The sequence below is a fragment of the Pongo abelii genome, chromosome 5 (genome assembly GCF_028885655.2).
Source record: "Pongo abelii isolate AG06213 chromosome 5, NHGRI_mPonAbe1-v2.0_pri, whole genome shotgun sequence".
Classification (NCBI taxonomy): domain Eukaryota; kingdom Metazoa; phylum Chordata; class Mammalia; order Primates; family Hominidae; genus Pongo; species Pongo abelii.
Window position 1 is genome coordinate 155698823 of NC_071990.2, and position 125009 is coordinate 155823831.

The window sequence follows — 125009 nt, forward strand, 5'->3', positions numbered from 1 at the left end:
ACAAGACAAGGATGCCCACTTTCACCACTGTTATTCAACATACTACTGGAAGTCCCAGCTAGAGCCATCAGACAAGAGAAATAAATAAAGGATATCCAAAATGAAAAGGAAGAATTCAAATTATTCTTGTTTGCAGATGATATAATCTTATATTTAGAAAACTCTAAAGACTACCCCCAAAAAACTATTAGAACTGATAAGAAAATTCAGTTAAGTTACAGGACGCAAGATCAACATGCAAAAATCAGTAGCATTTCTCTATGCCAACAGTGAACAATCTGAAAAAGAAATTTAAAAAAGTAATCCAATTTACAGTAGCCACAGATAAAATTAAATACCTAGGAATTAACCAAAGAATTGAAAAATGTCTACAATGGAAACTATAAAATGTTAATGAAAGAAATTGAAGAGGACACAAAAAAGCGAAAGGTATTCCATCTTCATGTATTGGAAGAATCAATATTGTTAAAATGTCCACATACCAAGAGCAATCTACAGATTCAATGCAATCCCCATCAAAATACCAATGACATTCTCTACAGAAAGAGAAAAAGTAATCTTAAGTTTATATGGAACCACAAAAGACCCAGAATAGCTAAAGCTCTCCTGACCAAAAAGAACAAAACTGGAGAAATCACATTACCTGACTTCAAATTGTACTACAGAGCTACAGTAACTAAAACAGCATGGTACTGGCATAAAAACTGACATGGAACAGAATAGAGAACCTGGAAACAAATCTATACACCTACAGTGAACTCTTTTTTTTAACAAAGGTGCCAAGAACATACATCAGGGAAAGACAGTCTAATTAATAAATAACGTTGGGAAAATTGGACTTCCATATGCAGAACAATGGAGCTAGGCTCCTATCTCTCACCATATAAAAAAATCAAATCAAATCAAAATGGATTAAAACTTAAATCTAAGATCTCAAACTGTAAAGCCACTACAAGAAATCATTGGGTAAAATCTCCAGGACATTGATCTGTGCATAAATTTCTGGAGTAATACCCAGAGCACAGGCAACCAAAGCAAAAATGAACAAATGGAATCACATCAAGTTAAAAAGCTTCTGCACAGCAAAAGAAGCAATCAAAGAAGTGAAGAGACAACCCACAAAATATATAAGAAGCAATTTTATCACCACCACAATGAAGATACTGAATAATATCAATGATAAAAGTTTCTTATTGAAAATTTTTTTCTATAGGAAAATATCTAATAATCTGATCAAAAAATGGGGAAAAAATTTGATCAGACATTTCTCCAAAGAAGATATACAAATGGCAAACAGGCATATGAAAAGATGTTCACCATCATTGATCATCAGAGAAATGCAAATCAAAACTACAATGAGATATCATCTCACTCCAGTTAAAATGGCCTATATCCAAAAGACAGGCAATAACAAATGCTGACGAGGATGTGGAGAAAAGGAAATTCTCATACACTGCTGGTGGGAATGTAAATTAGTCCAGCCACTATGGAGGACAGTTTGGAGATTCCTCAAATAACTAAAAATAGAGCTACCATACAATCCCGCAATCACATTGCTGGGTATAAACCCAAAAGGAAGGAAATCAGGATATCTAAGGGATATCAGCACTCCAGTGTTTATTGTGGCACTGTTCACAATAGCCAAGATTTAGAAGCAACTTAAGTGTCCATCATCAGATGAATGGATAAAGAAAATGTGGTATATGCACACAATGGAGTACTATTCAGCCATAAAAAATAATAACAAACTGTCATTTTTAACACTATGGATGCAACTGGATGTCATTATGCTAAATGAAATAAGCCAGACATAGAAAGACAAACTCCACAGATTCTTGCATATTTGTGGGAGCTAAAAATTAAAATGATTGAACTCATGGGGATAGAGAATAGATGATAGAAGGATGATTACCAGAGGCTAGGAAGGTTAGTGGGGGGTGGGTAGGGAGAAGTGGAGATGGTTAAGGGGTACAAAACATAGAATGAATAAAACCTAGTATTTGATAGCACAGCAGGGTGACTATAGTCAATAATTTAATTGTACATTTTAAAATAACTAAAAGAATATGATTTGATTGTTTGTAACACAAAGGATAAATGCTTGTGGCAACGGATACATCATTTACCATGATGTGATTATTACATATTACATGTCTGTATCAAAGTATCTCATGTACCTCATAAGTATGTACACCTACTATGTACTCACAAAAATTAAAGAAAAGAAAGAGAAAATGAGTAGGTTGAGGAAAGAGCTGGGTCAATTAGTTTTATCAGAATAAAAGTCGAGAATGATCTTGTCAAGAGCCATTTCTATGGAACAATGAAAGTGAAAGCTAGGTTAAATAGGTTGAAAACTGATAGGAAGTGAGGAAGTCGAGATTGAATGAGTGACAACTTGGAAGAAATGAGTTTGAAGGAAATACATGAAGTGGTAAATAGAAAGAGACATGGGATAAAGGAGGCGATTTACAAATATAGGTGGTTTTCTAATGTGCTTACATATATTTTCTCACGTTTCTCACCAAAACAAACCCTGAATAAAATATCCTTTCTATTTAACAAGAAATAATGGTCTGTGATACAGATCCTTATAAAATTGCAGTAATTCCTGTCATGTAGGTCACTATGAAAACATTTTCTCACTGTCTGTATAAAACCAAGCACTACCAGAACAAAAGCAGAGAGCTTGACTTCAGATGTCACTTCAAAATGAGGTTATCTTATAATTTCACTGAAAAAAAAAAACAGCCAAATTTGCAGGATATTTTCAGCAAATATGAAAATTCTTCAGTTCTCCTCCCACATGTGACAGACATACAGATAAACGAAGGACAGATAAATAAGCTTAGATGAGTGAATGGGGAGGGCATCTCGCTGCAAGGAGGCAGCCAAGAAACTTGTTTTGGTATTTAATTTGACAACATATAAAGTTTAAGTAACGGGACTAATTTTTAATTGAACAGTTTCCACCCAAGTAATGTCCCAAGCATACTCTATTCATTTTTTCTAAACACAGTGAGGTTGACTCTATTATCTTAAATTTACAGTGAGGAAACAGATTTGTGGAAGTTAGCTGGGAAGTGTCAGATCCAGGGTCGAAGGCCAGCTTGTCCATCACCAAAGCCAATGCTGAAGATATATTGTAATGAGCAACAGTAGAGGAAAATGATTAGAAACATAGGCTAGGAAGCAGACTATGCAATTGGTGTTCAATTTTACTTCATACTAACTCTGTAAACTTGTGCAAGTTATTTTTAGATTCTATTCCAGTTTCCAACCCATAAAATGAGGATAAGGAAAATGCTTACTACCCAGCATTGTTATGGGGATTAAATGAATTTAAACAGTGCCTGGACCATAGACCTTCATAAATGACAAGTGTTAGTATAAAAAAGTATATTTTTCTTCTCTTAAGAAAAAAATGGTCTCTCTATTTGGAAAGGTCACCCCCTTAATAGAGTATTACTAGTTACTTTAGTGAGCAGAGATGTTTCTCAGTCAAATCACCCTAAACCAGTTTTGATCTTGTATCTGAATAGAGGCAACTAGAATTTTAATTTCAAAATCATCCCATCCAAAAACAAAATTGCCTTTGGCTCATCACTGAATATGTATTTGCTTGTTGTTCAAGATTTCCTTCCCACCAATAACTCTTTGTTTGTCTTCCTGTAAAGAAAATGACGAGGGCTAAATCCATCAGCACCAAAGCTGGGAAGCCCTCCAGGTTCATTTGGAAGAAAATACTCCTCCGAGCTCAAAGGAAGTGTGATCTGTCACAATATTGTATGCCTGCACTAAGTTTGCATCCTGAAAACTCACTGGAAGATAGGAAAGCAAGCATGAAAAAGCAGCTGGGTCAGACAGGCTTCTGGATTCAGTGTGTGGATGTGACTTTGCCTGCATGAATTGCCCCTTTCTCCTACAAACAAGAGAATTCGGTCAAGTGGATGTGGCAGAACTGGGCTGCTTTGAGATGACAGAAAAGGGCTCCTGCTTTTCCTGTAATTGCAGGGCCTTGTTCTTGTGGTTGCTACATGCAATAAATGTAATTCTATGAGAAGGACCAGCCCTTACATCCCATCAAAATGTTTCCTGGAAACCTGGAGCACAGAACTCTGATATCCTCTTACATTGTGGCAGGAGAAGCAGCACAAGGCACAATGCTGAAATAGCATGGTCCAGGGTAGGGTACAGCTCATTTATTTTGTTGAAGAAATCCTTTTCATTGCATTTGCTGGAAGAGCAGGAGTAAGGGCTACTTGATACTCGTCTCTTAAATGCTGTACATTCTACCTTGTCCCTATGATGTAAGAGCAGGAAATAAGGAATGCCAAGCACAAAAATAGTAGTTAACAATTTTGTGGGTTAAATGATAAAGTGTGTGTGTGCATGTCTGTGTTTTCTCACAACGGCCGTGGAGTAAGTGATTTTTATGCCAAATTATGGTTTTATAGAAATTATTTCGGAGTTCCTATGGTGACTTCTTAACTTTATCAATCAGACAGTTGGCAGTTTGGACAACTTATAGAGAAATCTAGGACTCCCAGCTAAGGAAATTAAAGATTTACAAAAATCAGCCAATAGCAAAGAGATGAAAAGCTGACAGATTAAAAAGTTTCACGAAAGTGGTATTTTTTAGTGTAAACATAAACTGCTTCAAGAATGCGTAATTATCTTTGTACACCTATATGCATGTGTATTCAACACAATGCTCATACAAAGAATTTAAGCCCAAGTAATTTTAATTGAAAAAATACATATTTTTCAATTACATGAATGTTCAAGAAAAAGTAAAAATTATTCCGACCACAACAACTTTCAAAATGATGTCACAGTTTTCCACTTTATTTGTGTGTAGACTATTTTAGAACATTTCTCTTTTCAAAAAGAAGTCATCTCTGACAGCCATTAGAATGAGCACAAAATAGGCCCATTTATTTATTTATTTCACAGATGGACAACTAATACAGATGGTACTATTAAAATTATGTCACATCAATGTTTGCAGGGAACTTGGATTTAACATTATGAAAAAAGATTCATTCAGAAATAAAAAGGGTGATACTTTGAGAGTCAACATGAGTCTACTTTCCAATGAATTCAAGCAATACTTCAACTGCCAACTAAATAATTTAAGTTACTGGACTTCCACTTCCCAATGTAAAAACTGAAATATCTTCCTTAATTGCATTTTTAGCTAGTTATGTGATGAGACCAAATCAATAACACCAATGGAATTGAGTATTTACAATCATTGCTTCAGCAAAAGGTTTGGACTGAACAAAAGGTTTGGACAAAAGGTTTGGACATAACTATGGGCTAAATAATAGAAGTGTAACAAGCTATGATTTCTAATAGCTGTGTTTTAATAGTTGACAAATTTCTGAAATAATCTCAAGCAAGTAAAGCTCAGTCGAAATAAACATTAGTTTTTTAATCACTGTTATAATAGAAACTTTCCACAATGTTTAAATTATTAAGAATTTTTAATCCTCAGAAAGTAGCAGTAAATGGATCATCAGCTTTTGTTCTGGATCATGAATAGATATATGTATTTCCTTCCTTTAAGATCTATTGGGCACACTTAAGCTGAAAACACAAATTTTTGTAGTTCCCACTTTTGGCAAAACAGTGGCCTTTATGGTGTCATTCTATTTTCTGAGCCCTCTTAGGTATTATCTCTCCAAAGGATTAAAGTGGCAAATAGTGCCCAGCCTGGAGTCTTAAACTCAAAGGTAGGATTTGGTCACAATTGCCGTTTCTATTATATTTTCATTAATTATTTTTTTCTTTCTTTGAATGTATTCATTTTCAGCAATGTTCAAAAGTTAAAATAGGGCCTATGACATATTTTCTAAAGATGAATGAAATGTGAGTGTCTCAATCAGTTTGGGCTGCTATAATGGAATACTATAGACTGGTGATTTAAACAACAGAAATTTATTTCTCAAAGTTCTGGAGCCTGGACAATCCAAGATCAATTTCTGGTGAGCGCTTTCTTCTAGGTTTATAGATAGCCATCCTTTGCTGTGTCTTCAAGTGACAGATAGCAGGGAGAGAGGAAGAAAGCCTTCTTGTGTCTCTTCTCATAAGGGCACTCATCCCATCATGAGAGCTCCGCCCTCATGACCCAACCACCTGCCAAAGGCTTCATCTCCAAATGCCATTATATTGAGGAATGGGGTTTCAACATATGAAGGTGGTTGGCAGGGCTGTGGGGGACACAAATAGTGTATGAATGAATTTGTTTCATAATATTTATTGCATCATATCCTTGATGATTTAGGCCTGCCAAAAAGAGGAAGAGAGTTTTCAAGTGGACATTAGCCTTGAGCCTCAAACATTTTGATTCCTGCTTTTAAATGTATCCAATAATCAAGAGAGAACAATAACAATGAAGGATGTGATGCATAGAATACCAACTAGTTACAGCCAGGAAACTTTCAAAAACTAATACATGAAATTCTAAGAAGAGCTTATAAATAGCTATGTTCATTTCATTTTAGTCATTTTATATTCGCCTGTGAGAGAGAGAATAAACTGAGAAATTCTATAAGCAATGCCATTCAAGTGCCTGAAATAATCAATGCATGTTGGCAAAAGTTACAGAAAGAATTTGTGAATTTATGCATCCAACAAATGTTTATGGGGAACCAATTTCATTTTGGACAAAATTTTCTGCCTTCATGGAGTTCACATCAAAGAGTAGAATAAACACATAAGTAAAATTTAATAGGTTGAATAATGGTAAAATTTTAATAAAGCTTAGTAAAATGAAGTATCAATAGTGTGTCCATTAGTTTACTATTGCCACAAAATTGCCACATTTCAGCAACACGTATTTATTGCTCATGTGTCTGAGATCTGTCAACTATGCTGATGTTGGCGGAGGTTGGCTGACTGAAGGGTGATCAAAGCTGACCCTGGCTAAGGTGACTGGAGCAACCAGTATGTGTCTCCACCTCCAGCATGTTAGTCTGAGCAGGTTATCAAGGCTTTGGAAGGAGTGGGAAGACACGTGGAAACAGCCAAGGCTTCTTGAGACCTAGACTTGCACTAGCACACTGTCAGTTCCAGCTCATTCTATTGGGGAAAGAAAGTCATATTGTTGATTCTAGAGTCAAAGAACAGAGCAGGTCATCCTACACATTGAGAGAAGGAACTGGAGAGTCACATAGTAAAGGATATAGAGACAAGGAAGGGTAAGAAATGGGGCCAGTGATGCATCTACCATGGCGTGGATGCTACTCTAAAGGAGAGGTCAGCAAAGAGGTTACTGATCCATTGGATCTAACTGATAAGACACCGTAAGGAGGTAAATAAGTGAGCCACAGAAATATCTGGAAGAACTATTTCAAGTGCAGACGCCATAAGGCAGTATGGAAGAAATGAGGGAAGTGTGGTAGAAATGAGGTCACAGAGGTGGTGGAGGAGTGAGGTGGGACACAAATCTTGTAGGGCCTTGTAGGCCATTCGAAGAAACTTGATTTTACTTTAAGTAAGATAAGAAGCCAGTTAAGGATTATGAGGGAAGCAAAAACATAACCTTATATTTAAGAGGTTTCCTACAATGGACAAAAAGCTGAGCAGGCTGCTGGTTGTCATAAAAAAATGAATATTAAGAGCCACAGACAACGAGAGGAATTGATCAATTGGACATGCAGGATCATATATATAAAACTACACACCTGGTACTTCAAAGGAAATTTAATGACTATTGAAGGTAAGGTGATTTAAAATTTGCTTATGCTGAATTTAGAAAAAAAACCCCAGCTAAGCAGAGATTTCACCATAAGCTATGTCCTTGAATACGTTACTGCTGGGCCCACTGAGCACAGATATCCTTTCATTTATGTGGTGTATACATTTCTAAAAGGTCTATGGGGTTTTGAATTTTAAAGTGAAGTAATTTTCCCATTACTATAATGGAAGATATGTAGCCCCATGCAGAAATGAAATTAAAATCCTCCAAAATAAAATTTGCCTTAAACAATAAGAGAATTGAATAAGGCATAGGGTATAAAAAGTAAGCCTGCCAAAAGCAATAACCTATGTGCACACATAACTAAATTGAAGATACAATGGGAAGAAGACTATATTTGATATAGCCAAAATGTATAATAATATAAAATATCTAGGCTAAATTTTAGCAAGAAATGTTCACATCTCTAGAGGAAATCTCGAAAACACTCTTCAAAGACACAAAAGTAAACTTAAACAAATGAAAAGATACACCACGTACTTAGGAAGAAGCAACCTTATAAGGAGAACAGTTCTACCTCAGGCAATTTTGAAATTTAATAAGACGCCATTGAAAACCACCAGATTTTTCTTTTCTAGAGCTTGAGAAGTTAATTATAAAGTTCATTTGGGGAAAAAAACGCAAACATATGGAGAGAGTGGCTAGTCTTATTTGTTATTAAAATCCACTAAAAGTCTTGTAATGGTGTAGAATGTGTTATGTAAAAAGAGAGACTAATGGAACAAAATTTAAAAATTCTGAAATCAACTTGGTTACATATACATACATACGTAGAAAATATGGGATACAATAAAGATGGAATCTCAAGTCTAAGCTGAAAAGATGAACTTTTTAGTAACTTGAATTGAGATAATTTGATAGCCATATGGAAAAAGACAAAAATTAGATCAGTCTCTTACATCATACATGAGAATAAATTCCGAAGGGATCAAAAAGTAGATTCTAAAAAATTAAACCCTGTAGTATTAGAAGTTAACATGGGTAAATTCTATAATCTGAGAGTGGGAAAACTGCCACGCTACTACTCAAAGTCCAGAAGTAATACAAGAAAAAATTGATGAATATGAATACATAAAATAAAAAGATATTTTTGGTACGGCAAAATCATAAGCAAATAAAGACAAATGACAAACTGAAAAAAAATAGCTAAGTGCTACATCTCTAATATATAAAGATCTTCTAAAATAAAGAAAAAACAGACTAATAGCCCTATTTTTAAATGGGATAGAAAATTAAAGAGATCTCACAAGAAAGCAAATGGCTCTTAACTCTAAGAGGAGATGGTAAACCTCACTGATAAGAGAAATGCAATTAAAACTACATTGAGATATCATTTCTCACCTACTAGATCAGCACAAATCCAAGAAGTTGAAATCACACTCTGTTGTCAAATTCATGAAGAATCAGACACTCATATATATTTCTTGTAGAGCTGCAAAATGTACATTTTCCAAGGAAAGAAAGTTAATAATATCTAGCAAAATTACATACGCATGTATCCTTTGACATAGCATTAACTCTAGGAATCTACCTCAAAGATACAGTGGCAAAAATCCAAAATGCACAGGGCAATTCACTGTACTCCTGTTTAGAACAGCAAATGTCAGAGAATGACTCAAATGTTCATTCATAAGGTACTGGTTGAATAAAGTATGGTAATTCCACACACACACACAAATTGTTTACAATTATAAAAAGCAGTGAAATATATCTCTGCATATCATTATGTACTATCACAGGAAACTATATTAAAGTAGCAGGTTATAAAATTACACACAAAAAGCCTAAGAAAACAGGGAGGAGATAAAATTGTATAGTGTGACAACAATTACCTAAGGATAGAAGAGAATATACTGTTAATACATACACGTATCTGTTTACGGTAACAATTTATGGAGAAAACAAAATTTTTTAATTACCTTTAAGTGAGGGAAGAAGGGGAAAAGGCAGTGAGTAAAGAGTAGCTAAACTTCTTTAGAATGTACTTTACTTTGTATACCTGACTCTGATAAGAATTTAAATTGCTGATAAAACATATTGCAACACTGTAATTTTTAGAAGTGAATTTGAAGAACTTATGCTGAAAGTTATTTTCAAGCTTAGGAATTCTAATTCAACTTTTGTCATAGGACATTAAGTTATTTTCTGAAGTTAGAAATATACAACAGCTATTTTGGCATGTGTGAAAACACATACGTATGGAATGTATTTTTCACTGTGATAGGAGCTCTAGTATACAGCAGAAAGAGATGGAGTCTGGTGGAGAGTTTCTCAATTGGAAATCAGGTCACTAGCCAAATGAACTGAAAAAACTTCTCTGAAAACAAACAGAAAAAACTCACAGTGGTTACTGATTGCATCCAGAAATAATGATTGGGGTTTTTTCCCTTAATGGATATGATCCTGTTTATGTAATCAAATACAAATATCTCAGTTTACTTCTTAGCTTACTTTTTCATTGGGCTATCAAGCTGATTTTGACACAAAATTGACTTATCTCCCTAGCACTTATCACCATCTGACATTACATGAAACTAATTTCTCTCCTCTCTCCCTCTCTCCTCCTCTTCCTTCTCACACCCCATCTTTCTTTCCTCCCTCTGCAATGTAAGCTCCATTAAACCAGGGACTTTGTGTTTTTACTCTTTTAACTGAGTACTCGGTACTAGTGCCTGACAAATAGATGATGCCCGATAAATATTTGTTAAGTAAACGAATGGGCGAGTATTATTTATTTGTCACAGCCAAAAATCTACCTGAGATTTTATATGGTCACAGTGCGTTTTGCCATGCTTATAAATCCAGGTATTTATGATGGACAGCATCTCTTGTAGGCTTTTAATGGCACTGGGGCACAGTTGTACATGAGATTAGGGCAGACTGTCCTGGCTAAAGAGGATGCTCTCTGAAGGCATTCACTCCATCTTCCACAGAGCCTAGTTCATGCACCTGGATACAGACACTTAGGACAGAACCTATCTCATGTGGTTATTCAAGGAAAGTACCCAATACAGTGTCTGGCAGACAGTCAAGAAAATTTATTGTTCATACCCATAAGTTATGAGAAGGGATAAAGGGAAGAAGTCTGAAGGAGCCATAAAGCCTCCCCAACACCTAACTTCCTCGATTTCCCATTCTGCTATTTTTCATACAGGTGACCATGGTTAAGGTTTTGGAATGATTTGAACATCAGCTTCTGAATTAGAAAAATTGAAATAAAATAATTCCTGCTCAATAAAAAAGTCAAATAAGACCATTTAAGTGGAAGTGATATGTTACTGTATAACTGTGCTGTGTCCTTTGCCATCTACCCACTCAAACCACCTAGTCAATTAAGCCAACTGTTCAATCAATCAAACAGTACGTATTCATGATCACACACCAAGTGACAGGCACTGAACTCTTCACCATGTAGAATAATGTAGGTATTTATAGCACTCCCCAGGGAAACCACAGACAAAAGATTCACCAAAGTCTTCTGACTTTTGTTTAACATGCAGCTGCGGACACTCAGCTATAAACAAAGAGATTTTTTTTTCTCCCAAGAATATATTCTTGGGGACCAGGCACAGTAGCTCATGCCTGTAATCCCAGCACTTTGGGAGACCGAGGTGGATGGATCACTTGAGGTCAGGAGTTTGAGACCAGCCTGGCCAACATGGTGAAACCCTGTCTCTTCTAAAAATATAAAAAAATTGCCAGGCATGGTGGCTCTCACCTGTAATTCTAGCTACTTGGGAGGCTGAGGAACGAGAATCACTTGAACCCAGGAGGCAGAGGTTGCAGTGAGCTGAGATCAGGCACTGAACTCCAGCCTGTGTGACAGAGCAAGACTCTGTCTCAAAAACAAACAAACAAACAAAAAGAAGAAAATATACATCCTTAGGTTCCAAGTTCTTTTGCATTTTCTATTGTGCCCCATTAATTCTTTTTTTTTTTTTTTTGTCTTTTCTGGCCCTGCATATCAAAAATGTGGGAGACCAAAACCTATTATAGTCCTAGTAAATAATAAAAACAGATTAAGTCTTCTGATATTGTCCCAAGAGAAAACATTTGTTACTCTTTTCTAATCACAATGTCATTCTGCTATCCAAACTTCAGGTGCAGGAATGAAGACTCAACCCCTGAAAATATTACCACTCCCTGACCCAGGATAACCTTTCTCTTCATGTTTTATATGGAAAAACACAGTGTGTTCTATTTGGGTTCAAGGCCCACCTTCCTTATATCCAGCATTAGACTATTTTCCAGGAACCTCACTCCAACCTCTATTAATATCTTCTCTTTCTGAACACATAATTTCTCCCCCACGAATTTTGTTTTTTCTTATATCACAAATTTCTTAACAATATTACATTTTTTATTTTTTAATTTCAATTTGATGAGGTGCCTAGTAGGTGTATATACTTATAGGGTACATGGTATATTTTGACACACGCATGCAATGTGTAATAATCACATCATGCCAAATCGAGCACCCAACCTCTCGCGCATTTATCTTTTGTGTTACAAACAATCCAATTACATTATTTTAGAAATTTTAAAATGTACGCTTAAATTATGATTGACTGTAGTCACCCCGTTGTGCTATCTTTTTTTTTTTTTTTTGCTTACTGATAGCATGCTTTTTTAAAAAATCAACTTTATTTTTTAAAGCAGTTTTCAGTTCATAGCAAAATAGAGCAGAAAGTGCAAAGAATTTCCATATGACCTTTGCTCCCTCACACACACACACACACACACACAGCCTCCCCACAATTAATACCGCTTGCCTTTGTTACAATCGACTAACCTATATTGACATATTATTATCACCCAAAGTCCATAGTTTACATTAGAGTTCACTTTTGGTGTTGCACATTCTATGGGTTTTGACAAATATATAAGGACATGCATTCATCATTATAGTACCATATAGAATAGTTTCACTGCCCTAAAAATTCATACACTCTTCCCATTTTTTCCTCCCTCCCTCTAATCTCTCACAACTTTTCCATTGACCTTTCCTCTGTCTCCATAGTTTTGTCTTTTCCAGAATGTCATATGATTGAAGTCACACAGTACATAGCTTTTTCAAATTGGCTCATTTCAGTTAGAAATGTGCATTTAAGGTTTCTCTATGTATTTTCATAGCTGAATGGCTTCTTTTTCTTTTCTTTTCTTTTTTTTTTTTTTTTTTTTTTTTTTTGAGACAGGGTCTCGCTCTGTTGCCCAGGCACAAACATGGCTCACTGCAGCCTCTCCTTTCCGGGCTCAAGCAATCCTCCCGTCTCAGTCCCCCAAGTAGCTGGGTCTACAGACACATGCCACCATGCTTGGCTAATTTTTGTATTTTTTGTAGAGACGGGTTTTCACCATGTTGGCCAGGGTGGTCTCGAACTCTTGGGAGCAAGTGATCCATCCACGCCAGCCTCCCAAACTGCTGGGATTATAGGCGTGAGCCACCGCACACAGATGATAGCTTATTTCTTTTTAGCCCTGAAAAATACCCCATTGTCTGGATGTACTACGGTTTATCCATTCACCTACTGAGAGACAATTTAGTTGCTTCCAGTTTTGACAGTTATTAATAAAGCTGCTATAAACATCTGTATACAGGTTTTATACAGACATAACTTTTCAACTCATCTGAGTAAATACCAAGGAACATGATTACAGGATTATATGGCAAAAATATGTTTAGTTTTTTAAGAAACTGCCAAACTGTTTTCAACAGTGGCTGGGTGTTTAGTTTTTTAAGAAATTGTCAAGCTGTTTTCTACAGTGGCTGGGGTTTGGGCCATTCTCCTGAAAGATACCATTCTAAATGCTATAATATCAAATGTTGAAATCCCAAAAGATCAAAATCCCTAATGTCTAAAATCCCCAAAATCCCAATCCTGATAGACCAAAATCACAATATAATTCTGGAAAGATAATTTAAAAAAATTTTTAAAGACATTTACTTACATTTGTAAAGAAGGTTTGTTTGAGAAACATAAAAACACAACTGAACATTTTATAGGCATTTGAGATTATGGCATTTGGGATTTTGTCTTTTGGATTATGATTGGCACTGTGAACGGCTCTACCATTATGCATTCCCACCAGCAATGAATGAGAGTTCTTGCTGCACCAGCATTTGATGGTGTTCATATTTTGCATTTGAGCCATTCTAATATGTATTTAGTGGTATCTTGCTTTAATTTGCAATTCACTAATGGCATACAATGTTAAAAATGTTTTCATATGCTTATTTGCCACGTGTATGTCTTCTCTGGTAAGTTTTTAGATTACTTTGGACACCAGCCTCTATCAAAAGTATTTTTCAGATATTTTCTCCCAGTCTGTGGCTTGTCATTTCACTCTCTTGACAGTGCTTTCACAGAGTAGATGTTTTTAATTTAATGAGGTACAGCTTATCAATTATTTCCTTCATCGATCATGCCTTTGGTGTTGGATCTAAAATGTTCAGCTCAAACCCAAGATCATCTAGATTTTCTTCTACACTATATTCTAGGAGTTTTATAGTTTAGCATTTTAGATTTCAGTCTGTAATCCATTTTGAGCTGATATTTGTGAAGAGTTTAAGGTCTATGTCTAGATTCATCTTTTTGCGTGTGAACATCCCATTGTTTAGCACCATTTGTTGAAAACTTATCTTTTCTCCATTGTATTCCCTTTGCTCCTTTATCAAAAATCAGTTGATAGTATTTATATGGGTCTATACCTGTGCTCTCTATTCTGTTCCATTGATCTATTTTTCTATTCTTTTGCAAATACCACAATGTCTTTATTACTGTAGCTTCATAGTAAGTCTTGAAGTCGGATAGTGACACTCCTCCAACTTTGTGCTTCTTCAATATTATGTTTGCTATACTGGGTCTTTCGCCTGTCCTTATAAACTTAAGAATCAGTTTGTTGATATTCAGGAAATTATTTTCTGGGATTTTGATTGGGTCTGCCTTGGATCTATACATCAAGTTGGGAAGAAGAGATGTCTTGATAATATTGAGTCTTCCTATCCATAAACATGGAATCTCTCTACATTTATTTAGCTTTATATTTCTTCATCAGAGTTTTATAAATTCCCTCTTAAAGGTCTTATATATTTTTGTTAGTTTTATGCCTAAGTATTTAACTTGGGGGTACTATTGTAAATGGGATTTTGTTTTTAATTTCAAATCCCATTTGTTGTTGCTGGCATACAGGAAAGCATTAACTTTTGTATATCAACCTATTTTTGCCACCTTGTTATAATTGCTTATTAGCTCCAGAAGGGTTTTTTTTTTTTTTTTGGTCGATTCTTTCAGATTTTCTACATAGACAATCATGTCATCTGCAAACAAAGGCAGTTCTATTTTCTTCTTCCCAATCCGTATACTTTTTACTTCCTTTTCTTGTCTTATTGCACTAGCTAGGACTGCCAATAAATATGATGTTGAAAAGGGTTGGTGAAAGGAGACGTCCTTGCCTTGCTCTTTATCTTAGTGGGAAAGCTTCAATTTCTTACCATTAAGTACGATGTTAGCTGAAAGATTTTTGTACATGTTCTTTATCAAGTTGAGTAGGTTCCCCTCTATCACTAGTTTGCTGAGCGTTCTGATCATGAATGAGAGCTGGTTTTGTTAGATGCTTTTTCTGCATCTATTGATATAATCATGTGATTTTTCTTCTTTAGCCTGGTGCTATGGTGTAATTAGTCTGCTGCCACAGCCCAAGTGTATAAAATCTCTGGTGAATCTCTTGTGATGATTCAAATCCTGGAGTAATTTCCTGAAAAAGAGAAGAGCCTCTGCTCCATGTTCCATGGCTTCCGCCCTCCCTTCTGGTGCAGGGGCCCAGCCTCCTCCCCACAGCCTTGGGGGCTCTCGCCCCTTCTGTGCTATCTAATAGAAGGTCTTATACAATCTTTCTAATGATTTTTTTTTACCCACTGAGTATCCCCACCTCCCCCATACCCTCTGACTACCTTTCCCAGCCTCTGGCAATCATCCTTCTACTCTCTATCTCCATGAGTCCAATTGTTTTGATTTTTAGATCACACAAATAAGTAAGAACATGCGAACTTTTTCTTTCTGTGTCTGACTTATTTCACTTAGCATAATAACCTCCAGTTCCATCCATGTTGTTGCAAATGACAGTATCATTCTTTTTCATGGCTGAAGAGTACTCTAATATATATAAATACTACATTTTCTTTATCCATTCTTCTGTTGATGGAACTAAGCAACTAAGGTTGCTTCCAAATTTTGACTATTGGGAACAGTACTGCAATAAACATTGGAGTGCTGCTATCTCTTTGGCATACTGATTTCCTTTCTTTGGAGTACATACTCAGCAGTGGGATTGCTGGATGATGAGGTAGCTCTATTTTTAGGTTTTTGAGGAACTTTCAAACTGGTTATACTAATTTACATTTCTACCAACAGTTTATGAGGGTTCCTCTTCTCCACATCCTCACCAGCATTTGTTATTGCCTTTGGATATATTGTCCTTTGGATATAAGCCATTTTAACTGGAGTGAGATGATATCTCAATGTAGTTTTGATTTGCATTTCTCTGATGATCAATCATGGTGAGCATCTTTTCATATGCCTGCTTGCCATTTGCATATCTTCTTTGGAGAAACATCTAATCAATTCTTTTGACCATTTTTAAAATCAGATTATTAGATTTTATTCCTATAGAGTTGTTTGACCTCCCTATATATTCTGTTTATTAATCTCTTGTCAGATGGGTAGTTTGCAAATATTTTCTCCATTCTATATGTTGTCTCTTCAGTTTGTTGATTGTTTCTTTTGCTGTGAAGAAGCTTTTAAACTTGACATGATTCCATTTGTCCATTTTTGCTTTGGTTTCTTGTGCTTGTGGGGTATTACTCAATAAATTTTTGCTCAGACCAACGTCCTTGAAAGTTTCCCCAATGTTTTCTGGTAGTAGATTCATAGTTTGAGGACTTAAAGTCTTTAATTCATTTTGATTTGATTTTTGTATATGGTGAGAGGTAAGAGTCTAGTTTCATTCTTCTGCATATGGATATCCAGTTTTCCCAGCACCATTTATTGAAGAGACTGTCTTTCTCCCAATGTATGTTCTTGGCACCTTTGTAAAAAACTGAGTTCACTGTAAGTGTGTAGATTTGTTTTGGTTACTTTAGCTCTGTAGTACAATTTGAAGTCAGGTAATGTGATTCTTCCAGTTTTGTTATTTTTGCTCTGGAGAGCTTTGGCTATTCTGTGGTTTCACATAAATCTTAGGACAATTATGTCTCTTTCTGTGAAGAATGTCATTGGGATTTTGATGGAAATTACATTAAATTTGTAGATTGATTTCAGTAGTATGGACATTTTAACAATATTGATTCTTCCAATATGAAAATGGAATATTTTTCAATTTTTTGGTGTCTTTTTAAATTTCTTTTATTACTGTTTTTTGTAGTTTTCACTATAGACATCTGTCACTTCTTTGGTTAATTTAACTCCTAGGTGTTTAATTTTACTCGTAGCTATTGTAAATGAAATTACTTTCTTGATTTCTTTTTCAGATTGTTTACTTTTGACATACAGAAGTGCTACTAATTTTTGTATGTTGATTTTGTATCATGAACCTTTACTAAATTTGTTGATGCATTCTAATTGTTTTTTGGTTCAGTCCTTAGAGTTTTCCAAATATAAGATCATATAATCTGTAAACAAGGATAATTTGACTTCTTTTTTTCCAATTTGGATGCACTTTCTTTCTCTTGTCTGATTGCTCTAGCAAGTACTTCCAGTACTATGTTAAATAAGAGGGGTGAAAATGAGGATCCCTGTCATGCTCCTGATCTTAGAGGAAAGGATTTTAGTTTTTCCCCATTTGGTATGATAATAACTGAGGGTTTGTCATATATAGCTTTTATTATGTCGAGATATGTTCCTTCTAGCCCCAGTTTTTTGAGGGTTTTTATTATGAAGGAATGTTGAATTTTATCAAATGCTTTTTTCAGTATCAATTGATATGATCACATGGTTTTTGGCCTTCATTCTGTCGATACGATGTATCACATTGATTGATTTGTGTATGCTTTGAATCCCAGGGATAAATCCCACTTGGTCATGATGAATTTTTTTTTTAGTATATTGTTGAATTCAGGTTGCTGGTATCTTCATGAGGATTTTTGCATCAGTATCCATCAGAGGTCTTGGCCTATAGTTTTCTTTTTTTGCTGCGTCTTTGTCCTGTTTTGGTATCAGGGTAACATTGGCCTCATAGAATGAGTTTGACGGTATTCCCTCCTCCTCTATTTTTCAGAATAGTTTTAGTAGGATTGGCCTTAGTTCTTCTTTAAATGTTTGGTAAAATTCAGTAATGAAGCCACTAGGTCCTGGGCTTTTCTTTACTGGGAGAACTTTATTCTGGCTTCTGCCTCATTACCTGTTATTGGTTTGTTAAGGTTTTGGATTTCTTCATGGTTCAGTCTTGGTAGGTTGTATGTGTCTAAGAATTTGTCAGTTTCCTCTATATTTTCCTATTTCTTGGCATATAGCTGCTCATAGTAGCCACTAATTATCCTTTGAATTTCTGCAGTATCAGTTCTAATGTCTTCTTTTTCATTATTGACTTTTATTTATTTGGATCTTCCCTCTTTTTTTCTTAGTTAGTCTGGTTAAAGGTTTGTCAATTTTGTTTATCTTTTCAAAAACCTCATTTTTTGTTTTGTTAATCTTTTGTATTGTTTTTTACATTTCAGTTTCATTTATTTCTGCCCTGATTTTTATTATTTCTTTTCTTCTACTAATTTTATCTTCAGTTTGTTTTTGCTTTCCTAATTCTTTAAGATGCATTATTATGTTGCTTATTTGAAGTTTTTTTTAAAATGTAGGCACTTAATAGCTACAAACTTCCCTCTTAGTACTGCTGTGGCTATATCCCACAGGTTTTGGTATGTTGTGTTTCCATTATCATTTGTTTCAATAATTTTTTCAATTTCCTTCTTAATTTCTTCATTAACACATTGGTCATTCAGGAATATATTGTTTAATTTCCATGTGTTTGAACAGTTTCCAAAATTCCTCTTGATATTGATTTCCAGTTTTATTCCATTGTGATCAGAGGAGATGCTTGATATTTAATTTTGTTGAATGTTTTAAGACTTGTTTTGTGACTTAATATATGGTCCATCCTTGAGAATGCTTCATGTGCTTAGGAGAAGAATGTGTATTCTGTAGCTGTTGCATGAAATGTTCTGTATTAAGTCCATTTGGTCTATAGTGCAGATTAAGTGTGAGGTCTCTTTGTTGATTTTCTGTCTGGAAGATCTGTTTAATGTTGAAAGTTGGCTTTTGAAGTCTCCAGCTATTATTGTATTGGGGCCTATCTTTCTCTTTAGCTCTCATAATACTTGCTTTATATATTGGGGTGCCCAATGTTGGGTGCAAATGTATTTGAAATTGTTATATCTGCTTGCTGAAGTGACCCCTTTATCATTATATAGTAACCTTCTTTGTCTCTCCTTGTAGCTTTTGTATTGAAATCTATTTTGTCTGATACAAGTATAGTTACTCCTGCTCTTTTTTGGTTTCCATTGACATGGAATATCTTTTTCTATCTTTTTATTGTCAGTGTATATGTATCTTTATAGGTAAAGTGTGTTTATTTTAGGCAACAGATCAATGGGTCTTGATTTTTCATCCATTCAGCTACTCTTTATGTTTTGATTGGAGAGTTTAGTACATTTACATTGAATGTTATTATTGACAAGTAAGCAATTATTCCTCCCATTTGGTTATTTGTTTTCTGGTTGTTTTGTAGTCATATCTTCCTTCTTTTTTCCATTCTATCTACCTTTCAGTGAAGGTAATTTCCTCTGGTTATAAGGTTTTGTTTGTTGCTTTCTATTTTTTGTGTATCCTGTGTATTTTGGGGAGGGGTTATGTTACCATGAGGCTTGTAAATACTGTCTTGTAACTCATTATTTTAACCTGAAAACAATTTAGCACTTTTTGCATAAACAAACAAACAAGTAAAAAAACCCAAAAAACTCTAAACCTTAACTTTGTTCCCCTACTTTTTAACATTTTGTTGTTTCTATTTATATCTTATTGTACTGCTTATGTCTTGAAAAGTTGCCGTAGCTATTATTTTTATATTGGTTCGTTATTTATTCCTTCTACTTAAGGTGAGTTTAGATTACATACTAAAGTTATAATGTTATAATATTCTGTGGGTTTCGGTGTACTTACTATCACCAGTGAGTTTTGTACCTTCAGATGATTTCTTTTTGTTCATTAATGTCCTTTTCTTACTGATTGAAGTACTCCCTTTAGCATTTCTTGTAGGACAGGTCTGGTGTTGATGAAATCACTCAGCTTTTGTTTGTCTGGGAAAGTCTTTATTTCTCCTTCATGTTTAAAGTATATCTGATGCAGAAATAGGGTAAATGTTTTTTTTTTCTTTCACCCCTTTAAATATATCATGTCACTCTCTCCTGGCCTGTAAAGTTTCCACTGAAAAGGCTGCCCACCAGACATATTCGAGCTAAATTGTATGTTGTTTGTTTCTTTTTTATTGCTGCTTTTAGGATCCTTTCTTTACCTTTGACATTTGGGAGTTTGATTATTAAATGCCTTGAAGTAGTCTTCTTTAGATTAAATTTGCTTAGTGTTCTATAACCATCTTATACTTAAATATTGCTATCTTTCTCTAGGTTTGGGAAGTTCTCTGTTATTATCCCTTTGAATAAACTTTCTACCCTAATCTCATTCTCTACTTCCTCTTTAAGGCCAATAACGCTTAGATTTGCCCATTTGAGGGCTGTTTGCTACATCCTGTAAGTGTGCTTCTTTGTTTCATTGTTTTTTATTCTTTATTCTTTTGTCTCCACTGACTGTATTTTCAAATAGCCTGTCTTCAAGCTCACTAATTCTTTCTTCTCCTTCATCAATTCTGTTATTAAAAGATTGTGATGTATTCTTCAGTATGTCAGTTGCATTTTTCATCTCTATAATTTCTGTTTTATTATTTTTAATTATTTTAATCTCTGTTAAATTTATCTGATAGAATTCTGAATTTCTTTTCTGCATTACATTGAATTTGCTTCAGTTTCTCCAACATAGCTATTTTAAATTATTTGTCTGATATGTCACATATTTTTGTTTCTCCAGGAATAGTCCCTGGTGGCTTATTTAGTTCATTTAGTGGGGTCATATTTTCTTGGATTGTCTTGATACTTGTAGATGTTCATCTGTGTTTGAGCATTGAAGAGTTAGGTATGTATGGTAGTCTTTTCAGCCTGGGCTTGTTTGTATTTGTACCTGTCCATCTTGGGAAGGCTTTCCAGATATTCAAAATAACTTGGGTGTTCTAATCTAATACGTTTCTGCTTTAGGGAGCACCTTAACCCCAGGAATGCTGTGGTTCTTGCACATTCATTGAGGTACCACTTTGATGGTCTTTGACAAGATCTAGAAAACTTATCTGAATGACCAGGTAGAGACTCTTTTTTTTTTTTTTTTTTCCTCTTACTTTCCCCAAAACAAATGGAGCCTCTCTCTCTGTTCTGAGCCACGTGGAGCTGGCAGTGGTGTGACACAAGCACCCTTGAGACCACCACTACTAGGACTCTGCTGGGTCAGACCTCAAGCCAGCACAGCACAGGTCTTACTCAAGACCTGCTATAACCATTCCCTGGCTGTGGCCTATGTTCACACAAGGATTTGGGGCTCTTCGATCAGCAGGTGGCAAAGCCAACCAGGCCTGCATCCTTCCCTTCAGTGTGACAAGTTCCTCTCAGGCCCTGGGCATGTGCAGAGATGTTGTCAAAGAGCCAGTTTCTAGAGTCAAAAACCTTAGAACTCTATGTGGTATTCTATTGTACTGTGGCTAAGGTGGTACTCAAACCACAAAATGCAGTCCTTCCCATTTTTCCTTTCCCTTTCCAAAGGCAGAGGAGCTTCTTCCTGTGGCCAGAGCCACTACTGGCCCATGGGGAGTACTGCCAGACTACCATTGCTGTTCCCTTAAGCCCCAAAGGCTCTTCAGTCAGCTTGTCATGAATGCTACCTTTCCTGGGACTCACCCTTCAGAGCAACGGGCTACCCTCTAGCCCAAGGCAGGCCCGGAAATGCCATGCAAGAGCCAAGTCCTAGAACCCCATGAACCTACTTAGTACTCTACCCTACTCTGGCCAAGCTGGTATCTAAGGTGCAAGACAAAGTCCCCTTTGCTTCCCCCTCCCCCCGCCACTTTTCTCAAGTGGAAGGAGTCTCACCCCATAGTCACCATGGCTGGGAACCTGCTGAGTCTCACTTGAAGCCATCAAGTTTCCAGTCTTACTCAAGGCCCTCAACATAGTACCTGAGTATTGCTGCTGGTTATTCAGGGCCCGAGGGCTCTTCATTAGCAAGTGATAAATTTTTCCAGGACTGGGTTCTTCCCTTGAAGGCAGCAGGTTCCCTTCTGGCCCAGGGTGTGTCTAGAGATGTCATCCAGGAGCTACGGCCTGGAAAGAGAGCCTCATAAGTCTGACTGGGGCCACATCCTGCTGTGGCTGAGATTCAAGATGCAACACGAAGTCCTCCCCGCTCTTCCTTCTCCTCTCATAGAGTGGAGGAAAGGGATCTCTTTTGGAGCTGTGAGCTGTGCAGCCTGGGGCTAGGGGAGGGGTGATGCCAGCTCTCCGTTAGCCACCACATGCTCCTATAGTCCACTGTCTACTGGCCACGTTCAGCACTAGGACTTGCCTAAAAGTTGCAGTCCTTGTGGCCTAGATAGTCTTTCGAGTTTATTTAAGTCCCCAGTGCCCTTTAGCCCACAGTGGTGAGGCTTGCAGGAACTCAAGTTCAGACCACTGGGATTAGTGATTCCCCTCTGGCTAGGGCTGGGTTAAATGCTCCCTCCATGGGCAGGCATCAGCTGAGTTTGGTCCGGTTCTGTTTTCTGTTATAATAGGACAGCACTGAGTTCAATTGTGTCACAAATGCTGCCATCTCCCTCTACCTAGCACCCAGAAACACTCTCCATACACTGCCCACCCACTGCTGGGGAATGGAGGAGGAATGGTGTTGGTGATTCAAGACTGTTTTTCCTACCCTTCCAGTGCCTCTTTCTCTTTCAGTGATATGAACTTAAAGCCCAGTGTTGTGAGCGCTTACCTGATTTTTGGTTCTTGTGAGGTACTTTTTTGTGTAGATAGTTGTTAAATTGGTGTCCTTATCAGGGGGACAATTGGTGGAGCCTTTTATTCTGCCATCTTGCTTCACCAGAAATCCAATATTATTATCTTATTTGGGCTAGTTTATCAGTAGCCCTTCTCTTGTAGAGGTCTCTATGTCTCTTCCATGGGGCTTTGCTAAGCTCAAATACAGATTCATGTATTAAACAGTACCCCCTTTAAACTCTGATCTGCCCTTAAAATATTTGGATATAAGTAGGACTGACATTTTGTAAAGTAGTATATGAGCAATGTGACAACAAATTAAATGCTTCCTTTAAAAAAAACTAAACACTCTAGAATATGAATAAATGAAAGCAGTCTTTCAAAATGGTCATTTTGTAAGATTATCTGTTTCTAGAATAACTTGCTGGTTCAAGACTATCTTGAAATTGCCTTCAAAAAATTCATAAACCTATTTTTTGAAAAGAAATTTCATTCACATACACTAAAGCTGAATGTCTTTCTTTAAACCACAAATAAAATAATATGAGTACAATGCATAAACTTGGCTTTAATATTTTTAAAAAAAAAACAATTCTATCCTCAAAAAATAAAGACTTAAACACCTGCAGCTATATTAAAGGATATGCTAATATACAAGGAAGCACAGTTCCAGATGAGATTTTCTAGACATATGATGGATGATATGGTTTGTGTCCAGACCCAAATCTCATCTTGAATTGTAGTTTCCATAATCCCCACATGTCATGGGAGGGACCCAGTGGGAGCTTATTGAATCATGGGGGCTGTTACCTCCATGCTGTTCTCATGGTAGTGAATGAGTTATCATGAGATCTGATGGTTTCATAGGAGGATTTCTCCCCATTCGCTCTCCACTTCTCCTTGCTGCTGCCATGTGAAGAAGGACATGTTTGCTTCCCCTTCCACCATCATTTTAAGTTTTTTGAGGCCTCCCAAGCCATGTTGAACTGTGAGTCTATTAAACCTCTTTCCTTTAAAAATTACCCAGTCTCAGATATGTTTTATTAGCAGCGTGAGAATGGACTAATATGATGGGCTATAATTAATAATTCTGTAGCCTCCTATCAAGAAATGTTTAGTCATGTACCCATGTGTATTCTATTCAGGTCTGTTTCCTTAAAAATTAGTAGAACACCTGACATACTGTAGACTTCTGAGAGTCTCCTCTTGGTGTGCATTTACATTTAAGAAGAGGAGATATTAAAATGTTTATGAAGAAGGGTGAATCCTGATTTTTGCTCTTGAGGTTCTTAAACTTGATTAAGAAAATAAAAAGACAGGCATTGTAGGGACACTGGGGATTGTAGAACTTTTCTTTTATGCCCAGAAAAATTTTAAAGATTCAAAACAGGACTAGGTCTGTCTCTTTAAGAATTTAAACATTTTATAGTAAGGTATAATTAAGAATGAACTTCAAAGCATCAATTTACTTTAACCAATAGTCTTACTGTGTGCTTGGACACTTTCAAGGGAAATGAGGAGAAAACAAGTAAAATTATAAGCTAAAAAAAAACAGAGTAATAGAAAATATTCACCAAATACATGCACTAGACTTTCCCAGTAGCAAATTAATTTTTAGTACAAAAATTTTTTTTTGTATTTTCCCCTATAAGATTTGGAAAGTACAGAGAGATTAGAGAAGAAAGACAGTCTAGTCAAGACCAGACTGGCCAACATGGTGAAACCCCATCTCTACTAAAAATACGGAGAGATTAGAGAAGAAATTTGGGGAACAGACCTTGTTCTATATCAATTTTGGCAATCTCTTCACTGAAAAGAGGAAACATTCTATGAAGCTGAGAAGGATTGAGAGTGATAAACACCATTAAAATACATGGACTGCTTTCATTGTTCTTACATGAAAGCAGTCACAGAACAGATAAACACAAAGACAACTTACATTGCTCTCTGAACCTGCAAATGATTGCAAATGAAGCCTAGACTATATAATCCAAGATAAGAAGCAGAAATTTCAGCCACAAAGAATCTAAGTGTAACTTAATTCTAAGGTTACCATGGAAGTTTAATTTTACATTTAAAGCAATTAAAAAAATAAAATTTTCCATGATAGTTTAATCTCATCAAAAGCCCTGTGAGTAGTTCACATTTCTATAAATCTCATTTCAAAAATGCAATATCTTACTGTTAATATAAAACAGTGGTATTTGGACAATTTAAAATTATTATTTTACTAAAAGTGCTTAAAGAGAACATTATCAATTAATTGTTTGGCACAGGTCATTAAGTTCTGAGCTGCTCTGTTGCATATGTCTAGGATGCACCAAACCATGGAGTCTACACCACTCTCCTGGCAATCAGTTGCTACAGAAAAGACTGAGGAGCTGCTACATTCCATAACTGCTAGTCTATAATGTCAACAGAACCAGTGCCTTACAGTGAGTCAAGAAATGTTTATTGGCTGGGTGCAGTGGCTCACGCCTGTAATCCTAGCACTTTCAGAGACCAAGGTGGGCAGATCCTTTGAGGTCAGGAGTTCAAGACCAGACTGACCAAAATGGTGAAACCCCATCTCTATTAAAAATACAAAAAAAAAAGAAAAAAAATTAGCTGGGCATGGTTGTGTATGCCTGTAATTCCACTTACTCGAGAGGCTGAGGCAAGAAAATCGCTTGAACTTGGGAGGAGGAGATTGCAGTGAGCCGAGATCGTGCCATTGCACTCCAGCCTGGGTGACAGAGTGAGACTCCGTCCTCGGAAAAAAATAATAATAAAAATAAAATGTTTATTAAATATCTACTCTGTTCTAGAGGAAAAAAAAAATGAGCAAAAACAGAGAAGAAAGAGCATGGCAAGTACAGGGAATTATAAGCTGTTGAGGATTCATGGTGAGCTAGGAGCAAACGGTGAGTATCCAGAAATGCAGCTAGAAGGGTTTGTCCTCAAGGACCTTAGATGTCAGGATGTTTAACTTTATCCTGTACATTATGGGGAGCCAACAAGCATGATCAGCAAGGGCACAGTCTGATTTCCATTCTTTTAGTCTCTTTTTGGCTACAGTGTACAGGATGAGCATGCAGGGAGATAGATCAGATAAGAGCTCACTGTACAACTCTGTATGAGCCATGAAAGTCTGAACAACAAAAATGATACCAAAAGGTAGAGTCAACAATCGTGGTAGTTGAATGTGGGAAAGGCAGTGAGAGCAGTCTATGATTTTCTTTAACAAAAACTTATATGATGCATACTATGCCAAGGACTCTTGTAAGTGCTTTATTAACGAAGCTCATTTAACACCCATAAAATCTTATAAAGTAAGCACTATTGGAAACCCAATTTTACAAATGAAAAAATCAGGCCATCAACCAGCTGATTAAGTTGTTCATAGTCACACCAATTGCCTGTGATTTAAACAAGATTTTAGCAAGAGATGGGGCATGAGAATATATACTTCTTTTAAAATTGTTTTTAGAGACAGGATCTCTCTCTATCGCCCAGGCTGGAGTGCAGTGGCACAGTCATAGCTTACTGAAGCCTCAACCTCCTGGGCTCAAGTGATCCTCCCACCTCAGCCTACCGAGTAGCTAGGATTACAGGCGTGCGCCACAACACTTGGATAATTTTTTTTTTTTTTTTGTAGAGATGGGATTCTGCTATGTTGCCCAAGCTGGTCTCAAACTCCTGGGTTCAAGTAATCCTCCCACCTCTGACTCTCAAATGCTGGGATTACAGGCATGAGCCACCTCACCCAGTCCAGAGTTCACATTTCTAACCACTGAATAGTGCTGCCTACCTAGAAGGCCAAGAAAGGCTGCCAGATTTTTGCCTTGAGGAACTCAGGAGATGGTGATGCCATTAAGAGAACTATGTTTGGATAGGAAAGTGAAAATGCTTTGGGCATGTTGCATTTCCAGTGCTCATGAGTTATTTAAGTGGAAATGTCTACCAAACTTATCTGTATTAGAATCTGAAGCTTTAGAGAAACAACAGAGCTAGAGATGTAGGTTGGATCTGTCAGCATATAGGTTAAAATCAAGACAAGAATGATTTGAGATGACTTAAGAATATGTTGAAAAGGTTAATAGAGAGAATGCTGGAAAACATCAACATTTAAATTGCAAGCAAAGGAAGAAGAAAGCATTAAGATAAACCAAAAGAAATTGTCAGGGTGGGAAAGTAATTTTTAAACATAAAGTTATGGAAGAGAGAGATAAGAGTTGCTATAAAATAAAGACTAAAACACCAATAGGTTTAACATTATGAAAGTCCCTAAAGTCCTTGGAAATAAAGGCCAGATTTTAAAGTGTGGAGGAGGAGAAAGGGAAGCTGTGAAAAACAGAGAGAAAATTGAAGGCAGGCCTTGTGTTAGAGATGAAAACATGAATAAAGTGCCAGTTTTTAATGAAAATGGAATAGTCCCATGGTATTAACACCAACGAGAGTCTTTTATACAAAGGCAGATGTGCAAGGGTTTGAAAGCAGAATTAAAGCGCTGGAAAAGTGCTGCTACCCCCACTGCTTTCTCTGTGACCCTTGGAGCATGAAGTTCAGGGAGGGGAGGATGAGAGAAAGAATCAAGTGAAAGGAAGCACAGAGAGTTGTACAGAGATAAGAATGCAGGTTAACACACTTTTTTGTGAGTATTGAAGGCTATAATGCAAAAGAGTGATTTGCTCAAGAAGTGATTTTAGAAAGATTTATATGGCACTGATACAAATGTTCAATGGAGTAAAAGGAAACAAAAGAAAGAAGCTGAGACATTTTTATAATGACCTAAATCAGTGCTTCTGAAAGTGTGGCCTGTGGATTTGTGGGGTCTCTAAGACTCTTTCCATGGATCAACAAGGTCAAAACAATTTTAATAATAATTCTAGAAAGTTAAATGGCTTTTTCACTATATTGTATTTTTGCACGAATGGGGCATAAGCAATCATGAGTTCAACTGCTAATACCTTAGCAGGAATCGAGACAGTAACCCCATGGCATGCTAAGAGTCACTGTACTCTTCACAGACGTGCACTCACAGAAGAAAAACACGAAAGAAGTTCCACTTTTAAAACTGTAATTAATGGATAAGTAAAATGTATTAATTGTATTAAATCTTGGCCCTTGAGTACATCTCTTTAAATCTGTGTATGATGAAATGGGAAGGACACATGAAGCTTCTGCCACAAACTAAAGTAGAATGCTTGTCCCAAAGAAAAGCGCATGTTGACTGTTTGAGCTGTGAACTGAACTAACCACTTTTTCCGTGGATCACTATTTTTATTTAAAGAATGACTGAGGCCGGGCGCGGTGGCTCACGCCTGTAATCCCAGCACTTTGGGAGGCCGAGGCAGGCGGATGACGAGGTCAGGAGATCGAGACCATCCTGGCTAACACGGTGAAACCGCGTCTCTACTAAAAATAACAAAAACAAAATTAGCCGAGTTCGGTGGCGGGCGCCTGTAGTCCCAGCTATTCAGGAGGCTGAGGTGGGAGAATGGCGTGAACTCGGGAGGTGGAGCTTGCAGCGAGCTGAGATCGCGCCACTGCACTCCAGCCTGGGCGACAGAGGGAGACTCTGTTTTAAAAATAAATAAATAAATAAAATAAAATATAATGATAAAGGGAGGTGGAGCTTGCAGCGAGCTGAGATCGCACCACTGCACTCCAGCCTGGGCGACAGAGGGAGACTCTGTTTTAAAAATAAATAAATAAATAAAATAAAATAAAATATAATATAATGATAAAGAAATGTTTGTATAGAGCTCTCGGTTTTAATTTCTAAAGTGATAGGCTGTGATAAAGATAACCTAAATAAAAGCTTTTTGGATCCTCAATAATTTAAAAATGTATAAAGAGTCCTGAGACTGAAACATCTGACAACTGTTTATCTATTAGAAAGTGATGAGGGGCTGTACTAGGGTAATGGCAAACCTCTGTAACTGGAAATTGAAGAGCAAGACTTGAATAGAAATGAGGTTTCAGATTTTAGAAAGACATTCAGGCTTATGTATCATTTAAACTAGTTGTTTTTGGATACATTTTCAAAACAGTTGATTTAGTTGGATCCTAGATACCACCTTCAGGCCCTTAAAAGAATCAGGTCCTTTAAGGACAATTCTGTACAATTAAATATAGTGTATTATTTATAATAATTTTTCTTGCTAATTTCTAGGCCATATACAACAGGATATAAAAAGCCAAACAACACAGGATAAATTCTTTCATATGTGTGTAATCCTATAAACCCTCTTTGAAGTTGATTCTCATATTTTTATTTTACAGAAAAGGAAACCAAATATCAGGAAGTAATTTAGTAAGTCACAAGGAAGTAAATAGTTGAGACTGGATTTTGAACTGCTTTTTTTTTTTAATCAAAAGTCCAGGGCTTTCATCCACTTTATTCTAGATGCCTTTGTTTTAGGTTTATTGGGTAGAAGTTGGTGTGAGGAGTTTTTCGCTTTCATTTACTTATTTATTTTTTTACCATGCAAATAAAGAGTGCCTATTCCATTTTACTTGATATGTATGTGACAATCCAGTGATCAAACATAATATTCTATCACAATGCATTTGCATTCTCATTAGCTATGCACATTTAAATGTTAGATAACATAAAAAATATCTATAAACAAATACATAAAATGTTCCTCCAATGAAAACTTGGATGTCCAATTTTTCTGAGCTTCAAACCACTGTAATTGTTTCCTGCATAGTATTTATGTTTGTGTTCCTCATTAATAGCCATTAATCATGTGTTCCATTAACAGCCACTCTCAACAGAATCAGGACTAAGCTATTAAAGTAAGTGTAGGATGATGGCAATTCTATGAATAACTAAGCCAATAGATGTTGATATTCAAAGAAGAGAAGTGACTTTTAGCACTTTCCTGGGATTCATCCATGCTATGAATAAATACATTGCTTTGAAACAAATAATTTTTGTGAAAAATGTTGCATGATATGGGTTTTATAGCAATGTTAAATCTAAATGGATAGATAATAAATTATTCTTGCTTCGAATAGAAAGCCTGGGCTAAGCAAGAAGCATCAACAAAAAGACAGATATTTCTGTTGTACAAATTACATATTAAGGCTCAATGAAATAAAAGATATGTTTGGGATCAATATTGTATAAAATAATTATGTTTGTAATAAATTGACTCATTTATTAGCAGTCCATCCCTTTTATGAGAGACTTGAACTTTCACAACAGACTTCAGACCAATTGAGTAGGAAATGAACAATTATGGAGAAAACGGGGAATATAGCATAGGGAAACTCTGAAATAACAAAAGCTTGAAATTGAGGTGCTTTTATACTACATGTTAGGTGGTATTAATTTATTATTTCTGGAACTGTTTTTCTCTAGGTTTCTCAAGGCCGTCAATATATCTGAAAGAAAATTAAATTTGTTCTGCAGCTTCCTGAATTGTATATTAAATGGGTGGAAGATACCAAGATATAAATGTTAAACAACTTAAGGAAGGACATGCAATGATAACCAGAATATTCTATATTCAAAACAGAAGGATAATAACTATCCTCAGTGAAAGATGATAAAGACCAATAGAAAACGAAAAAATCAATCTCAGCTGAGAATATGAAGCACAAAGTTCAAGTCCTGCTCTAGAGAGCAATTGCATTTTTCTATAAAACAGAATAAAAAAAACTGTTTCTAGAAAAGGGCAATGGGAATGGGGTTGCTCTTTGCCTATAATTCTAGAAGAAAAGGCATATGGCTAGTCCATGAGTCTATACATTTAAGTCCTGGTTAGTTGACAGACTATATTGAGTCAAAAAGGACAAAATGTCTTCATTAAGGTTTTCCCATAAAGATGTTTTATTTTCAAACTGTGTCATTAAAAAAAACCCAGATTATTTTATTTTTATTTTATGTTATTTTATTTATCACCCAGATTGCATATATTTTATGCCATTATCGGGTATAATGGCATAAAATATATGCTAATCATTTTTTCAACTGAATTCAAATATTATGCACATGCATATTCATGTATATTTAATATAGAAAGAAACACAGAGAGTGAGGGAGGGAGTCCACTATGTATTAAGTACTGTGTTAGTGAGCAGACCTCCCTTAGGAACCTTATTACAGAGTACAAAGCTCGGAGAGTAAATAAGTATATTAAAAAATGCATACAAAAGATGACAGAATCACCATTCCAAAAGATCATGGTAGATAAGAATCATGAACTGGATCTAACAAGATGTAACTTAAAAGTAAAAAAATCTATAGTGTCGTACTGAGCTCCCTCCAAAGCAACTATAAATTTATAGGAGATGAAACATATGATTCACCAGGCATAAGAAGAAAGTTTCCGTAATCAAAAACAATTGTATCCATCTTTTTAAACTCCAGCTCCTATCACAGCACCTGGTCCAAAGCAGATCTTTAGTATTTGTGGAATTGACTTGAATTGTGTTTAGGAAATTTTGTCATTGGTAAACCTAAGGAGAGTCAAGAGAACAACGTGACCAAAAAATAAAACTAAAAACAAATGGGACTTTCGTTGTACTGGTAGAAAGAGAAAGTTTATAATCTGGCTTAGTTTCTTTTTTTGTTGTTGTTTGTTTTTTGGTCAGGGCAAACTTAAGTCATTATTTTTAACACTGGAACTGTAGTTTCAGAGCAGATAGACAAACTATAATGAGAATAGACGAACAGCAAGGCCACTGAAAGGACTCAGAACTACATCTTATAAGAAAGAACTGAATGATGCTAATGTTTAACTTGCAAAAGAGAGTACTCAGTTGATTTCAAATATATGAAATATAATGGTAAGGAGTTATCACTTATTAAGCAATTACTATTGCAATGTATACTCATTTAATCCTGCTAGCAGACATATGAAGTGAATATTACTAGCCTACCCTTGTCTTTTTTTAAGTAATGAGAAGACTGTCATCCTGTAGGGTAAAGTAGCATGTCCAAACTTATACAGCTGCAAAGTTACAGAGCTGATTTATAAAATGATTTGACTCCAAGGTCAGTAATTATCACACTGTGTCTTGTCTTCCACATGAACTAAGCACAAGGGAACTGAATGCAGGCAGACAGATTTCAGCTCAATATAAGAGAATTGTTACATTAGTTCATGGAAGAATATGTTTTAAGGTATTTTTGTTAGTCTCTAGGAAATCTCTGTAACATTTTATTGTGTAAATTATATGCTTTAATGTAAGAGGATAAAAATAATACTGAACATTGGCAAAATAGCCTATGATTAATAGAGTTTACCTATGAGTTATCTGTTTCTATGTTAAATGCCTAAAAACAATATCGGAATTAAATGTTCCTTTCAAGATCTTCCCTCCCTGCTCCCTGAGATTGCAGTTAATTTTTCAAGACCAACTGGGGACATGTATTTTCAATGTTTATGGTTAAAAGATACATACATGCACAAATATATACATGTACAGAAATGAGAATTACTTCAGAATTGGTGTTAACTTTAGGAAAAAAAAAAAGACCAAGAACTTATTCTTGGTATTTACAAATTTATTTCTAAAATAGAAGCACTTGTGGACTTAGAAGTAAGGTATAAAATTCAAAAATGTATCCGTGTTTCTCAAGGATCTTGTTGTAGGTCACTCTAATTCCATATATTATGTGGCTTTTCCTAGAATTTTTACACTAGAAAACAGACTGAGTGCAAATTTTGTTTGGTTTTAACAACCTTCTTCTCAGAAGCATATGTCTATTGAGGAAGTCTTCAGATAAAAAGGATAAATAATTCCAAACAGGTCTATGAGATTTAAGATGTGAAAGATCAACGTTATCTTTAGTTGGCTTTACTGGATGCCACAACCTTCTGAATTCTGTAACCACTTCTTATACCTGTTCCCCACTGAAACAAAATCAGAGGCAAACAGAGCTTCACCCTAAGAGAAATTGGGGAAAATGAGGAACAAGTTTTCTGCACAAAAGTTTATTTGTTTCTCATTTCTTTTTCAGAAAATAAAGGATCGCTGTTGTTCCCAACAGATTTGTAGGGAAGAAAATTGGAGAAACATTATTACCTTTTCTTAGATGTTGGCAACGGAGGCAACAAGGACTGCAAAAGAAGATTGTGTGTCCCCCGTTCCTAAATAATCAAAATTGGCAGTAGGGATGGAAGAGCATTGGGGTTTTAGGGCTGTTAGGGTTTCATCAAGCCAATGTATTCTCTGCCAGATTTTAAGGAGAAAAAGGCGCTGGAAAATTGAGTGATGTTAGCCCCCTTTCTTATTTTTTACTGCTGCCAAAGACTAACTCTCTCTCTCCCCAACCCTTCTCTCCATCTCCCTCCCTTAGATGTGTTTGCACAGAAGAGTGCCCAGTGAAGAGACCTACTCCTTGGATCGCTTTGCGCAAAATCCACCCCTTTTCCCTCCTCCCTCCCTTCCAGCCTCCGAATCCCGCATGGCCCACCCTCCCCTGCCGCAGCGGTGCGGGGCAGGGGATGAGCCTCTGTGAACTACCAAGGTGGGAGGGGGGCTACAGGCAGAGGAGAATGTCAGATGCTCAGCTCGGTCCCCTCCGCCTGGCGCTCCTCTCTGTCTCAGCCAGGACTGGTTTCTGTAAGAAATAGCAGGAACTGTGGCAGCGGCGAAAGGAAGCGGCTGAGGCGCTTGGAACCCGAAAAGTCTCGGTGCTCCTGGCTACCTCGCACAGCGGTGCCCGGCCGGCCGTCAGTACCATGGACAGCAGCACTGTCCCCACGAACGCCAGCAATTGCACTGATGCCTTGGCGCACTCAAGTTGCTCCCCAGCACCCAGCCCCGGTTCCTGGGTCAACTTGTCCCACTTAGATGGCAACCTGTCCGACCCATGCGGTCCGAACCGCACCGACCTGGGCGGGAGAGACAGCCTGTGCCCTCCGACCGGCAGTCCCTCCATGATCACGGCCATCACGATCATGGCCCTCTACTCCATCGTGTGCGTGGTGGGGCTCTTCGGAAACTTCCTGGTCATGTATGTGATTGTCAGGTAAGGAAAGCGCCAGGGCTCCGAGCGGAAGGTTCAGCGGCTTAAGGGGGTAGGTACAAAGAGACACCTAACTCCCAAGGCTCAATGTTGGGCGGGAGGATGAAAGAGGGGAGGTAAACTGGGGGAACTCTGGAGGCGACCACGGACAGTGATTGTTATTTCTGTGAGAAAACCGACTTTTCTATTTTTTCCTCAATTGATAAAGAAAGAATTCAAAATTTCAGGAGCAGAGAAGTTGCTTTGGTAAAAGCTACAAAGGTCTAGGGGTGGGGGGCGGGGGGAAGCTATAGCATAGACTTGGAGCTCTTCCTTATACTGAGCAAAGAGGGCTCTTGGCAGAGTCCTACACTCAGTCCCTCTGCAGGAGCTATGGAAAGAGCAAGTTGTGAATAATGGGAGAGAAATTCTAGTTAGCTTTCCCAAATTTGGTTGGGGCCGTTATGTGTGTGTGTGTGTGGCGGGGGGGAGCAGTCTCAAGTCTTCTCAATTGTTTTGAGATGGACCTTGGCAACTTTCCTACTCCTGCTGGCTTAGTACTTCCCTGTACCACAACCCCACCCTTTCTTCTTCCCTGCCATAGCAGCCCTCACCCAACTCTTCCTTTCATCCTGAGGCAACACTAGGTAGAGGAAGTTTTCCTAGCATCCCTCCATGGTAGTTTTCCTCTGTTATAACAAACATGACAAATGTGTTGCCTAGACCAGTTTGCCGTTAGTAGCTTCAGATCGCCTAAGTCACAAACTGCATCTGGAATAGGTAGGTTGGTTCTCCTGATGCATGGCTGCATTTCAATTCCTCCACAAGTTGGAGCTAATTAGGAGTCAACAAAAGCATCATAATTCCACATTAGAAACTGCACAAACTCTTATACAGGAAGTTGTGATGGGTGCTCTAAACAAAGTGTTCTTATCAAGTAAAATTAATTCAAAAGAGTTGTGGTCCACTTTCTGTTTACCCAGATGTTCCAGGTATATTTGGCAGAGTGTGGAAGCTCCCAATATTGATTGAGATTGATATTGATTGTGTTGGTGTTGATGTGTATATTCAAATACTACATGTGAATGTGAAATGCCATATATCTGTTTTTGTTAAAGAAGATAAATATTTTAACACTTTAAAATAGCTCCTAATTCGAGGGTGTTTTTTTTTTTTTTAACCAGGGGTATGTGTATGTAGGGAACATGGCATTTTCATATTTAGTTACAATATTTGTTTCACCTATTCAGCAAGTATTGCAGGTTTCAGTGGAGCTCTTAAATCATTTAACAATTGCTCTCTCCAGTATGCTTTCATTACCCAGGTGCTGCAAATTGCTTATAAGCAATTCTTTCTACTCCTCTGTCTGATTTCTTTAATTAATGATTTTTAAAGAGTAAAGCTAATTTCCCTGATCTTTTGATGAGGAATAAGATAAGTATTGTCTGTAAGAAAAGAGCACCATCTATTGAGAGGAAGGCTAACAACAGAAGGAAAAATGCAAGAAGATCAATGGAAGAATTTGTCTTTAAAAACATTTACTTTAAGTAATTCAATACAATGATTCACATTGAAGATTAAAAACCAAGTTTAATTTTGCAGTTATGACAATAAAAGTTATCATTGAAGGCCTGCTTTGTGAAGGGAAAATATGTTTCTCATTTTTTCTAAAAGAAATTCATAGAATCATAAACTAATCAAGCTAGAAGGGACTCTAGAGATTATCTATGCTAAGTAAATAAACTGAGGCACAGAAAATGTAAATTATTTTCTCTAAGAACAGATAGTTCATTAATTCAGTGCCACTAAATCTCTCCTAGCTAACGTAATTTTTTTTATTGTGCTGGCAAATCATGATTTGAGTTAATTCGACTATTAGGTTGACAGAGTGGGTTGATACAGCAATAATAACTTGGGAATAACAAATTATTCCCAAATTCTGTGTGAAATCCTGAAGGAAAAAAGCATGAAACAAAAATTACCAAAGCATCTAGGAATCCTGCCATCTGAAACATAGTATTTTATTCCCTTTTATTGCTTCTTGGTATTTTCCTTCCTCATTTTTCTACCCTTTAGTTTATGCTTTGCAATACAGAGAGAGCCAATAGAGTGGCAACTGGCTGTGAAATGAGCAGATTGGTCTTATTCCAGTGTAGAAGAGGTTGCTGGTTGGGTGAGTTAGTTTTAAAGGCATTACCTCTGGCCTCTTGTTGACTTGGAGAAACATGGTGACAGGGCATCTTACTGAGAACATGATATTATGCTTTATTCTTGGTACTGAAAGTTCTTACAAAATGCAGTACTATTTGAAAGGTCATCCCAAACACCCACCTGTGGCAGGCTGGGTTTTAATTGCAGGGTTAGGTAACCCTCTTGGAATGTGACTGTGAAACAGAAAAATGGGCAAGTTAGTGACAGATGAAGCCACAGGGAAAGCATCTGGGGATTGAAGCAAGTATGTCTATTTAGCTGAGAACATTTAACTGACTGTCTCCAGGCTGCGGTGTTTAAACTACAAAATGATCAGTTCAGGGATGTATTGTCCTTGCTAAAATGCTGGATATAATGTTCCATCTATTAAGTATTGAGGAGAGATGTTCACTTCCTTCCCTATTTAAAATTCAACAAATGCTATTGAATGATCAAGTAGCTGCAGTTTTCTGATTATATTAAGGTAATATTTATTAAAATGTTTTAGTACATTGAGTGAATTATGAGGCTCAGATGACTATGGCAACAACAACAACAAAAATAACTGCTAACATGGACGCTGTGATTAACTCTTTGGTTCTGTTTGTAACACCATCATCATCATCCCCTCATCAACAACATTATTAAATAGTATAACTTAAATGAGATTCTTAAACAGGGCTGCTCTAAGGAATACAAGGGAGGAAAGGAGAAACTGTAATATGTTCTAAAGATTTTAAATCCAGATGTTAAGTGATAAAAATGTTATCAGTAACCATCACCTGAAAGCTTTTTTGGTTTTAAAGAAAAATAATGCTTGGAGAATAATCTTATGAAAAATTACCACAAAGATTTTAGAAAATATGATGAAAATACTACGAGAAGTAGCAATCACTTAAAATGGGATGATAGTATTTCATCGTCAAGGACTGTAAAGAAAAAAAATGAAAACAAAAAGTAACAGCCACCAGAGATGTTTCACTTTTGGGAAAATATTTAATAACTGAACCAAACTATAGAATTACCCATAACTGCAAAAACTAATATAATCCCAGATGTGTTTATGTTGGGAGATTCTTTTTCCAAGGTTTGTTCATGTAGCTATGAACATGGTATGTACAGACACTGTTGAAAAGTGGAGGGCTAGAAACTTTGAGATTTCTGTGGGCTGTGTAAACCATCCTTCCAGTAAATTTCCAATGAAGAGTGCCAAGTAATAGTACCTTCATTTTTAAGATTATTTCTTAATATGGTTAGATAAATTCTCAATATAACTAATTATCAGAGAAGAGCATTTAAATACATGCAAGATGTTATTGTCATTTCTCCTTCCTAACAAGTATTTCTGATTTTAGAAAAAGTCCTGTGAGCTTATACTTGTTCTATATACTAAATATTTGATTCAGGTTTAAATTTAAAAATGATCAGTTATACTTAATTGAAACAGAAGTATAAGCTTTTAAACTTAATCCAGATTTGGGTAGCTACAAATTAGTGAACAATAATGTTTTATCTAATATAAGGATATATATGTGTGTGTGTGTATACATATAAATTCACAAACACACATATATATTTGAATCAATTTGAATGCATATATCACTAAATATGATCATTAGTAATTTTCATAAAATAAAAAGATAATAGTTTATTTAGAAACTCAAATATTAATAAAATTCACTTTTTTAAAACCCACAAAATATCCTAATTAGAGGATGGATTTAAAGTGAAAAACACTAAATAAAATTCAGTTCTCAATTTAATGGCTTACATTAAAAAATACTAACTTAATTGCATGGCTTTCACTTAGTAAGGGAGAGCTCCTGGTACCTATTACAATTTGAACTTTAAGTGCTATTTTCCATATAGAAACTAATTCAAGGGAGAACAACTCTTCTTCTGTGTCTCCTAAACACACTAAATTGCTTTTACTTTCTTTGGTTGTAAGCTGTGTGTGTCATTTGCATGACATTACCAATCAACGAGTTTCCTATATTCTTCTCTCTCTCTTTTCTTTCTTGAAAGAATGACCTATCTGACATTTTATGAAACATCTCCAAAGATAAAAAATATATAATTACAGAACAATTCTTCTCTTAAAGGATGGATGGATAGATAGAGAGAGAGAGAGAGAGACAGACAGACTGAAACAGTTGAAGTCTCTTCTCTGCTCCCAATACCGTGCTTTCACTGAGACTACCACTATCATAAATTTAGTGGTGAGTATTCACATGCATGTTTTTAAATATTTACTACATATGGAAACACATATATATATAGTAAACATATGGAAACACACACACATAGTAAACGTTTTTGTATGTTCTCATAACTTTTTATAATTGGTACCATATCATATGTTTAAGCTTAAACACATAATTTCCCTAATTACCCCAAGTTGTTGTAGTTCCAGTAGGCCAATGCTAGAAAATAGATGTTAAATAAAACCAACAAACATAAAAGAAAACAAACAAACATTCTGGCCATCAACTCTTCTGAGTACTTTTAACTGATCTTATTTTTTTAAAAATAAGATTATTTTTAAAAATAATCTTAAAAATTATTTGTAAAAATTTAAAAATTATTTGTAAAAATTTATTTGCAAGCTTTTTGCTAAGCTAATTGTTTTAACTAATATTTAGGTATAATACTCAAAAAAAAACCTCAGCTACTGCTGCAAAAAAATAAATCGGTTAATAAACTTAAATAAAGCACAATTTCTCTACTGCTAAGAAGAAAATAAAAATAATTAATTGGTGTCTGTATGTATTCAAATAATAAATGCTGACAATATTTATTTTGAGATTTTAAACATCTAATAGGATCTCTTACATATAAAAGTTGAAAAATATTATTTCTCCTAGGATTCCGTTTAAGGCGGTAGTTGAAACAGATATTTTAAGGTCAGCAGCAAGAAAAAATAAGCTCATTTTGATAAATAACATATGACCATATGAGATTTTAAAATGTACTAGTAGTGGTCAGGCACTGTGGCTCTTACTTACAATGCCAGTGCTTTGGGCGGCTGAGGCAGGCAGATCACCTGAGGTCAGGAGTTTGAGACTAGCCTGGGCAACATGGTGAAACGCTGTGTCTACTAAAAATAAAAAAATTAGCCGGACCAGGTGGCGCATGCCTGTAATCCAACTACTTGGGAGGCTGAGGCACAAGAATTGCTTGTACCCGGAGGCAGAGGCTGCAGTGAGCCGAGATCACGCCACTGCACTCCAGCCTGTGCAACACAGTGGGACTCCGACTCAAACAAAAAAATTAAATTGAAAAAAAAAAAAGTACTAGGGGTAAATACCAAGACTAAATGGTGCATGTCATTTTAAAATACAAGAATTCCAAGTCTTTAATCCTCACTAAGTTTAATGTTTATCTAACTGAAATAATTATCTGTGACAGCAGTCTTCAAACTTGTTTTTAGATGTACACACTTATTTCAAGAACTTGGGACCCATTATATAAAACAGATCACAGAACAACTGTCCAGATGTAACCACATGCTGAGACCAAGAGCACTGCTCACCTTGCACCCCGATACCGCCCACCAGTGCTGTCCCCAAGGGACCACCATAGAATTTCTAGGGCTCCACCAGGCAAAATTTGAAAGCAATGGCTTTCACATTGTTTCATATCCTTCTTGTACCCACCTCATGTCCTTCGTCTCGCCTTCCACCTCAGCTGTTGGTATGGCGGTCAGTTTTGCCCAAACATAACTGAGTAACACTTCATCTTGGTTGCATCGAAATCACTTACTTTCTGCCCTAGGGCTTCTCTATTGGAGTAATTGCACTCCCTAGGAATCAGCCTCGCACTCACAAAGGCACTATTTGGAAGTTCAGGGAAGTTCCCTTGACCAGGAAATTGAAGCCTGTGGACAAATGCTGCCCTTGCTCCCCTCTCTCCTCAGGTGTACAATTCTGAGGTGCCAACTACAAGGCACGTCAGATGGCCCTGCCCACATTGTGACTGTCTCAAGAAGATGCCTCGTTTTCCTCTTCCCTGGTTTTCTCTTCTAGTTTCCCACTCCTTGCCAAGCAACCACTTTTCAAAATGGTTCACCTTCATACAAGATCGTATCTCACACTCTGCTGAATATCCTTCCTGTTATTTTAGAATTGGTGACTATATGTTAGCACAGTAAAATCTGGTTAATAAATAGAGCTCTTACAGACCTATCAATAAAGGTTTTCTCTTAACTATCAAAAACTCATAAGAAAAATTCTGATAGGCAGCCCCAGTTAGAACTACCAAGAGAGTTCAGAAGCTAAGCTTTTCCTTCCATTTTTGTTGCTGCCTTGGGATTTAGGAAAGGCTTTTTTGGGTAAGTTTGGCTGAATGGGGAGAGAGTGGGCACCAGTCATGTCCAGGGTTCAGCTTACTTCTTTTTGAGCTCAGGGTGATAGGAGCAGAATTGTCTGTGCCATGCAAAGGAAATAAAGCCTCCTGTGCCTTCTGGCAAATTATCTAAGGGTATAAGAAAACAAACAAACGAAAAAACCTACCACTCCCTTTTCCATTAATTTCATGTTATATAGTAACGTTAAGAGTATCTTGTGATTAACTGAGCGCAAGAAAATTTCAGTCTTCAAAAGTGAGCTGAAGCATCAAATGCAGGAAACGTCATACACAACAAGTATCATATATTGAGCTTACCAAGCAACTCCTTTCTTTATCCATCCTTTCTTGCCTCAGGTAACTTTTTTTCTTTCCCCATCAATTTCTCAGATATAAATTTAGAAAGGAAGAACAGCAAGGAAGAGAAACCTTGCCCTGGCTCAGGGCCCCAAGTGTCAGTTGTGGCTTGACTTCAAGGCACTTTGTGCTTCACTCTGCTTATCTGTAAAAAGGTGCGAATTGGACTAAAAAAATCTTAAACCCTTTCTAGTACTAAAATGTCCTATGGCAACTTCAATGACTATTAAGAGCATGTTTTTCCCAGCAATACAATCTGGAGGAAAAGAGGAATCATCTACAAAACTAAACAATCGTGGTTGCCATTCCATCACCGCCCTTTGGATTCTATATAAGCTCAAATAAGTTCTGTCAAAGGGAGAAAGAGTGAGAGTGCTCTGAACTGCCAGGTGTGGTGTTTATGATTAGGACAATAAGTGAAACAGAAAGTTACAGTCAAGCCTTTATTCATATGCTTCGAGAGTATAGGCAAGTGGTTAAGTGGGAAAAGGTGCAACCCCACCATGTTTCATTCCCCCCGCCCCCACCCCACAGAAGCCACAGGTGAGCATCACATGTTTGAGCAGAAATGCAGGAAGGAGAGGGGAAAGTCATCTTCTTACTGCACAGGGAGCCCCAAGCAAAAGGTCCTGCTGTTTTGTGTACCTGAGGGCCTGGGTGCGAGATGGGGAAAGACAAGGAATGAGAAACAGTGAGTCAGAGTATGTGCTGCCTCCTTAAGGGTTAGGAATGCATAACCTAAAAGCGTAATTGGCAAAGGTGGAGCGTGGGCAAAATTCTCTCTCTCTCTCTCTCTATCATTCCCTGTTTAATTTATAGGAGATGGTTTTAATATTTGCCTTTAGATATTAGTCCTATCCTGGATGTTGTATTCCAAATCTGATGCAAAGAGGTTCCACCAAATCTAATCAAGTGAACTTTTGTAAACCAATGGATAGGGCTTTCTCATAAGATGAACTGTGTGATGGGTTTAAACGAGAGAGAGATCATTCTGTTCTGGATATGTCTGTCCAGGCAAAAATGTTGAGTACAATTTTTGTTTGTTTGTTTTTTGTTTGTTTTAAATAATATGTTAGCTTATGCACTGTATGTAAGTAGGTGTCTTCGTGTGTTCAGGCTCCTATAACAAAGTACCATAGCCTGGGTGGCTTACAAACTACAGAAATGTACTCTTACAGTGCTGGAGGCTTGAGAAGTTCATGATGAAAGCACCAGCAGATCCTGCATTTGCTGAGGGCCCTCTTGCATAGACAGCTATCTTCTTCCCATGTCTCCACAAGGCAAAGAGGCAAGGAAGCTCTCTAGGGCCTCTTTCATAAGGGCATTAATAGTGTTCATAACGGCTCTGCTCTCATGACCTAATCACCTCCCAAAGGCCCCACCTCCAAATACCATCATACTGGGGAATAGGTTTTCAACACGTGAATTTGAGGGGAACACATTCAGTTTATAGTAGGTGTCCTAAGTGATTCAAATATTAACCACTCATATTCACTGAAAACCGTTAGTGTGATTTAAATTAACATTTAAGTAAACTAGGCCAACCTGATTCCTTCACTATCTTCCAGTATGCTTCATATTTATCTCTTCTATACTGTTTCCTTTATTTTTCTTTCTCTCTGTTTTCCCGTAACATATCTCTCATTCTTTTCCTATCAAAATGTTTCTTGTTCTTCAAGTATCAACTTAAATCCATCCTTTGTTACAGCCTCTCCAAAGTACTCCTACAACCAATTTCCCTGCAATATAACCCAAAATACATGCTACCATTGTTAAAAAAAAATTATGCATTTTCTCACGGCCTTATAAAATGTCACTTGATAAAACTTAAAGACTTGAACTATAACTATTTCTTTGTGTTTAGGTGAGAAATCCAACATTCAAAGTTGACCAACAGAACTGTATATCTTCAAAATACTGTACAATTCTAAGCTTTTAGCAATTCAGATGTACCTCAAATTATTCAAGTATAAAATCTAATTTAAATAATTTTCTCAATTCACTTTGTTCATGCATATTTAGCTTTTATCACTTGAGTCATGAAAAGTGATCTGTACCATAGATACATATTAGTAAATCATAAATTCAAATACAAACACATACATGTCTATATATGGATATATTCCTGAGTTTACAAACTTTAAAAAGGGAATATATGGTTACTCTTATAATAAAAATGCAGAAAGTAAAATTTGAAGAAGTAAAAAAATAAAAAGTTAATATAGTCAATTCCCATTATTCATGATAGTTATGTTCCATAAAGTCATTATGACTACAGAATTCATGAATACTGAAGCTTTGCTTCTAGGGGATATATACGGCTAGGTTCCTGTGAGCCTCTGATTATAAAATTTTCATTAGCTAATGCATACATAACCTTGTTTTATATGTGTTTCTGTTTAAAGATGCTTTATTTAATATATAGCTGATTCACTAACATTGAACTCATGGTTAACAACACTATAAATCATGCCTGAACAAAGCTTCTCTAACACAAGTACTTTCCTCATAAGCCACATCACAGTCTTCTTGGCTTAGGGACACTAAGCCGAACTTCCACACTATGTTTGAGACCATTTTAAACAGTGAAGTCACCACCAACAACAACAAAAAAAAAACACAGAAATGTGAAAAATGTGGCAATAAATAGACTGTGAAAAGGACACGTGTTTACGGTACAAGCTGAAAGAAGACAGCAGAGCATTGCCTTGTTTGACCTTGCCTGAGAACCTGCACAGAGAGCAACTCAAATTTTTTGCTGCTCTACACATGTCCACACAGGTCCTCAAATGACTGCAAAAGCCAAGTATTATTTTGGGAGTAAATATTAATAGATTTTAGTGAACAGGCCAATTTTCAAATACAGAATCCTCAAATAATGAGAATCAAATGTATATAAAATGTTCCTCAAGGAAATATTTTTAAAACATTAGTAAAGAAGAAAACCAGGAAGCTATGTTCCATATTAAATATGGTAGCAAATTCACGACATGATGACAAGTTGTATGTTTTATTATAATCAGGTAGAATCGTTTGAAAACAAAATGGATTCCCATATAATTCACTCATCAGTCACCAGATACCTAACCACATCACACAAATTTAAAATATACGTAGTGCATTGATTGATTTGCATATGTTGAACCATCCTTGCATCCCAAGGATAAATCCCACTGGGTTACGAGGAGTGATTTTTCTAATGTGTTATTGAATTCTGTTTGGTAGTATTATGTTGAAGATTTTTGCATTAATATTCATCAGAGATATTGGCCTGCATTTTTCTTTTTTTGATATATCTTTGGTTTTGGCATCAGGGTAATACTGGCCTCATAGAATGAGTTTGGATGTATTCCTTCCTCTTCTATTTCTTAGAATAGTTTGAGTAGGAATGGTATTAGTTCTTCTTCAAGTATTTGATAGAATTCAGCAGTGTAGCCTCAGGTCCTGGGCTTTTCTTTACTGGAAGACTTTTTATTATGGCTTAGATCTCAGTACTTGTTATTGATCTATTCAGCTTTTGGTTTTCTTCCTGGTTCAATTTTGGTAGGTTGTATGTATATACTCAAAACAAAGGAAGTTAGTATATCAAAGAGATATCTGCACTCCTACGTTTGTTGCAGCAGCACTGTTTACAATAGCTAAGATTTGGAAGCAACCTAAGTGTCCATCAATAGATTAATGGATAAAGAAAATGTGGTACATAAACACAATGGTATACTATTCAGCCATTAAAAAGAATGAGATCCACTCATTTGCAACAACATGGATGGAACTAGAGATTATGCTGTTAAGTGAAATAAGCCAAGCACAGAAAGACAAACTTTGCGTGTTCTTACTTATTTGTGTTATCTAAAAGTCAAATCAATTGAATTCATAAACTTAGAGAGTAGAAGGATGGTGACCAGAGGCTGGAAAGGGTAAGTAGGGGCTGATGAGGGGTAGGAGGAGTTGGGGATGGCTAACAGGTACAAAAATATTAGAAAGAATAAATGAGACCTACTATCTGAAAGCACAAAATGGTGACTATAATCACCATTTTAAAATAACATATTTAAAATTGCACATTTTAAAATAACATAAAGAATGTAATTGGATTGTTTGTCACTCAAAGGATAAATGCTTGAGGGGATGGATACCTCATTTCTCATGACATGTTTATTTCACATTGTCTGCCTGTATCAAAACATTCCAAGTACCCCATAAATATATACATCTACTACATAGCCACAAAAAACAAATAATTTTAAAATTAAAATATATATTAGCATGTTCTATTTTGCATATTGAAATAAAATTTTCAAAACTAAATTGATTCCTGTATATTTCTAAAATAGAAGTTTAAGTAAAATTGTGATTATGTAATATAAGTATGTGAACGTCAAAATTATCCTTAAAATGTAGGATTTCATTTGTCTGAAGTCTTATGCTTTTTTCAGTAAAGCTATAAAACATGGAAAGGAAAACTTTACCTAATAAATAATAACCATGCTATAGCTATAAAATCACAACAATTACTTGATATTTACAATTAGCAAACTTTGGAAAAATTTATTAAGCCACAAAATCCTTACTCTAATTTTTGATAAACAACTAAAAAGGGCTCTGCCTAAAATTGAATGGCTCTAGGACTGTGAATTAGCCTGCTCCCTCTAAACTGAGAATGGCAAAAATGCACAAGTAAACTAGACATTCCATATGGAAAATAAAATCCTATTTTATACCAAAATACTTTTATTAGCCAATGTAAAATTTGGATCTAAATGATTCTGAGATAAGACTCTCATCTCATTTTACTACATTTAGATGCACATAAGACCCTTTCATTGCATGAAGAGTGATGGCTTTGCTCAGTCTTTCCTGTAAGAGTTACAAAGTATTTATGGAGCCAATAAGCATATAAGAAAAAGCTCAACATCACGGATCATTAGAGAAATGCAAATCAAAACTACAATGAGAACCATCTCATGCCAGTCAGAATGGCGATTATTAAAACGTCAAGAAACAATAAATGCTGGTGAGGCTGTGGAGAAATAGGGAGGCTTTTACACTGTTGGTGGAAATGCAAATTAGTTCAACCATTGTGGAAGACAATGTGGCAATTCCTCAAGGATCTAGAACCAGAAATATCATTTGACCCAGCAATTCCATTACTGGGTATATACCCGAAGGAATATAAACCATTCTACTATAAAGACACATGCACACGTATGTTTATTGTAGCACTGTTTACAATAGCAAAGATGTAGAACCAACCCAAATACCCATCAATGATAGATTGGATAAAGAAAACGTGTTACATATACACCATGGAATACTATGCAGCCATAAAAAAGAATAAGATCATATCTTTTGCAGGGACATGGATGAAGCTGGAAGCCATCATCCTCAGCAAGTTAACACAGGAACAGAAAACCAAACACTGCATGTTCTCACTCATAAGTGAGAGTTGAACAATGAGAACACATGGACACAGGGAGAGGAACAACACACACTGGGGCCTGTTGGTGGCTGGGGAGCAAGGGGACAAGGAGCATTAGGACAAATAGCTAATGCATGAGGGGCTTAAAACCTAGATGACGATTGACAGGTGCAGCAAACCACCATGGCACATGTATACCTGTGTAACAAATCTGCACGTTCTGCATATGTATCTTGGAACTTAAAGTAAAATAAAATAGGTAGAAAGTAAATATTTCTGGTTTTTACAGTCAGATAATCTCTGTCATAGCTACTCAGTTCTGCTGTTGCAGCCTAGAGGAAGCCATAGACAACACATAGATGAATGGATATGACTGCATTTCAATAAAACTTTATATGGACACTGACACTTGAATTTCCATATAATTTTCACATGCCTCAAAACATTATTTTTCTTTTGATTTCTTTCAACCATTTAAAAATGTAAAATTGTTACTAGCTGGAAGACCACAGAAAGGAGTGATAGGCTGGGTTGTGCCCACAAGCTGTCATTTGCCAAACTCTGATACAGAACATCTTAAACACAATTTTATTCTTGCAGTGGCCATGAAATAGGAACACATCATCTTCTTTAGAAAATTTGATTACATATTGTTTACTACATGAAGGCAAACCATTTTGTTAAAGTAACCTAGTACTTAGTAGGTATGTATATTTACGGGGTATGTATATACCCACAAAAATTAAAAATTAACAAAAACCCTAGACCAACTCCCAGTATTTTTCAACATCAGAAAATAGCAACACAAATAGGAAGTTACCACAAACCAGAGCAGTTGTCATAGATTGCTATGACAGAGCATATTGCTCTTCTGGAACTGAGGTTGAAGTTGTGCTATAATAATCACCACACAAAATTATCTCTATTTCACCCCAGACCTCTGTCTCTAACCCTCAACTCTTTATTTGGCTCAGACAATCAGCAAGGTTTATTACCACCCTTAGCCAGTGATTAAGGAGTAAGTGCTTAGAAAATAGCATTTCTGAAGAATTTCTCTCTATTGGATATGCTTTGTGGTTATCTTAAATAAGTGCAATTTGCTAGGCTTGTCACAGTATTTTTGTCTTCAATCTTTTGGAAGCTTTCAGAAAAAATGGAAATTGTCATCTGCAAGTTCATGTTAACTTCTTGGCAAATATAAAATCTGTCCTCCAAGATACCTATGCCTGCACACCTGCCACCCTGCACCCACTGCATGTGACCAGATAGTGAGTGGCAGCTTCAAACTCTCTTTATGCCATTTCAAACATAAAAGCTCATTGCTTGGATCTTTTTTCTTTTCTGATTTACATATTGCTCATTAAAAAAAAATGTTTTCTGCAGCTCTCAAAAGTTGCTTTGGAAAATGCTATTACTTATTCTTTGGAACTCAGACTGTCTAGCTGGGTAAAAAGGAGTGCTAGGGTAGGCCAAGGTATTCTAAAGATGTTTATAATCCCTTGGCTTCTTGTCTACAGTTTTGTTCAATGATTTCCTTAAGACTCACTGAACTCTCCACCCTGCCTGACTCTACATCCTTAACTTCGTCCCCATCCATCCATACCTAAATGACTCCTCCTTTGATCTGCCATGCTCAGAGGAAACTTTCTCACATGTACAGGAATTCTTTAGATTAGCCAGATGACCATGAGGAAAAAGTTTGCAAGAAGAGTTAAGTTAAAGGAGAGTTTAAACTGGGTGACAGAGAGTCCACTGCAAAATTTTATAATTCCCAGACTCTCTTAAGCGAGAATTGGATCTAAATTCTAGCAAGGAACCCAGACAGGATAAAATGAATAATAATTGAGTCTCCTTCCAATTAACTCATGGAACATCAGAGCCATTATATAAATCCCCACAATATGCTTAGACATGTAGAAGAAGAGTACTTTCAGATCATCTAGTCCAGTGATTCTGAATCCTGGTGGTATCTCAGAATTACCTGGAAAGTGTACGCCGGGCCCGGTGGCTCACGCCTGTAATCTCAGCACTTTGGGAGGCCGAGGCCGGCGGATCACGAGGTCAGGAGATAGGAGATCGAGACCATCCTGGCTAACACGGTGAAATCCCATCTCTACTAAAAATACAAAAAATTAGCCGGGCGTGGCGGCATGCACCTGTAGTCCCAGCTACTCAGGAGGCTGAAGAAGGAGAATCGTGTGGACCCGGGAGGCGGAGCTTGTAGTGAGCTGCACTCCAGCCTGGCGACAGAGCAAGACTCCGTCTCAAAAAAAAAAAAAGAAAAAAAAAATTACCTAGAAAGCTTAAAAAAAAAAAGGAAACCCATCTAAGGTTAATTGAATCAGAATCTCCAGGGACAGTGGCTCCTGGGCATAAGTAAGTGTAAAAGTTCCCCTGGTGACTCTACTATGCAGCCAAGATCAAGAAGGACAGGTCTGGTCTAACCTATCCATTTTATGGATGAGAAAACTGAGTCCTGTTTATGAAAAATATTTAACGGATCTGTCCTTATATTTTACTTCTCTGAACTTTAAGGGGTTATTTATAGAACAAGTAGTAAATTAAATTATCTTCCAGAAAAGTGAAAGCTCAGGATGTTTTGAAAATTTCTCTAAATTTGACCAGTCATCTCTCTTCACAGTAGGCATAGTGGAGTAGATAGAGTAGTAAACATGTAATGAAAGATATGTTTAGATAAATGCTTGAGAGGATGCATACCCCATTCTCTGCAATGTGATTACTATGCATTGCATGCCTGTATCAAAACATCTCATATACTTGATAAATATACACACCTAACACCTACTAGGTACCCACAAAAATTTAAATTAAAAAAACTTGAAAAGCAGACATGTTTCGATGTCTACCCCTTACTAGAGACTACACTAGACACCTAACCTACTTGAATCTCATTAGTTAACCCTTAATAAAGGAAAAATAGCCGTATTCAACCTCACATGGGTTTTAGGTCCAAATAGATAAGATTTGGATAATAAAAATACATGAAAATATGTGGTAAACTCTAAAGTGTTCTGTAAAGCTTGGCTGGGCACGTTGGCTCATGCCTGTAATCCCAGCACTTTGGGAGGCTTTGGCGGGCAGATCACTTGAGGTCAGGAGTTCGAGACCGGCCTGGCCAACATGGTGAAACCTCATCTCTACTAAAAATACAAACATTAGCCAGGCAACATGGCTTGTGCCTGTAATCCCAGCTACTTGGGAGGCTGAGGCAGGAGAATCACTTGAACCTGAGAGGTGAAGGTTGCAGTGAGCCAAGATGGTGCCACTGCACTCCAGTCTGGGTGACAGAGTGAGACATCGTCTTAAAAAATAAATGAATAAACAAAAAAATTAATAGAAGCTAAAGAGTTTTATTAGCTCCTAATTATCTTTCCTCCCACTGGACTCACACCATCAGTGTGCAACCTACCAATACTCACTCAGGGCTTTTGCCTTTCCCTAGCTCAGATATATTATCCATTATAATATTTCAAATTACAGTTTATCTTTCTAGACTCCTAAGCTCTGCAGAGGAGAAGCTAGGCTTTGCATGAGTGTCACTGTTTCTTGTCATTCTTCTCTTCATTCCCATCAACTCCTTCTACATGCACTGGGTCATTCCAAAACCATCATGTCAGGGACATGATTATGTGAAGAAAATTCTAAGGACAGGTAACTGCAACTCATTTGGTTCCCTACTGATCAGTCTTTTTATATTATCTAATAAAGTCAGTGGGGGAAAAATGTGCAAACCGATGAAGTTCGAACAAAACAGCATTTTTGTTACTTAAATCCTGGTGTGAAAGAATCTCAAGCAGGATCTAAGTCTAAATGCTAACTGCGTGTGACAAAACTCCTTTGTCCCCAGCAGCACTGTTCATTTGAATAAGAAGAAATAACTTATAACAATGGCATTCTCTGAACACCAGCTTTGAGAATTTAGGCATTTCTAATTTCATCCCTATAAAGAGTCATACTGACCCCTGTTGAGTCTGATTCTCTAATCACAGTAAAATTGGTCAAATGATGGAGCTCTTTTCTTTTCTTTTTTCTTTTTCTTTTTTTTTTTTTTTTTTTTTTGAGACGGAGTCTTGCTGTGTCACCAGGCTGGAGTGCAGTGGTGCCAGCTCGGCTCACTGCAACCTCCGCCTCCCAGGTTCGAGTGATTCTTCTGCCTCAGCCTCCCGAGTAGCTGGGACTAACGGTGCTCACCACCATGCCCAGCTGATTTTTGTATTTTTAGTAGAGATGGGGTTTCACCACGTTGGCCAGGATAGTCTTGATCTCTTGACCTCATAATCCACCCGCCTCAGCCTCCCAAAGTGCTGGGATTACAGGTGTGAGCCAACGCGCCCGGCCTGATGGAGCTCTTTTCTCCATGAAGGACACATTAATGACAATTCTGTGGGCCCACGTGTCTATTTCTAACACCTTCACGATGGATTTTTCCAGGACTTGCAATGCGATGTCTGTCAACTTCCTAACTCAGGACAGTAAACTCTATAAATAAAGAAAGCAGAGGATGTAGCAGAGAATGACAACCTGGAATCTTATGGTGCCCTTGAAAACTAAGACTCTTCCAAGTACAGAAGCTGTGGGAACAAGGAGATCAATGGAAGGGAAGGCCTCTTTGTTTCCGAGCATTTTTTCACTGAAATGCTGGGTTCAGTGCCAGTGAGAGGTTGAGCTTTTTCCGGGGGAGTATTAAATGTTAATTGAAAAACGTTGCCAGCAGTATAACCTGAACATCAGAGCCTCATTGTGCCTGCCAAGAAGAACAAGGGAAATTATTATCAACATTATAATTTCATTCTTACTCAGCCCCCATCAGCTCTGGAAAGAAAATCACATGGGCTGAATAAAATTAAATATGAGCATGTTAAAGATCCAAGGCCACTGAAATTGGTAGTCCTATTAAAAGCAGATAGCATTAATTGAAATCCTTCAAATAGTCTTTCCTTCTGATGACAAAAGGAAGCTTTTTCAACTTCCTTATAAAATAAATAAAACACATATCTAAGGACTAAAGATATTCCTTTAGTCCTTTTAATTTTATAGAACTTTACATTTTTCCCTAAATTGAGCAGTTTGAGTCTCATAAAATTTTTGTGAGTCTAAACAGGGAAGACATTGAACAGACTCATTTTAAAGAAATACACTAATTTTAAAGAATAAACATGAACTACGTTTGTTGAGCACTATGTACAAAGCACTCTCTTAGGAGTTTCAGATATCAGTGAGCAAAATAGATACAGTCTGACTTTTTCCCAAAGGTACAGTCTAGTGGATAAGAAGATTAAACAATTTTACCAGTTAATAAATGCCAAGAATAGGACTATAATAACTGACCTTGTGTTCTTTCCATCACAGTATCAGAAAAACACTGTTCTCAAGGTTTATTACAATCAATTACTATAGCTCATCTTATTCCATCACCAAGCCCATCAATGCGATAACTTCTTAATTTAAGTCTTTATTACATTTCTCAAATTTTGTTAAAGGTATTATTTATGTCTCAGAGGCAAGATAGTAGTGAGTGGAAAAGGCCTTGGTTCATTTTCATAAAAGAATGAAAAAAAGTGCTATTGACCATAATTTATAAGTATTTTTCTCAAAGTAGATACTGTAAAAATTTTACAAATAGTAAGGATATCGACACAGAAGAGCAGAGTCCTGTAGGAGTGGAATTTGTAGGAAGAAAATCTCAGGAATCATTCCTTTCAGACATTTGTTACTCTGTCACTGTATTGGAACGATGACCAGTCTACTTATGAATACCCTATCACACGAAGACAGGCAGGAGAAAAATCAAGCTGGAAGTCAAATCTGAAACTTTCACATTTTAAAAAGTTTTATATCAGTTTTGTGGAATTTAAGATGTAACTATCAAAAGAGAAATTGACACTATCTTTTAGAAAAGGGCCACTATTCTGAACAAAGAAGAAATTGTCTGCATATAAACAAATACATCACATTTCCACAAAAGACTTTGGTATATTAGTCAATGCCACAAAGCATAACTTAAAACACATAAAGCACACCAGTGATCATTTCCACAGAAGTATTATTTTCTCAGCAATTTAGAAACTCAAAATAACAGCGTATGAATGAAGGAATTAACATGCTTTCTACACACCCTTGCTTTTATGCATCTTTAAAAAATATTTTTATATAAAGATATATGTCTTCTGCTATATCAAAAAAATTCTAACACCAGTAAGAAGATGAAAAATGATGTTTGGTATAGCTGTCATGTTTTTATTCACACAGTTGTTTGAAGTTAAGTTGATATTAAAGCAGAATATATTGGGTCAGCATTCTAGTTGAAATAGATGAAGTTGTAAAATTTAGCAGACCAAAACATTTTTGGAAAATAATTGGTCAAAGAAGCCCTTTGAAAACAGTTGTGTTTTCAGAACAATCATAGGTCAGAATGCATCAATTATCTTTAGCACACATGAGAAACATCTAGAAGCAATGTTAGCACAGTCAAAACAAAAAGTAACACTTTAGTAAATATGAATGCTTAACCTAGGCCCATATTCTAAGGACAAATAAACATGAACATAGTAGAATATTGGTCCCTAGCAATGTGCCTTGGAGAATAAATTAGCACCCATTAAATTTGAAACCCATAGAAAGCATTATCATCATCGCCATCTTCATTATCATCATCACCGTCTTCATTATCATCATCATCACTTTTACTGAAAGTAACTACAGTTCAGATTCCGTACTAACAATCCTTAAATACACTACATTAAAAAAATTTTCATCTGTACACCAGCCATTAAGGAAGGTATTAATATTTTCCAATTCTTACAGATGGGAAAAATAGAATTCAGAAAATTAGTGTAATAAGCCCAAATTTGTCCAGCTAGTAAATGATGGAAGTAAGATTTGAATCGAGAGCCACATTACCCTGAAACCTAAGTGCTTAAAAATTGTTTTATTCAGTTGCATCAAGGAGAGATTTTCAAACCAGTTATTGAGGGTTCATTTGGATGGCTGACAGGTATATTAAGGTAGCTTTTATATCTTACTTTCCAGAATTGTTCCCTAATTGGCAGCCTATTTTCCTTATTGATAGGCTCTTCCTCATGGAAATCGGAATGAAGGAAATGAGACACCTGTCTCCTTGCAAGTCAGACCCTGGAGATTTTCCTTCTTATTTGGCTGTGACATTTTGAATTGACCTTTTGTCTCTAGGATAACTGGATCTAGGTCTGTAATTGAGTCAGCCTTTTAACCTGGTAAAATAGAACCCATCAATTATTAGTGGAACTTCTATTTACAAAACCTCTATTGTGATCTAAAGGCGCTGTCATAATCTATCCTCGGCAGCATCATTACTCAGTGTGTGACTAGTGAGTGTTAATAATTCCTATCAGCAAACTGGTCAAGAGACAGTCACTCTGCCAGGCTCAGTGCTGAAAGCTGGAGATCTAGTCAGGCTTCCTGGATGTGTTATTCAGCCAAGCACTGCGACATTTGCATATCTCCACTTACATTCATGATCCTTTTTCACACTTAAAAAAAAAAATTCCAGTTTTAGGAATGCAAGCTCCTTGAGGACAGACTGTGTCTGGTATTTTTGTTGTTGTTTGTTTGCCTGTTTTAATTCTTTTATCTCAGAACCTAACAAAGTAACAAATACTCATGTGACGTACAGTAGCTGAAATGTTCCGCTACACTGAATTTATTATAATGTTATGCTAATGCTACATTTATTTCAGCCCTTTGTGTCTCAGTGTTCCATTTCTAATTTTTGAAAGTAACTTTTAAATCATTGTTCCACTGAGAGCTAATGTTTCAAAGAAACTTGAAATTCCCAAGATAAAAATTATTGTAAAAGAGCTTTTTAAATTATTTTGATGCAAAGATATTTTCCAAGGTTATTTTCTACATTCGAGTTGAGAAGAGAACCTAAGCCCATGAAGTGTCTGCCTTTTCCTCTTTCCAATTTATTGCCACAAGGAATCCAAATGGGAGAGGGGTTATAACAAGATAATAGTAACCGAGAAAAATTGAATCTAGAAGAGGAATTAAATCTGGAAGAATCTAAGAAGAATCAATCTGGAATAAAAGGTACAACTTTACTCAAGGATTTTATTTTTGAAGCAGCACTAATTAAATTCAAGAAAAGGCATCCTGCTCCATATCCTTGCATCCCTACCCTAGCGAACAAAACACCAGATGGACAGGCTGAAGGCAGATTAGCTGGAATTACTGCCAAGTGCAAGTAACCAGGCATGTCGGTGATACTCCAGCGAGCCTAAATAAATAGACCAAAAGAACCAAAAGTACCGAAAAGTAGTGGAAACTCCCGCTTTTTACTCATGACTCTTATCTGTAACTCTTTCTTTGCTTCTCAAATGGTTAATTGGGTCACTTATGAAAAGTATGGAAACCTAGTCCATTCAACTCCCATGCCAAATTCTTCCCATAGAGTACTCCAGTCCATTCCATATTCTTTGTCTTAGAAACAGATTGGAAAAGAATAAGGTATCTGAAGAGACTTCCAGTAAATGAGATTTTTGCTTATTGTATCAATATGATAGTCTGAAAACTGACAAACACTGAGAGAAGAATTCTTAGTTGTATGAGTTTTTTCCCCCAAAAAATCAGTGGATTTCTGCCTCCCTGGGAGAAAAAGATGAGGTGGCACTAGCCATCATAACAGGAGGACAATAGGGCTAGAATGCTTCCCTAGAAAATGGGAAGAAAGAAGTCACAAGACAATGTGTCATTAAGAAATCCAGATTCATCTTAGAGATGTATCCCGCAAGGAGGTTATACTAGGTGACACAAGAAAATTTCTAGCCTCTACTCTGAACCAATTATTTCACAAATATTTAAAAGTACAAAGTCTATGTCAAGAAAAGAAATTCTTACTTCATGGAGCAGAAAATACACTGGTAATAAAATATTGGCAAATATCTCACTCTCAGTAAAATGGGTAGTAAAATTTGTGAATTTCAATATATTTAACAGTGGTGTATATTTACTTCTGGAAAGTAGATACATGGCAGGCTAATTGGAGATACTAGATTTATATTAGTTTCTGGAAAACTTTGGGGCCCACCCTAAATTAATGGTTTTCTGCTACCATCAGAGACAAAATCCTTGGCAAAATGGGCCAGGAACATGTCCCCAGTAAGTGAATTAAATACCCTCATAGACACTCTCCATGTAGTAGAACAAATTTGGAATAATTGCAACATTCCTGTCACCTACATGAGCATTACATACTCCTCTCAACACTGCCATGTTACCCGCACTGTGCTGTAACATCTAACATACCATTTAGAAATCACTTGGTTCTGGTTTGTCACCAGACTTAGGAGAGATGTGTCTCACTGTAGAACCAGTGCCTATCATGCGCTTGGCAAAAATAAAAATAAGAGAGGTGTTATTACGGAATACTATGCAGCCATAAAAAAGAATGAAATCATGTCCTTTGCAGCAACATGGATGCAGCTGGAGGCTATTCTCCTGAGGCAATGTATGCAGGAACAGAAAACCAAATACCACATGTTCTCACTTATAAGTGAGAGCTAAACATTGAGTACACATGGACAAAGAGGGGAACAACAGACACTGGGGCTTACTTGAGGGTGGAAGCTGGGAGGAGGGTAAGGATCAAAAAGCTTTTATCAGGCACTATGCTCACTACCTGAGTGACAAAATCATTTGAACAACATACTCCAGTGACATGCAATTGAGGTATGTAATAAACCTGCACATGTACTCCCTAAAACAAAAATAATAGTTGGAAAAAAAAAACAGTGTTAAGGAAATGTATGTTGACTCAGTGTTGACACTAAGAAGATTTTATGGTGAACAAAAGTAATTATGAAAATATAATGCGTTCTATGAAAATTAAAAACATGCCCATAATTCTTAAGATGCTTTAATACATAAAGCTCAATAACATTTTTGTCTTTAGCTAGGAAAAGTGTGAAATGCATAACTTTGATCACAAAGTTAGAGTATTAAATATAACAAAATGTTCCCAGAGTTTGGCTGTACTTGTTAAGTTTAGAGTGATTTTTATTTTAGTTTTTATATAGTTCAGTGTTATTCAAATTTTTAAATATGAATGTCCAATAGCATAAGGAAAAATATAATTAATCATATGAAAACAAGTAAAAAGGGAGAACATTTCAGAAGTAGAAGATGATCCTGAAAAGTAATAAAGTATTGCATTAGAGAGCTTTTTTACTAAAATATAAATCAATGTTTGGAATTTTCCTATTAAAAGAATAGTTACATAATTTGTGGCTAAAAATGTTGTTAGTGCCAAATGAGTCTATTCCAAGTCGGAAGACAACTCCATATTGATTTAATAGCCCTTATTTCACTATAAGACTAAAATTTCAGGCTTTAAAAACTAATGGGACTTGTTTGCTTTGCCCAATTACTGGTTTATTCATGAATCATATTTTCTCCTTACAAATGCTATTGAGTTCTCCACAGGGAAAGGAAAATACCTTCCAAAAAAGCTCTCTGACTGAAAAAAAATCTCAATAAGCTTCTTTCTGTTTCCTAGAAAAATCTCAAGTCAGCATGATTGTTAAATTATAAATAATTGTGTAATTCTTGGATGGAAAACAGTCATCATAAATACCTAATTTTATATAAATCAAGATCTACAGGAACTAATTGCATTACCTTTATTTTTCCATCAATTGGTCCTAAAATATTTTGGAAACCTACTGTTGCAGGAATTCATTAAATGCCAAAATATTCAGACATCAGCAGGTACTATGACACACTAAAATGGATAAACAGAAATGCTCATCAACAGTTTGGACAGATAGAATTTGAAATTAAGTCTTCATAGACCTTAATTAAATCTCCCTTTTGTAAAACTTAGGAGCAATGAGAACATCCTTATTTCAATTTCAGCTTCCTAAACAGTATCCTGACATATAATTCTTTCTAATCTGTTGTACTATTATTAAACATTCCAAGTGATTAAATCTCCAGAAAACACACACACAACCACAACTGAAACAAATCTTAACTATTCAGATATTTTGCTTGCATAGCAACAAATATCCAGGTATTTCAAATGCACAGTGCTAACAATGTTAAACATTTTTGTCTTTGACAATTGTTCTAAACTTCAGTACTCTTCTCTTTAAAATGGATACAATAATAGATACAATAATCATGGTTGTCTTAGTTACTACTAGAATTTTTGTGGACAACAGTTTGCACAAACCCCTGTAAAGAGTTAGTAAAGCTTACTGTACTTTATAATTATTTATTATACAGATAGCTTATGTTTCATGGTGCATATATGGTAGCATTGCAATGTAGTAGTAAAGAGCATTAACTTTATTAAATTATTAAACTTTATTAAATTTACATATGAATTTAAATTCTGCCTCTGCCACTGTTATTCTTTTTTAACCCTAATTCATATTTTTATTGATTCATGCAACATAAAGTTTCCATTTTAACCACTTGTCAGTATACAATTCAGTGGTCTGAAGTACATCCATATCATTGTGCAATCATTAGTATCATTCATCTCTAGAACTCATTTCATCTTGCAAAACTGAAACTCTATACCCATTAAACAATAATACCCATTCATTCTTTCCTCCTCCCAAACCCTGGTAATCACCATCCTACTTTCTGTCTCTATGATTTTGACTAATCTAGTTAACTAATATAAGAAGAATCATATAGTATTTATCTTTTATAAATGGTTTATTTCATTTGGCATAATGTCCTCAAAGTTGATCCATGTTGTAGTATATATTAACATTTTCTTCCTTTTGAAGGATGAATAATTTCATTGTATGTATGAACCACATTTGGTTTATTTATTCATCTATTGAGTGGTTACATCTATGCTTTAGTAATCCTGAATAATTCTGATGTGAAGATGGGTATATGAATATCTTGTGGAGACAGTGTTTTCAATTTCTTTGGGTATTTGGATCATATGGTAATTCTGTTTTTAATCTTTCTAGAAACTGTCATACTGTTTCCCACACTGATATGTCATTTTACATTCCCACCAACAGTCCATAAGGGTCCTATACGTTCTTCATATCCCCACCAACACTTGTTATTTTCTGCTTTATTTGACAGTAATATTCCTAATGAATGTGAGGAGGTATCTCATTGTGGTTTAATTTGCATTTTCCTAATGAATAGTGATATTTTGCATCTTTTCATATGCTTATTATCCATTCAAAAATCTTTTTTGCAGAAAAGTCTGAATAGACTCTTGAACAAGTCCTTTGCCTATTTTTTCAATTGGGTTGTTTGTTTTCTGTTGTTAAGTTTTTGGAGTTCTCTATATGTTCTGGATATTAATCCCTTCTCAGATATATGATTTCCAAATATATTTCTCATTCTGTAGGTTGCCTTTTTACTGCATGAATAGTGTCCTTTGATTAACAAAAGTTTTCAGTTTTTATGACATCCAATGTGTCCATGTTTGCTTTTGTTGCCTGTGCCTTTAGTATCATATCCAAGAAATCTTTGTCAAATCTGTGTGAAGATTTTGCCCTATTTTTTCTCTTAAGGGTTGTATAATTTTAGCTTTTATATTTAGGTCTTTGATCCATCTTGAGTTAACTTCTATCAGGTTAGGTACGGTTCCAACGTTATTCTTTTGCATGTGAATGTCCAATTTTCCCAACACCATTTGTTGAAAAGACTGTTCTTTCTCCATTGAAAGGTCTTGGAACTCTTGTTGAAAATCATTTGGGCATGTAGGCAAGGGTTTATTTCTGGGATCTCTACTCTATTCCATTGGTCAATATGTCTGGCTTTATACAAGTACCATGCTGTTTTGATTACTGTTTCTTTAAAGTAAGTTTTGAATTCAGGAAGTGTGTGTCCTCTGCCTTTGTCCTTCTTTTTCAAGATTATTTTGGCTATACTGTTTAACTTAAGATTCCATATGAATTTCAGGATGAATTTGTCTATTTCAGCAAAAACTTCATTGAGATTTTGATAAAGATTGCATTGAATCTGAAGATCACATTGTATGACATCTTAACAGTATTACATTTCCAATCCATGAACATAGGATGCCTTTCCATTTATTTATGTCTTCTTTAATTTTTTTTTTTTTTTTTTTAGACAGAGTCTCACTCTGTCGCCAGGCTGGGGTGCAGTGGCACGATCTCGGCTCACTGCAACCTCCACCTCCCGGATTTAAGTGATTCTCCTGCCTCACCCTCCCAAGTAGCTGGGACTGCAGGTGTGTGCCACCATGCCTAGCTAATTTTTGTGTTTTTAGTAGAGTCGGGGTTTCACCTTGTTGGCCAGGATGGTCTCCATCTCTTGACCTTGTGACCCACCTGCCTTGGTCTCCCAAAGTGCTGGGGTTACAGGCGTGAGCCACAATTTCCTTTAGCAATGTTTCGTAGATCTTGTACAAGTCTTTCACCTCCTTGGTTAATTCCTAAGTGTTTTATTACATTTGATGCTATCATAAATTAAACTATTTTTCTAATTTTCTTTTCAGATTGTTCATTGTGAATGTATAGAAATGCAACTGATTTTTATGTTGACTTTGTATTCTGCTACTTCACCGAATTCATTATTACTTCTAACAGTTTTTTTGTGTGTGTGGAATCTAGTATTTTCTACTTATAAGATTATGTCATCTGCAAACATATTCATTTTACTTCTTTTCTAATTTAGGTGTATTTTTTTTTCAAATTTATTTCTTTTACCTATTTTCTCTGGTTAGAACTCTCATGCTACATAGAACAGAAGTGGGGAAAGCAGCCATCATTGTCTTGTTCCTGATATTAGAGAAAAAGCTTTCAGCCTTTCAACATTGAGTACGATCTTTGCTGTGGAATTTTCATATACAGCTTTTAATATATTATGGTTGATTCTTTCTATTTTGATTGTTTTGAGTATTTTATCATGAAAGCGTGTTGAGTTTTAACAAATACTTTTTCTGCATTAAACGAGATTATCATGTGGTTTCTTTTCTTCATTCTGTTAATCTGATATACTACATTGATTGGTATTCATATGTTCAACCATCCTTTCATTCCAGAAATAAATCCCAGTTGATTATAATGTATAATCCTCTCAATATGCTGTAGAATTTAGTCTGACAATATTTTGCTGAGGATTTTTGCTTCGATTTTTATAAGGGACATTGGTTTACTGTTTTCTTTTCTTGTAGTATCTTTGTCTGTCTTTGATGTTAGGGTAATGCTCGCCTTATAGATTTAATTAGGAAGTGCTCTCTCCTCTTCGTTATATTGAAAAATTTTGAGGAGGATTGGTATTTGATTTTTTTTTAAGTGTTTGGTACAATTCACCAATGAAGCCATCAGGACCAGGGCTTTTGTTTATTGGGAGATGTTTTTATTACTGGCTCCATCTCCTATTGTTGATAGTTTCTATTACTTTGTACTTTAGTCTTGAGAGGTGTTACGAATTGAATTATGCACCCTCCCACCCCCCCAAAAAAATCATTTGTTGAAACCCTAACTTTGATGTGACTGTAATTGGAGGTAAGGCCTTTAGGAGATAATTAAAGTTAAATGAGATCACAATGATGGGGTACTAATGAGGTTAGTGCATTAATGGAATTAGTAGCCTTTTAAGAATTGAGAGAGAGAGAGAGAGATCTCCTTTGAGCAAAAGGAAAGATCACAGAAGGACACAGTGAGAAGGCTGCACCTGCAAGCCAGGAAAAAAATCCTTCTCCAGGAATTAAATCAGTTAGCACCTTGATTTTCAATTGACCAGCCTCCAGAACTACAAAAAACATTTTTGTTGTTAAAACCACTCAATGTATGGTATTTTATTGTAGTAGCTCAAGTAGACTATTACAGTAGTTTTTATGTTTTTAGGAACTTGGTCATTTCATCCAGGTTATCCAATTTGTTGGCATATAATTTGTCCACAGAACTCTCTTGTAATCATTTTATTTATGTATAAAAACTAGTAATATGCCTACTTCAATATTTTATTGTAGTGATCTGATTACTGTCTATTTTGTTCTTAGCCAATCTAGTTAAAGATTTGCCAATTTTGCTAATATTTTTGGAAAACCAATTTTTGTCTTTGTTCATTTTCTCTATTTTTTTATTCTATTTCATTTATCTCTACTCCAATTTTTCCTTCCTTCTGCTAGCTTTGTGCTTGTTTTGTTCTTTCTCTAGTTCCGTAAGTTTTTAAGTTGTTAATTTAAGATTTTTAAATTTAAGTATTTATACTTACAAATTTTCCCTTAGCACTGTTTTTGCTGCATCATAAAAATTTCAGTGTGTTGTGTTTTAATTTTCATTCATCTCTAAGTATTTTCTAATTTCTCTTGTGATTTTTCTCTTTGAAACATTGGTTATTTAAGAGTGTTCTTAATTTTCACAAACGTGTGAATTTTCCAGTTTTCTTTGTGTTATTATGTTATTGATTTTTTAAATTTTATCCAATTTTGGTCAGAGAAGATACTGTATATAATATTTATTTTTTTAATTTATTAAGATTCAATTTGTGGTCTAACATATAGTCTATCCTTGAAAATGTTCCATGTGCATTTAAGAGGAATGTTTTCTGCTGTTGTTGGGTAGAGTGATCTGTATATATCTGTTAAACCTAGTTGGTTTATTGTGTTTTGTAAGTCCTCTATTTCCTTACTTATCTCATCTGATTATTCTATCCTTTGTTCAGAGTAAGATATTGGCACTATCTCTTTCCCTCTTCAATTCTGCCCACTTTTGCTTTATATCTTTTTTAATGGTCTGTTTTTGAGTACTGTTTGTAATTGTTATATCTTCTTGCTGTGAAACATTTATTGACATATAACGCCTTTCTGTCACTTGTAAACTTTTTTTATTTACAAAAAGTTAAATTACAAATTATTGTTGCAATAATACTAGCATTTATAATTGTCAATGTATTTACCTTTACTGAGACCTTTAGTTCTCTGCATGACTTTGAGGTATTGTCTACTGTACTTTCCTTTCAACCTGCAAGACTCCCTTTAGTATTTTCTTAAATTTTAATAGTATATTTTACTTAATCTCATATATCTATATTATCATTTCAACAAGTAATCGATGTAAATTTCTTAAATCATGTACGACATGATATTATGAAGTATACATGCATTCTGGGATGGTTAAATCTAGCTAGTTATCACTTCTGTAATGAAAACACAACATCCACTCTCAGCATTTTTCAATAGTACCCTATTTCAATATTAACTATAGTCACCATGTTGTACAATAGATCTCTTAAATTTATTCCTCCTAACTGTAATTATGTCTTCTTTGATCTATATAACCTCAACCCCAATTCACCCTAACCACCCCAGCCTCCATTCTATTCTCTACTTGTGTGAGATCAATTTTGTAGATTTCTCATTTGAGTGAAATAATGTGGTATTTGTCTTTCTGTGCCTGGCTTATTGCACTCAACGTTATGTCCTCCAGGTTGACCCACTGTCACAAATGACAGGACTCCCTTCTTTTTTATGGCTAAGTAGTATCCCATTGTGTATACGTACCACATTTTCTTTATCCATTCATATATTACTGGACACTGAGATTTATTCCATATCTTGGTTATTGTGAATAGTGCTGCAATAAACATGGGAATGTAGCTATCTCTTTGTTATATTTATTTTGTTCCCTTTGGATATATATACCTAGTAGTGAGATTGCTAGATCATATGTTAGTTGTGCAATTAGTTTTTTGAGGCACCTCCACAGTGTTTTCCATAATGGCTCTACTAATTTGCATTTCCACCAACATTGTGTGAGGATTTCCACTTCTCTCCATCCTTGCCACCACTTACCTTTTGTATTTTTTGTAATCATCATTCTAACAGGTACAAGCTGATATTTCATTGTAGTTTTGACTTGCATTTCCCTGATGATTACTGATGTTAAACATTTTTTTCATATACCTGTTGACCATATGTATGCCTTTTGAGACATGTCCATGCAGGTCTTTTGCCCATTTGTTAATTAGGTTATTTGCTTTCTTGCTATTGACTTGTAAGAGCTTCTTATGTATTTTGGATATCAGCCCCTTGTCAGCTGTATAATTTGCAAATATTTTCTCCCATTTTGAATGTTGTCTCTTCACTCTGGTAATTTGTCTCCTGCAGTGTGCAGAAGCTTTTTAGTTTGACGTAATCTTATTTGTCTAATTTTGTTTTTGTGGTCTGTTTTTTTTTTTTTTTTTTTTGAGATGGATTATCGCTCTGTCACCAGGCTGGAGTGCAGTAGCCAGATCTTGGCTTACTGCAACCTCCACCTCCCAGGTTCAAGTGATTCTCCTGCCTCAGCCTCCCCAGTAGCTGCGATTACAGGCGCATGCCACCACATCTGGTTAATTTTTGTATTTTTAGTAGAGACAGGGTTTCACCATGTTGGCCAGGATGGTCTTGATCACTTGACCTCGTGATCTGCCCACCTCGGCCTCCCAAAGTGCTGGGATTACAGGCGTAAGCCCCTGCGCTGAGCCCTGGCCTGTGCTTTTAAGGTGATAGCCAGAAAATCATTGCAGAAACCAGTGTCATGAAGCTTTTTCCTATGTTTTCTTTTAGCATTTTCATAGTTTGGGGGTCTTACATTTAAGTTGCTAACTTACTTTGAATTTATACTTTATCTGGTGAAAGATAAGGGTCTAATTTTATTCTTCTGCATGTGGAAATCCAGTTTTCCCAACATTATTTATTGAAAAGACTTCCCTTTCCCCATTGTGTTTACTTAGCACGTTTGTTGAAAGTCACTGAGATATAAACTTAAGGTCTTCTCAGGCTTTTTCCTGGCCTGTGCCTCTCGCTCGGCTTGTTAGTGACTGTCTGATTTTCCTTCTATATGTAGTTGCTTTTGAATATCCTAGTCCTTAATGTCTGACCCCCAAAAAAGGACAAAAATGAAAAACAAGTGAAGTAGGGGGGAAATGGTCCTGGTAATTTAAATTCCCTGAAAGTTGCTTCAGCTATAGGGAAAGAAATTTGTAATATTCGGAGGTGAGGGGGTACAACAATGACTATCTGCCTTTGTGTCTGCCTTCCATGATCAGAAGCAACAGTCAGCATTCAGAACACAGGTTCTGCTATTTGGATGACATGGTTCTTATTCCCTACCCTGGCTCCCACAAGCTGCATGCAAGCTGCTCCTGCAGCTCATGCACTGCCTCCCACCAGGCTTGTGTGAGAGATAGAAAGCTGCTAGCCAGATAAGAGCAGAAATTAACCAAAATTAACCAAGTTTACTGTCAAGCATTCCCCTGGAAGTTTCAAGCCTTCAACAATACTCCAAAGTTCAAAAATATTTACAACAGACAGATTATGCCAATGCAGTTTTTATCTAGATGGGGAGACAGATTCTTGATGCTTCTACTCATCCATCTGCCAGAATCTTTGCCACTGTTATTTAAGAGGTGCATCTTGAAAGGCTGTGATGAAGATCGAGTAAGAAAAATCCAGGTTAACTCTTTAGAGCAGTGCCTAGCATTCAACAAATGTTGGCTCTAATTATAATGCTCAAAAACAGTATCTATCTCCATTATTATTTAATTTGTTTTAAAGATAATTTTTTGGTAATATCTTCGCCACTTTACATTTATGGAAATTGGGACTCAGCAACTTGACTAACATCACAGACACAGTTCTCAGATTTATATATCCTAATTCCAAACCCAATATTCTTACTACTAGAATATGCTGGACTGTTTTCCTCCTAACTTGGTTAAGAAGCCAAATATAGGAGGAAATTAACAAATCAAGGTAGTTTTAGTTACTCATTGGTCTGTGGGTTCACAGCATTTTAATGGAGCCAACTTTGCTCTTAAGATGAGTAAGCAGCTGGTATGACTCAGGAATCTCTAAGAATGTTTCTACCTTAAAAGGCAGGTTTTTGTTTCTTAATCTTTTAACAATTAATATTTTAATTAAGGGAACATTGGATACACATTGTAAGGTGCAAAATACCTCTAGAAGGTATTGAAAATACTCACTGTAATTATAAGCCATTTGATTACAAGTGAGCAAGCAGGTCTTCATTTTGACAACTTCCAGACCTAAAGACCACGTTTAACTGCTATTTGAAGGTATGGAATATGCATAATATGCAAAGAGACCTAACCTAGATCATGGTGAAGATCTAGCTAAAGGCACAGCATGTAGTCATAGCTGCTGAAGGAAGGAAGCAGCTCATAAAAAAGGTGAGATGGTATCCGATACTAGCTTTCATACCCCCAGGTCTGCCTGAGGTGGGTTTTTGCCTGCTACAGATAGACACTGGATAAGTATATACGCCAAGATTTCAGTGGGGCAGCAGCTGATGTAGCTACAATGCCCCTTAAGTGCCCTGTACCCATCTGTCAGCATCACTGGAAAATGTCTAATGCTTCCCTCTAATTGCTGATTTTTGTCAGCCTGCTTATCATGAAGCCTGATCCTCATTGTTATCTTCAAGTACACTCTATTATCCATGCTCACTAGCCAAAACCACCGGGAATATCCCTGTAGTTTTACAAAAAAATAGGTGTATTGATCTTGCTACAGCAAGGGACACAGAACACCCAGGGATTTTAGTTTATATTTGGTGATTTGGGAAAGGATTCAAAGAAACAAAGGTCTATCTAGACAGTGTGCTGTCCTAAAGCAAGAGAAATTTGATGAATTAGCATCAGTAATTTTTCTAGGAGGCAGAATTAAGCATGTAAGGCTAGAGTTATCATTGAGCAGTGGTCAATGACAATAAGAAGCAGTGGTTACTTAATGTTAACCAGGAAAGGGAGATGCTTGGCATTTTTATGGTTGTGGGTGATTTTGGTTTTATCTCTGTTCCAGGCATGGTTACAAAGTTAACTTATTTTTGTCTTGTTGCATCACACCATGGAGAGTCCTCATCTGATGTTTATATTCTATGGAATTTTGTTCCACAGAGGAATACCACAGACTGATGGTTAGCAACTAGGCTGCTCCCCAAAAGCTGTCAGGGACTTTTTTTGGTCTTTCTCACAATTACTCAACTGACTATTACATACTGTCCATTCTCCTTCTTTGGCAATAGGAGAGAGATAAAAATGAGAATGAATGTGAGAGTGGTAAGATAACAAGGGCTGGGAAGGTATGGTTTATTCTTATCGGAGGGAAATCTCCTAAGAATGTGAGATGATCAGGAATGTCATAATTAAACAAATATATAAATGTGGCCGTTAGAATCAAGAGAATGCATCATGTTGCTCAGGCATAGCAAGGTAGGCAGTTGAGTGCAGATTGAAGGTGGTCTCTGAACTCCAGAAGCTTATAAACCAATAGATAAAACAGATACTACTACTATAATCATCACATGTTACATAGCACTAAGATTTCATGTGCAAGAATGCAAAAGATTGAAATGTATTTTCATATTCATTGATAGCACAAGATTTGCTTTTATTCAATACTAAAACTAAGTACTTGCTTAAAGTGAATGCAATCTTTCATTTTCAAGATAGCTAATTGAGAACAAGCACGAGACTCCACTCCTGGTCCCCAAACTCCAGAACACGATAGAAACTATTTTTTAGAGGATATAAAGCAATAAATCAATGGACAGTCATACATTAGTTTATGAAAATGACAGAGAAATTCTTACTAAACAATGTGATATTTTAAAGGGCCCTATTAAAGGTTATTCCTCTTTTCTCTGCCATTTTTGAACCAACTGAGAAATAAGACAAAATGAATTAACAACGTCACTACTGATAAATATCTTTATGATGGAAAGTTGTGCAGTAACAATGGCTTCCCAATTCTAATCCCAGAATGCAGCATACTCAACTACCTGGTTGCCTGCTTGGACCACTGGTGACCTCCGCACATGGATACCAGCCCCTTTAAAATTTAGAAAATAGAGTACTTTTGTGTTTTCCTTGGGAAGCTGAATCTCAAAGAAAGAGAGAAATGGAGAAAGCTATACATATCCTATTCTTTAAACATATAAAATAGCTAAGTCACTCCTCCTTTTGAAAGGAGTGAATAATGGAACTGAGAGAAATCAAAGCAGAGAAATGGTGAATGACTTTACTCATGAAATATGAACTCAGAAGAAAGGAGGTTCTCCCATTGCAGATAAACTAAAATGCTGAAAGAGTACCTGAAACTAAGAACAGCCAATATAAGCTGCAAGTCACGGAGACAACCCCATTGATGTTCCATAATGAGGCAGACTTCCACAGTGGTAGCAGGCATGTTAGTTTACTCTTTCATGTCTTCCGGGCTAGACATAAGCAACAGTGTCCTCATGCATACTTAGGGCAGAGATACTAGGCTATACCTGGGAAACTAGCACTTCTCTACAGGATTAGAAAGAAAGACAAGTAGTTGAAATCAGATGACCAGCCACTAATGTATTATGTCTACTGCAAGCCATCTCATCCTCTGTTTTTATTGAAAACTGCATAGTGTGTAAACTCAGGAGCTAATTCTAACCTTTATCCCCAGCCAGGCTGCACAAGCAGAAGCAGTGAACAGTCTACCAGGGAATATTAACTTCAAGGATCATCTCAAAGCCAATAATCATCACACTGTTGAAGAGTGACCACGCCAGGAAAGAGACAGGGCAGCAGTGGGAACACAACAAACAGAAGAATTTACACTTGAGGAAACAGAATAAAAAAGCAATCACACAAGGACTTTAAAATAAGTCATATCAGGCATGGTGGCTCATACCTGTAATCCCAGCACTTTGGGAGGCCAAGGCGTGTGGGTCACTTAAGGCCAGGAGTTCAAGACCAGCCTGGCCAGCATGGCAAAAACCGGTGTCTATTAAAAATACAAAAATTAGCCAGTGTGGTGGTGATCCCAGCTACTCGGGAGGCTGAGGCAGCAGAATCATTTGAACCTGGGAGGTGGAGGTTGCAATGAGCCAAGATTGTCCCACTGCACTCCAGCCTGGCCAACAGAGCAAGACCCTGCCTCAGAAAAACGAATGATAAGTCATATTTCACATCTTCAGAGAGATAAAGGAGGGAAATTTTCTATGAAATAGGAGGAAGCAATTCAAAAATAATAAGAGGTGGTTATTAACAAGCAAAGCATAGCAACCAAATTCCCAGACAAACTGGGTTTCAATCCTGGCTCCGACAACAATCACTGGTTGGATGTCTCCAGGGCAAATTACTTAACCAATCTGTGTCTTCATTTTTTCATCTGTAAAATGAAGATAGTCATAGTATATACCTTATATATGTGGTATGAGGATTAAATAATTTAGCATTAGTAAAGCACTCTGAACAGTATCTGACACATAAGTGTTTGTTAAATAAAGGAACGAACTGGAAATTCTAAAAATAACAACATTAATTTTTGGCATTCAGGATTTTATGGGTGAGCTGAAAAGCAGAAAGAGAGAAGGCGAAGAGCAGGTTAATGAGCTGGAAGAACATAGAAAATGGGATGGAGGCCAGGTGCGGTGGCTCACACCTGTAATCCCAGCACTTTGGGAGGCCGAGGCAGGCAAATCACCTGAGGTCAGAAGTTCAAGACCAGCCTCGCCAACACGGTGAAACACAGTCTCTACTAAAAATACAAAAATTAGCCAGGTGTGGTGGTACACTCCTATAGTCCCAGCTACTTGAGAGGCTGAGGCAGGAGAATCGCTTGAACCCGGGAGGTGGGAGGTTGCAGTGAGCTGAGATCACACCAGTGCACTCCAGCCCAGAGGACAGAGCAAGACTCCAAAAAAAAAGAAAAACAAACAAACAAACAAAAAAGACAAGCAAAGAAGAAAAGAAAATGGAATGGAAATGGAGAGTATGAAGAAACACATAAGATACTAGAAGGATAGACACGGAAAAGCTAAAATGTATCTATTAAAGGTAGAGAACAAAAGAAATGGAAAAGAGGAAATATTGGAAGAAATAATAGCCCCAAACATCCTATAACTAAAAAAAGGGATGAGACTGAACTGATGTCTCTGTGTTCCAGGCACAATAAATATTTTTAAAAATTCTTGCCACATTTTAATAAAATTCAGGAACATACAAAAGAGATAAGATTGCAAGTACCACAAGAGAAGAGAAAATGATATTTTTAAAGGGAATAGAGTAAGAGTTTTCACCAACACACTTGGCACAAAGAAGATAATGAATAGAGTAACATTTTCAAAGTGAACAAAAACTACTTTGAATCTTAAGCCAAACTAGCTCTCTTAGAGGTTACATCCTCAACTTACACTAGAAACATGCTTTTTAGAGACATTGAAGTAAATAGCAAAATAATCAGTTACAAGTATTGAAAAGGATACGGTGAGCAATAGGAATGAGACAAAGTAAAAAGAACTGGCATTTTTCATTACAAGGATGAAATTATGTTTTTGTACCTTTTTCACAGAGATTAAATCTGTTTTTTATATAACCAACTAAAATAAGCACTTTTTTTTTTCATACGGAGTTTCACTCTGCTCCCAGGCTGGAGTGCAGTGGCGCAATCTCAGCTCACTGCAACTTCCACCTCCCAAGTTCAAGCAATTCTCCTGCCTCAGCCTCCCGAAGAGCTGGGATTATGAGTGCAGGCCACCATGCATAGCTAATTTTTGTAATTTTAGTAGAAATGGGGTTTCACCATTTGGGCCAGGCTGGTCTCAAACTCCTGACCTCAAGTGATCCACGCACTTCAGCCTAAAATAAGCATTTCGAGTGCTCCTATGCAGAGGGCTTGGAAGACTCGGAAGACTCAACCCCACCTCTGAGAGACTTCCCATTTGTTAGAGGGAGGAAGGGTGGAACAGTGAACACACCCGGGGAATCCCAGTCTGTCATTTACTGGCTTTACAAGTTGGGGGAAGGGAGCTGATCTCTCTGAGCCTTAGTTTTCTTGCCTGTAAAATGGGGATGATGAAATGCCCACCCCATCAACTTTATGAATTACTTAGTGCAATGCCTGGCATGTAGACAATATTCATTATCATTACTCTTCTTTGCATGTACAAGGAGATGCTTGAAAAGGCTATCTCCATGTAGTAGGAGCAATTTTACTTTATTTTTATGTTATTCTTTGTATTTTCCTGTATTGTGTATTTGTACAGTAAGCATGTATTATTTTTACAAAGTTTAAAAAATGCACCCTGTAAAAGAATCAATATTTTTAAATTATCAGAAAAAAATTTCAGAGATCATTTTTAATAACCTCAGAATGAGTAAGACCTTTATGAAAGACATGTACAAACACACACACCACAGGTAGTCAAAATGTAATACTCCTAAGGGACAAAAACACTATGAATAAAGTTAAACAATAGCAATCTTTGAGGAAATATTTGCAGCATATATCTTAAATTTTTATAAATCAGTGAGAAAAAGACAACCTAATAAAAATGGTCAAAAAATAAATTCATAGAAAAGGCAGTACAATTAACCCAGAAATAGATGAAATTATTTTCAACCTCTAATTAGTATATTGTTAATTGAAACAATAGTGGCATATTACATATCATTCATAATATTGGTAGATATGGCTAGACACAGTGGCTTACGCCTGTAATCCCAGCACTTTTGGAGGCTGAGGCAGGCAGATCATTTGAGCTCAGGAGTTCAAGACAAGCCTTGACACTTTAGGGAGACCTCATCTCTACAAAAAATAAACAAAAAATTAGCCAGGGGCAGTGGTGTGTGCCTGCAGTCCGGGCTTCTTGGGAGTTTGAGGTGGGAGGATCAGTTAAGCCAGTGAGGTTAAGGCTGCTGTGTACAGTGAGCTGTGATCACCCCACTGCACGCCAGCCTGGGTGACAGAGCAAGACTCTGTCCAAAAAAAACAAAGGAAAGAAAAAAAAGACTAGTAGATGTTTTAAAGTTTTTTACGTCAAATATTGGGAGGATGTAGGAACAAACTATCATGTGCCTCAGATTGGAGGACAACCACTTTTCCAGGTAATTTGGGCGACCTTCTCTAAACAGAAATGTGGATCCTCTGGAAACTGCTAACGCCAGCCCAGAGAAAGATTTGCACAAAGAGACAGTTACAGCAACACCCACTGAAGCATTGCTAATGATATTGGAAAATGAACAACGTAAATGCCAACCAGCAAAAAGGATACATAAAATGAGGCATATTCATATAAAATACTACTACACAGCTGTTTTAAAAAATGAACTAAGCTGGGCATGGTGGCTCACACCCGTAATCCCAGCACTTCCGGAGGCTGAGGCAGATGGATAACCTGAGGTCAGGAGTTTGAGACCAGCCTGGCCAACATGGCAAAACCCTGTCTTTACTAAAAATACAAAAATTAGCTGGACGTGGTGGCGAGCACCTGTAATCCCAGCTACTCAGGGGGCTGAGGCAGGAAAATCTCTTGAACCCAGGAGGTGGAGTTTGCAGTGAGTCAAGATCATGGCATTGGACTCCAGTCTGGGCAACAAGAGCGAAATTCCATCTAAAAAAACAAAAAACAAACAAAAAAAAAACCAAAGTGTACAGGTATTAAAATGAAGAGCCCATAAAATTACATTGCTGACTAAAAAGTTAAAGGAACTTATAAAATATATACCAGGTAGATAGAGTATGTTACTATTTGAGTTAAGAAAATAAATAATGCAGGCTGAGCACCATGGCTCACACCTATAATCCCAGCACTTTGGGAGGCTGAGGCGGGTGGATCACCTGAGGTCAGGAGTTCAAGGCCAGCCTGGCCAACATGGTGAAACCCTGTCTCTACTAAAATAAAAGTAAAATAAAATAAAATAAAAAGCTGGGTGTGGTGGCGCTCACCTGTAATCCCAGCTACTTGGGAGACTGAGGCATGAGAATCGTTTGAGTCCTGGAGGCAGAGGTTGCAGTGAGCCAAGATCATGCCACTGCACTCTAGCTTGGGCTGCAGAGTGAGACTCCAGTCCAAAAAAATAAAAAAATAAAAATAAATAATGCAGCATTGCATATTCTCTAAGAGCACATATTTATGAACATAATTATTATCAAGGCAATGTAACAGTCCAAACTCAAGACAGAGAGAATGTGTGGTATGTATGTGTTTGAGGGGAAAAAAAAAGGCATATGATACTGGAATTGGCTTAAAGGGATCTTTAGTATTATTTGAAACTTGTGTACAAGTGTTTTGTACACAAAAATTTGTGTTTTCATAAACTGATTAAAATTTATTTTAAAATTGAATAGAAAAAAGGCAAGTTTGACTCAACGCTTGTTTTAAAGATTGCATGTGCTAAAGGAGGTATAATCAAGTCATAACTATAATATAAAACAGACTAACCAGAAGAGGAGAATTGGGAGAAAGAAGAAGAAAAGAGGAAGAAGAAGTGGAACAGGAGAAGGAAGAAGAAAAATAACAAGAATAAGAACAAAAGGAATAAGTAGTAGAAGTAGCAGTAACTGCAGCAATAGTAACAATAGCCATTAGCAGAACTCAACCTAGAGAGTTCACACCCGTGGAAAGGATCAAAAGACATCATGAAGAAGATAGCACTTGAATAGGGCTCATTATCAATATTTCACTCTAGGTATATTTTGGCCCAGCCTTCCATAGTCATATCCTAGAACTGGTCATCAAGAACTCCAAAATCTCCCCTGTAAGCATCACCACCTTTCAGACCAGCACCTCTTCCTTTCCAGACCCTGAATCTGATACCTCCCCTAAAACTGAGCTCTTCAATCCATCATCCTAACTCCTTTTTTATAAACTACAAATCTCAACTGAGCACCTAATACTGCCGAGCAAATGTTTCTTTGCTAAATTTACTTTCCTGTTCTCTTCTCTTCTAGACCTCTCACATTTTCTTCTCTATCATTTCCTTTCATTGATACTTCCGGGTTTTATTTTATTTATTCATCCAACAAATATTTATTTTGTTCCTTTCCAATAGAATTCAGGTCCATGGATATGGCTTCTTTCTTGAAGTTTTGCTGAAAAGTAAAATAGAATTGAAAATTATAAAACAGAAAAAATTGCGGTTAAGAGAGGGCTTTCAATGAAAAAAATAAAAGCAGGCAAAAAAGTCCTCAATAGATCTACAAGCCTTTTCTGTATCTGTACCCATATTTTCAGTCTTCATGCCAGTAATAATCAAGAAGAGATCAACCAATCCACATGTTGATCCAAACCCCACCCCCTTTCAGTTTCTCAGGGACATTGCACATACTCTATTTTCCCTGCTTCTTCAAGTTTCCATTGCTACAACATAATTTAATAGCACACATAAATTCTCCAGTATATCAAATCATAAGGGGGTGGTTTCTGGGATTTGTTTTGTTTTGTTTTTAGAGACAGAGTTTCACCATGCTCGCCAGGCTGGTCTCAAACTCCTGGTCTCAAATGATCTGCCCACCTCGGCCTCCCAAAGTGCTGGTATTACAGGCAAGAGCCACTACACCCAGCCTTCAAGTCATGTTTTTTAAAAAACAAAATAAGGCTGTGTATGGTGGCTCACGCCTGTAATCCCAGCACTTTGGGAGGCTGAGGTGGGCGGATTGCTTGAGGTCAGGAGTTCAAGACCAGCCTGGCCAACATGCTGAAACCCCGTCTCCACTAAAAATACAAAAATTATCCAGGTATGGTGGCACACGCCTGTAATTCCAGCTACTTGGGAGGCTGAGGCAGGAGAATCGTTTGAACCTGGGAGGCGGAGGTTGCAGTGAGCCAAGATAGCGCCACTGCACTCCAGCCTAGGCGACAAAGCGAGATTCCATCTAAAAAATTAATTAATTAATTAATTAATTAATTAAAACCAAAAAATTCTTTCTTAAACTCACATTTCTCTCTTTCCATCTTCATACCAAAATATGTCCAAAGAGTTTTCTAAATCATTGGCTTCCAGATCCTCACTCCCCATCTACTTTTTTTTTTTTTTAACTCATATCTACTTATCATCCGACCCTACCACTCCAAGGAATTTGCCAAGGTTATTAACGGGTATTTTGCCAAAGGCAGTGAACATATTTCTGTTACTCAGTCTCTCTGCATTCCGCAAATCTGACCACTATCGACTTCATGATAATCTTTCCTCTTTCGGTTTCCTTAACCCCAGCTCTGGGATTCTTGCTTAAATTCTCTGGCCATTCCTTAGTTCCTCTACCTTTCTCAGAGCTTTAACCTAGGCCCTCTTCTCTTCCGTGCGTATACTTTCTCCTTAAGTTTTCTTCCTCAGTTCCATGCTTTATAAACTACCCATATGTCAACTACTCCCAAAGTCACACTCTAGCCCTGTCCTCTCTTCTAAACTCCATATTCCAACTGCCTATCTAATTTCCTTACCAGTTACCTAATAGGCACTTAGCAAAAATAAGAAATAAAAATAATATCCATTGCATATATTTCCTTTCAGTAATTTCTTTTTATACTGTAGGTCTGTTACCCTTAAAACCAGACTATGAGAGTAAGCCTGTATTCCCAAGAAAGGGAAAAAGAACCCACAGGGAGAGCAAATGACTGTCAATTCCATTATAGAATTTTGAAAGCTTTAGCTTTAAAATGCAAAACTAGATGAAGAAAAATGTTTTTAATGAATTCTGAAAGCTTGGGCTTAATTATGAAAAACACATCCTAGGCTGCATGTGGCGGCTCACACCTGTAATCCCAGCACTTTGGGAGGCCAAGGAGGGAGGATCACTTGAGCACAGGAATTTGAGACCAGCTTGGGCAACATGGCAAAACCCCATCTCTCATCTCTACAAAAAATACAAAAGATTAGCCAGGCATGGTGATGCATGCCTGTGGTCCCAGCTACTTTGGAGGCTGAGGTAGAGGATCGCTTGAACAGAGGAGGTCAAAGCTGCAGTGAGTCATAATTGTGCCACTGCACTCCAGCCTGGGCGACAGAGCCAGACCTTATCTCAGGAGGGGGGAAAAAAAGTCATCCTAAAAGACTAAAATAATATAGCTTATGCCATAGGCCATAGATTAGAAAATAAAAGCTGGTGAAAATGTTGATGTTCCTGCCACACAGAGAGGAAGACAGTAGAGAGGAAAACGTTCTGGGCTGGGGAAAGACATTTGAGAGGATAGGAGAAAGAGAGCAAGAGAAATCAACTCCGTCTAAGCCCTGCCTTTACCAACTGATCATCTCATTCCCTCACTCCAGGAAAAACTCTTTATGGGGAAATAAACAAAAGGAATCCAAAACAATAAGAGATGCGACCTCTCGCCTGACTGGAGTTCTGGAGAGAGACACTTCACAGAGTGCCCCGGGGTCCCCTGGAGTAGCTAGAGGGGAGTAGAAATCTGGCCAGGTAGCACTAGGCAAAGAGAAACTGAGATGGTCTTGCAATATGCAGAGGAGACCCAAAATGGCGTAGAGGAGGTTAACGTAGTTGGGAACTTTTGTGCCAGCCAGAGGCACCTGCGCTGCATGGTGGAAGTGAGCCCTCTAGATTCCTGTGGCAGAAATCCAGGGCAGAAACCAGAGAGATAATCAGGCTCAGTCCAGGAACAGCTCTGAGAGCCAGAGCTGAGAAGTGAGCAGGCAGGGGCTCAAAATATGTGGGGTGGGGCTCAAGACTCATACACACTGGAGTGCTCTGTAAGAAGACGATAGAAAACACAATTAAAATTAGAAACTAAAGCAGATAATTCAATGGAAAAATCATTTAGAAATATAAAGTATTAGAAGTTGACAAATACCACAAATATCACAAAATCCAGAAAAGATAATTTTTTTATTTATCTTTTTAATTGGTTTTCATTTTTTAGAGGTGAGATCTTGCTCTGTTGCCCAGGCTGGAGTGCAGTGGCATGATCGTAGCTCACTGCAGCCTTGAATTCCTAGGCTCAGTGGATCCTCCCACCTTGGCCTCCCAAAGAGCTTAGGATTACAGATGTGAGCAACTGCACCCGGTCAGAAAAATAATAATATTTTTGTTAGTTAACTCCCTGCCATACCTCTTTAATGCTTTCTTAAATGGTAGGCCGCATACTTTAGGAATGCCTGATTATTTGATAACAATTTCAGATTATCATTTTTTATATGGAAAAGGGAATACTAATTAGTTTCTCTAGCATGGTTAATGAAAAATTTATTTATTTTTATTGATATTTTACATAATTTTTTAGTTTGCAAATTGATCCTGGAATTCTCATTTAAATTTTTAAGATTGTCACATTTGGGGACGTTTCTATCAAGATCATTTCTTATATGAGCTATAAGATTTATCAGGAAAGTTTGTATCACATAAGTGAAATGTAATTCAATATGTTAAGATGCATGAAATATGTGATTTCACATATAGACATACTCATGGCTATAGTACTGCAGCAAACTTAATGCCTTCAAATACAAGAATCCTGATAAATTCTGTTTCAGACAATTGCCATGAATAATTGCATGTTACATGTATAATCAGCTATAGTCACGATAGAGGAGAATTGATAAAAACCAAATCCTCTACTTACAAAAATGTGTGTAAGATGATTTAAAAAATTCCCACAGATTGGCTTCTACCTCTAACATTTCAAACCTCATTTCTCTCACACTCACATATTTCTGACTTAGCCTGCAAAGTGCATTCCTATCTTTCCTCCCTGTCTTGCTCCCTCTTTTCCTCTCTGTTTTTTTCTGGAACTTGATCCTTCTCTGCCTTCAGCATTCTTTCCATTCTGCATCACAGCACAGAGCCATCCCATCTGCTCGCATGATTAGAATCATCTAGAGTCTGGTGACCCGTATGTGAGTGGCTCCAGCTAAACTGTAGACATTTCCGATGGCTTAATGAACAGTCTCCTTTGTCCCACAACACCATACATCCAAAGTGTCAACACCAAATCTACTTTTCCTCTCTGCCTTCTCTGTTAGACAATGATATTGCCATCTATCCATTCTCCCATACTGGAAATGCAGAAGTCACATTACATCCTTCTTTTATTCCCTCCTTCCAAAAAATAATTAAGTCTTGTTGATCCTTCTTTCTAATAATCCCAATTCTCCATTTGTTGTATCTTCATAAGTGATGTTACTGATTATTGTGTTGTTCTCATTGTGGTGGTGGTGGGGTGAAGAGGTGAGAAAGAATAAGTGCATTTTGAGAAGTATTGTCTCTGAGAAACCAATACGACAAGCAAGCACAGATGTCCAAACAAAAGGAGAAAATGTAGTCACCAAACTGGGAACAGAGAGGTTGTGAGTCAGTTTACATAGAACTGATAGGTTCAAATCATGGATTGTAAGAAAATAAAGCAAAGGGCCCGGCGCGGTGGCTCACGCCTGTAATCCCAGCACTTTGGGAGGCCAAGGCAGGTGGATCACAAGGTCAGGAGATTGAGACCATCCTGGCTAACACAGGGAAACCCCGTCTCTACCAAAAATACAGAAAAAAGTAGCCGGGCGTGGTGGCGGGCACCTGTAGTCCCAGCTACTGGGGAGGCTGAGGCAGGAAAATGACCTGAACCCGGGAGGCGGAGTTTGCAGTGAGCCGAGATCGCGCCACTGCACTCCAGCCTGGGCGACAGAGTGAGACTCCGTCTCTAAATAAATAAATAAATGAAAGAAAAGAAAGCAAAGGATATGGAAAAAACTCAGCTTTCCTTTAAACAACTATGACTGTTACAGCATTCACTATAACGAGAAAATGTCTCAAGATTTCCAAGATACTCTCAGCACAGTCATATTTGAAAAGAAGATAAGAAAGCTTTGCATGCCTACTTCGATGTGGTCAGAGAGGTGGAACAATATTTCTGGGACACATTGCTTACAACATGATCAGCAATGCACTCCTAGAAATACACGTGGCCCACAATACAGGTTAGACTCCTCTTTAGTTTTAGATGGAGTCTAGAGAAATGGGAGAAAAGCCTCAAATACTTGTAACTCTGTGTGCCTTGGGTCCTTCACCATCAAGCAAAGGTGCCTCTTTTCTTAGTTTCATAGAGGCCTCTCCTGGTCTTCTCTTTTTGAGGCAAACTAGCAAGCAATAGTTCCTTTCCTGTAGCAGGATTCAGAGGTCTGCTATCACCCCTCTTTCTCTTAGACAATGTGATCTTGAAAGTCTCATTGGGATCTTCTCATTATTCCGTGACTTTCTACGATTGAAGTTCTTTTTAATTTGATAGTGAATTGGCACAGCAAAAACAAATAGTCCCTCTTCATTCTTACTTCAAAAATTGCTGGTTCCCTAAGAAAAAAATGTTTTATCTGACACACAAAAAATAAAATAACCCAAGCCCTTATTTCTTTATTTAAACTCCATTCAACAAGCATTTGCTGGTGCCCATCTTGTGCTGGGTTCTATGCTGAATGGATTATTTTTTTCTATTTTATTTTGTTAATTATTCTATCCATGTTATTTTTCATATTTTACTTATATTGAGTGATTATATGTACAAAGTCATTACCAAAAGTGTATATTAAGCCTTATATTTGTTGTACTAAGCACAGTAAAAAATAATTTTACTAGTAGTCTAAACTTTCTAGAAATTTAAAATCTACAGCATATGTTTGCACTTCTACAAAAGGTAATTTTCTAATATTGATAATGATGAAATTGTTTTATCATATTTTGAAGTTGTCTTCTTTGTTGTTCCTTCCGTATTAAAGAAATACCTAGGGCTATACCATGATTTGAAGTTGCTAGTAATGCATACTTGATTTTTCATTTATAAAATTCCTAGATCATAAAATATAAGAAATGACCTTTCCCCTTAGAAGTTATAAGTTTGAAAGCTAAGCTATTTCTAAGCTCTAAATATCAGGTTCTCAGAATAAAAGCAAAGCAGTGTTCTCTGTAAACCAAAAATCTCTAGCTCCTGAGATGGATGCTCTGATGCTGTTTTCAAAGTCTTTAGTCCAAAAAAATAAATATTCTATATATTTGCAAACAAAAATCAAAGCCACAGATAGGAATATTTCATCTAGTTATAACTACTTATATATATCAGAGAATATAACATAGTAACATTTTTCTATAATACATAAATACTATTTATCACTGAATAGCAAACAAAAATCAAAGCCACAGATAGGAATATTTCATCTAGTTATAACGGTTTCTATATATCAGAGAATATAACATACTAACATTTTTCTATAATACATAAATACTACTCATCACAGAATACAGAAATCAGAGAAGCAAAACATGTCATTTTTATATAAACTTCTGATATGTGCTATCCATGTCCTGAAGTAAAATTTTCAGAAATCGAATAATGCAGGAAATGGGCACTTCCAGAAAGCGTAATACAAAAATGGGAAAGCAAAGTCTCTTGGCTATAATGGAAGCATCTCTCTTTCCATTTCCTTTCCTATACCCAGAGGAGTAGTGCAATGACGTGCAGCCATGTTCTCTCCTCACCCTCCAACCCAGTTTCCAATTCCAAAACAAGAATTTGAAGAGCCTTACAAAAATGCATACCAGAGGCCGGGCGCGGGGGCTCACTCCTGTAATCCCAGCACTTTGGGAGGCCGAGGCGGGCGGATCACGAGGTCAGGAGATCGAGACCATCTTGGCTAACACGGTGAAACCCCGTCTCTACTAAAAATACAAAAAATTAGCCGGACGCGGTGGCGGGCGCTTGTAATCCCAGCTACTCAGGAGGCTGAGGCAGGAGAATGGCATGAACCTGGAGGTGGAGCTTGCAGTGAGCCGGGATAGCGCCACTGCAGTCCGGCCTGGGTGAAAGAGTGAGACTCCGTCTCAAACAAACAAACAAACAAACAAACAAAAAAAAATGCATACCAGAAAATAAGAGAAATAAAGAAGAAGGCAGGCCAATAGAAAGAGAGAATGAAACCGTGAGATTAGCAGGAGAGGTAACACAATAGAAATGTATGCCATTAGCTTCTACACAATTATTATGAGGATACACAGATTTTCCTCTGATATTTTAAGCACCAAATGCAAAAATAAAAATACAATTAGTTATTCATTTTACATTTTCTATATACAAAGTTCATCATGGTTCTGAGAAAGCAACTTCCCCTTGCTCTGTCTGAAAGATAGTTTATTCATGGTTTGTCATTAGGGGACCTGGAGGAAGAAGAAAGCAGAGAAGATTGGGAGAGGACAAAACAGCCAAGAGGATGTGGAGAGAAAGGGTGACATGCTACCAAGAAGACTGATGGTCGGCCGGGTGCGGTAGCTCACGCCTGTAATCCCAGCACTTTGGGAGGCCGAGGTGGGTGGATCACGAGGTCAGGAGATCGAGACCATCCTGGCTAATACGGTGAAACCCTGTCTCTACTAAAAATACAAAAAATTAGCCGGGCTTGGTGGCGGGCACCTGTTGTCCCAGCTGCTCAGGAGGCTGAGGCAGGAGAATGGCGTGAACCCGGGAGGCGGACCTTGCAGTGAGCCGAGATCACGCCACTGCACTCCAGCCTGAGCGACAGAGTGAGACTCCGTCTCAAAAAAAAAAAAGGAAGAAGACTGATAGTCATCCCACTCTGGTGACACACAGGGATGGTAACAGCCACTTGCCCTCTGGACGGAAATGCCTCTGCTTAATTTTATACAGGCCTCTCCTCGTCTTCTCTTTTTGAGGCAAACTAGCAAGAAATAGTTCCTTTCCTGTCGCAGGATTCAGAGGTCTGCTATCACCACTCTTTTCCTTTGCTGATAGTAGCTCATCGGAAATGTCATTAACCACATAACATCACCTTGAAATAAATGTAAATTAAATGTTTCACAACATTTTACAGCAAAGTGAGAAGTCCTCCATTCTCCCCCTCACTAAGCTAGTGGAGAATATAATACAAAATAGCAACCTAATATAGAGTCTTTCTCCATGTTAATGCCAATGAGAGGATAATCACTAGTTTTGATTTTGCTTTTTCTTATTTTATAACCCCCCCCCCCACCCACAGACACACACACACACTCACAAGTAAAAACTCACCTGGGATATCAGAATGGAATATATGGATAATAATGGATAAATTAACTCAGGTAGATACTCATTTGACCACATTCTTTGCCTAAATAATTACTTGAAATGTAGGAAAGTATCTTTATCTCATTGGATTGATCCAATTAATTATGAGTATTAAAGTATGACACTCTAGGGAGGATTTTTTTTCTCGACTAAAAAGGTTAATTTCTATGTGAGGGTAAGTGGACATAAAAGTCATGGCAAATGCAAGAAGTATATCTTTCCAAGCACATTGCTGAACATATAAAAGGGGCTCGTTGAATTCTCACTGAATTAGGTATCTTTCTTCACACTACTTGGTAAAAAAAAAATGAAAAGGCAGAAAAATCAGCCCCAAAAGAGGTGAAACTCTTCCGTTCGTCACCATTGACTCTATTGTGAACTTATGAAAAAGGTAGTTTGAGCACTATGAGGGCCATGATGTGGAATTCAACACACACACACACACACACACACACACACACACACACACACAAGCTGGATTCTAAAATGTGTCCTTCCTCCTCTCACTCTCTTGATCAGTTTTATTTCTGAACTGAGACATGATCACCACAATTCAAAGAATTAACCACAAAACTAAACAGAAGTTTACAAAGCCCATCAGGTGTACAGAGGTAATTTATTCAGTCTGGCTTCACTTAACACAAATGGGTCAAAATCAATCACATTTTAGTAAGTAGTAATAGTTGGAGAAATGTGTGAAGAATAGGTCAAAAGATAAATAGGAATTATTTTATAACCATAAGAAAGGAAGAACATTTATAAACAAAAGTCGTATATGCAACATAAAAGAATAGATGAGCTGCCAACAAATGGGTCTCACAATGCCTTTTCCCCAACGCTTCTGGAAGCTCCATAAAAATCACTCTAATGGGTCAAACACTGACGGTTCTCAGAAGAACACAATTTTTTTCAAAAACAAATAGCATGGTAAATTCATTTGAATTCATAAAACAAAACAGCTATTTAATCATCTAGACCAAAGTTAAAGAAATACCTACTACAAAAATTTTAATGGGATAATTAGAAAGAAACAGCTTGGGCCACTGCTTAGAGCAGAAGATGGAGTTCAGTGGCTACCATAGGAAGGGTCAATGTCAGGACTGCCTGTGAGTCCAGATGAGTCTCTCTTTGCCCATTTTGCCACACAACACATTCACAGCAGAGTACAAAGCAGTAGGCATGGAGGAAGGAAAAAGGCTTGTGTTTTAATAGCCAGGAGTTCTACTGGGACCTGCTCAGGTAAACTGAATGGCAAAGATAATTCTTCCTGCAGGTCACTTCTTTTGCTAGTTTGCTAACTCTGAGTCCTGTGCTTCTGTTGCAAGGCCCGTGGTGTGACTCTGACCATTCATTGAACTTTGCTGGGACAACATTCATGCCACCACATCAGAACAGAATGAAAATCTTGCCCTTTTTTTTTTTCTTTTGAGACAGAGTCTCTCTCTGTTGCTCAGGCTGAAATGCAGTGGTACGATACTCCTGCCTCAGCCTCCCGAGTAGCTGGGATTGCAGGTGCCTGCCGCCACCCCCAGCTAATTTTTCTAATTTTAGTAGAGACAGGGTTGACCAGGCTGGTCTCCCTCTCCTGCCCTCAAGTGATCCATTCACCTCAGCCTCCCAAAGTGCTAGGATTACAGGCTTGAGCCCCCAGGCCCAGCCCACATTACTCCTTTTCTGATTAGACCATCTCTTCAGATTAAAGCCTTTGGGTATATGCTGGAGGCAACTGGAATTCTTAATCCTTTAGCTTTGTGTAATTTTCTTTCACATATTTAGAAGATCGCTGAGCCCCTTTTATATGTTGCTGTGATTCAAAGCATGAGTAACTGGGGTAAGAATGCTGGCTATCTTTAGTGGAAGGCTTTTTAAATAAATTGAGAAAAATTAAACAGTATCATTCCTATAAAATGCCCATTGAAAGAATTTTTATAGATAAATATTCACTTTTCTTTTTCATTATTTTTATTTGGTAAATTGACAGATAAAATTATATATATTTACCATATACAACATGATGTTCTGAAATGTATACACATTGTGGAATGGCTAGCATGCTAATTAACATATGCATAACCATGTTTCCTTTCACCATGTTGAACCCTGACACCATTTTTTTTCACAAACACCTCACTCTGGAGAAGGAAATGATTTTTTTTAATTAAAATAAACGTACATTGGAAATACTTAGTGCTAAGATAAGCCTGAAGGAAAGGTTGGAAGTATGATGAGTCAGAAAACTGACTGTAAAGAAACCAATTACTTAACATAAAACACCATTAAAGATAAGCCACGAAATGTAAGGTCTGCTGGGTAAGAAAGTGGCGAATGCAATGAAGCATGTCTTTAGATCACGCAGGTCTATAACCAATGGTGAATCTAGCAAAAGTTATTTTCTGGCTTTTGGGGAGAAACTTCTGCTTATTAAAAAAATCAAAAATGTTTAAACTTCTTGAGCACCAAGGTCAATTATTCTAAATCTTAAAACCACAGTTTTAATTTTGCTTTTTTGTTGGTTTTTGTACTTTGGAGTATTTGTCTACATTATCCTTTTTATATTTGCCATATTTAGAGTCCAAACTAAAAGCAAATTATTTTCTCTCCTCAAGTTAAATGGCTCTATCTTTTTGTTTAAAATCCATTAAGAAAGTAAAACTTCCAAGGTAAGTCCAAAAAAAAGCCCCCAAGTCTGAAAATGTGGAGCTTTTCTGGCAGTAGTGCAGCTTCTGCAAGTATTGCAGACCAGATCAAGTATCAGAATTTTAAAGCTTTGGTAACAAAGCCATCCTATTGACCCTGAGGAGATTTATGAAATCACTTTCCTGATGTTATTGAAACCAAAACACTTTCCTGGACACTGAATTCAGTCCTAAACAAAGGGCCTCCAACCAACAGCTGTCTTGGGCTGAATGAGTTAGACTCAACCTCCTGTGACAGAAAAACAGTAAACACAAGCTAACATTTAAAAGGAATTGATGGCACCAGGTAAATCAGAAGCCCAAGGAGGGCCTGGCTTCTGGTGTGGGGTTCTCTCTCACACTCTCAAATCCACATCCTCTGGATTAGGTCCATTTTCAGACAAGCTCCTCCAGCAACTACATAGCATGCATCTTCTCAGGTGTGGGTCCTGCAGGAAAACTAATACACTCTTTCTCCATAAGTCTCAAAATAAACTCTCACTAGCTCTGGTTGGAACATGAGACCATCCTTGCCATTCACCATGGCCCCAGTCACTGAACGTCTTCATGCCCTCGACTGGTAATACAGCCTACCCCAAAGCACCTGGACTGAGAATGGGAAATGAGTGGCTCCCAGAGTGAAACTGAGGTACTATTACTAAATTAAGGTAAATATATGTGGAATGTTAAAAAAAAGATGTCCAATATTTACAAGGTATACTTCTGCCATCAGATATAATGTATTATTGCAAGTGTACCTGCTTATCTATTCTACTATCATATTTCTAATTTCTGCGGGCCTTGAAAACATATAACACTCCTAGATACTTACCCAGGAGGAAGAAAAGCATATGTTCATATAAAGACTTCCACATGAATGTTCATAACAGTTCATTTGTAACATCCAAAAGTTGTATGCAACTCAGTTCCCATTAATAAGTGAATGGATTAAAAAAAACAGATGAATGGATAAGTAATACTACTTGTCAATAAAAAGGAATTAATTCTTGTTATATGCAACAACATGGATGAATCTCAAAATAATTACACTGAGTGAAAGAAGCAGCACAAAAAAAGAGTACATACTGAATGATTCTATTTGCGTCTTCTAGGCAATGCACACTAATCTATAAGAACAGAAAGCAAATCAAGATCAGCAATTGCCTAAGGAATAGTGAGGGTAGGATATGAGGACAGGGAGGGGCAAAAAGGAAAGATTAAAGAGCTACACAAAGACACTTTTGGGAGCAATTGATGTCATTATCTTCATCAGGGGTTGACATTTTTTTCTGTAAAGTGCAAGATAGTAAATAACTTAGGCTTTGCATGTCATCTGATCTCTTGCAATTATTGAACTCTGCCATTGTAGCATTAAAACACTTACGGGTTTTTAAATAGGTGTGTCTGTGTTCCAATAAAACTATTTATAAAAACAGGCAGTGGTCCAATTGGGTCTACACACCATAGTTTGCCAATCTCTGATCTTAATTATGGTGGTGTTTTCACAGGTGTACACATGTATCAAAGCTTATCAAATCGTACACTTTAATTATGTGTTATTTTTTATAGGTCAATTCCACCTCAATAAAGCATTAAAAAATAAAAACAAAGCAAACACACTTGGGTTCCTCATCATGGATTGGATAGAGTCTAATCTTCTTATCATGGCATACAAGTTCTTCATGTACTGGCCTCTCTTCTTCCCCGGTCAGATCCCTTGCCATTCCCTGGTAGACTGTGCTTGACACACACATCAGGCCATTCCAACTCTACATCTTTGTTGGGGTTCTCTCTGTTACCTCTCTGTCTAGAATGACCTGCTCCTACCAAGTGTCTAACTCAATCATCCTACTTGTACTTTGAGATTAAACTTGCACTTCCAGGATGGCTTCCACATCTTACTCCTACTATTCCCTTTGCCTTATGCTCTGTGAGATGCCTCATCTCTGTGCCCCATAATCGCCTGTGTGTTTGTATGTGCATGTGTTTGTGTACATACCTATAGACACTTGCACAATTATAGTTCTTGATAATTTTAAGTATATTTATATATCTAAAATTTTCTCTTTTATATTTAGAATTACTATCCAGTCTCTGCCCCTACTGCTTGACTGGAATCTCCCTCTTTCTGTTAGACCTATCACAATGACTGACACATTACAAAAATAAAAATAAAAACCCTCACTGTGTGTGGTGGCCCATGCCTGTAACACAAACACTTTGGGAGGCCGAGGAGGGAGAATTGCTTGAGCCCAAGAGTTCAAGACCACCCTGAGCAACATGTCAAGACCCTGTCCCTACAAAAGCTTTTTAAAATTAACAGGGTGTAGTGGCATGCACCTGTGATCCCAGCTACTCAGGAGGTGAGACAAGAGGATCTCTTGAGCCCAGGAGATTGAAGCTGTAGTGAGCTCTGTTCATACCATTACACTCCAGCCTGGGTAACAGGGCAAGATCCTATCTAAAAAAAAAAAAAAGAAAGAAACTCAACAAAGCAGCATCATTGCTATTATTGCAGCTATTTAGCCAATAGGCCCATCATTGACATCATTGTAAATAGCCAAGCTAATACTGGAAAACAATTCTATATCTAATCTCAAAAAAGCTTTCTACTAATTCATGCAAATTTATTATTGGAAGCTTACCTATATTTTACATTAGTGTCTTTTACTGACTCTCACTCTTCTTCCTTTATCTCCTAGATACACCAAAATGAAGACTGCCACCAACATCTACATTTTCAACCTTGCTCTGGCAGATGCCTTAGCCACCAGTACCCTGCCCTTCCAGAGTGTGAATTACCTAATGGGAACATGGCCATTTGGAACCATCCTTTGCAAGATAGTGATCTCCATAGATTACTATAATATGTTCACCAGCATATTCACCCTCTGCACCATGAGTGTTGATCGATACATTGCAGTCTGCCACCCTGTCAAGGCCTTAGATTTCCGTACTCCCCGAAATGCCAAAATTATCAATGTCTGCAACTGGATCCTCTCTTCAGCCATTGGTCTTCCTGTAATGTTCATGGCTACAACAAAATACAGGCATGGTGAGTGATGTTACCAGCCTGAGGGATGGAGGGTTCACAGCCTGATATGTTGGTGATGTCTTAAGCAAAGTAGTATTTATGGAGTGCCCCATTGTCTTAGTCAAATTGTAATTTTAATTATTCCTTCTAGTAAAAAAATGCCTTTGAATACTTAAAAATAGGAATTTTCCTCATAATTTTAGGCCTATTAAACCCTTTAAAGAGAATACAATCTATTTATTTCTGATTTCTCTGTATTTACTTCATAAAAATGGTGTGTAAATTAGAACATAGCTCTCCTAAGAGTAATTGGAGCTTAAACCCAAAGAGTATTACACTGAGACTTGTTTAAAATTTTCAAGTGGCTGACTACATGGAAAATTTATCTTTCTACACCTAATACCAGAATATTGAACAATCCATCAAAAAATGAAGTGAAAACATCCATTACCTGGAGCCACCTAGAGACTTTGGACAATTATTACATTTTTTATATCAATATAGACCTCATGGAGGATCTAGCTCATGTTGAGAGGTTCATTTTTGTTCCCTGAACGAAAGCTTAATGTGATCGAAGTGGACTGCAAAATGGGAAATTTAGAAAAAAACAAAAAACATTAGAAGTAAAACTTTCTTTGAAAAGTAACAAACAACTGAGTTTCTTCCACAATTTCTTTATAGCCTTAAGTTAGCTCTGGTCAAGGCTAAAAATGAATGAGCAAAATGGCAGTATTAACACCTTATGACATAATTAAATGTTGCTGCTAATTTTTCCTTTAAATTCCTTTCTTCTAGGTTCCATAGATTGTACACTAACATTCTCTCATCCAACCTGGTACTGGGAAAACCTGCTGAAGATCTGTGTTTTCATCTTCGCCTTCATCATGCCCGTGCTCATCATTACCGTGTGCTATGGACTGATGATCTTGCGCCTCAAGAGTGTCCGCATGCTCTCTGGCTCCAAAGAAAAGGACAGGAATCTTCGAAGGATCACCAGGATGGTGCTGGTGGTGGTGGCTGTGTTCATCGTCTGCTGGACTCCCATTCACATTTACGTCATCATTAAAGCCTTGGTTACAATCCCAGAAACTACGTTCCAGACTGTTTCTTGGCACTTCTGCATTGCTCTAGGTTACACAAACAGCTGCCTCAACCCAGTCCTTTACGCATTTCTGGATGAAAACTTCAAACGATGCTTCAGAGAGTTCTGTATCCCAACCTCTTCCAATATTGAGCAACAAAACTCCACTCGAATTCGTCAGAACACTAGAGACCACCCCTCCACGGCCAATACAGTGGATAGAACTAATCATCAGGTATGCAGTCTCTAGAATTAGGTGTATCCACTGGGGATGACGTAAAAATTATAAGGCTTTGTGCCAAACTAGGAGTTTAATCCATTATAGAGGATGAGAATGGAGGGAAGAGGGGAAGCAAATAGTGGTTCTAGTGTTAGAGAAGAGGTTTGTTATACAAACTGTGTTCTTTATATTTGACTGTACATATTCATTTAGGTATAAAGATACACCAATGAGAAATCCATGAAACTATTCAAAATAACTATTTTTATGGCCTTTACTTCTATGCAAAATTTATGACTTTAGCATATTGTAGAAATAATTCTGATCTAGGATCCTTTTCATTTTCCCCAGAATTATTATATAATTCATAGATGTCACTGCAATATCCCTCTTATTTCTCAAAAGCCAGTCTTGCTCTGGTTCTGTGATTAAAGAGAGGGGGTCAGTGCCTTGCCCACTGTGGTCATGGATGCGAGATATTCACAGAAAATTAGCAGCATGGAAAAGGAGAAAAGATTAAAAAATGACCATCCCTAACTTTTCTTAAGCTATTGGTTTGCTACCTGAACTCTAGCACAAATATCAAACATATTAGACTGAATGATATATTATTAATATATGAATATTAATCTAATAAATTTTATTAGATTAAACAATCTTTAACAGACCTCATGCTTGTTGGAGATCATAGGGTGAATAGCGACTAGCTTTTGGAAGGTGTATTTCTGTGCCCAGACCTACACAGAAAATTCAAGATTTACACACAGTATTATAATCACATGGGAAATCAACAAGGAGGAAAGAGAAAAGGCTGTCTCCAAGTTAATATTACTTGGTTAAGCCACTGGTTGGCTAAATTTGACCTCGATCTATAAAATCAATCAAATACATGGCTTAATTTTTAATATTAATCTAAGTAAGTAAATTTTAAATAATGACGTCAGCATCCAAAAATCACAGCCTGTATAATTTTTTTAACAGTGAATTCAAATTCAAACTTCCTATGAAATAAAGGCTGGAGTCAGAATCTTGGCTAAAGTTCTTAGAGTCAGGCGTCAGGACTGTGAGGACAGATGGTTCCAGAGAAATGAATAGCAAGTCAAATGATTGAGGAGCTAGGGGAGGCCTTTGCCACCACAGGGTGCAGCGGCTTCCTCCTGCTGTCTCTTGACCACACCGTGTCTCTCACTGTCCCCTCTTTACCCCACTCTACCATCCAGCCCAGCCCAGGCTCAACCTTTCTAATTGACCAGAGGACTAATGTAATATGGCCCAGATATATCCGTCATGGGTGACATAAATCCTCATACCCCTGGTATTCAGTGATGCTCAAAGGAACACAGGAACTCACACCCCCTAGAGAGCATGAGGTAATGACAGCAGACCCACTTCCAGCCAAAGGGAAATTAACTTATTATGTCTCACTTCTAATTCCATTTCAGAAATGAATGCCAGAAAGAAATGGTTTTGACTCTGCTTCTTTTCTCTACGTTTTTTTCCACATCAAGACTGCTAAACCTACTCCTTTTACTAGGAGCTACTTTTAAAAAGTAATTGCAAAAACAGCGATTACTTTTGCACCAACCTAATGCTAAGCAGCCCTCCTATTCAGTGGCTGCTAGAATCTTGTAAGTAACTTTAAAAGGGCAGGGATTTAAATAGATTTTCACCAACCTGGGGATAACACGTTAAAGATTGCAACTTAAAATGCCTAGTCCTCAGCTAAAGGTAAAATATTTTGCTTTTAAGTAAAATATTTCCATTGGAGCAAAATAATGGCCATTATAAAGTACTGACTCTTTCTCCTTTAGTGCCTAGCTGTACCTTCCCTGTCTTGCTGGGCTCTAGAGCATGGCTGCTTGGTAGTGTACCCTGGACCACAGCAAGGACCTCTTGTCACATACGACCTCCCAGCTATCCTTCACTCGTCCTGCCTTCGTGGAAATACAGCTCCCAGCCTGTCTGGTGGAGCATTTCTCCTGAGTTAAGCATGATTATTCTTCAGTTGCCCGACACTGCCCTTGACTCCCTTCCAAATTCAGCATTTCCACATCAGTATGGCTATTGTACAGCCAGATAGAAGAGGAAAGAAGCTAATTGGAGGAGTTCTGTTCCAAGTAACTAAAAGGTTTGCTTTAAAAATACATCCAATTAGGCCTTATCTTCATCGCTGCCTCTATGAAGCAGCATTAGTGTAAGATAACAGCAGAAACACATTAGCCCTGGAATTGGCTGCTGTCCCAAAATGCCCAACTGAGAAAACTGGACACAGAAGAGAGGCTGCCAGGAAAAGAGGGAAAGATGCTCTGACATATTTAAAAATTAAGATAAATCAAAGCTCCCTTTCGCTAATCTCCACTGATGTGTCATCATTAGAATTAAAGCAGTTACAACCAGACAACTGGAACAATACATAAGCTGCTAGTGATAGTTTAAATAATATATCAACATAATAAAATAACTTGAAGGAGAAATTGGAGACTTGATGGCTGTGTCTATAGGACATGTTAAATTAGTTGCACAAATCCAGAATGTGACAAACAGGTGTTTGGTCGTTGTTTCACATCATGACCCATCACGTTGGAAAACAAAGCTAATAGGATTTGCATTTAACTTTTCAACTACTGGTTTGAAGTTTATATTGGTTGTGGATGTTTATGTTCTGCCTTATGTATTTGTACTTTCTTTGAGGAATATATTATACTCTATATGTCACATTTCGAGCACATTAGTCAACTTCATATTCTGCAGATCAGAGATCCAATATCAAACCTTCCCAGGGTGTCTGTATTCTGACAACTGTCCACTGAGGCAATTTCCATACAGCGCAAAGTAGAGTGGCGATTTGGCAGTTATCAAGGTAATTTGATAAGCCAATGAGAAAATTCTGTGCCCAAAACGAGCTTAGAGTCATGCTTACACAGTTAAGAGCTGCTCAGTCAGCTTTTGCTGCATTACAAATCATTCCAAAATGTAGTGGCTAGAAGCAACCATTTATTTAGTTTACAATTCTGTAGAACAGCCATTGGAGCTGGGCTTGGCTGGACCGTTCTTCCAGTATTGGCTGGGCTCGCTCGGAGGGCAGTTGCCCGATGGGCGAGTAGTCAGCTAGCTGATCTACGTGGCCTCAGCAAGAATGACTAGATCCACGTGGACTCTTACCGTCTAGCATTTTACCCCAGCCTTGTTCTCACGGTGGTCACAGATTCCGAGACAGAGAAAGAGAGAGAGAAAAGAGGAAAGCATCTTTTGGCATAGAGTAGGAACTGGCATACGGTCAACTCCGTGGTTTTATAGGTCAAATAAAGTCATCCTGCCAACCTAGATTCAAAGGGTGAGAAATTAGACTCCATCTCTTGCTGATAGGATCTGCAGTCACATTGCAAAAGGATGGGGATATAGGGAGGGAATAATTGTGACCACTTTTGCTAACAATCCATAGTAAAGACATGCTGCATGAGACAGGGAAGCCATTACTTCCTGAGGACAGGTGCCATGTCTGTCTTGCTCTCCCAGGCCAGAGTCTAGCACATTAAAAAGAAAGTACTTCTGGCCAGGCACAGTAGCTCATGCCTGTAATCCCAGCACTTTGGGAGGCCAAGGCTGGTGGATCACCTTGGGTCAGGAGTTCGAGACCAGCCTGGCCAACACGGTGAAACCCCGTCTCTACTAAAAATACAAAATTAGCCAGGTGTGGTGGCACATACCTGTAATCCCAGCTATTTGGGAGGCTGAGACAGGAGAGTCGTTTGAACCCGGGTGGCAGAGGTTACAGTGAGCCCAGATTGCGCCATTGCACTCCAGCCTGGGCAACAAGAACGAAACTCCATCTCAAAAAAAAAAGAAAGAAAAGAAAGAAAGTACTTCCAAAACATCCAAAGCATTGGACAGATTCATGTCTGTTGAATAAATGATGAGAGGGCTGAGGATATTTCAGGAGATGTGGCAAGCATGACCCCTTCATCATGCAACTGATGAACAACCTAAATGACTATGTACCCTAACCCTCTTACCATCAGTAACGGGAAAATATTCAGAATAGGCCTTCTTCCTTTTCTCCTCCTCAGCCTTTATTACTCTGATCCAATGTTATTTATACTTTTCAAAAAATCGGTTACATTCATGGTTGTTTTCTAATTTTATTTCTAACAAGTGCTTTTGATGAGAAGACCAGATTCAGTGCCTTAAAGAGGTCTTTCCCTCGCTGAATATGAAAAAACAAAAAAGATGGTCTCGTGTTTTTTTTGTGCACGCCTGGGCTCAGCCTACTGCTCCAGCTGTAGCCTCTGTGCCTGATTTATGTTCAGCTTGCTGTCTTTATGACTTTTAGATCTTTATTAGGTAGACTAAGGCATAGGCATTCATTTTCCATCTGCTCTCAGTGCAATTTAATTTCTCCACACACACCCTACACTGCTGTTGTCCTATTGAACTCCACTTTGCTTTCAAACACTTCCCCTGTTTATTTCGATCACTTCGGGTTCAACTCAAACCTGAACTGTTGGCCACTGCTAACCTGCCTTGCCCACTTGGTTTCCACCCGAATCATATTATCTAATGCATTTTCTTTTTGTTGTTGTTGTTTGTTTGTTTTTTGTTTTTTATTTTGAGATGGAGTTACTCTGTCACCCAGGCTGGGGTGCAGTGGTGTGATCTTGGCTCACTGCAACCTCTTCCTCCTGGTTCAAATGATTCTCCTGCCTCAGCCTCCCCAGTAGCTGGGATTACAGGCATGCACCACCCCACCCAGCCAATTTTTGTATTATTTTTAGTGGAGATGGGGTTTCACCTTGTTGGTCAGGCTACCCTCAAACTCTTGACCCCAAGTGATCCGCCCACCTCAGCCTCCCAAATTGCTGAGATACCAGACGTGAGCCCCTATGCCTGGCCTCTAACGCATTTTATACCTTGACATGTAGGTGATTATTGAAAACGTCTAGCATTATATGGGGGAAAAAGCAACACTGTTAGAGCAGTTGAATTATCACTGAAACGGTAGAGTTTGGTGCAAAAGTAATTGCAGTTTTTGCCATTACTTTCAATGGCAAAAACCGCAATTATTTTAGCACCAGGCTAGTACTAACGACCACCATAATAATAATGCTGCCTTACATTTATACGGCAATGTACAGATTCAAGAGCACTTTTATGGGCATTATCACATCTGCTGCCTATAACAACTGTGATGAGTAAATGTGAGAAAATAAATGCTCAGGGAAGTGAAATCACGTAAGATCAAACAGCCAGGAAGAGGTAGACTCCAGACAAGCACCCGGGGCTTCGAGTATTACTCCACAGCTTTTCTCTGCTTTCCTACACAATGCTACTTTGCACTCAATTATTATCACATGGTCTCAGCCAGATTCTCAAAATTTACTAAGAGCTCCAGAGAATGTAAGTTCTTAAGAACTGCTCTAATAAATTATAGTTTGTTATGTGAGGGTCCAAGAATCTGCCTTTCAAATAAAACAATAAACTGAAATCTCTTATTTAAACTGTACCTTCATCTCCAAAGTAGCAAATTTACTGTTTTGTCTAACCTGCCTAGCCATTTCAGTCAAGCTGATTGACATGAATGTTTTCACCAAATGAGTTATGTGTTTTGTGAAGTAATGTAATTATCCTTGGAAAAAGCCTTAATATTCTGACATATCTACCTGTGGGTCTTATAGGAAAAAGTAATATAGTAGTGATAAAGTGAACATCGTGTCATGTCCTGCTAATTCCTTTCCATTAATATGGCAAGTCCAGTCCTAAACCCTCTAATTACTATTATTAAAGCACTTTCTTGACATTTTAATCAAAATAGCGGGTCAAGAAGTTAGGAGATGCTCTGTATTTGGTTTAACTGTGAACTATATTATCCCCAGCTAAACTAAAAGCAGAAGCCTACTTTTAAAATAAACTACATCACTCTCAAAAGTTGATCTCAGTTTTTTTTACAAGACATCTGTGGAGAGTTAATTTGGGAAAGAAATTGTTTCAATTCAATGGGAAAAAAAACTCAAATGAGAATAGCTCACAAAATTACAGCAGTGGACAACATTAATGCTTATTTTGTGAATGAAATCAAAATGGCTATTCTTTCAGTTCTATAGTTTAAAAAGAAAATGTTTCCGTGTGTGTGTGTGTGTGCATGATATAGGCGTGTCTCTTTTTGCATGTATGGGATTAGAGTAAATGTAAGTTTAAAATTAATATTTCATACATAGCAGAAGAAATTAGTATGTGTTTCTATAAATTATTGTGATATGTGAGAGAAAATGTTGTTTAGTTAAAAACGTGTTTATCCCTAGAAAAATTTGGCTTTTAGACTATTCATAATAACATATATTGACCATTTTGTGTCTGGGATGGGATATCTTATTTAATCATATTAGATATGGATTGTAACCTCTACTCTATAGTTGAGGAAACTAATGTTTAAGGAAGTAACTTGCCCAAGGTCATAGTTAAAAAGTAGTGGCTAAGGGTTGGGTGCAGTGGCTCACGCCTGTTATCCCAGCACTTTGGGAGGCCAAGGCAGGAGGATTGTTTGAGACCAGGTGTTCAAGACCAACCTGGCCAACATAGCAAGACCTTGTCTCTACTAAATTTGTAAAATTTTTTTAAAAATTTAAAAAAAAATTTTAATTAGTGGTTAACTATTGACTCCAATTAAATTCCATCTTATAACCCAGGCTTTTAATCAATGTGCCCTGATATATTCGTCTATTTTTCACTCTTCTCAGCATGGTCTCAGACCTGAGAAATTTAAGGAAATATAGTTTTAAAGATCGGATTAACTAAAATGGTACAGTATCCTCTTTTGCTTACTGTTCTAACTAATGTAACTAACTGAAAAATATAGCAACATATTTTTCCTTTCAAAACTAACAAAATGAGATGTCATCTTATTTGGTTAAACTTAAGTGGTGAATTGCTATTTTATAGCCATTTTTTGTAAAAATACTCTCACTGAGATTTAGTGTTTTGGAACATGTCAATCTTTATTTTCTACCTCATGTAGTTTTGGATGCTAAATATGAAAAGGTGCACATTTTTCTCTTTTAACTTTCAACAACACCACATTTATTTTTACTTCTACCTCTATGATTTTGAAATGCACTTTCACAGTATTTATTTTTGCTTTTGCATTTTCTCCTTCACACTAAAGGAAAGGATATTTGAATGTATATGACCTATCACAAACCAGCTGTTAACTTTTGGATGTCATTCTGATCACTATATCTTTTGGCAGATTGCAAATAAATATTTGTAAATTGCTAAAATTTGACAAAAATGGCAAAATTAATATGGAGAGGACATTATGAGAAATAGAAATTTCTGTGTGGTGTAGAACAAAATTTGTCTTAGTGATAATTTTCCTTTTCTAATTATTATTTCCCTGGAAATCAAGAATCCAAAGCCACAATTTCATCAGTCCTCTCCCTTCAGACTCAGAATTTGTTTCCTTTTAGAGTAGAGTTTCTGAGTTTGATATGAATAGGAACTTTTCATGATGAAGAAAAAAAATTAGAGCCAGGCCAGGTGCAGTGGCTCTCGTCTGTAATCTCAGCATTTTGGGAGGCTGAGGCTGGTGAATTGCTTGAGCCCAGGAGTTCAAGACCAGCCTGGGCAACCTGAAGAAAGTCGATCTCTGCAAAAAACTAAAAAAAAAAAAAAAAAAGCCAGGCGCGGTGGCATGCACCTGTAGTTCTAGCTACTCAGGAGGCTAAGGTGGGAGAATTGATTAAGCCTGGGAAGTTGAGACTGCAATGAGGCGTGATTGTGCCACCACACTCCAGGCTGGGCAACAGAATGACAGTCTGTCGAAAGAAAGAAAGGAAGAAAGAAAGAAAGAGAAAGAAAGGAAAGAAAGAAAGAGGGAGGGAGGAAGAAAGAGAGAAAGGACAGAAAGAAAGAAAGAAAAGAAAGAAAGAAAGAAAGAAAGAAAGAAAGAAAGAAAGAAAGAAAGAAGAAAGAAAGAAAGAAAGAAAGAAAGAAAGAAAGAAAGAAAGAAAGAAAGAAAGAAAGAAAGAAAGAAAGAAAGAAAGAAAGAAAGAAAGAAAGAAAGAAAAGAAAGGAAAGAAAGAAAGAGAGAAAGAAAAGAAAAAGAAAGAGGAAGGAAAGAATGAGAGAAAGAGGAAAGAGAGAGAGGGAGGGAGAGAGGAAGGGAGGAAGGGAGGGAGGAAGGAAACCATATTGTCTATGACTTCTACTCTACTGTAATAAAATCTCTTAAATAAAGATTATATGCATATATACACACATATATACACACATGTATATACATATATACACATATATATACATATATACACACATGTATATGATGTGGGTAGGGGAGGCTAGAAACAAGATTCATTTCAAATGTTAAATTGTAATTGTAGTTTTTAAAAACATGGAGAGTTTTCATAATAAACATGAGTTTCATAAAAACATGAAGAGTTTTCATAATATATATCAAATATATATCATATCATGATATATCATATTATATATTATCATATTATATATTATCATATTATGATATATATCATAATATATTATATATTATCAATTATAGCTATCATAACATATTATATATTATATTATTATATATCATAATATATATTATCATATTATGATATATATCATAATATATTGTATATATCATATTATGATATATATCATAATATATATCAAAAAGTCACAGAGCCCATGCAAGCCCAGTCATCCCCATTGCCAGTGGTGTGTGCTGAAGGAATAAACACCCATAAATATTAACCCTAACTGGTGGGAGATAAGTATGAATTTAAGGTAGTGCTTGTTGCTTTACTGTGTATAAATCAAAGGAAATTAACCGTGTTGTCTTTCTATAACATCTGAACGTATTAGAAACACATGCAGAGAAATAAATAGCCTGATAAATTGGCTCCATATCATTATCAGATACCAAATAAATATAGGCTGAAAATTTCATCACAATTTGAATATTGGCCCTCTCAGTTTAAGAATGAATATATAGAAAAATAATGTGAGCCATGTGTCTATATAAAGTGAAGTATTTCTTGGGAAAGAATGAAGGAAAAAGAGCTAATGTATAGAGCACATTTTTTGTGTAAAATCAGCTACCATCTACTATTCTATTTTCCATACAGACACCAGAAATCCCAAGAATACTAGAAATCTACAAAATCTAGCAACCCCTACCTAGGTTCTTTCTACTTTTGTCACATTATCCAATATTTATAGAGGTTAAAAAAGATATATTTAGGAGATTTTATAAATATATATATATATATATATAAAATCCAGGATTCCTAATATATATTTACATATTATATATATAAATATATATACACACATATATAAAATTCAAGTTTTCTATACCTAAGTCCCTTGAAGTGTAAAAAGTAAATGATTTCTTATTATGATGAAATGGATTCCTTTAAGATGTAATAGAAAAGCAAATTCTATGAAAGATGATATTAAGAAATAAGAATAACTTAACAAATAGCAAAATATTTTTTAAAACGTTGACGACCAGAAAATTCAGTGAAAGGTGGATGTGGGATGAGATATGACTACTGCACATTTGACAATACAATCATCTATTTAACTCATTTCATAATTTGTCAACTTAAGAAGAATATCTCACTCTTACTCTTCTTCCTTCTTCTCTATTGTATTAGCTAAGGTGTTCTTATATTCAAAATTCCTGAAGTATCATTAAATATGGGCTCATTCAAATTCAAACCATCAACTTTTAAAAACGCTCTCCTTGAACTACTCTTTGGAAATGGAAGGGAAATGGGAGGAACAATTCTCTCATAGAATTTTTAAATGCTTCAACTAAGGCTTGCAGTGTGACTTGCATATACTATAATAACTGAATTTCTTTCTGATTGCTTCAGAAGTTCAATATGACAAATAGAATTTCAAATGGCTATAGTATAGTAAATATCAACATCTAAATCTCAATAATGTAACTGGATTTGTCAAGCAGATGCAAAATATTCACAGTTCTTCGAACACTGGAACTGAAAAAGAACACTGCAGACTATCTTATCCAAACATCCTTTTCCTATAAATGGAGAAATTGAAGGCCAGAAATGTATTTTTTTATTGTATACTTTTTTTCTTACTAAATGTAAAAGATGATAGTGAAATCTTTCCAAACACCTAGTTTCCAAATAGAGTTTAAGAAAATTTGTGTAAATAAAAAGTCAGATAATTGTATTTTTAAATAAACATATGTAAATTTAATTTTAAAGTTTTCATCAGGTTAAGGGGAAACATTACAATTAGATAAGAACAGCAGATGCAAGATAAAATCCTAAAAAATTATTTATTTTATTTTTTTGGAGACAGGATTTAGCTCTGCTGTCCAAGCTGGAGTGCCATGGCACCAGCTCAGCTCCTTGCAGCCTCTACTTCCTGGGCTCCAGCGATCCTCCTGCCTCAGCCTCCTGAGTAGCTAAAACTATGGGCACACGCCACCACACTATGCTAATTTTTGTACTTTTTGTAGAGACAGGGTTTTGCCGTGTTGCCAGCCTGGTCTTAAACTCCTGGACTGTAGTGATCCACCTGCCTCGGCCTCTCAAAATCCTAGGATAGCCAAAATCCTAAAAATGTTAATGGCCCCAGATCATACTACTGATGAGCTGAATGTTCTTGGGCAAGTTTCTAACACTCTTTGCTTGCATTTCCTCATCTGTACGGAAGGTAATAACTGCAGTAACTACCACTTAGCTTTGATGTAAGCATGATGTATGATTATCCATCCAAAGTGTCAAGCAACTGGCTAATATTATTACTCTAAGCCATCCAGTGAGGCTTTACTATTTTCATCTTCTTCTTTGCCTTTTCCCTCAAACCTGAATTTCATCTCTTGTAAACAACATTTAAAAGGAATGAAATGATGTACCAAAAGAGATCATAAAGTGGACTAACCCAAGCCTTCTCAACCTTGGTGCTAGTGACATTGTGGGCACTGTAAGATGTTTAGCAGCATCCTTTGTCTCAACACACTAAATGCCAGTAGCACCCACCCATCTCCCACTGTGACACCAAAATGCCTCCAGATATTGCCAAATGTCTCCTGGAGTGGAGGCAGGCAGCAGAAATCAGTCAAGAACTATTGATCTAACCTGTTTAATTTTGTTCAATAGCTGAAGAAACATTAAGGTCCAAATTAGTTGTGATGTTTTTAAAGTAATGCTTGAGAAAATTGGAACCAAACCCCGGGTGTCCTGACTTTAGTCTGATCCTCCTCTGAAAATTTCTCTAAGGAAAGCTTTCTTCTACATCACTAACCAGTTGCAAAAAAAAAAAAAAAAAAAAAGACTCCATATTCATGGAAGACAAGAGAAAGGCACAATTCTTCAACCCTTATATTACTTCAAGCTTCTTTTAGAAGAAAAATGACCTTCAGCTTAAGACACTATTAAGAAAAAAATTAAAGGCCAATAAAGATGAAGATATTGTTAGAGAACCCCAGGAGGCTCCGAATGAGGTCAAATCTCATGGTGATATTAAAACATTAAGAGGAGTTGTGGACAAACTACAGTGAAACACAAATCATAATCTCCGAAGCAAACAAGAATGGAAGGACTCCTGGAAAACGAGGGTAAAGAAATAGAATCCCAAGTTTAATGGGAATATTGTAGCAACTGAAAACCACAGAATATTAAGCTTTGTACAGATTGTTTTTAGAACCTGGATTAAATCATTAAAATGTATTTTGAAAGTACTTAGAAAGAAAGCAAGTAACCTCTAAGAGGCAAGTTATTATTAGTTATGGCAAAATAAATTTTATTTTCTTAGAACATTACTGGACCTGGAAATTAGGTAAACCCTATACCAACTGTGTTTCTAACAATAGATTTGACAAGCTCTTACTAATTTCTGTAATACTATACTATGTTTAATTATGATCTAGATAATGGGAAAATGAGGTAGGTTTATAAACTTTTTTTTTCAAAGTGAAAGCAAGTTTATTAAGAAAGTAAAGAAATAAAAGAATAGCTACTCCATAGACAGAGCAGCCCTGAGGGCTGCTGGTGGCCCATTTTTACGGTTATTTCTTGATGATATGCTCAACAAGGGGTGGATTATTCATGCCTCCCCTTTCTAGACCATATAGGGTAACTTCCTGATGTTTCCATGGCATTTGTAAATTGTCATGGTGTTGGTGGGAGTGTAGCAGTGAGGACAACCAGAGGTCACTCTTGTTGCCATTTTGGTTTTGATGGGTTTTGGCCGGCTCCTTTACTGCAACATGTTTTATCAGCAAGGTCTTTATGACCTGTATTTTGTGCTGACCTCTTATCTCAGCCTGTGACTTAGAATGCCTTCCCTGTCTAGGAATGCAGCCCAATAGGTTTCAGCCTCATTTTACTCAGCTCCTATTCAAGATGGAGTTGTTTTGGTTCACATGCCTCTGACATCTCCCCCCTCTCTTTTGTAAGAGAACCCTTAATCCTAAGAGTTGCAGAGAGATGAAGATCCATCTTCCGTAACTTCTTCAGGCTGAATAGGGGCGATAATATTCCTGCCTAGCTATTAGGGGCTCTTGTGTTCAGGGTAGAGAGAAGCTCAGTCAGAAAGCATCAGTATGGCGAGGGCCATTCATGACTCTTGAGTTTCAAAAAGAGATGATATCTGGAAGATTAATAAGTGTTTAGTTTAAGAAAACATTCAGTCAGCTTGTCCTGTATTCCTACACAAAGAATATAACAGGAATATATTCCACAAGAGTAAAGCAAAATCAGTGAAGTTATTCCAAGTAAATGGAATTAGAAGGCTTTTCATGAACTGGACAACTGTTGGAACTAAGCTGATATGGGGTTCTTAGCTGATTGTAATGTGCCCAGAATTAGAATACTGATTTAGATTTTTACATTACCCATCCCTCTTGTTTATTCTAAGCAGCAGTCAGACATCACTGGTTGGTTTACAGGAATAAGCAGGATTAGCCTAAATTGCAGAAACAAGCTTAAAAACAACTAATGAGACTAGAATTTAATAACAAGTGTACCATAGTTTTTGAAACATAATATTTCTCTCTCTAGTTTCCCATTTTTACTGAAGACAAATCATGGTAAGGCTGATTTGCTTTGTTATACATGGCCTGATTATTTGTATAAAGTGCAGCAAGAATAATTGTTTTTCACATAAGCTCTTTTTAAATTGGCTTTGGTGGAACGCTGTCCCACAGAGGGAATTTCAGGTAAGACCTTTTTAAGCCGAGCCTAGCCATGGGTTTGTACCCTCAAATAACTATAAGTTGGGTAAATTTCTTTCCTCCTGAGGTCCCAAAGTAACTTCAGGCTTCTGGGCCTGACAGAAAATGATGTTCTTTACTTACCATAGGTCAGAAACCCTGAACAGGGACTGTGTAGACAAGGTATGAGGCCAGTTTCCCAAGGGACTTTTATTGGCTTTATAAGTCAAGTTAAATTCCTTAAAGGAAAACACACCATTCCAGTCAAAGCCTTGGCAAAATAACCAATTTCTCCAATTGTGTCGTGTTACAAAATAAAACAGATTGTTATTACACCTATGCAAATAGCTATACTACCATAAGTTAAGAATACTCACAACTAGTTTCCAAATTCTGTAGAAATCAGGTAGAGAGAAATAAATATGCTCCAAATTTTGTTCATAGGAATACACTCAACTATTAAAAGCTGTAAATAGCTTGAAGGAAAAGTTTTCTTGACTCTGAAAAACAAAACAAAGGATCAGCAATGTTCTAAGCAAAGCTTAAAAGATTAGTTTTCTATTGGTTTACTGAATTTAGTTAACTCCTGTTTTGCTTGTCATGAACATTCCAGTTCTTCATGAGAGTTCTGAAAGTTGTTTCCTCTATTGTAATGTTACATTTTCCAAAGTTATCAGAAACTTGCATTTAAGAACACCTGTTAGAGTTCTACAGTTGATTATAAATCACCTTCTAAAGAGGATTAAAACAAGACAACCATTTTCTGTGGATGATAAAAAGTTTTAGGACAGCCACTATTAAAGCCACAATTGATAAGGAAATTTGATTACTTCTGTGGCACACAAAATTTTACACAACAGTTATAACTGTTAATAACATACACTAAGTCATATTAGAATTATAGGAGTTTCCCATAACTTTGGAACATATACTGGTAACACATTTATGCAAATATAGTCTAAAGCAAGCAAAACACCATTTCACATTTGATAATGTTTCCTCTATGATTTTTATGCCAAATAAGCCAAATTTCACCTTTACATTAATGTACTATTAATGCTAAACCTAATTTTTAATAAAACCTTATAGACATATTTACCCAATTTTAATGTTTAACCATAAGGTAAGAGTCTTATAAGCCTTTTATAACCATTTACATTTTTTGTGTAAGAGTAGATCAGTGCTCTAAGAAAAAGCTATTGTGATTTATTCCAATGTTTAATTTATGGGAAAACGGAATAATACCCCTTTTTAGCCAATATGTTCACACATAGAACCTCTTACAATTAATCCTTATAAACTTCCCACAAATTGTTTAACTCTTTAGATTTTTTTCTTACTTAAAACAATCCTTTAACACTTTAAGCAGAAAAAATTCACATTCTTATGACTTCTTATAATTTTTCACCAAAAACACATTTTACTTTCTTTACACACCTTGCATGTAAAATTATTTCTTTAGTAGTTTTAATTACGTGTGATAATGTTAACTCTTAGAAACTTCTATTTTTGATGAAAACCTTGGTAAATTTGAGATTTTAGTTGTGTGCTAGGTATGAAGCCTGGCCCAGAACACTCCAGGCAGAAGTGCAGATAAGAGCTGGCTCTCCAGCATAGCTGTGGGCATGATTAACTCCGCATGTCCCCAAACCATACCTAGCAGTAAAGCAGGCAAGTTGTACAGTAAGAGTCATAGTGGCATTTTATGAAGCATTTAGGAGCCCCTACAACCTTTGAATTGTACAACATTCTTGCATAAATTCCTTTTCACAAATCCTTTCATCACTTACACAGAACATCTGAGGCATTTTTGGACTTTCTGACTTGCCCTAAACCTCCCTTCTTTTAAACAACCAGTTATTTTACTTTAGGACAAGAATTTACCACACAGGATCCTTTCTTATATAAAATCTCTTTCTTTATAATCTTCTTTGTATAGCTAGGGGGCATGGTAAATTCCACATGTCCCCAGGCCTTATCTAGAATGTAATGGCTTTAAGGTAGGTAGATTGAACAATTTTCAAAAGTCAAAGAAACAGTTTGACCTTAAAGTATTTAGCAAATCTGATATCTGACCTTAATTTAGACCAAATGTCTACATTTTTAAGACGTTTTATTTTACCAATAATCTTTAAAACTGTCTTTATTCCAAAATATTACTAAAGTCATGTGAACAAAGAGGCATTAAATATTCTATTTTTCTGCTGAAATATTTCATTTAAACGCTTATATTTCTAAGGCAATTAATCAAAGCCCTTTTACATATAAACATACAACACATATAAATATACAGACAGACAGAAGATTCAGCACTTGTAAGATTTTCATTTGTCAGTTTCTTAATTGGATGACTGGCTTCAGGATTAAGTCCTTGGAAGAATGGGGACAGGAAAGGGGTCTCTGGTGCCTCCTGTTTTTCCCAAGGAGTCCAGACAGTTAGAGTTTGAATGTCCGCTTTTAATTAAACTGATTTTAACCATAGCACTCTTTAATAAAGTTCTTTTAGAATTTCTTATGCCAAACAGCCAGTATTTCTGGCTTTTGAACTTCACCAAAGGCAACCTCCCTGGTGCTTAGAGAAAGGAAAATTTCAGACAGTCTGCAGAGGAGAAGAGAATAGACATCTTCACGCAGATATTAAACCAGAAGTGACTTACTTTCTAGGTGGAATTGAACCTGGACTGTCACTGTGAAAATGCAAAGTGTTGGCTACTTAGCTACAATGCAGGGCAGTCTCCATTTCCCTTCCCAGGAAGAGTCTAGAATGTTAATTTTGAGCTTGCAAAGGCTTGTAACTATTTCATATGATTTTTAGAGCTGACTATGACATGAACCCTAAAATTCCTGTTCCCTTGAAGGTGGAGACCAAGAGAAGGTACTGCCATGTGGTTAAAAGGTCAAGCTCCCAAGGTGGAGAGACTTCATCCAGTTTTTTTGTTGGTTTCAGAGATCTCCAGCCAAATTTGTTGCTGACCAACTTGCTGGGTCATCTTGAAAAGGGGGCTTACAGATGTTCTAAGCCCGTGTTTTATCCTAAAGTATCCCTCAACACAGAAAAACGACCTCATAACACAAAATACACCAGCTTAAGAATAGCCTTAAAATTATTTTTTGCATTAATCAAAACTTTACAGAGGAGTTAAACACTGATTGTTTATTTTATTTTATTTTATTGCCATTCATTCAACCGTTTGCACAGAGAGAGAGAAGACAGAAATCTGACTGGTAAGAAATTCTTACCCTTTTGCCAGCATGCCAGGCTTCTGGGTTCCCTTTCCCTGAGCGGCCCTAGTGATCCGGCTTGCGGCACCATCGCCCTAGGGGCCAAGCTGCATCATAAAGGAAATTTTTTTTTTCATTCTGTTCAGAGCAAAATACATGCGATAAAACATAGGCATTAGCTACTCTGCTTAGCAACAAATATCAAACTAGCTTAAATTTGCCCCCAGATGGGGTCCGTCATCTTTAATCAGACCTCTGACTTGCAGTTTCAACACGTGCTCTCTGGGCAAAACAGTTGCCCTGAGTAACAGAAAAGATAGAAAAGGAAAAGGAGAGAGAGAAAAACGTGCCAGTGGAAGGGTGGGGAAGGTGAAATGATCAAGGAGGCCAGAGAAAGACCCACCTATTGCAGCGACGCTGTAAAAGTTCAGGCGGCTGCTTCTCAGTAGCAAAAGGATCTTTTCCTATTAGCTCTCAACTTTCCCCTTTTAGGGAGGAAAAAGCTCCCCATGTCCCACGATCCTGTACATGTCCAACCCTGCCATCCACAGCCATCAGCAAAGAGTGCAAGACAGATTAATCCAAAGAGAATAGCAGTTAATATCCCATAGCATCAAAGCTGTTCTTAGCCAAGAGGGACTTTAACGAGAGGGGTCTCTAACACCCTAAATCTTAGAAGAGACTCTAACCGTCCTAAGTAGGGCCTCTAACCCTGGTTTATAAACTCTTAATTGACTCCCATCTTAACAGTTGCAATCCATGGAGGAATGCTTGATAACCTCGATGATAAGACAAAAAACCAAGCATACTACAAGTGTTCGCTAAAATTAAAAATACAGTAGTTACTAGAGAAAAATTTTAGTCCAAAAATCCAACTATAGAAACATAGAATGTGAGAGGTAGCACATAAGAAATAAGTCATGGGGATTTTATTTCATGGACCAACAATATGATGATAAAAGCCATCTAACCTGTTGGAATTATGGGTCACATCAACAGAATTCTAGTGTCTAGAACCAAAGAAATGTTAGCCTCACTCTAATAGACAATACACTTCAGGAATGAAATAAGCAAACTAGAGTGTGTTCAGAGATGAATAACCAAGATGGCAGAGGGAATTAAAATAATTGCTCATGATTACCCTGGGAAATAGAAGGCTTAGAAAGGACAACATAGTTTCTTCATGTACTTAAAGCAATGTGAATAGGGAATTGGACTCAACCAACATAGCCCGACTTATTAAAGCCAATGGGTAGAGGTTACAGAGAAAGCTATTCCAGTACAACCAAACAAAAAAATAAAATGTAAGCCACTTTCTTGAGACATGATTGACTTACAAAAAGATGTATGTATTTAATGTATACAGCTTGATGAGTTTAGAATTTTCTAAGCTGTGAGTTATAGAGATTTTCTTGTTATTGGAAGTCTAATATTCAAACATCCGCATTTTGCCTACATGAAAAGGATGTTGAGATAATTCAGATGTTAAGATTTGATGATTAGGGAATCAGAGGGAATGACCCTTTGAATAAGGTTTTCAGTTTTCACACGCTCTACCAGCTTCTTGTAGAACACTACTAAAGTGAAATGCTAATGGTGGTCCATGAATGAGAAGCTGTATAGACAAATGTTAGGAAATGTGGCCTATCTTATTTTGGTCATGGGGACTGATAATATGTATAAGCATTTAAAAGGCTGTGAAAAGCCCTACTCGTGTGTGTGTGTGTGTGTGTGTGTGTGTGTTGCATACATGCACATTTCATTTTCTAAGCCAAAGTTCAGTTCTCCAATTCATCTGAGCTCGGGCCCAGTTTTTCAAGGGACACATTATAACATCTCACAGAATAAAGGTTTCACTAAGCAATGTTTAAAAGCCACTGTAGATCATCAGTCCCAGTTAGGCATGAATCTATTCAAATTTCAATGTTTCAGTGGAAAAATTGGCAAGGTCTCATAATTCTAGACATTAATCAGAATCCTAAAGTTGATTGTTAAACTCTTATTCTTACTCATTTAAAATGTATGCTCTAAATACTTCAGTATACAAAAAGACATTAAAATTTCCTATCTCTGAAAATAGAGCAGGGTTTTCCCTTTTGTTTTATTTGGGTTTTCACTTTTGTTTTACTTTGTTTTCTGGTGATATTATAAGAAAAAAATCTATGTAGCTTTGGGGTATAAATCATTGAATTAAACTATACATTGCTAAGAATAAGCATTATAATTGGCACATTGTTCTGTTTTTGAATGAAATATCTTTGCAGAAAATAGATTTATTTTAAAAGTCATCTGTACTCAACTGTGAGCATACCAAGGGCTAACAATTACAATATTTTCCTGTGAAAGAATGTAAGATCGGAAGCCAGAGAGCCTGGGTTCTGGTGCTAGCCCTAGTGGAGACCATTTGTGTGAGTTTTTCATCCCATGGCTTAAGGCTTGCTTATGGTTGCTTAAGGGATCCCTTCACAAGCAGGAGTTTCTGAGCTCTTTTGACTGCTCAAGAATTAGGACTCATTGGCCGGGCACAGTGGCTCAAGCCTGTAATCCCAGCACTTTGGGAGACCGAGGCGGGCGGATCACGAGGTCAGGAAATCGAGACCATCCTGGCTAACATGGTGAAACCCCGTCTCTACTAAAAATTCAAAAACTTAGCCGGGCGTGGTGGCAGGCGCCTGTAGTCCCAGCTACTCGGGAGGCTGAGGCAGGAGAATGGCATGAACCCAGGAGGCGGAGCTTGCAGTGAGCCGAGATCGCGCCACTGCACTCCATCCTGGGCGACAGAGCGAGACTCCGTCTCAAAAAAAAAAAAAAAAAAAAAGAGAGAATTAGGACTCATTTCTGGGTTTGACTGATTACACCATTCCGACTCCAGGGCCAGCTTCTGTTAGTGGACAATAAATGTAATGACCAACGCTTTCTCTTGTGAAAGAAAGATGTATTATCTTGGACAAAATAAGTCCATATTCACAGCAGAAGAAAGCATATGGCAGATCAAGTCTGGATCTTTTGAACTACTAGATTATTCTACCTCTCCTTGAATTCTTCTTTGCTGAAGTTGGAGCCCTTGTACTATAGATTCCATATGTCTGATTCAGGCAATGGAGCTTGGAAGAGGGGATGAGTTTCCTATTATTATTATTTAGGCACATGGAGATCTTTGCCTGTGAGTCATTGGCTCCCAAGGTTTTCTGTATGGCTCTGTTTTTATGGTTTCTGTAATAAATGAGATTTTGAAGCCTATTACTGGCTCAAACTCTGATCGGCTTCAGAAGTATCCAAGCCTGTTATTGCCTTCAATTGTAACTTTGAATGGCATCACAAAGAGAAAAGAAAAAATGGAGGTGGAGGAGAGTGGCCACAAAATAAAAATATCAAACCAACTTTCCTCCTCCAATGCACCTGGGCACACCACTTCACCTCTCAAGGTTATGTTTGCTTCCATAGATTGACAAGGTTGAAAAGATAATCTCTTCAATTTTCTTTAGTTCCAAAAGTGCAGGAAATACACACCAATCTTTGTGTGGATAAAGATTAAAAGTGCCTTAAATCAGCTTCGGTTTGAACCTTAAAAGCTTTTCAAACATTTAATTTTTTTAAATAGGACCAAAAATAGCCCAAGGGTATTTGCTAGTTGACTTCCTGGAAAAACTATAGTTTATTTTTATTTATTTTTTTTTTTTTTGAGACCGAGTCTCGCTCTGTCACCCAGGCTGGTGTACAGTGGCGCCATCTCTGCTCACTGCAAGCTCCGCCTCCTGGGTTCATGCCATTCTCCTGCCTCAGCCTCCCAAGTAGCTGGGACTACAGGCGCCTGCCACCACGCCCAGCTAATTTTTTGTATTTTTAGTAGAGACGGGGTTTCATTGTGTTAGCCAGGATGGTCTCGATCTCCTGACCTTGTGATCCGCCCGCCTCAGCCTCCCAAAGTGCTGGGATTACAGGCTTGAGCCACCGCACCCGGCCAAAAACTATAGTTTAAAAAATTGTTGACAAAAATAGAAAACCGATAGCAGAGAATTGTGTTATATCTATTTATCTAACATATGTGTCTAAGTATCGTATCTAATGTCAAATGTCAAATCTACTAACTGTACTGTGGTTACCAGAAAAGAAATCCAGCTTTAGAAAATGGTAGGGAGTTCCAAAACTGCAAAGGAGATATCTTAGCAAGCAAGTAGGTTGGCTTGTCACAATTTTATGGGTGCTAGAAATAATGTGACTCAGTGGACCAGAGAAAACCACTTATTACTCACAACACAGTAAACAGCACAAGTATCAGCATGCTAATGCCAGTTCCTTTGCCTTTATGTCTCGTGATGTGACACAATGAACCCAAATTGCTGCTACACATACAATGAGTTGCACAGCAGCTGAGGAGTTCAGAGATATGGGTTCAGTGTCTTTTGTAGCAAGCAGTAAACAAATCAATCCTCCTTCCCCAGGAGCCAGAGTCTCAAAATGCTGTGGTCCTCATGTGGTCAGGCAGTGAAGGTTGTTAATTGACTATGACTAGCTGTAGAAACAAATCAGGGTGAGAAGATGATTAGATCTTGCAGTTCAGCTCAGTCAGTAAGAATGGGCAGGGTTATTCAGTGGACTGCCTCTCCCAATAATTCACGTTCAGCCTAGCATATTCTTGACTGAACTTAAATTTTTCTACGATTATGCCACCCCATCAGCAACTTGAATTAGACGTATTGACAAGGACTAGGACCAAATCTGTTTCCACTTATTTCAGTCAATACTGGATTAGGGCTATTGTCAGCAGAATCCCATCCACAGGATGAGGTCAGTCTGCATTGTTGACCTCCACCATGCACTCCAGGATCCCAGACCCAATTAAATAAGTCACAGAGAAGACTAATAGGTCGAATTTCAGATAAGCACCTAGCTTCCTTTCTTATGGTATGCATGGATTGCTCCACCATACCGTGGATATTAATCCAAACACAACAGCAACAGTTGGCAACCATACAAATTCTCCCCCATTCAGCCAGACTGTAGTCTAAGGCCAATCAATGACCCATTTACAATCAGGGAGCTAAGACTGGCCTGCTGATCTTCTATGGTTTGTTCTATCTCATTGGCTAGGGTAGCTAAACTTAAGAATAGGTTCCTGGCCTGTCTCTAAAATGTGGACTCTGATGCTGGGGAACAGTACTTACATTGCTGTATGGAAATAGAAAACCATGTATCCCTCAGGCAGGACAGCCGTCTTTACCTAAGGGACTAACAAAGGAAAGGAAATCCAAAGAGTGGTGCCATTGCCAATTATTGCAAGGACTCAAAGATGAACCGAATAGCAACCCGCACATGCTCCAGTGGATGGATATCCTCTGCACCACTCTCTCCCACATATGAACATATAACTTGATTTGGATCACCATGACCTTGGTTTGGTTAAGCTCTATGGGCGGGGTCACCAAGTAGTTGTCACGTGGACAGCCCTACATAGCATGACTCAAGGGCACTCAGTGTCAGGAGAAGCACATTAATCAGTATGAGCTGCCTGAGTGATTGTGCAGGTAAAAAGGGTGATTCATTTTGGGGAGCTGACTTTGATACACCAAGCACAGTAGAATAATTCTGGACCAAGCAGGCCAACAGGAGATTTTCTGATCCCACAGCACATGGATGAGGATGATAAATCCAACCGATAAATCCAGCAGTGGTACGGGTTGGCAATCAGAGCTGCTGCTTGTCTCTGATGGACCGTGTGATTATTTTGCCAAGTGAGAGGCTGGGATTCAGAGACAAAAAGAGCATTCATTATTCCCTCCTCTGAGCACCTCCAGGATCTAAGGTGTTCCTTCCCCAGTGAAGTGGGGAGTGGTGCCAGGGAAGCAGTGAGTCCAGAATGCCAACGGGTACCTCCAGGTGGAGACTGTTTCCCTTTCCAGAAGCCTGGAGTTGAAAAGGGCCCCCTGGGTGGTCTGCTGCAACAACCTGCTACACTGACCCAAGTGTCACCTGCAGCTTAGGTCCCCAGTCATATATGGCAGACTTTCTAATCAACTTGTACGTAGGACTCAACAAGAGGCATGCATAGATAAGGCACGTATTGTTTCTAAGATCTAAATAGTCCAATTAAGTGCCAGGCTTCCTTTCTCTTAGGAGAGCCATAGAGCAAAGAATATTTTCTTTACCGTCTAGGATCAACTTTTGAGTCTTAGTCCACATCATTTTGGAGATTTTGACTTGAGTGGCTGGTCCTGTATCTTACCAGAATTAAGAGCCTTTCTGGGACTTCATGTGATTTAGCATCGGGTAATTTTATTGAGGCCTTTCAATAGAATGTCATCAATATAGTAAGCCCAATTTCTCTGCAGAAAAAAAAAAAGAGAGAAAGAGAGAGAGGCTTGTCCTGTGTTTTGACCCACCTATTGGTGATAAATAACAGGGAAATTCAAGTAGTACTGCAACAGCCCGGTAACCATGTTTTGGAGGGTCAGCCAGGGAAGGGGTCTTAATCTTTGGGTGCAAAATGGATTGAGAAAAATACATGGCCAAAACCCAAAATGTCACACCAGGTGCTATCACAGGGAATTGATTCATTTACAGTCACAATGTCTGTAACAGCCAGGACTATAATACCAACTAAATTCAGTTGGCATGATCTAACACAAGCCTCCAGATTCCCACTAGTTTTTTTTTCACTGGCCATACAAGGCTGTTACATTGAGATATTACATTTTTCATTAGTCCCATTGTATTTAAGTCTTTGGTCAAGGTTGTGGTTTCCTTTTCTCCTTCTGGAATTCTAATTTAAAAAAAAAAAAAACTTAGAAGTAAACCAAAGCCAAGTTGTGATCAGTTGTGCATGCATCCTTCTTTCCCTCTCTACAAAAAAATCTCCCCTGGACATCATGAACATTTACAGAACAAGAATGTAAATTATCAATACCAATTACACATTCAGCCCTGGGAGCTGCAAAAGTAGTAGATAACAGGGCTGTAAACGGCTCTGCCCAGTGGATACAGTTACTTCCTTTCCCATTTTTTTGGTATCAAATCTGGGTAATTAAATGTGTGGTCCTTACGAGAGAAGGACCTCAGAGAACCTAGTGCAGTCCCTCAGGAGAACCTAGTATTTAGTCATTTGAGCATGGATATCAAAAAGAGACATAAGGCGGCACAGTGGCTCAAGTTTGTAATCCCAGCAGTTTGGGAGGCTGAGGTGGGTAGATCGCTTGAGCTCAGGAGTTCGAGACCAGCCTGGGCAACATGGTGAAACCCCATCTCTACCAAAAATACAAAAATTAGCCAGGTGTGGCGGTGCATGTCTGTGGTCCCAGCTACTCGGGAGACTGAGGTGGGAGAATTGCTTGAGCCTGGGAGGTGGAGGTTGCAGTGAGCAGAGATTGTACCACTGCACTCCAGCCTGGGTGACAGAGTGAGGCTCTGCCTCAAAAGAAAAAAAGAGAGAGAGAGAATAAGAGTTGGACCCCTCCTTCTCTCCTCTACCTCCATTGTTCCCCCCATCAGGTGTAATGCCTCTGATTCCTCTTGGGAATGAAGAGAGCTTGTCCTTAAAGGAGTCTAAATCAGGATATAGAAGTTTAAAGTCAGACAGTAGAGGTTCTCAGTGGGTGATTTGCCCTGGGGCAGCAACCTGGCTTCCCCCTCCATTAGAGGAGGATTGATCTCCACAAAAGAATCTGGTTCTATTAAGGAACGTAGAGTTTCATCTGTGTAAACAACTAACTGCCTCCCTAGGGCCCACTGTCGCTGGATATCTGGACTGAGTTTCTTTGGGGATCATCCGATCATTCCCTTCTTTGGGAGCTCTTGTTTAGTAGGCATGCCCACATTGCCTTAGGATCAGGTCCCTTTGGAGGGGCTTGGTTTTTCCCATCCTGGGCTTTGTTTTAGATTGCAGAGACCTTACCTGGTTTAGGGAGTGGTGTTTTTATCCTAGACATCTAGGGCCCCTAAATCAGCACAGCTGCCAGTGCAGGATCTCCTGGCAAGAAAAGTAGTGGAGTCCTCAACCTTGGACGGAGAAATGCAATCTTAAAAATGCATTGGTCGTGCTCTGGGTGAGGGTTCATCATCAAAGCTGTCATTCTGTCCAGGACAGAACAAGTCTAGGGCAGCTTCAGCCCTCAGGCTTTAAATAGCTTCCTCCATGGGGTTTCATGAGATTTTATTGACTTAAGAAAATCTTCTTCGGTTGGGCTTGGTGCCTCATGCCTGTAATCCCACCACTTTTGAAGGCCGAGGCAGGTAGATCACTTGAGATCAAGAGCTCGAGACCAGCCTGGCCAACATGGGAAACCCCATCTCTACTAAAGGTACAAAAATTAGCTGGGCGTGGTGGCACATGCCTATAATTCCAGCTACTCAGGAGGCTGAGGCATAAGAATTGCTTGAATCTGGGAGGTGGAGGTTGCAGTCAGGCAAGATCGTGCCACTGCACTCTAGCCTGGGTAACAGAATGAGACTCTGCCTCAAAAAAAAAAAAAAGAAAAAAAAGAAAAAAAAAGAAAAGAAAAACCTTCTTGGATTTACCGTAATGTAGTCACTAAAACAGAAATCCAGGGTAGCAAACCTTATTGTGGGACATGATTCTATCTCAATGACTTAGTTTGCACAGTGTTTTAAAGTATAAAGTCCCACATGACAGCCTTGGTTCTGCATGCTCTAAGGCATAACCTTTCTTACTCCTTCTTTATATCAATGCAGCAGCCAAGTGTCGAACAGCCCCTCTGTCTGCTGATCCAAGCACCCCTGGACTTCTTTCCTTTCTCTCTCCCCATGGATCTGCATCTTGGTACTCTCTGTGGGAATACATTGCCCTTCAGGTGTATACATTTGTAACTTACAACTTGACACCGTTGTGCTTTCCTCCCTAATGGAGCCCAGAATGTTCTCTCCGTCCTCTACCCCATAGACGAGCAAACAGAAACCATGGCAGCTTATTGGATTTTATCCCTCACCTTTCAACCTCCATCTATTGACTCAACTCATGTTCATCAACAGGTAGGACAGAGGTGGACCACTCGCTGCACACCTTCTGCACCATTTGGGCCAGAATATTTGCTACCAGACCCAGGGAGTTCACAAATGTCCCTGAATCCAACTTATGAGTTCTTGCCTTTTTATTCTTACAAAAAGTTGTTGTCTGTATTGACACCCTGCACTTTGTGCCACTTTGAGAAGAATTTCAACCTCTTACAAGATGGCAAGAGGTAATAGAATTCCAAAAGAGATGACTAAGCAAGCAAGTAGGTTGCTTTGCCACAACTCTATAGGTGCCAAAATTAGACAAAAGACTCAGGCAATTGACTACTCACAGCACAGCAAACAGCAGAAGCTTTAGCATAATAGTGCCAGTTCCCCTACTCCCAAATCCCACAAGGCAATACAATGGGACCAGACTGCAGTACACACACAGTGGGTCGCATCACAGTTGAGGAACCCAGAGCTTAAATCTCAGCACCTGGGGGAGCAATAAACAAACCTCCCCTATGAGCAAGCAGCTACATCATGGTCAGTGCTGTGGTCGCCTGTGCCTTCTTAATTGCCTGTGTGACCAGCTACAGAAATGATCAGAGTCAGAGGACAGTTAGACCTTACAATTTGTCAGGGTCAGCAAGGGTGTGCAGGAATACTCCTGGCCATGATGGACTGCCTCTCCCTAAAGCGAGAATGACCTAACCTATTCTTTATTCTTAGAAAACATGTACTGAAATATTTAAGGGTAAAGCATCAAATGGCTTAAAAAGATGGGGTGTGTGTGTGTGTCTGTGTGTGTCTGTGTGTGTGTGTGTGTGTGTGTGTATGAGAGAGGAAAAAAGGGAGAAAAAGCAGATGGCAAAGCACATGGATAAAGCACATTTACTAAAATAAAATTTTTAAAAAATGATCTTTTACCCTTTTACGCTTACTATACAAACATCTCCTTTTCTCCTTAGCAGTATAATAATGAATGATAGCAACAATTATTTGTTAATTACAAAACTTATTCTATTTCCACAGTCCTCTTTCCTTACCTGAAAATAGCAGGCCACATTTCCATGTGTCTGAGCAAATGTTATTATTGTTCAACACATATGCCAGCTTTACAGTGGGGATCAGGTAGGGTGTACTTCAAATCAGTTACAGGGAAAAAAATCATTAATTTTGAGAATTGGGTAAAAATAGAAATCTCTTTATCTGGAGATAAATAAGATCAGAAGTATTGAAAAAACATCGCTTTTCTTTCAAAATTTTGATCAAGTCATAAATGATTTGAGGCTAAGGAGAGAGGAAGAGGGTAAAAAAAGGGGGAGAAAGAGTTTCAATTAAAATGTATTTTTTCAAGGAAATTATCAATAATATCTCTATAATGACTAGTATACAGTTCTTTTCAGTAGCATACACAAATGAAGAGCATATTCATAATGAGCCAGATTATTCATAATGTCTGAAGAGATTGATTAATGTCTTGACATTTAAGAAAAACTGAGGCTTGCAGATGAAAGTATACGTGAAGGTCTTCAATGCAGTTCTTACGAGCAGAAGATGCTCAACAAATGTGTGCTGCAACCACATCTGAAATGTTCACTGTCTTTGCTCTTTCTCTCCTTTCAGCTAGAAAATCTGGAAGCAGAAACTGCTCCGTTGCCCTAACAGGGTCTCATGCCATTCCGACCTTCACCAAGCTTAGAAGTCACCATGCATGTGGAAGCAGGTTGCTTTAAGAATGTGTAGGAGGCTCTAATTCTCTAGGAAAGTGCCTGCTTTTAGGTCATTCAACCTCTTTCCTCTCTGGCCACTCTGCTCTGCACATTAGAGGGACAGCCAAAGTAAGTGGAGCATTTGGAAGGAAAGGAATATACCACACTGAGGAGTCCAGTTTGTGCAAGACACCCAGTGGAACCAAAACCCATCGTGGTATGTGAATTGAAGTCACCATAAAAGGTGACCCTTCTGTCTGTAAGATTTTATTTTCAAGCAAATATTTATGACCTCAACAAAGAAGAACCATCTTTTGTTAAGTTCACCGTAGTAACACATAAAGTAAATGCTACCTCTGATCAAAGCACCTTGAATGGAAGATCCGAGTCTTTTTAGTGTTTTGCAAGGGAATGAATCCATTATTCTATTTTAGACCTTTAACGTTCACCTTAAAATTAGCATCTGGCTAAGGCATCATTTTCACCTCCATTTCTTGGTTTTGTATTGTTTTAAAAAATAACATTTCTTTCATCTAGCTCCATAATTGCAAGGGAAGAGATTAGCATGAAAGGTAATCTGAAACACAGTCATGTGTCAGCTGTAGAAAGGTTGATTCTCATGCACTGCAAATACTTCCAAAGAGTCATCATGGGGGATTTTTCATTCTTAGGCTTTCAGTGGTTTGTTCCTCAGTTTTAAATGTGCAATTTTCTTGCTCCTATTTAAGTGTTCACAAAAGGTAACAGTCAATGAGCTCATCACTTCATCCAAGCAGGAAGTCAAGCATTAAAATGTACTCTTTATTTCTCACTGGTTTCTCCATACCACAGGCTCCCCACATATTATTTTCTTTTTTTAACTCAGCTCAGAATCCTTATGCCTTTTGAATCAGTGTGATAAAATGACAGATGTTTTTGTTGATTGCCAGAACAGTTTAAACTTTTTTTAAACAATAAATCCAATAAACATAATCTCAAGACAGACTCAAATGACCATATAGAAAAGTGTGTCATCTATTTTTCAATCCTGTGTAGTTACTTGGATGTGAAATCTTAACAATGGCCCAAAAATATTTTCCTGAAGCTTGTGTTTATATAATGTCATCACCAATATTTTGATCTTTTTGATCTCTGCTAAATGTCAAGATTTCCTTTGTAAAGTGTCAATCTTCTAAGTAGTTTCTCTAAGACAATTCTCCTCTTTAACTGATTTTCTTTGTTGTGAAACACAGCAGAGATTTGGCAATCACCCATTTTACTTGATCTAGGTAGACAGCCAAGTCAGATGGCCCATGCCGAGAAGCTCTCCATTTTGAACTTTTGTCAGCATTGATTAAACAAATCAAATACCTTGTAGTTATCTATGACAATACAAGTAAAAAACTAGGCTGCTGACTTCTGAGTATTCCTGAGTCTACAATCTGCCAGAAGACTCCATTGTAAAATTTGTATTTCTTCATCAATCTGACAAGGCACAAATATGTGCCAGATATACAAAAGCAATGTTTCTGGAAAACAGCTATCATGGATCAGAATAACTGAATTTACTCTCAGATCTATTGGCTATAGTTATGTGGACTCAATCCATGTATCCAGTAGATGGGAAAAAACAAAAGCCAAAATAAGTGTTTTAATGTTTCCTTCTGAAGAAGTTTCATGTTTGCTTGTAATAATCTCCATTTCTCAAATATTATGTTCCATAATAGACATATATTATGTTTAATTTTTTATATTTTCTAATAAAAGTAACTAAAACTAGGACCTTAAAAAGATTTAGAATGTTAAATAAGTGTACTAGTGTGTATATATTTACATATATACACTACTAGAGCTTCCAAAAGTAAAATGGATAATTCAAACAGAACACAATGTAATATTTGTATGTAAATAACTGAGGAGGAAAATTCATGCTTTTCATGGGCTAGGATGGTTTCTCCCAAGGGATGACATAGTATTGCTTTTGCTCATCAGGCTGTTTTTCAGCAATCATTGTTTCTGCTTAGTACCAGCTCCTAGTACGAATTATCTGGCACGTTGTTGAGAGCAACTTTGTCTTCAAGTAGGACCTGATCTATCTTTTTCCACAAATGTCATGTGTGTGAACAAGTTTCTCCCATGTCATCTTTGAGACTCTACACAGAATACACAATAAAGGGAGTTATTTTTAAAATAAGACATTCTAAAGTAAATAATAAATAAGGGCATTGTCAACGTTTTTCATTCAAAACCATTTTTAAAGGTAAATTTGCTAGAACCACCTTGCAATTCCAAGGCAAGGAGAGACATAACAACCCTGACTCAACTAGATGGGCTAAGGTTTCTGATAAAACCTGAAGATAAAGAAAATGGAATATTCTGCTTTCTTCTTCCTTCTAATTTCACCCTTGCCTAAGGATGAGATTTCTTCCTGGGTTGGTATCCCAGAAATGCAGACTGTAGATATGGGGCGGAAGCTTTGTTTCTTTACCTGATCACTTGCTGTGGAAATTCTAGCTTATTGTGTTCCAAGTAGTCAGTGGTTTTTCTCCTTCAGTCTCCACTGTTATTTTGCTCCTTCATCCCTCTTTCCTTGCCAATCATTAGAAAAGAAAGAAGAGGAAAGAGACTCGGCTGGAGCACTGGTGAGTCTCTAGGACCCTGCTATCCGATCCCAACAGGGCTGTCAGAAGGAGAACTCCTAATTTGGCCATTTGAAACACTTCTCAACATTGAAATGACAGTTGCAGTTTTAAAATAAACTCTTCTAAGATACAGCTATGAGTAGGTAAGAGAGCATTCATTTCCTTCAATAATATGACTGTGTTGATAAAACTGATATCCATTCACTTGCAAATTTTATTATTGAATAAGTCTCACTTAGCTCATTTAATATTATCCAAAAGATACTAACAAATTCTGTTTCCCACATTATCACAGCATGCCCTTTACATCTCAGGATCCAGGCAAAAGTTGAAATTCAGAAACATAGATATGAAATGTAAGATACAAAGAAAACACCTCTGCAAAGATTCCGACCACATTTATCCAAAAGTCCCCAAATCATTCAAACTCTTTACTTAAGTCAAGTCTATTTATATGTTTAAAAGCTAAAAACAAGATCTTTTTGGTAATGCTTCAATTAAATGTTTTATCTAAATATGTGGAAATGATAAGATGCATACTGCATCTCTCATATAATAAAGATAATCAGTTTTATATACAGACATATTCTCCATCTACTGGCAATTACCAAGATAAGATGGCACTAGAAATTTCTCCAGCTTATGCCATGAATACTGCAGAAGCTGATACTATCCGTTGTGGTTTTACAAATTCTAGAGGGTTCTAGCCAAAGCAACCTAAGAATAGGACATGGTAGCTTAAGTTTTTCTGCTTCTCAACTGGCCACACACACCCAAGTTGTGGTTGTACAATTCTTGAGGTCAATCAGAACCAAAAAATCTGTTGCTGGAAGAAATATTATCCTCTTCATAGAAATATCCACCAGCAGAAAATTGGTTTCTCAAGGAATCCCTACTGCCCTTGTAGAAACATCAAGATTCTTGCCTGGATTCTCAACATAAGTCTTTACTCACAGGCCTATTGCTTGGGCTCAGGAGAAGAGTGAGAACATGAAAGTTCATAAATGCCTGGGCCACTACAACTCTAACCACTGTGTTTCCCCCAGTTTGATATGGTTCAGGATACATAGTCATAGAACAGGCATGCAGATTGCATTTAAGACCACTGCAAGTAAGGTCTAAGGCAAAAGTCAATTAATGAGTCCAACTCTGGGACATCCATTTAAGAGCCATTTAATCCATTTAATTACAAATAATTTCAACCCATAGTCAGTGTTCTTCACTGTCATCAAAAATATAAGAAGTACAAGGAATTGTGTACATTACAAACTGCTCCAGAAGCAAAACCAAATGTGGATAGCTTTGTGAGCTGCAGTGTGTGACAAATGTTCAGCCTTTTGTTATGCAATACCACCTATATCGAATACCATTCTTAAAGCAGTAGACAGATGAGTCAAGTTCAATTTAATGCAAACAATATTACTGTGTCCTAAGCGCTTCTGTTACTGGAAAGGGGTCTGATCCAGACCCCAAAAGAGGGTTCTTGGACCTCATGCAAGAAAGAATTCAGGAGTAAAGTGAAAGTGAAATGGGTCAGGATCAATGGTCTCATTGTCTAAGGTGTTATCCAAGCTCATTGTCTCACAACCAAGAAAATTAAGGAGCATGGCCACAAAGGGTAAGGTTGGAGCAAAAGTTTAACAAGCAAAAGAGGAAAGCTCTCTGCAGCAGAGATGGGAGCCCAAGTGGGTTGCTGTTTTTACAGCTGAATCCAAAAGCTTTTATAAGAAACTCCTCTCATCTCTGTAGCTATTTGAGTAACTTCTCTTATCTGAAAAGCTGTCTGTACAACTGCCTCTATCTATGCAGATATGGGGTGTCTCTAGGCAAGCACAAAGCCTAGCTTCTCTTGTTGTATAATTGTGGGTTTGTTTTAAGTAAGCCACTTTCCTCCCTGCAAGTTCCCACGGAGCAGAAAAAAGGAGGAAACTTTTTCCTGGGAGCCCGCTAATCACACAGTGAACAAAAGGCTTCTATGCTGGGCCTTACTTTCTAACAGTGCAGCAGTTATAGTCTGAGTTTTCCCCAGGCTGCTCCATTTTTGCCTGTAGCTATGATTTTTCAGGCAGGCTTCTTCTCCAAGGACTAGTCTTAGCTGTTTACCTAACTGATTGGTCCTTTTCTTCTCCCTCAAAAGCAAGTTTATTAAGAAAGCAAAGGCATAAAGAATGGCTACTCCATAGGCAGTGTAGGCCCAAGGCCTGCTGGTTGGCTATTTTTGTGGTTATTTCTTGATTATATGCTAAACAAGGGGTGGATTATTCATGAGTTTTCTGGGAAAGGAGTGGGCACTTCCCAGAACTGAGGGTTCTTCCCCTTTTAAGACCATATAGGGCAACTTCCTGACATTGGCATGGCATTTGTAAACTGTCATGGTACTGGTGGGAATGTTTTTTAGCATGCTAATGCAGTATAATTAGCGTACAATGAGCAGTGAGGACAACCAGAGGTAACTTTCATTGCCATCTTGGTTTTAGTGGGATTTGGCCGGCTTCTTTACCACATCCTTTTATCAGTAAGGTCTTCGTGACACGTACCTTGTGCCAACCTCCTATCTCTTCCTGTGACTTGGAATGCCTAACCCCCTGGGAATGCAGCCCAGTAGGTCTCAGCCTTATTTTACCCAGCTTCTATTCAAGATGGAGTCACTCTGGTTCAAACACCTCTGACACTTGAATTACAAATATAAGGACCATTGACACGGAGATTTTAAGGGAGGAAAAGCAGATTGACAGTAGACTAAAGGTACTTTTGTAGCAAGGTACTTTCTACACAATATTGAATAAATGCAGTGTATACATTTTTAAAGGAATTTTAAGAGCTCAGAAATCATTAAAATTAAATTTATCAATTTTTGAAAGCATCTTCTGACTCAAATATATGAAAAGATTATTCTAGACCCTAGGCAGATATTCAGAGAAAGATCAATTTTCTAGGGGTTTTTCCCATCATGCATTTTATACAAATTTAATAATATACTTTTTCAACTCACTTTGCATTTCCTGTTACCTTGTACTGAGAACTTCATTAAAACCTGCACTTGAAATTGCACTTAAACTTTACAAAATCACAGAAGAAGTTGTTTTCCACAGGTGTGGGGTGGGATGTTAGAGCTCTAGACATTAATTCCTAGGAATCGCATACCTACGGAAAACAGTCCTCTGATCTCCTGTGACACATGGGGTGAGATTTTTGTCTCAGTCTCAAAAAACAGTAAGTCTTTAATCCATTTGCATCAAAAAGTACTTCATATGCTCGAAACTAAAGTAAAAACTTTATTGAAATACATTAATATGCTCCTAGAACATACTACTGGGTCTCAGACAATGCAGAAGGTTTATTGTTTATTTGGGAAGAGCAAGGTAAGAATCAGGTAGTAATAATAAAGAGCAAGGAGAAAAGATGAAAGCTTACTCATATTAACCATTCTACCATTGGAATTATTTGCCAACACACCTTGCTGCTACGTAGAGAAAGTAGTTCACCTCACTACCTTTTATCCGAAGAAATTATCTCTAAAAGCACTCAGACATTTTGTAGAGCAAGTAGCAATCTATTCAAAGTTGCAAAGGTTCTGTAGAATCTCTCAGACCAGGTACAGGACCTACCAAAGGCCACAGCCAAGCACAAGCAGCTACATTAGACAGTTTTACAGCTCTGTATTTCAGGAAAACTTCTGTCCTATGGGAGCAACACAAAACTATACCAGTTTTTTGTTAGTGTAAAAATTGCCCAATATTAACCAGAGCAGCCCAAAATGTTTCAGGGTAAGAATAGATATATTTATATTTTTCAGATGATGTATCTTCATTTTTGATTTTGAAAAAACAGTAATACTAATTATATCCCATGTAAGGGGCTACTGACAATTTCAATGGTACCTGAATTTGCTTCTATCATACATCTCAATGATTTGTTGTCATCCAAAGCTATTTCATGAATCAAATATTGTTTTCTACCTGCCCCACAATTGTGTACATAAAACCTAAACCTCTTAAGCAATAAACCTCTTTCATTACACAGGTTTAGATTCAGAGTTTTCTTGCTTAAGTTCCAACTAAAAGTATTACGTTCTTAGCATAAGCATACTCATAAAGAAAAATAAGTATTTGTTTTAGGTTTTAAAGAGAGAGCACAGAGGCCCTTTGAGACAGTGGGGAAAATTCATCTTCATATTGTCACATGCACTGCAATAGGAATGTTTAGCAAAAAAAAAAACTTCCAGAGAAAGGTGGTTTCCAATATTACCTACAAATTCCTTTGCAATTTGATTTTTGAAAGGACCTAAAAGTTGAAAACAGGCTATCACATCCCATTTGCTTTAAAGTCTCTTAAACTTATGCTCTTTTGCTTCAAACGCATAAATGTTTTATTTAAGTTTGCATTGCCCACTAAGGCTAGAAATTTTTCAATAAATTCACAGGGTTACAAAATACCAAATGGAAATGAGATAAGTGGTATAAACCACAGAAGATATAGGAGAAGGGAAAAAAAGAGGAAATAAAGAAGACAACTATTTTCCTAAGAGTCTGGGTAAAATTGAACATAGCCATATTCACTGAACAACATGAGTGAGCTTCATTAATTTAAGCACAGCAAAACTGCTTCAATTAACAAGACCAGAGAGAAGGGAGAGGAGATTACATTTGTGTGACCTAATCGTTGTGATTTCACTGTCCAAAAGGACAAAGACAAAGAAGTTCTGGGAAGGAGAACAACAATTATGTTCCCCCATTTCAAGAAGGGCAGAAATGTCCCAACACTACCCAATATTTGCAAAATTCAAATGTCTCATAGGCTCTTCTTCCCTGGTTCCCTCAGGAGCTGGGTTTCTGGGTTGCAGAAGTGCTTTTCATATTCTGTGTCTGGTTGTGGTGGCAATGTCACCACCCTACACTGCTGTGACACCGAAGCAACCAAGCCTAGAATCAGCTGGTGCCTCTTTTCATCTGCAGGGTAGATTTGGCTTCCTTGGTTGTTCACTGTTGTGTGTTAGGAAGGCTCAGTGACAGGTGTACAGCCTTCAGTAATGCCTCAAAGTTTCTCCAAGCAGAGGTAAACATGTGGGTCCTGCTGGTGACATATTAGACTTCTTACTTTCCCCAAATAAAAAAGTGCCGGCTGGGCGCAGTGGCTCACGCCTGTAATTCCAGCACTTTTGGAACACCGAGGCAGGTGGAACACAAGGTCAGGAGATCAAGACCATCCTGGCCAATATGGTGAAACCCCATCTCTACTAAAAATACAAAATTAGCCAGGTGTGGTGGTGCACGCCTGTAATCCCAGCTAGTCGGGAGGCTGAGGCAGGAGAATTGCTTGAACTGGGGAGGCGGAAGTTGCAGTGAGCCGAGATCGCAGCATTGCACTCCAGCCTGGGCAACAGAACAAGATTGTCTCAAAAAAAAAAAAAAAAAAAAAAGTGCCACGTGCCATGCTATGTGCCCAAAGTTTCCTTCACACAACACAGCCTTGAGACGCAGTATTAAATTCTACACTTTTCCTACCATAGTGATACATGTGTCTTTTCTTTGCTGTGTTCTGAGACATCATGCTTTGAAATCAGTGGCCATTATCATCTAAGGATTCTGCCAGAGACTTCCAAAAGAAGAGGTCTCATTTATAAAGTGAATTTGAATAAAATTGCCAGTTAGATGTTTTCAGAAGCACCTATCCCCTACTTGCCTACTCTTTAAGGGTTTAGCGGCTTGGGGGGAGGTTTTGTTTGGGTTTTTTGTTGCTGTTGCTTGTTTATTTGTTTGTTGTTGTGTTTAAGACGTTTTACTTGTCCCTGAAATGTTTGTCATCACACAAATACACGCTCAGGATAAGAACTACCAGACTAGATTAGGAGGTCCACACCACCAATTGAGATGTACTTGTGCTCATGACTTGACATTGTGGTGGGCCAGCTACAACCCTCCCCACCCCTCACTTTCACTGAATAACAACTCTCTTCTCTCAGTCATTTTGACTTAGAGCCAGTCAGAATTCAATCTCCAATGTCCTGACTAGCACAAGAAATCCATAGGTTGATTCTTGTTCTCCTGCATCTCTGCAGGTGGCAAACCTGATTCCTAATGCCTGTTCCTGCCTCTGCAGGGGTCCATTCAGAAAACAGGAAAATAACAAAGGCTTCCTGTAATTCTCTTTGGCTGTAATACAATTTGTTCCCGTCTGCCCCCAGGCTCACCCAGTGCTCTGTCTCAGTGGTAAGCTGTAACTGATCACTGCTGTATTAACTCAAAACTCATTTGCTTTATGGAAATTCATGGCCCTTATTTCTCAAGGGACCAGAGAAAACCAATAGGCCTACTCCCTAGCTGAGTACTTTCCATGCAAGCTACTGCATCTGTATAAATTAGGTTCAAATAACAGAGTATTTCCAGGATTTATAAATTCAAATAGTAATCTGGCAAGTGTTCTCAGGATCCCCTTGCTACCTGTAATTCAATCATATAACTTCTGAATGGGCTGGGGGAAAATAACAATAAGAAAAACTGGTGTTTACCTGAAGAGCTGCCCAGTGATTTGTGTGTTTTCTTAATAAACTTTACCCATTTATTAAAAGAATAAAATGAGGGTGGAGTTAATTCTGACTACGGGATTCCTTTTTCACTTTTATAATGAACTCCTTCCTTCTAAATAAATCTTATCATAACCAAATCTATACACCAAATTATTTAATACAATTCCTAATAATGGCTGAAGGACCATTTATTTGAAGCAATGTCCACCACAGCAAAATTCCAGTGAAGTCTAAGAACTGGGACAGTCCATTGAGGCTCCTTGTGCCAGGATGTATGTCGCCCCATGAATGTGCACATGCATATTAAAATATAGGCACCTCTTTTGTTTTTCTCATAATGAGGTTGAAACTCACAGTAGGAAATTGAGAGATCAATTTGGTTACTGTTTTCTTATTGATCCTGAAGACAGTTGAAGCAATCATGCTGGTTGTTCTCGAACTAGCTGGTTTCCCACAGAGACAGTTGGAGACTGAGCGAATAAAGACATCACTGAGGAAAAACTCTACCTTGTACCTCATGCAGAGCTGAGGGTCTGATAAATGGGAACTGCCAGGTAATAGCTATGCTACTTCTGACTTAAATTTAAAAACTAGAATTGTTTCTTCTAGCTCTGTTTTTGCATAGTGCACAGAGATCTTTGTAAAAAACAGGAAATTAATGTTAAATTGGATCTATAAACATAAGTCAGTCTGGCTCTGTTATGTCAAAAGAGAATAGGAGTTCTAACTTACATCTGTGTTTTATTAATATTTTGAAGTATAGGAACCTCATGTTGTAGCAGGACAAGCCGCAGACAAAACCTCTCAGACACC

General features: G+C 37.4%; 1 protein-coding gene across 4 annotated transcripts; it reads left to right on the forward strand.

Moving 5' to 3' along the window:
- The first annotated feature begins 33262 nt into the window (after nt 1-33262).
- Nucleotides 33263-116803, forward strand: OPRM1 (opioid receptor mu 1). Of its 4 annotated transcripts, none has more exons than XM_002817504.6 (4): nt 33263-33858; nt 86342-86694; nt 87469-87989; nt 114964-116803. In XM_002817504.6, exons 1-4 carry the CDS (start codon nt 33569-33571, stop codon nt 115000-115002), a joined length of 1203 nt encoding a protein of 400 aa, XP_002817550.3. In that variant the 5' UTR covers nt 33263-33568; the 3' UTR covers nt 115003-116803. The 4 variants fall into 4 exon arrangements, with proteins under 4 accessions (XP_002817550.3, XP_024104409.3, XP_024104408.3 ...); XM_024248641.3 differs by lacking the exon at nt 114964-116803 and adding an exon at nt 103831-104216 and having other exon boundaries at nt 33443-33858; XM_024248640.3 differs by lacking the exon at nt 114964-116803 and adding an exon at nt 89786-90026 and having other exon boundaries at nt 33443-33858.
- Nucleotides 116804-125009: the final 8206 nt, after the last annotated feature.

Bases quoted from the DNA above. Each gene is read 5' to 3' on its own strand.
- OPRM1 (XM_024248640.3), top strand. From the start codon at position 33,569: ATGGACAGCAGCACTGTCCCCACGAACGCCAGCAATTGCACTGATGCC. The intron at 33,859-86,341 runs GTAAGGAAAGCG...TTTATCTCCTAG, and splicing joins GTCATGTATGTGATTGTCAG to ATACACCAAAATGAAGACTG. The intron at 87,990-89,785 runs GTATGCAGTCTC...TTTCTCCTTTAG, and splicing joins TGGATAGAACTAATCATCAG to TGCCTAGCTGTACCTTCCCT.